General features: G+C 47.7%; 3 protein-coding genes and 1 long non-coding RNA gene across 8 annotated transcripts; 1 reads left to right on the forward strand and 3 right to left on the reverse strand.

The window, feature by feature from the left end:
• Window positions 1-17,662: 17,662 nt before the first annotated feature.
• On the forward strand, window positions 17,663-31,111 carry WNT4 (Wnt family member 4; the record flags this gene model as incomplete). The annotated part of the gene is made up of 5 exons (XM_080801730.1): window positions 17,663-17,724; window positions 20,588-20,823; window positions 29,523-29,654; window positions 29,751-29,893; window positions 30,551-31,111. 5 exons carry the CDS (start codon window positions 17,663-17,665, stop codon window positions 31,016-31,018), a joined length of 1,041 nt encoding a protein of 346 aa, XP_080657856.1. The 3' UTR covers window positions 31,019-31,111.
• Window positions 31,112-51,375: 20,264 nt separating this feature from the next.
• On the reverse strand, window positions 51,376-99,939 carry CDC42 (cell division cycle 42). Of its 5 annotated transcripts, none has more exons than XM_080800431.1 (6): window positions 99,868-99,939; window positions 69,428-69,583; window positions 66,613-66,685; window positions 57,483-57,592; window positions 57,162-57,359; window positions 51,376-52,370 (listed from the first exon to the last, which is right to left on the reverse strand). In XM_080800431.1, exons 2-6 carry the CDS (start codon window positions 69,530-69,532, stop codon window positions 52,281-52,283), a joined length of 576 nt encoding a protein of 191 aa, XP_080656557.1. In that variant the 5' UTR covers window positions 69,533-69,583; window positions 99,868-99,939; the 3' UTR covers window positions 51,376-52,280. The 5 variants fall into 5 exon arrangements, with proteins under 5 accessions (XP_080656557.1, XP_080656559.1, XP_080656561.1 ...); XM_080800433.1 differs by having other exon boundaries at window positions 99,680-99,870; XM_080800435.1 differs by lacking the exon at window positions 99,868-99,939 and adding an exon at window positions 98,918-98,964.
• Window positions 99,940-113,423: 13,484 nt separating this feature from the next.
• Window positions 113,424-117,631, reverse strand: LOC308342342. Its single transcript, XR_013966775.1, has 2 exons — window positions 117,500-117,631; window positions 113,424-114,378 (listed from the first exon to the last, which is right to left on the reverse strand). It is a non-coding gene; the product is annotated as an uncharacterized lncRNA (long non-coding RNA).
• Window positions 117,632-124,427: 6,796 nt separating this feature from the next.
• LOC308341862 (proproteinase E) lies at window positions 124,428-130,357 on the reverse strand (the record flags this gene model as incomplete). The annotated part of the gene is made up of 8 exons (XM_080801907.1): window positions 124,428-124,445; window positions 125,127-125,279; window positions 125,864-126,006; window positions 126,354-126,490; window positions 127,505-127,639; window positions 127,737-127,834; window positions 129,150-129,235; window positions 130,315-130,357. The coding sequence occupies 8 exons, from the start codon at window positions 130,355-130,357 to the stop codon at window positions 124,428-124,430; spliced, it is 813 nt and encodes a 270-aa protein (XP_080658033.1).
• Window positions 130,358-143,433: the final 13,076 nt, after the last annotated feature.

Genomic DNA, 143,433 nt, shown 5'->3' on the forward strand with positions numbered 1-143,433 from the left:
TTCCATTTGTCACAAATCATCTGCAAGCATTGAAAAGGCAAACGCTTAACCCATAGCCATCAATGAAGACTTCTGGACCCTCTCCAAAAAAACCAACCAACCAACCAAGTTGAGCTGAATCGATTCAGACTTTAAAGACAGGAGATAAAGGCACCTGGGTGGCTTAGTTGGTTAAGCAACTGCCTTCGGCTCAGGTCATGTTCCTGGAGTCCTGGGATGAGTCCCACATCGGGCTCCCTGCTCGGCAGGGAGTCTGCTTCTCCCGCTGATGTCTCTCCTCTCATGCTCTCTCTCTCTTTCAAATAAATAAATCCTAAAAAAAAAAAAAAAAAAAAAAAAAATCTTAAAAAAAAAAAAAAGACAGGAGGTAAGGAGAAAGAGGAGGACAGCAGCCGACAGAACACACAGCCTGTGGAACGGATCAGCCAACCTGATCTCCGCAACCGTCAAGGGCATACAAGAAGCCCCAGGTGGGGGATAAAGGGCGTGCTCTAGATTGAGACAAATTAAGGGACATAAACACCCAAACGTCAGGGGTGGATCTTGTCTGAGTCCTTATCAGAAAAACCATCCAGAAACAGACATCTTTGAGACTCTCGTGGACATTTGATTAGAATGTAAACGGTAATTTCAGTAATGACATCATCGCACCGTGGTTATATAAGAAAATGTCCATGAGTTTCGGGCAGTGGCATACTAATAAATGTTCAGCCCCCGGTTCTGGGGTGGAGAGTTGTAGGGGAACCCTGTCTTTCAGTGTTTGCTGATTTCTGTGGTATAAACATTCCCAAGTGGCAGATTTGCAGCTGCCGACGCCACATGGCTGAAGGCAGAATTGAGAAGAGGTCCTCACCATCAGCTCTGAGCGCCCACAACCAGCCGGCTCCGCCCTCCCACGGGTTTTAGAGACCGACTCTGACCTCTGACGTGTTCCGATGACACGACAAGATATCTGGAGTGCATTTAGAAATAATTCAGTGAAGAAAAAGAGAAACAGGGGCACCTGCGTGGCTCAGCCTGTTAAGCATCTACCTTCGGCTCAGGTCATGGTCTCGAGGTCGTGGGATGGAGCCCTCTGTCCGTCTCCGTGCTCAGGAGGGAGTCTGCTTCTCCCTCTTCCTCTGCCCCTCCCCACCACTCCTGCTCATGCGCTCGCTCTCTCTCAAATTAATTAATTAATTAATTTTACCTTCAAAAAAAAAAAAAAGGAAAGAAAAAAGAGAAACAAAAAAAGAGTAGATGAAGCCAATGGGACCAAACTTTGGTCATCGGTGCATCTGGGTGATTCAGCATGGAGTTTTACTATACTATTACTTCTTCCATTGGAGGTGTTTGAACCTTTTCTTCTTTTTTTGAAGTATATTTGGTTATTTGAGAGAAAGAGAGAGAGCAGGGGAGGGCAGAGAGCAGGAGAGAGAGAAGCCCAAGCAGACTCCCCGCTGAGCACGGAGCCTGATGTGGAGCTCGATCCCACAACCCTGAGATCATGACCTGAGCTGAAACCAAGAGTCAGATCCTTAACCAACTGAGCACCCAGGCATCTCTAAAGATTTTCATAATGTTCATTTCAAAATGTTAAGCTGCAGTCATCTTATCTGTAGGCAGGAAAGTTTTTTTCCAAGAATTCTAGGTGTGCCCATTAATTCCGGGACCCCTACCTTAACTCCACAGCCCCGGGGGTCTGAATGTAAAGGATGGGAACCATGGGCATTGACATCACATGCTAAATTCTTCCATCAGTCCATCAACAGGTCATAACTAGGGTTTCCTCCATGGACCCGAAGCTAGGCTGTGGCAGAAAAAGAGCCCAAATAAAGGAAAGTGACAAAGGTCCTATGTGGGAGTCCCGGCTATACCATCTGCTAACCCTGGGACCTCGGTAACTGATCCCAACTCTCTGAGCCTCTACGTCAAGAGGCTCATTGTTGACCAAATAAGGGTGTTGAGAACTTGTGGTGAGGATTCAGTGCACTATGCAGGCACAACTCCTGACCCACAGCGGGGTTCTCAGAAACCACTGGCTCTGTGTTAGGGGATTGTAGGGACATGAATGAATGATTCGAGGTGCACAGAGGTCACCTTTCTTCCCCTGTGAATGTGGGTATACTGTTGCTAGTTCTCCCCATTTTTTTAAGAAAAGCTGGGGATTTCAATCTGTGAACTTTCCCAATCTTGAAATGTCGTCAACAAATTATAAATATTTTAAAAATATTGGGTGGACCAAGCAAAACAGACCACTGGAGTGTGACTTCCGGCGCAAACCATAGAGCAAGTTGAAGAGGCTTACTCAACACTCAGGGGCGTGAAGACCCGTGCTTAGAGGTCTTTACATAGATCATCCCGTCGAGTCCTCGCGGTCTCTCTTATGAGTCCCATTGTACGGATGAAGCAACCGAGGGTCAGCTTGAGGAAGAGATCTGGCAGCGCTGGAAACAGACAGGCTTCCCAAGGACCTGACGATCCCCTTTACCCGCTCTCTAAATTCCTAGAAGGGAATTCAGGAAGCAAACGTCAGGCCCAGAGAAGGGCTGGGAGCTGCCCAGCCACATAGACGTGAGCGGCTGGCTGAGAATGATCGAGTTTCCTGCCCCTTCTTGGTCAGGGCACCAGGTGGATGGCTCAGAGGGGACGCATGTGCAGATCCATTCAGCCAAGCCCAAGATGGGGCAGGCCATGGAGGCAGGAGAGGAGCCCATGGCTTTTTATCTCCCTGAACAATGCATGTATAGGCTTAAGAAGGTTCTAGACCCCAAGCCTAGGTCCTCAGTTTCTTCACCTAAAAATCTCAGCAACTGGACCGGAAATTCCAGACCCCCATTGACCAGACACTCTGTTACTGGGTTCTCCTAAGATTGGGCTGGAGAACAGCCAACCACATGGCTTTGGACCCATTCACTGAGAACTGGCGATAATTTAGACATGCTGTATGTGATTCTTTCTGATTAGAAACTTGGCCAGGTTTCCCTTCCTTGGTGAACTTTCTAGTAAGGAAGGATAACTCACTCCACAAAATAGGACACTTAGAGAATTAAAGCCTTGTTTTCTTCAATCAAAGAAAAGAAAACAACCAGAAGGTATTCAAATTCCAGTTTGTATGAGACACTCAATGCACTGGGCACAGAGAGGAGATACAGAGCAGGGGCCCCATCTCAACCCTTGGGAATTGATGGCAACTTCCAGGAGGAACGTAGAGAAACTTGATGACCTTCCCCTTCTGGACCCAGACATCAATCCTTGCATGTGGAAAAACAGGGTAGCGGGTAATTCAGCGCCCAGACCACCTGTGTCCACACCCTGGCTGTGCCAGTTCCTAACTGCATGGCTGTAGGCAACCCATTTGATCCCGCCGTGCCTCAGTTTCCCCATATGTAACATGAGAGTGCCTATGTCCTAGGATTGTTGATGCATCTTAAAGCACCTTAGGGCAGCCCCCACCCACACCCCCGCCCGCCACCCCAGTTTCACTGCCTATAAATGGGATTAACAGTTTCTACTTCCAAGGCTATGGCCAGAATTAAAGGTGGTAATACAAGCAAAGCCTCTGGGTGGGTGGCCAGGGCATCAGAAGCACTAGACACACGTTCACTCTTAACATTGTGTGCGATTGTGTAAGAAAGAGCTATTGATGAATGAACTTCCTCATTAACCTGTATGTAAATCATCACAATTGGACTGTTCTTGAAAGTTAGAGGAGCGTTTCCTCAAAGATGCTTTCCCATTAAGACTTTCCACTGACTCAGACCAGAGGACTCCGCCTCTCCCTTATCACAATCAGGGCAGGCCTTCCTGGCCCTGGGCCTCAGTTCCCCCTCCCTCTTCGGCTCTGCTCCTTCTAGCCCATAGGACTCTTACTACTCCGTGTGTGTCTCCCAGCAGCCCCAGGACAAGTGAGTCAGGTAACGTTGTCCCCACCTGACAGATACAGACACAGGAGGCCTAGCAGCTCCCTCCAAGGTCGGCGGCACGTGCTGTGGGACAAAAGTTCGAGCCCAAACCCCTGAGTCCAGGCACACGACATGGCTCTGGAGTCCTGGGTCCACCCCTTTCCTTGGGCAGGTGATTTACTTCTCTAACCTTCCTTTCCTCGCCTGTAAAATGGGAACATAACAGTACCTACTTCCTAGATTCGCTGTGAGGATTGAGCTAGTGACACCACGTAAAGCTCTTTGAACGATGCCTGGCGTATGAGGACTCAATCTTTTAGCAGAACAAGGCATCTGAGTTTGCTGGGCACTGTCCTGCTTTATGCCTGACAACGAGCAAATCTTCTAGAGTCCCGAGCACTCTCAAAAATGTCCTGGCTTGGGGGACGCCTGGATGATGCAGTAGGTTAAGCATCCAACTTCTGGTTTCAGCTCAGGTGGTGATCTCAGGGCCGTGAGATCGAGCTCCGTGTGGGGCTCCAGGCTCAGCACGGAGTCTGCTTTGGATTCTCTCTCCCTCCCCCTCTGCTCCTCCCGCTTGTGCTCTCTCGCTTCTAAAAAATAAATAAATAAATCTTTTTAAAAAAATTTCTTGGGGTGCCTGGGTGGCTCAGTGGGTTAAGCCTCTGCCTTCAGCTCAGATCATGATCTCAGGGTCGTGGGATCGAGCCCCGCATCGGGCTCTCTGCTCCCCCCACCCGCTGCCTGCCTCTCTGCCTACTTGGGATCTCTCTCTCTCTCTCTCTCTGTCAAATAAATAAATAAATAAATTTATTCCCTGGGGGAGCTGAGCTCTCGTTCTCCAGCCAAGCTCTCACCACAGAGAGAGGAGACCACGAAGCCAAAAGGTTGTGTCCACGTGGAGCCCATGCCCCCCCCCCTTCTCTAGATCACTCTCTAGGTCCCCAGGGCCCAGGGATTCCCTGCCCAGACAGATTCCCTCAGCCCACTTGGCTGGGTCTCTTCTGCAGATCCATCCCACAGGCATGCCCAGTTCTGGGCCTGAGGGGTGGCCAAGGCGCAGCTCTCCAAGGGGAGAGGAGGTGAGGACGGGCTTGCACGGTACTGGCTAAGAGGCGCACATGTGCAGGGCAGGCCCGAGGCAGATGTGGGAAAGAAGGGGTCTCCTCTTCCTGCACCGCCAGGCTCTGCGCAGGGTCCAAGGAGTCTGAGAGTTCTACATTCAAAGCTGGCCTTCCTGGTTGCTGTGAAAGTGTACTTGTCAAGGTAGGAGACTAGAACATATTTTATTTCACATTTTGTTAGCTTGATTTATAAATTGCAAATATTTAGACATATGGTGCGCGAGCCTCCATCTGTACTCTTGTTCAGCCCCGTATATCCCCGCCACCTTCTGCCTACTCTCAACACCAAATGTTTACTGAGCCCTTCCTCTGTGCTGAGCCCCCAGAGACTCCACAGAGGGAAGGCACCGTCCCGGCACCCAAACACGACCATCCACATGGGAGCAAACCTCATGTTCCTAAACAGGGAAGAGCACAGGGTGAGAGGTGAGGGCGGAGGCCTGGTCTGACCCCAGCACCTCCCTAGGGGAGGGGGCCCTAGGGCCCTTCCCTGCCCCTGCCTGGGCCTTGGTTTTCCCATTTAGACAAGAAGTCCTTCCAGCCCTGAGCAACTGAGAGACACAGAGTCAAATCCCGGACCCGGAGAGACCATGAGCTGGGAATGGGCAAATAAGGCTTACCAGGCACCATGGTGTGGAACTGAGCACTCTGCCCTAGGGAGGTACCGTCACAGCCCCATGCCACTTCATTCATTCATCCCACAAACACAGCAGTCACACCTGCTGTGCCAGGCACTGAGCTCTCCGAATCTGCCAGATATGGGAGGATAAACAAGCCCACAGAAAACCAACACGCAAAGCGAGATTTGGTGAGGGTGGCAAAAAGAGAGCTTCCCTAAGCTCCTTCTATCCTTGCAATCTCCGGCTTTTAGGTCCATTTCCTGGATGAGAAAACAGAGGCCCAGAGATGTAAGGGGCTTGGTCAAGACCTTGCGGCTTAGAGCTCACCCAGAGCCTGAGGCTAGCCAGAAACGAGGTTTCGGATTCCCGCAGGCTCCGGCCACTGTCCCAAGCTGACCAAAGCTCGGGAGGCCCGGTCCAGCTCCCGGAAGGCTGGAGGGAGGTGAGCGCCAAGGAAAGGCTGGGCCAGAAGACGAGCCGGCCGGGAGGCAGGGAGGGGCCTGGCAGTGGGCGACCGGGTGGCTCCGGACTCTCGGGTGCGCAGCCCCGGGCGCCCGGAGCGCAAGCGGCTGGGTGCGCACGAGTGGCAGCCGCGCTCGGGTGGGTCCTCCTCGGCCTGGCGGGGGTCGGGCTTCGTGGCGCCGGCGGGGGGCGAGGCGGGGCAGCAAGGGCGGTGCTGCAGTGCCCGAAGCGGCGGGCTGGGGGAGCTGTGCCCGCCTGTCCCCAAGGCCCGGGCTGGGACCGGGCAGCTGGGTGGCCGCGCCTCTAGCCCGGCCGCGCTAGGCGGCGCGCAGCCAGGCGTGCCTGGAGCGGGCTCCGGCCCTGAGTCCTCCCGGGCGCCCGGCCGGGGAGGCCCCCGGAGAAGCCCAGTCCCGCGGGCCAGGGCGGCCGCTGCCGCGGTCGCTCCGGCCCGCCCCCGGGGGGTGTCCCGGGCCGCTGGGCCCGCCCAGGTAACCCCATCCTCGGCCCGCCCCTGGCCCGCCCCCCCGGCCGCCCGCCCGCCCGCCTCCGCCGCCGCCGCAGCCGCCGCCGCCGCCGCCGCCGCCGCCGCATCCCGGCTCTGGGGCGGCGCTGACAGTCTGGTCCGCGCCGGGCAGCGGGCGCAGCAGCGGGCAGGGCTGACGGCAGGCACGGAGGCAGAGCCCCGCCGCGCGCGCCCCGGCCCGCGCCCGGCGCCGTGCCCCAGCCCGTCCGCGGGGCGCCCACCTGCCGCCCCGACGGGAGGCCCCCCGCGGTCGGAGCCGCTGCCCGGGGCCGGGCGCCCGCGGCGGCACCATGAGTCCCCGCTCGTGCCTGCGTTCGCTGCGCCTCCTGGTCTTCGCTGTCTTCTCGGCCGCCGCGAGCAACTGGCTGTAAGTCGGGCCGGGACCCGGCTGGGCCGGGCGGGGCGGGGCGGGGCAGGCCCCGGGGGCAGCCGGCCGGTGCCAGGCGGCGCGGGGCAGCGGGCGCGGGGGCGCCCGGCAGGTGTCTCGGCGGCGGGACGCGAGGCTCGCTCGCCCTCTCCGCTGCCGCCGCCACGGCCCGGGCCTCCCTCTGGGCACCCCTCCTGTCCGGGTGCGGCTCCCAGCCCAGAGGCGTCAGGGGTGGCGGCGGCGTCCGCACCCATAGGCGGACTGGGGCGCCCGAGAGCGCGAGGGGCGCGAGCGCGGGGCGGCGGCCGGGGTGGGGTGCGCGGCTCGGGGCGCAGCCCGGGCTCGGCTGACAGGTCGCGGAGGAAGCCCATTACGGGGAAGGACTCTGGGTCATAATAGCAGGTTAATCCCGGGAAGTCCAGGAGCGAGCTCCCCGCGCCGAGCTGCGCGTCGCTGCGGGCTGGGCTGGAGGCGTGCAGGGACCTGTTTCTGCTTGGGGGGCGGGAGCCAGGGATAGAAGGAAGGAAGGGACCAGGACACCCGGCCTCGGAGAGTCCGCGGCGGGCGCTGGCCTTGTTTCCCTGGGGCGGGAAGAAACTCCTCCCAGCACTTGAAGAGGACAACAGCCCACCACCTCCCTGTGTATCACCTAAGGAGAGAGGGGTGGTGACCACCGGTGACCTGTCTGCTTCTCCTTTTTGGGGCCTGGCTCAGGGGACTCCCTGGGAAGGGACAGAAGGTTCACTGAGTGGTGGGGGGGGGTGTCTTAGGTGGAGGGAGGGGGATTCTAAAGGGATGAGCTTTGGTGAGTGGATGAACAGGAAAGCAGGAAGACTCTAAGTCCTTCTTCATCCCCCCATCAGTGACGGTTCCCCAGGCCCCAGGCTTAACCCTGGCCCCAATCCCTTCTGCCCAGAGCTCTGCCCCCATCCGCTGTGGGCAGCCAGTGGGGAGCCAAGCTCCAATATTGATCTGAAAAGCATGAGGTGGGAAGGGGGATAGCCAACAGTGTAGCTGGGGTTTCCATGGAGACAGCGGGAGAGGAAAAAATTCTCTCTGCATCAAGACTAAAGAACAAATATCTCCCATGAAATTGCCCTGAGTGTCCAATGGCTGTTGCTATGAGCTCACTGTGGCCAGCCGGGTCCCTGCAGGCTGGAAGGAGAGTGTTCCTTTGGGTCAGAGCCCCCCAGGGCTGGGGGGACCGAGGTGATGTGGAACTCTCCCAGCTGTTGGGAGAGCAAGCGACTCCCAGGCAGCCCAAAGTGGCTGTGGAGCTTGTGTTTTTCTTGGAGCCTTAATTTGATTAACACTTCAGGGGCAGTGGCAAAGTGTGCAAAAACCAGGGCACCACCCCTCCCCCCCCCATGACCCCTGCAGGCCATCTTCCTGAGCAAGGACGAGGTCACCGAGCTGAGGAAAGGAGCTGATTCCGACTCGGGGTTGGGGGTTGGGGGGGATCTGGGGCTGAAACTTGAAAGCAGGCGTTCAGAGCCAGGGTATCCAAAGGGAGCGTGAGCATCAGGAAGAACAAGGACGAGGTGTGACCCACCCAGCACCATGGGCTACGAAAAGGAGAAAGAAGTGGCAGCTCCAGACTCCAGACTCCAACCAGGTCTTCAGAGAAGAGAGCAACATCCACAGTGAAACGCCCTTCAAAGGCACCTTGGGTTTGAGCTCCTTTCACAGATGAGGAAACTGAGGCCCCAGGAGGGGAAGCTACTGACCCAAACTCAGAGTGGAGACCTGACCCCAGGTGCTGATTCCCGGACAGTGACATACCCGCTTCCCTGAAGCTGTCCCCAAGTTGAGCCGGTGTGGCCCAGGTGGTGTCACCACCCACCCCACATCTAAGCCCAAAATCCCATCCGGAGAGGCAGCCCCAGCTTTGGGTCACGCCAACTATGGGGAATTCCAACAGCTCAGTTCTCGGGCTTGCATCGAGGGGGGGCGGGGTGAGGAGGGGTGGCCCTGGAGGGAGAAGAGAGGTTGGCAAACCTGTTCTCTGCAGTGGCGATGGTTCAGGTTGCCACGAAGCAGGGCTCTGGGTGACCCAGCTCACTTCTGCTCCACCCCAGGCTCTGAGCCAAGGGTCTCTGCACAGCCCGAGACAGGAAGAATGAGGGGCTTCCTGGGACCCCTACCAAACCAGAGAGAGAGTGATGGAGAAGCGATCTCTGGGCACATTCCAAGACCGGATCATTTGCCTTGTAATTAGCAACCTTCATCCCTGGGACAGGGACAGAGCCAGCTCAGAGGGAACTAAGCATCACAGCCTGGCCTTCAAGGACCTTGGGGTCTGGATAAAAGCAAAACAAAACCACAGATGGGTGGGACAGTGTGCATGCTACCGCCATCAGAGAGGAAGGTTTCAGTGTGAGCGGGAGCAGTCACAGAGGGGACTTGGCCTAAAGGTGGCAGAATCATGACAATAAGAGTCATCATTATAATAACTCCCACTGTACTCTCTAAATAAATCATCTGAATCCCATTCCACAGATGGGAAGATGGGGGAATCACAAAGGTCATCACCCAAAGTCACCTAGCTAGCAAACGGCAGGGGCATCTGACCCAAAAGCTGCCTCTAGAAGGAAAAGCTTTGGGCAGGCAGATGTCCATCCAGGCACGGTAGCAGGCATTACCTTTTCCTGCGTGAGTTACCATGGAGGTCTGGCCCTGAGAGGATGGCGGGCAGTGTTCTCAGGGGGGCCGTGCCTGGGTGTCCGTCCCCGTTCCAGTACCTGCCATTAAGCTTCAGTCCAGGGTCAGCTGGCTGGCCGGTTGCAGGAGACGGTGCTGTCTGTTGTCTCAGAAGGGCGGGTGGCCTGGCGGGGAGGCCAGGTGTCCCGCTGCGTGCAGCTGTTGGGCAGGACGGAGCCTGGAGCTGGGAGGGCTCCACAGCCTGAGGCCTGGGCAAGCCCAGAGAAGCTGGAAGCTGTTGATTAGACTTGTGTCTGGCACCCCGGGCGAGCTGACAGCTTGCGGCAGCTCCTACCGCCGACGGAGGGATGGATGGATGAGAACAGTCCGTCGGTAGAAGGCCCGGCTCTGCCACAGCTGGCCTCAGAAATGGCCCTGAACACTCCCTCCGACACAGACTGGGCTGGGAGTTGAGAGGCTGGGGTTCCAGTCGCTGCTCTGTCCCCCCACCCCCCCCCCGCCAGGCTGGCTGGTTCTGGGTGAGCCTCTCTGGCCCCCTGGGCCCCAGCCTCAGCACGTTTCTCTGGACTCCTAGTGGAAGTACCGGGGAGAGTCAGGGAATAGATCAGCTAAGGTTTCATGACTGTCGATCTCCTGAAGGAAGGCAGCAGTGCGCTGGGCCAGGGCCCCAGCAGAGGCCCCCAATGAGGGTGAGGAGGTAGTCTCCAAGAGAGCCCGCAGTTTCATCCCCGGTCTGTCCCTGACCGGCTGGGTGACCACGGACAGGTTCCTTAACCTCTCTGAGCCTCGGGTTCTTCCTCTGTTTAAGTGGCGCCCACCCCTGAGCAGTTGGGAGGCAAGTACGAACCCGCGCGTAGAACGGCCGAGTGCCCTATCAAGCACGCTGTTGCTGTTGGAAGTGGCCCCCGTGGCTGGCGCTGGAAGCTGAGGGTCGCCGTCGCAGTGATGGGGAAGCCGTGTCCTTGTTTACAGGGATGACAGAGAGAACGGGCCTTCAGGGCGCTGCTCCCAAGCTCTGTGTACCCCAAACTGTTCTGTGGGGATCCTGCACTCTCACACAGGCCACCTCCCTGCTCTTCAACCAGGGCCCCTGCCCGGGCCTCAGAGAGCCAGGGAGGTCCAGCCCGGCAGATCCTGGTGGCCAGAGAGTGTTGTCCAGATGCGCCCTTCAGGGCGGCTTGGTGGCATCTCACCTTCACTGGATCTCACTCCCCACAGGTGTGCGTCTCCGGCCCCAGCTCCTATGTGCCTACGTGCCCAGCAACAAGGTGGAGGGAGTGACCCCCTTGACCATGGGCACAGTGAGGCCTGGAGCTCCGGGCGCAATTCACTGGGCCAGGGATGGGCAGAGCCTGCCCAGATGTGCAGTGCCGGGCCCCACAGGTAAAGGTGTGGCCCATCTCCCCCAGGAAGCATCCCCCAACCTCCAACTGCAAAGGGTCCCTCCCTCTCTTCTAAAGAGTAAACCCCACTTCTTGGAGCTCCTCCCCTCGCTCTGGGCATCAGACCAATCACCAACACGTCCATAACCCTTCATAATTGACACCAGGATCTCCTGAACCGCCCCGTTGATATTTGGGGCCTGTCCTACACATTGTAGAACGTTCCGCAGCATCCCGGCCTCTACCTGTCAGATGCCAGGAGCATGCCCGTGTGCTCTAGACAGAGCCAAACGTCCCCTGTGGGGAAAGATCACCCCTCGTTGAGAGTCAGTGGTTTACGAAGCACTTTCAAACCCGTGACCCTATTAGAACCCCATAACCTCTCCCTGCTTTTGGAGGAAGGAGTCTGTATTCTTTGCAGCCCCATTTCAGAGACCCAGAGGTGCGATGACTCCCCCAAGGACATTATGCAAATCAGAAGCAGAACTTGAACTTAATTTGCTCTCACAGGTCCCGATCTCCTGGTGCTTATCCCCCGCCTAGAAGACCGTTTCGTATTATATATAAACATGGTCCAATAGCATGGCTCGTACTTCCATGAGGTTATAAACACCTGAAGGCCAGGGTTGTGGCCCAGATGGCTCTCAGAGTCCCAGTGCCTGCTTGGGTCTGACAGATCCAGTGCACAGTCAGTACCTGACGGCAAAAGGAGGGAAGGGATTGTTCACTCTAGAGGGCTTTACGTTTTTGCCAAAGGGTGCCCCCTCTTCAGGATCTCGGGTAGAAGGGAAGCTTCACTCTACAACCCAAGAGTCTCAGGTGATGCTAAGAGGGGCTGAAGTGGGTGTCGGGACATGGGGCTGTCACCCATAGGGCTGCTGCTCTGGAGACCCTCGGCTCCCCTGCCAGGCGCACCCCCTGGAGCCTGGCTAAGCCCTTTCTCCCCCTCACCCTCCGTGGCAGGGCCCCGAGCCCAGGCTCTGCCCGAGGGGTTTACTCAGCGGCGGTAACCACCCAGCTGTCTGCTGTGGCCTGACTTTCTTCCCTCAGCCCTGGATTAGCAGTTGAGCAACGCAGCAAACATCTGACAAGACAGTGTTCCCCAAACCTGTTGAAACTCGCCCAATTCGGGCCCTGTGGGTGCGTTTGCAAAGCTGAGCATTTACGCCAAGCCTCCTTTTCTTGTTTCTCCCTCTGGGAAGAAGGGCTTGGCCTGAGCCAACGGGGCACGGGGTTGGCTGGGGAGCCACGGAAGGGGGTGACAGCTGCCCGCCGTCGGCCCCTCCGGTCACCCCTGCTGCAGAGGAGCTCTGCGCAGCCGCCGCCCGTTTGTTCAGCAAGCTCAGCTGGAAGGTGAAGCCGGGACCCCACGGTTGTGGTCCAGATGTCCTCACAAGTTGCCAGCTTTTATCTCTGAGTCCCGAACTGCGTCTTCTGTGATTCAGCCAAACCCAGGAGAAGGCTCGCCCCCTGCTGTGACCCCACCGCTCCCCCCTTTCCCCATCCAAACCCTCTCCACCTCCCCCATCTCCTGGCAAACTTGAAACCAAACTATGTTCTAAAAGTTCCCCTGACCAAGTCATGACCCCCGCCGCTGTGGAGGGGACCTGGTCTGAGCTGAGAGGGGAGGAAGGTGGGTAGGAGGAGGGAGGGATGTGATTAGAGTAGGAAGGAGCCTCCCAACAGCCAGCCGCTCACAGCCCACAAGGGAAATCTGGAGAGGCCCCTTAGAAGCAGTGGGAAATTTCCAGGGAAACTCCAGGGGCCTCTTCCTGCGGTGACTCCTGGATGGTCTTTTCGGACCCTCTTTCTCCCTCTGTTCGCACACAGGACCTATCATGGCAGGGTTGGGTTCCAAGAACCCTTCCCCGAGGGCTGGCGACAGGGAGGTACTGCTCTTGTGTCAGGGAGGCCCAGAAGTCCTGGCACCCCAGGCACAGAGGACCAAGTCAAGGCCTTCAGAGTTCAGAGGGTCTCCGGAGATTACCTGTTCAACCCCTTCCAGCGACACTGAAACTCTAAGCAAGGCCATGCCTGGTAAGCCCCATTCAGTCCTGTCAAATGCTCACTTGTGGAGACTGACCCGGCCAGGCACCGTGCTAGGGACGTGGGGTCACACAGCACATTCGTGCTAGAGCTGGAACTCCAGGCCAGGTCTCCTCACTGTCCTCCCAGAACTTTCCTTGCAGCCCCACACCCTCACCAGTCATCCTCTGTGGGAGGTTATGAGCAACAGAGCAAGGAAGGAACCAAAGTTGTCCTTGCTGCCTCGTTGGGATAGGGGTGACGGTTTGACCACAGGCTCATCCGGGATGGGGCCCTCAGAAGGGATCCACCAAAGCCAAGGAACTCACTGGAAGCCTGGAGCCACCAGAGCCTGAGCCCCACTCTAGGATGCCAGCACCCGCCCTGGACAGCTCAGCTGGGGTTTTAGCCGCCCCTCCTGGCTCCTGCCCCCTGGGCTCCCGCAGCCGAGCTAGGGAGGACCGTTCAGTGGTTCAGTGGCTCTGGGGACAAGAGCTGGGTGGGTCTTTGCAAGGGAGAAGCTCTCCATGGCCAAATGAGGGGGCAAGGCAAGGTCAGGAAGAGCCCGAAATTTGACACCCACTCACCCCCACCATCACACCTGTCCCACGGAGAGAAGGAAAAGTCTCACGTCCAGGCGCAGCTCTGGGGCCATCCAGGCTCAGGTCTGAGTGCCTACTTCCTGGGCCTGAGTCAGTCACCCACTGCCCAGGAACACATACTGTGAGATGGGAGAGGGGCCCCCACACAGGAAGGGGGGGGCACGGAGCCCTCGGAAATGACATGGAGGGAGCTGGGGCACCCGAGTGCGGGAAGTAATGGAAACTGGAAGCAAAAGGATTTTTAAAATGGGGATGCGAGGACTTTTGAAGATCGGGAGCGAAAGAACTAGGGATGCCAGGAGACAGGGAGAAGGGGAAGAGTGGCCTGAGCTACAGGAGTGGGGGCTTGAGCCCCAGAAAAGGTCGTCATTCCCCTGAACCTAGGAAAGGCCCTTGGGGCCTGAGCCGAACATCGAGGACTCCAGAGTTCTGCTGGAGCTGCAGAGAAGGTAGAGGGGAAACCGCCCCCAACACCCCACAACCACCGTGTCTCCGAGGCCGGCCCCTCCTCCCCGGCTGCCCCTCCTGGGGTCCCAGGCCAGTGGCAGCCACTCCTTCCACGGCCCCAGAGGCTGCTGAGACCACGGGCCCACATACCATCGAGGCAGCCCCACAGCCGCTGAGACACCTCCCTCCCGAGTACCCCTTGCTCCTGAGAGCAGGGCGGATGCCTTTGCAGTGGCCCAGGGACTGCGGCGGGCCTCAGCAATAGAAGAATGAAGCCACCTTCCTCAAATCACAGTCACTGCCAAAATGTCAGGCCCTGGGTACCTGGGGCCATCTCCGGATCCTGATCCGCCAGCCTGGGTATAGGAGCCGGAATGACCTAACGGTCTACGTGGCCTCGAACACATGCCTCCTGGAATCCAAACCATGGAGGGGTGCCATGCTGCTGGCCAAGCCCACAGCTGCACCAAGGATGTGTTCACACAGGTGACTGCTGTCCGAGAGGCACAGTGGGCAGGGACGTCCGGTCCCTCCTGCCTAGTCAGCCTTGTCCTGCAAAGGGCTTCCAAGCTCCCCGGGCACACCAAGCCTGTTCTGGGCCCCACTGTCTCAGCCTCTGATCCCCTAACAGCACCTTATCCCCCATCCCACCTCTTGGACTTTTGGTCCCTGGAGGATCCATCCAATGGGCCGAGTCGCTGGCACACGTCCTCTAGCTCTGCGGGCTCTGTCAGGAGATTCCGTCCAAGCTCTGCAGTCGGGGTGGGGACTGAAGTGACCCCCCTTTCCCAGTGGAAGCATGTCCTTCCCTCAGACTGGCGAACCCAGGTCTACAGGCGCGGAGGGAGCCAAGCCAAAGAAGATCCATGAGCAGGACGGGTCTGCAGTCCAGCAGGGGCCCAGCTCAAGGGACTGGGAAGGGGCTTCCAGGCAGTAGTGGAGATGAAGACGGCGATGATGAAGGTGAACATCTCAGCGATGGCCATCATGACCACATAACGTAATAAGGCTGCCAACAGGGGAGCAGTGTTTGCTGTGTGAACGCCTCCTGAGGCGAGACCGATTATTCTCCCCATTCTACAGATGAAGACCCTGAGGCTCATAGATGCTCACTAACTTGCCTCCAGGAACGCAGCCAGGATTCTGACCCAGTCTGCCACCTCTCTTGCACAGTGCGCCACCCTGCGGGCCGTGCGGAAGGATAGGTCTCCGGAACCAGGCCACGTTGGGGAGCAGGCAGCCGGATCCGGAGGCCACGCGTGCAGAAGCATCCGAAGGCCTGAGGAGAGTTGAGGGGTGTGGTGACAACCTGAAGAAGCAGGCACCGGCCACCCCCAGGGAGAACACGGTCCCAGGTGGGGTCTGTGGCACACGTGCCTTCGCCCGGCCTGTCTCCCCAGGAGGCTCGCCGTTGGGCAGGCACTGCGGCTCCTTCCGGCTCCTCCTCCCGCCTGCTTGGCCCCCTTCCTCCCGGGTGTCCCAGGCACTGCCACTCCTGAGGAGGCTCTAAATGTGGCCCGGGCAGGCAGGGAGGCCAGAGGGAGGGGGCAGAGAGGCCTGGGCTGGCGTCCCAGCCCCCACCTGGACACCCGCAGGGCCAGGACCCACGACACTGATCTGCTTGGCCTCCCAAACACCCCAGCTATTTCCCGTCCCCTCTCCTCTGGACGCGCAGAGTGAGAGCTGGAGAGCAGTCGGAGAAGTGCGGATTTTCCTCTAGGAATTTGTATATTTTTTTAAAAAAGCAAGCAAACCTGGAAAAGCTTGGGACAAGCCCAGCTAATTTTAGTTTCTAATGAAAACAGCAGGTGGCTGAGAGGATCTGATCTCCCTGGCAGGGCCAGGGCCCTCCAGCCTTGCAGGCTGCGGCACGGGCCGGCGGGGACAGCCTCCTGGGAGAAGCCTGCAGGACCTGCAGCCCCCGTGTGAGGAGATGGGGGCACGAGCTGGCTGGCAGCGGCAGCCGGGGCGACCCGGGCTGCTGGGGTAACCTGATCGATGGCAGGGCTGCGGCGAGAGTCCTGGGCGGCTGGGGCAGCAGGTGGCAGATTGCTAAGCCTGGACTCAGCAGTGGCAGGAAGAAGCCTAAATTGGGGCAAGGCAACCAGAACGAGAGAAGAGGCAGAGATAGTCGAGGCCCTCCACAGGCCTGGCTCTCCAGCTCCCCAGAAATGGCTTGTACAGCCAACATCCGAGCCCGGCCCAGCTCCAGGGTCATTGAGGGGCACACGTGTCTCTGGGGAAAAGGCTGAGCCACCTTAGGGTGCAGGGAAGGGATTCCTGAGGCCCCCAGGACCAGTTGGGCCTGACCCCTGACTGTCTCCAAGCCCACTGCAGGGCAGTAGGCAAAGGCAGCTCCCAACGTACTCCCTCACCCCTGCCCTTCCCTACCCTGAGTACTCTGCCAGTGACAGAGGGGGACAGAGCCGTCCGTCACACCGCAGGCATTGACTGAACCCCTTCTGTGTGCCTCGCCTGTGCCAGGCAATGAGGAGGCCACAGGCTGGACTGACACTGAAGGTAGTGTCAGCCCCCCAGCCGTCAGACAGGGCAGACCCACAACCGGGATACAGGGGAGACAGAGCTCTGTGTCACTCACTGGCTGTGTGACTTTGGGTGAGACCCTCCACCTCTCTGGGTCTCAGTTCGCTCCTCTGTAACATGAGGCTAGGAACCCGAACCAGATACCCGAACAGGCCAGCAGCGCAGGCAAGGGCCTGGGGTCCCAGGTCTGTCCACCCCATTCCCAGCTGCATGTCCGGTCGCACCAGCCAGCCCTTCCCCGGCGAGACCAGGGATCTGAGAGAATCGGGTGGGGTGGAGCTGTGCCTCCTGTGGCATGGAAGGGGACAGCTGTTGAGCCAGATGAAGGCAGGGGCCGGGGGGTGGCTCGGGTGCCGGCCGTGGGGGCAGGCACGCTCCTCAGCGGAAGAGGGTTCTCGGCTTCTTCCTGGAAGCTGTCTTGGTGACTCACGGCCGTGGCAGCCCACAGCTCCCCTATAGCCCTGTTACTGTGATTTCAGGCCGCCTCCCCTCGAGGAGTCCGGACCTAGGAGAGAGCGGTGGGCAGCTCCTGGGGTGGACTTCATTTCTCACTCAACAGTAGGGGCTCCGTCTACCAGCCTGGCCGGGGGCCCCCCAAGGCCTTTGAGGCTTGGACAGCCCCCTTCCCGGTCTGTAGAAGGAGGACTGCCCCTCAGACAGTGGGAAAGGCCACACAGACCCACCAGGTTATGGTCCCCACGAGAACAGGCTCCGAGTAGGCAGGGACTTGCCCAAGGTCACACTGTGGGCTGGTGGCTCAGCCAGGCCTCCCCAGCCTGCTTCCCCTGCCCTTGAACACCTCCCTTCACCAGGAGCCAGGAGCCCGTATAGCCTGACCTGGCCCCTTGGCAGGACACAGAGGGAACAGGGGCTGAGATGGGTACAGGCCAGCTCTGTGCCCCCATGTCACTCAGGGAATAGGGGCCTCCACCCTTATCCAAGAGGTGAGGCCTGGCTCTGAGCAGGAAAGGATCCAACTTGAGGCCCAACTCCTTGTCCCCTCACTCACAGCCTCCCAAGTATGGACCTGGCCCCTGGCCAGTCGCTGGGCTCTTGGCGCCCCCTGCAGGCCAAGAGCACCAGGTGGGACTAGCTCCACAGGGGGGACCCCCTTTCCTCAGCTGGCCCAGGCAAAAGGAGCACCCGTACAGGGCTGAAGAGCCAAGTTTGCCCCCTTCCTGTCCAGATGCAGTCTCCCTGTGCCCGTCAACCATCTTCCCACCTTTGTCTCCCCTCTGGGAGGCTCAGGCTCCTGCCCCGACCCTACCAGTCTCTGTGCCTCCCCTGGGGGGGACCTGGTAGAGAAGACGGGGAGGTCCCCCAGGAGGCAAGGAACTTGGGGAGAGGAAGGGAAGGTTGGACTGCCTCAGCCCAAGACCACCCACCTCCTACTCACCTGTGCTGCCAGGGAAGGGGGGCTCCTCCTGGTCACACCTGCCATCTGTCCGGCTCAGAGCCAGCTGCCTCAACCACTTGGAACTGCCTTCTCTCACAGCAGCCCTCTGGGAGAGGATCCATGCTTGCCACTTCTAGATAAAGAAAGCTAGACTCAGGCCCCACAACTGGGGTGTTGGGGGTAGGGAGCTGATGCCACCGGGAGGAGGAACAGGGGTCCCAGAATCACCTCTCTCTCGGGGGTAGAAGGAGGCATCACGGGTGGTTAGCCAAGAGCTTTCCCTAAGTGCCGTCCAGGACCAGCCTGGCTTCCCAGCTGCTCCTGGGGACATGCGAAAAGCCCAGGTGCCCACCCAGCCCCACCTGGAGGGAGACCCAGGCCCCTGCGTTTTCAGCAAACCCCACACATTGGCCCTGCCAGATCTGGGTGCCATTCCTCTGGTCCAGCCCACGTGCCTGACAAACAGAATCCACCCACCGCTCAAACACCCCCCAGCGAGGAGGGAAGCCCGGCTACCAGCAGGCAGACCACGGGCTGCACCTTGACCAGCACCCTGAGGTTGAGCAAACCCAGCTCCCCGCAGCTTCTGCCCATAGAGCTCAGGTCTAGTCCTCGAGCCGCTTAAAACAACACTGGGTCTAGCACAGGCTTTGAAACCAGGCAAAACCAGGTTCAAGTCCTGGCTCCATCTCTTACTAGCTGAATGACCTTGGGCACAAGGCAAGCTACTGAATCTGTCTGTTCCTCAGTTTCCTCCTCTGTAAAATGGGAGTCCATTGGCTTGCTGAGGGGATAAATGCAATAATGTAAGTAAAGTGCTTAGCCCGGTCCAAAGTTCCATCAAAGTGAGCTATGCTTAGGACCATCGTCATTAAAATGCCCCATATTTTAGTGGGGCTTTCTGTGAACTTCTCTCCTTGTTCTCCATTCATTCACTTCATTCAGCGAACAAATGGCCAGGTCCTGCCCCCCTGCCTCAGACCCCTGGTCAGACCGTCTTTCACACACAGGACCCCTTTTGCTCTGATAACAGTTCCGTGACCTAGCCAGAACCAGTGGTAACCTCCCCACATTACAGATGAGAAAACTAAGTCCTGGAGAGTGGTGGCCTTCCCCTTTGGACAAGAAATTCGTGCAGCTTACCTTATAGGAGCAACAGCATCTCTACCCCCTGCTCCAGAAAGCTCCCCCCTGTCCCAGACCAGGGTTGTTAGCCAAGTTATGGGGGAGGGGGTGGTGAGGAGGAGGAGGGGAGAGGCTGGTTCGCTATAGAGTCAGGGACAGCTGGATACTTGCTCTCTTTGGCCAAGGATGCTAGTGGAGGCGGGGACAGGCTGAGGGCCTGTGGTTAGAACCCAGTTGTGGAGTTGTCGGACCTGGCCTTCAATCTAGATCTGCCCTCGCAAGTCAGGTGACCCTGGGCCGGTCCCTTCACCTATCTGAGACATAGCTGGCACTTAGTAGGTGTTCAGCTAATGCATATCTCTTTCCCTTGAGGGGGACCACCCCTTCCTGACACGGCCTTTCCCCAGCTCTGGTCCCCTCCTGCTGAGCATTCTTGTGTCTTGCTTCCCGCTCCCTTGCGTCCTGGCCCAGGCCACACAGGGTCTGTCCTCACACTTGGCAGAGCCTGGCCCTCAACCCACCAGGGAGGACAGGCAGGAAGAAAGCCCACGAGGCTTGAAGGGGTTCAGCCCTGGCACTTGCTGTCTGTGTCACCTTGGCCCTGTCACCCTCTTAGCCTTCATGCTGGAATCTGTAAAATGGGCATGATAATTACCACCTCATCGACTGGGGGCGAGGATGCAGCAGGAAGCAGTGACTGCCGCTGTGAGTGGCACATCGTGGGTGTTCAATGAACAGTCGTGCTCTCTCCTGCCCTCCCCTGAAACAGACGCTTTAGAGCCCCCTGCTCCCCGTAGAACTGGTCCCAGAGCCCTCTGACGTGCATTACCTAGCTTGTGGTCCTCGTCATAACCCTGTGAGGTGGAACCAGCATTGGTGCCCCATCTCCAGGCTGTTAAAAACTCAAGGGGATGAGGGAAGAGCACAGCACACTGTTTTTTAAGCCCTCCTCCCCCACCACCGTCCCTGTGCTAGTACCCTGCTGCAGCCCCAATGCTGGCCTCTATCTGGTACCTGAGGATGCGGCCGGCTGTGGCTTGGGGTGGGCTTAGGTCCCTAGGGTCCTTGCCTGGGGGCGGGGAAAGAGAGACACACCAGGGGAGTGGTCACAGCCTCGCAGCCAGAGGGACATAACAGGGTCAGAGCCCCAGGGTCACACTGGGGTGGAGGTTCTGTCGGGGTCACTCCCGGTGCCTAGCCTGCTTTGGTGGAGGCAGAGGCTATCTTATGCAAGAAGCATTCCCCCTCTGGCCCCAAGAGCCAGGCTGGGGAGCCTGTCACCGGATCCAGAAAGAAGTCACCGCCAGGACCGGTCAGTGGGATAAGTCGGTTCTTGGAGACCTGGGCTGGGCACAGCCCGGTCCCGGCAGTGGAAAAAGGAGAAGGCGGGCCGCACAGCACTCCACCCCACCGCCTTCTCCCCAGGTACCTGGCCAAGCTGTCCTCGGTGGGGAGCATCTCGGAGGAGGAGACATGCGAGAAGCTCAAGGGCCTGATCCAGAGGCAGGTGCAGATGTGCAAGCGGAACCTGGAGGTGATGGACTCGGTGCGCCGCGGCGCTCAGCTGGCCATCGAGGAGTGCCAGTACCAGTTCCGGAACCGGCGCTGGAACTGCTCCACGCTCGACTCCCTGCCCGTCTTCGGCAAGGTGGTGACGCAAGGTGAGGGAGGGGCTCGCGGGAGGGGCGGGGGTGGGCAGCTCCCTGGCAGGGGGGACAGGTGCTCGGGAGCCAGCTGTCATTGAGCAAGCTGAACCAGTGCGTGGCTGGAGCCAGGGCATAGGGTGCAGGTGGGGCCTGGGGTGGGAAGGCCAGCGCGGGGGGTGCTGCTCCTTGTGGGTGCAGGTCTCTCGTCTATAGCGCTTCAGTCCCCAAGCTGCCATCCCCGTTCTACCGAGGAAGAAACCGAGGCTCAGGCAGGGAGAAGGATGGATTGAAGGATGGGTGAACCTGGGCCTCCAGACCCCCCAACCCCAGGCTGCTTTGACGTTGACCCTTGGCCTCCTGGGTGGAGGCCATGTGGACAGCCTTACCATGCCCAGCTCTGAGACCAAGCAAGAGCCACACCCCACTTCTGTCCTCCTGGAAGCAGTCAAGCCCAGGAGGGGCAGGAGCTTCCACACCCATAGCACAAACTAGGGATCGGACCCCGTTTTAAGTAAATGCTAAGTCCTCTGGCCTTGGAGATAGGCTTCCACGTTGCAAATGAAGAAACTGAGGCACATGGAGATTCAGTAAGTTGCCCAAGGTCACAGAACTAGCAAGTGGCAGAGTCAGGGCTGGGGCCCATGCAGGCCAGTTCCAGGGTCCTGCTGTCACCCATAATGAGAAGATGCCGTGATGAGGGGGCAGACACGCGAGCCTCGGGAACACAAGGGTAGACTTCTCCCCTGGCCAGGGCTGGGTGCTCGGAGAGAGCTTTGCTGAGAAGTTAGGCCCTCCCCTGAGATGAGAAATACGAGAAGGCATTAAGCCAGAGGAAGGTGGGCAGGGCAGAGGGAACGTTCTGTGCAACTGGAAGGCTCCTTGAGAGGTCACTGGGTCAATCCGCTGCCCTCGAGGAAGGGCTGTAACCAGCTGCCTCTTTTTCTACTTCCTGAGCATGAAACTGACACTCCGGAGCTACTAACCATCCACAGGGCCTTTTGACTCACCAGGCAGCAGGAGGGCATTGCCTGGGCCAACCTTTGTCTTGGCACCTGTGGCCCTGGACAGCCAGGGCTGCTGGGCTCGTGGCAAACCGTTTGGATGTTGTTGGAAACCAACTGTGATCGAAATTTGGAAGCAATTCTCCAGGGAGCTGGCACAAGCCAAAAAGTCACCATCATGCTTGGCATTACTGAATATTGCTACTCCGGGGAAGCAGCGAGACCCGGCAAATAGCCTGGTAATGGAGGATCTCCCCGGGTCGATGGTGTCACTGCCAGACCTGGGGGCCACTGTTTGATGAGATCCAAATAATAGGCTTAAACCGCAGACTCTAAGCACGGGAAAGCCCGTGTTTGGAGTTTTAGGGGCATGCGTGGTTCTCTGTGCCAGGCTGTCACAGCCCCCGTGCCTTTGCACGTGCTGTTGCCTCCACCCTAAATATTCACCCCTCTTTCTCTGCCAGCTCAGCGCTTCCCTCCCCCAAGCTTCTCCCCAGCTCCTACAACTGGGCAGTTGCTTTTTCCTCTGGGCTCTGAAGCTCTTTGCTCATGCTGGGGTTGTTTGTCTTTTTTTTTCCGGGTTTTTTTGTAATTTCTTGTTTTGATATAATTTCAAACTTACAGGAAATTTACCAAAAAAATTCTTTCACCTGTAGGTGATAGATTTCTTTTTGTATTGAGATATAATTGATATACAACATTATATTCTTTTGAAGCACACAGCATCATGACTCCACATTTGTGTATATTACAAAATGATCACCACACATAATGACACATCTTTTATCTTATGATGGGTATTTTTAAGATCTACTCTTTGCAAACTTCACATGTGCAACATGGGATTATCAGCCATAGTTACAACGCTGTACATGACGTCCTCGTGACCTACTTATTTTGTGGCTGAAGTTTGTACCTTTTGACCCCCCCTCAGCCATCTCACCCACCTCCTCACCCCCACCGTTGGCCATCCCCAGTCTGTTCTCTCTGTATGTATGTTGGTTTTTCCTATGATGAATTCTCATAATACTCTTTACCTTGATTGACCAACTGTCTACATTTTAACCCATCTGCCTTATCAATTTCTCCCTCCCTCCCCCTAATACACACACACGCACACGCACACATGCCTAAACCATTTGTGCTCACATAGCTTTCATTACACCTTTTACTTTTATTTTTATTTTGAGAGAGAGACGGAGCGAGTGTGCAGGTGCACAGGGTGGCGGGAGGGGCAGAGGGAAAGAGAGAATCTCAAGCAGACTTCACACCTAGTGCAGAGCCCAACGTGGGGCTTGATCTCACGACCTGAGCTGTAATCTAGAGTCGGACGCTTAACTGACTTAAGTCACCCAGGCGCTCCTCATTACATCTTTTAGACTAAACTGTAATGCCTATCCCTTCCCCTCCCCTATCCCTAAAGCTGAACTCTTCCCATGGCAAGGTGTTGTCTCATTTATCTGTTTCCCAGCATATGGCAGAGCCTGGCATGGAGAAGACAGTCAATGGATGTCATTCAGGGGCAGCAAGTCAGGGCAAGGACTCAAAGGGGCAAAGAAGGGGAGGCATGGGGTCCATGCTGGCCCAAAGCAGGTGGGGAACCCCGTGGAGAAGTGCCTTCCTCACTGGTGTTTGCAGCATGAACCAAGGAAGGGCCCACCCTTGGCTCAGCAAGTTTGGGGAACACTGAGAATTAATCCTACCAGGCTTGGCTGACACCTGGTCCGGACTAAAGTCTGAGTGGCTTGGTTGAGCATCCAGCCCGTCGGGGCCAAGTCAGGCACCCACCCACCAGGCCAGGAGCACCAAGCAGACACCAGGCCTGTCTAGAGGCGGGGTCTGAGCTCTTTGCGCTCGTCTATCTCCTTTCTCTTGCATTTGGAAGTCTTAATTTGTCTCCACTGAGCAAGAGGGACTTGGCCATCAGCAGGTGCTGCTCTCGGAAGGTCCAGGGGCTCAGGAGGCAGCTGCGGGAGGGGCATGGGCAGGGTGACCTTGGGCGAGTGGTGTTATCCCGAGCCACAGCGTCCGGGCCCATCACAGAGATAAGCATGTGTGCTTACCTTATAGGGCCCATCAGGAATGTCCCATGACACCATGTGTGGCAGCACTTAGGGTACGTCCTGACCCAAGAAGAGCCCTTCTCCTTACCAGCTGCTGGCACTGGGGAAAGCACAACGGCAGCAGCCAGGCTGGGCAGGCCCTTTGCGAGGCCACCAGCTTTTGGGGTGATGGCAAGGGTGAGCTTGGGTGGTGCCCACCACATTCATGAGCTGCCTGGCTGGGGTCATAGCCTCAGACATGGAGGAGGCCCAGAGCCAGGTCATCCTCGGACAAGAAAAGAAACCCCATTTGTTGACGGCCTGCTGTGTGCTGTCGGGCATCAGATCACCCTCACGACAACTGGATGTGTGGTGGTATCCCCCACTTTACCACCAAGAAGGGAGGCTCAGCAAGCAGAGGGTGGTGACATACCCACCCAGCTCCAGGACCTGCCAACTCTTGGCTCTGAGATCTCAGACAAGGTCCATCCCCTCTCCTATCCTCAGCATCCTCCCCGTAAAGTGGGGACAATCCCAGGACCCACTTCGTGGGATTCCCATCAGCCAGAGATGGTGCCTCTGAAGGGCTGGTTGACTCCCCCGAGCCCCCCAAGGCTGACATTGCCTGAGGTCTCCCAGCCTCCAGCCCTGCACGCTACCACCCCCAGCAGCAGAGGTCACCCTGCTCCTGGCCTACTAAGGGGAGATGTATGTGAGCAAACGGTCACCAACGAGGACAGTGTGTGACTGAGGGCCGAACCGTATGCTCTCGGCTGAAAATCTAGGAGAAACTGGGGGCAGCCAGCAATGGGGTCAGGTGGCAGTTCTTGCTGAGCAGGGGTTAAGGACCGGATGTGGGATGCCCTCTGTATGTTTTAGTCACGCTTTGTCCCAGAGCCTAGCGTAGCACCTACACAGAGTAGGTAACTGATAAATACGTGTTGATTGAATAAAAAGGATTTGAGGATGGGAAGGTGAAGCCCTGTAGAGTCTGGCAAAGTTTCAAGGTCATGAGCAGGACGTACTGGGCTCCCAGAGCAGGCTGGCCTGAGCAGGACAGGGAGAGCTAGGACAGGCAGTGCAAACTCTTCTCCTCTTCCCTCCATCTGTGGGCAGTGCCGTGCCTCTGCTTGCCTCCTCCCATCCCATTCTGTGACCTTGACGAAGGCATGTCCTGGGAGAGGGGATTCGATGAGCCCTCAGACCCTCCGGCCTCTGGCTGCCATGGTTGGGAGGTGAGGGGGTGCACTGGCCAAAGCAAAGTAAGGATTCAAACCCAGGCCCGCCTTCCCACCCCTGTGTGTCTAACGTCACCTAGACTCCACTGACTGTAACATCAGACTGGATTTAAGATGTGAAGGCTTTTTGGTCTGAGGCTGTGACTTACCAAAACCTCTGCTCTCACCTTGACCCTCAGTCCTGGCACCATGATGGGCCCCATGAGGGTGGGAACAGGCCTTCCTTCCGGGTGACCTCCAGAGCCAGTCTTTTGGGGTCATCAAGTTAGTTCCAGGTAGGCTGGGGTGGCTTCCCAGAGACATTCTGTCCCTAGGAGCTCCTTGACGACAAACCCACCTCAGTATCCCTGGTGCGGAGCATCGGGCCTGGCTCCAGGCGGGCGATCAGCAAATGTCTGGCAAGGGAGCAAGCAAGGCATGTCCCTGCCCTAAGGAAGCTCTCAGCCCAAAGGCAAACATGCAGTCAACCACCTGACCCTCAGAGGGTCAGTGCCCTAGGACATCTGTGAGCAGGTGAATAAAATGGCATTAATCATGACGATAATCACAAAATAAGTCTCGAGTGCCCATTACGTGCCAGAGACTAGACTAAGCACGTTCTGTACTTCACCTCATTGGAGTCCCATGGCCACCTCTTGAGGTCAGTGCCATCAGCCTCATTCTGTGGACGAGAAAACTGAAATCACACACCTAGAAATTGGCTGAGCAAGGAGCTCGAAGGCCTACAGGCTGAGCATCCAGACCCTTTCCCGGCACTCACCCGTGTCCAAAGGCTGCTGTGTGTGCAGCCCTGTGCTGGGTGCTGGGGGGGCAAAGGAGAAGAAGGGGGGCAGCCTGGCCCCGGGAGCTTCCCATCTGGCTGCAAGACACTTAGAAGATAAGACCTGCAGCCTGATTCTGGCCCCAGGGCAGGCAGCCCAGCAAGCACGCAGGCAGCTCTGGGAGTCCAAGACAGTGGGCAGGAGGGGTGGGAGAAGTGTGGGGCCTGGCCTGCCTGGGCAGCGCTCTCTTGTCCTGTTAGAGTGGAGACAATGAGGCTCACAGAGGACAGTCTCACCACTAGTAAGAGTCTTAATGGACTCTTTCCCCTGTCCTACATGGTCTCTTAAATCCCAAGAGACTTCCTAGAGGTGGTTTCAAGGAAAGGTGAGCTTTTGCAGCTAAGAAAAACAAAGGTAACTGGAAAGGCAGGCTGGGAGCATGAAGGGGAAAGGAGGAGGACAATGTCCTTCTCAGAGACCAGTGCCTGTCTTGCCCCATCTGCTAGGACTCCCGCTGGGTCTGCTTTGGAAAAACTGAGTTTTGCTTGAATGGCCCCTTCCACCAGGATATCTGCCTGGTGCCCAGGGGATCACCATGCCCACGGCTTCCTTTCCAGTCCAACTCAGCACCCACGGCTTCTCCTCCCAACTTCCCGCTCAAATGTCCTTCCTTCCAACATCTGGGAGAGACGTCGCACATGATGTGCTCGGAAGGTTACGGGCCTGGAGTCAGACAGGCTTCAGTTCCTGTTCCCACTTAGCTGCTGACCAGCTGAGGGACCCTGGACGGGCCACGGAACCTCACTGCTTCCTTCACAGAGCAGAGCTGGAGAGAGCTGGGTGCTAAGTTGTCATGAGCCATGGACAGCACATGGAAAGGCCCTGGCACTCAGGAGGCCCTCAGAAAGGGTAGCTACTACTGGGTCCCCAGGACAACTCTGAGTTCCCAGCCCCAGGCCACCTTCGCACTTTAGGAAAATGGCCCTAAGGTGAGACCCAGAGGCCGCACGTTGGAGCCAGGGGAGTAGGAAGAAAGGAGCTGGCTGTCGGATGTGGCAAATGGCTTTATGGAAGAGGCAGGAGGTGGCAGAGGCGGCTGGCACCTTTGAGAGTTCTGCCTTACCGCCGGCTCTGATGTCCCCGGAGGACAAAGCCAGGTCTGTCTCTGCTGCAGCTGGAACAGGCGAGCCTCCGACCAGGGGGCAGCTCTCTTCCACAACGTGCGGGGCCTCCCTCTGCTACGCCTGCAGGCGTGCCGCTGGCCCCTTCTGTCTCTGCCAGGTGCCCCCTAGTGAGCGAGGCTCCAGCCTGGGCACCCAGGCAGAGGGGAGGGACCAGGAGGAGCCATAGCCCTGGAGTTGAAGAGCTGGACCCAGAGCTGGAAAAGGCTGCCAGAGCCACTGTTGTGGGCCTTTGGGGGCATGGTGGCATGGCCACATTCTCCAGGCCTTCTGGGGCCTCCTGTGCTGAGCCCAGGCCAACTGCTCAGCATCCCCCAGGTAGGAGCCCACAGAATGGACCAGGCTTGGCCTACAGCACATGAGATTCAGGGTGGACCTAAGAAAGCCCTTCTTGGCTTCACACACAGGAGGTGGGAAGAGATGCCCTGCATGTAGACAATGTCAAGGGTGAAAGTTGCCTGAGTTAGAATACCAGTCCCATGATTTACTTTTCCTGGCTGGGTACTGTTGGTCCAGTTGCTTCACCCCTCAGTGCCTCAGTTTCCTCGTCTATAAAACGAGGACTAAGTTTCTACCCCGCTGGGTTGGTGTGCAGATTATGTAAGTGACGTACAGTGCTCAGGCCGTGCCCAGCACAGAGCGAGCACTCTACAAGCCTTCGCTCTTGCCATTCATTTTCCTTCCAGAACCTCTTCCTTCAGGCCCACTCCCAAGCAGAGAAAACCCTAGTGTCCTGTTCCCGAGACCAGGGCAAGGGGGACCTGGAGTCCCAGTAGATGGCCGCTGGTCTGGGGAATGAGGCAAACTCACAGGGAGCCTTGCACACCAGGGCTACCAGCACTCAGGGGACACAGGGGAGATAAGCCCAGGGATCGGGAGGACCGGGGCTGCCTGAAAGCCCAGAGAAACAGAAGTAAGGACCACACCCAGCCAAGAGTTGGGGCCACCCTACCAGTCCCTATCTCCCTCCTGCCCTTCCCCCTTAGTCTTTGGGGCAAAGATTTGTGCTTGTTCAGGCCTGGAAATACCAGAAATACCAGAAACTAAAGTCGTCCCTCTTTGGGCAGCCACAGCACAAAACCAACCAACATGATCCTGCTACTAACCTCGATTAACTTGGAGAGGATTCCATCCCAGGCTGTCGAGGCCCCTGCGGCTCCTCCAGCCAAGCCCCCTGATGCTGGCCCAAAATGGCCAAGCCAGGGCAGAGGGAGGGCAGTGGAGGGTAGGTGGGGGGCCGTAGCCCCGGCTCAAGGGCTGAACAGGGAACAGGGCGTCCTGAGCCATTGAGGCCCGAGCTGTCCCCCATCCCAGGGCTCGGTTCTGCTGCCTGTCCACAGACACGGGCACAGAGGAGGCGATTGTTTCCATCTGACCACGGCAACTGCTCCCAGGGGCAGCCGAGAGCACAGGCCTGGGGTGTCACAGTGGTAATTGCCAACCACGGGGCCAAAACCTGCCCCCTCCACTCCTGCGGACAGACACTCCAGCAAGAGACAGGAGGACAGTCACGGGCACACAGAGGCCCTCACAGGGCCTAGAAGAGGAGCAGGGCCTGTCTGGTCACACACCCAGCCAGCCATGCGCACATGCACTACACACACACACCCCCACCACCACCCACAGCCCCAGAAAGAGGCTCCACAGCAGCTACACCCCGAGACACAGTTCCTAGGAGGATAAAAACACCCATTCAGGCCGGGGAGGAGGGCAGGCACCAAAATAGAACCGCTAAGAAGTCACAGCGCAGAAGGGGAAGAGCAGGGACAGAGGCAGACAGACCCACGTTTGGGTCCTGGTGTTATCACTTCTTTGCTGGGTGACTGGAACCAAATCACGTCCCCTCCCCAAACTGGCACTTCACCATCTGTGAAATGGACATAAATAAGGCTCCCGGCAGCAGAGGACACCCTCTCCTCAGCACTGGTCATGGTAAACAGTGGGGGCTGCTGCCATGACAACGGACCCTCAGGAAGGTGTCAGGAAGCAACACGGCCTCAGCAGAAAGGGCTGGGCCAGGGCGAGAGTGCAAGGGCTCCCCTCAGAGCACCGGGGGCCAGCTGGGGGGTCGGCAGGAAACGAGCAGAGGTTTCAGAGGAAGCCAGAGCTGGGCTGGCAGCCGGGCTCTGCTCTCCAGCCTCGGTAAGTCAGCTCCCCTCCCGAGCCTGTCCTGTCTCCCGTGTGGTGACGCTAACAGCACTCGTCTCCCAGAGAGCTTGTGAGAAGAGTGTCCCCTGGTAGGTAAGAGCACTGAAGCTGGACTGCACTGTGTGAGCCCAGAGGAGGGGACTCATCCGAAAGGGAGATAACGTGGCACCGTGGGGGCAGAGGCAGCGCTGGAGGGCACCAAGCAACCCGATGGTTGGTCTGGGCGGGACCAGGGCGGCGGCTGGGGGCACCTCCTGGGCTCCCATGGACCACTCCCCTCGACCAAGGAGGGTGCGGGGCAGAGCACTGAGACCCAGCCCTGCCCTCCCTCTGCCTCCCACAGGGACTCGGGAGGCGGCCTTCGTGTACGCCATCTCTTCGGCAGGTGTGGCCTTTGCAGTGACACGGGCGTGCAGCAGTGGGGAGCTGGAGAAGTGTGGCTGTGACCGGACGGTGCACGGGGTCAGCCCGCAGGGTGAGTGCGGGAGGGGGGAAGGGGGCGAGTGGCGGGCAGGGACCTAGGCCCTGCCTGCCACTCACCGCGGCCACGGTGCGCCCCCCACCCCCGCAGGCTTCCAGTGGTCAGGATGCTCGGACAACATCGCCTATGGCGTGGCCTTCTCCCAGTCCTTCGTGGATGTGCGGGAGAGAAGTAAGGGGGCATCATCCAGCCGCGCCCTCATGAACCTCCACAACAACGAGGCTGGCAGGAAGGTAGTGCGGCACATCCCCTGCCACCATCACCACCAGGGCAAGGGCAGCTTCAGCAGGACCCCCCGCACACTCCCCCCCATGCGCCACACGGGAACACCTGCTCAGGCTCCCACCAGCACCAGCACCCCCGTGGGCCAGCGGGTTAGGGGCGGCGGGTGGGGAAGCGGCCAGGTGGGCAGGGATCACAGAGCAGTATATGCCCCCCGACACGCCCACCCACGAGTCTGTGTCCACACACACACCCTTCCGAAGCAGCAGAGCTAGGATGTGAACGTGGTGTCAACACAGACCACGTGCCTCCTCCACACCTCCTCCCCACAGCTCCTGGGCAGCTTCCGCGCAGCCGTGCTCTCCCCCACCCTGCCACTGATCACTCACTGTCCCACGTAACAATACCCTCTGAAATGCTTCTCCTCCATTTGCGCCAAGTGCCCCAAGGGCAGGGACAGCGTCTTCAACTGTCCCCAACCCAGCTTACTGGTCCACCCCGGTGTACAGCAGGTTCTTAACACAGAGAATGCAGGACAGTCGACCTTTCTCCAACTCTGTGGCACTTCCCCCAATCCCCGGCCCCGCCAGCAGCACCCCCACCGCCGTGGCCCCTCCCCAACCCCTTCGGTCTCCTGATGGGCCCTCTCCCCTCCCCACCCCCTGCAGGCTATCCTGACACACATGCGGGTGGAGTGCAAGTGCCACGGGGTGTCGGGCTCCTGTGAGGTAAAGACGTGCTGGCGAGCCGTGCCGCCCTTCCGCCAGGTGGGCCATGCACTGAAGGAGAAGTTCGACGGCGCCACCGAGGTGGAGCCGCGCCGCGTGGGCTCCTCCAGGGCACTGGTGCCGCGCAACGCGCAGTTCAAGCCGCACACGGACGAGGACCTGGTGTATTTAGAGCCCAGCCCGGACTTCTGCGAGCAGGACATGCGCAGCGGCGTGCTGGGCACGCGGGGCCGCACGTGCAACAAGACGTCCAAGGCCATCGACGGCTGCGAGCTGCTGTGCTGCGGCCGCGGCTTCCACACGGCGCAGGTGGAGCTGGCCGAGCGCTGCAGCTGCAAGTTCCACTGGTGCTGCTTCGTCAAGTGCCGCCAGTGCCAGCGGCTGGTGGAGCTGCACACGTGCCGGTGACCGCGGCACCGGCGCCCGCCTCACGGCCTGGGGAAGGCCAGTAATTTAAACAGTCCCCCCGCACCTACCCCAAAAGATACTGGTTGTATTTTTTGTTTTGGTTTGGTTTTTGGGTCCTCATGTTATTTATTACTGAAAGCAGGCAGACGGCCCCGAAGGCACCAGCCAGGGCCTCTCTGAAGCCTGGGCCTCTGTGGCTGCTACTGACCAAAGGGACCTTTGCTCATGCCTCTGGCTGTTCACATGTGGCCGCTGCTGACCACTCGGGTGCTATCCGTATCTGTTTTCCTACTTGCAGACTTCAGCTGGGTGACAAGGAGTGTCTGCCACATGCCGACTTACCCTGCCATCTCGGGAAGGAGGTGGCCCTAAGGCAGGGGGAAACCAGTGCCATCTTGATGGAAGCTGTACCCCTATAAACACACCCGGCCCCTGGCATCTTCGGCCTGGTAGCCCTCTCTCTCGAGTCCCCCGGAAAAGGGAATGGGCAGGTGCCAGCTCAAGGGCCAACGGTTCGCTCCGGCCCTCCATGAGCAGCTGGAGGTCAGTCTCTGTGTGAATTTCCAGGCAGGAAGAGCAGGTGAGACAAGGGCCAGAGAAGGCTCCAGTCCTGCCCGGGAGCCCAGCCCACCCAGCCTCCCCATCAAAGAGGGGAAGCTACCCCTCCCTGGTCCTTCCCAGGCACCAGCTGTCATCCTGGATCAGAGATCTCAGCCGGGCCTCTGCAAAGACACCTCTATGTGTGTCTCCTCACGGTGCCGCTCCTCTGTGAGAGGAAGAATGGAGATCACACACGCAGAGGAACCAGCCAGTTAAAAAGCCCTTTCCCACCCATTACATCCCTCACTGAACCACATTTCCTAAGCAAATACTATGTTCTAGGCCCTATCCTGGGCCAGCTCATAGGGTGATCACAACAGTCCTGGGAGATGCAAAGACAAACATGCTTGTGCCCATCTCACAGCACTGGGGACAACACTCAGCCAGGTCCCAGAGCGAGCCGGCTGCAGAGGCACAGCCAGAAGAGCCCTGCAGCCAAGGAACTGCAGGTCTCCTTGGGTCTGAGCCTTGGGGAGGGGGCACCAGCTGGAGAAGAGGGGCCAGGAGGCAGCAGGAGCCACAGACTACAGGCTGAACCTAGCGGCCCCTTGGTTCCAAGCAGCACAACAGGCTCTGAGGGAAGCGGTGGACAGCTAGAGGGCTGACGAAGTGAGGTGTCAGCTGCTGAGGCACCCCTGCCCCCGGGTACCCTGGGCACTGAAGAAGAGTCCCTGAGAGAAAGCACCAGCAGCCCAGGCCTGGCCCCAGCCAAACGAGCAGGAGCACGGCCCAAACTTCTGTGTGCAGGACATGCACAAAGCAATACTTGGCCTGACCTCACTGCTGCTTCTCAGGAGGGCTCCCAACTCCCAGCGGAGCTTGCTGGAGGCCCAGTCTCTAAGCTGCCCCCTTAATGGGGCTCCAGGCTCCTGGTTTGAGGTCTTGGGCTCTGGGATCCCCACTAGAGATTCTCAGGCCCCAAGTCTTGGCTCCGGGGTTCCATGTCTGAATTCAAAGTCCCGGACTGAGAATACGGGCTCTGGTAGAAACTCTCCTCCAGGCCTTGTGGTTTGTGCCTCCTGGTGTTGGCTCCCTCACTAAAAGAGGGTCAACACCCTTGGCCCCCAGCCAAGCTCTCTGCTCAGTGTCCATCCAAGAAGAAGGCCAAAACCAAGTGAGATGCTGCAGCCACACTGGAATGAGGGGTAATCTTGGGGCGGGCAGGCTCTGATGTGGATGAAAGCTGAGCCCACTAAGTGTCCCCACAGAGGCCCAGCTGGGCTCACTGCTCCTCAGGCAGTCTCTGTTCAGCTGTCTGCTCACTGCCAGGGAAAATGCTATCCCTCACTGGCAGAGGCCAGACCCAGACAAAGGAAGTGGGGGAGACCCTCCCCCTCCAGAGTCAGGGCAGAGCCACTCTCCCCCACCCCCAAACCCTGTTGCCAGAACCAGGGGACTGGCAGGCCCAGGTTGGATGCTGGTATTAAGGATACTGTCCCTAGGATTATAAGTGAGAGGGTCTGTGTCCGTTCACAGGCTTCACCTCTCCACCTGCCTAGGGGCTCCCTCAAAGCTGCCCAGCCTGGGGTTCTCAAGGGTATGACCTCTGTAAAGCAGACTAGAGTCTAGGAAGCTCTGCCCAGCCCTACTGCTACCACCGCCAGCACCTCAAAGGCCAAAGGGACCCACAACCACAGGAAAATGGAGCTTCCTTGGACACACCTAGCTCCAAACCATCCCAAATAAAGAGGAGGAACCAGCACATGCCTGATGTAGCCCACCCACTCTGGAAGCTGGCCAGAGGATCCAAGTCCTGCCTGAAACCCTCTCCACTAGCCTCCACAAGACAAAGATGATGTCCTCTGAGGCCTAGGGCTGGATAAGCCCCAGCTCTGGATGCTGCTACTCCCTCTGCTGCCCTACCCCATCTTTTAATTTTTATACTAGGCCCCTTGCCATTGTAACATCCCCACGAAATAGTCTGATGCACGATAAAATGATTATTTCTTTATCTTGCAATTGTGAAAGTGCCTTTGTTTGCAGAAAAAGGAGGAGAGAGACATGGGGAAGGACATGGGAAAAGCAGAGAACCAGTTCATAGTCTAGATATGGGGATGCTCCTGGCCCTCTTTCCTTCTGAGTAACTGGTTTGATGGCCACATGGAAAGAAGCCACCTACGTGCTGTCTGGAATCCCCTGTAACACAAGAGGCTCTACCTGCATGCACGCCATGGGGCCACGATCAGCTATTTAAGCCTTGGCCAGAGCTAAGGCCTCAGAATGCTTCTTCAGCACTGACAGAGGAGGGTCTGGTGAAGTGGGTGCCAACTGAGAAGGTAGGGAACAAATCGAAAACTTAGTTCCTGCCCAAGGACACAGGAATCCAAGGCCTGTGGCTGGAAGTCTACTCCAGAATTTGAGCCTGGTCAGGAGGAGAAGTCTGGATGGAAAACTCCATGTAACCCAAGTCAGAGCTGACAGGAAGACCCAAGGTGGCTTCGCGGGAACATGAGTCTAGTGAAGTCCTCTTCCTAACCAAGGGGGCCGTGGCCTGTCCTCCCCAGCCCCCGCCCCCCTGCAGCAAATTCACATGTCTGGGAGAAGTTCGGCAACTACATGCTTGCTTTCCAAAAGTTTAGTGGCATATAAAAGGGCTGAAGCAAGTTCTTCCAGGAGAGCAGAGGTACACACGGATTGGTGAAGAACTGGGGAAGGAGATAATGGAGGAAGGGAAGGGTCTAGGATATGGATGGAGAGAAAAGGACACCTCATCGCCAAATCAGGATCACGTCAGAGAGAAAGGAACAGTGATACAGGGAGTCCACGATGGCCAAGCAAAGGGGGTGAAGGTCTCCATATCCAACCATTTCCCACAACTGTGAAAAGGGCCCAGGCTTTACAATCAAACAGACATGGGCTGGAGTCCCAGTGCTGTCACTTCTTCACTATATGGGAAATCGAGGCATTCACTGTCCCTCTCTGGGACTCATTTTCTTCATTTGTAATATGGGCCTGCTCCCCCTGCCCCAACTTCAAGTGAGGCTAAACAATAACAGAACCAGTTTCTTGGGGATGTTAAATCAAATCTGTAAAGCTCAACAAATGGCAGCTACTATTATAAATATTATTATTCCCTTTTCAGGAATGTCAGAGGCAGTTAAGGTGGCTCTAAAACTGAGGGGGCCAGAAGAGGAGAAGGAACAGGAGGAAATCAAGAGACAGTTGAGGGCTGAAGACAGATGATCCTACTTTGGCCCCTTCCCCCAAATCAGAAACAGACAGATGTCTCAGGACAGAGATCCCCAGCCAGGAGACAAGAGAACCCAAGGGGTCAGAATACCCAGGGAGCAGCAAGCAAGACAATGGCCAGGCAGCCCGAAGCGCCAGCAGGAGAGGCCGACCCAAGTTCTCAGGATGGCTGAGAAGCAGGGCCAGGACCGGGAACAGGAGGAGGAAGGAATGTCAGAACTACAGGAAGCCTATCTAGTGGGGCCCAGGGGCTCCACCTATGAGCATGGAAGGCTTTCAGGACTCCCAGGCACTGTCAGCTCATGGAGAGCCTGTGTCCAGATCCATTCTTGACAGCTGTCTGTCTCACAACTCAGGCCTGAAGGTCCCTGGGAAAGCTGAGAGACGATGATAAAGTGGACCTCCTTCTCAGCGCCTGCTTGACAGCAGTGGCCCAAGAGCTGTCTGGGGAGACCAGGGGCGGGGTGTGAGATGGGTCTTGGGCCAAGGAAGGGCCAGAGAACACAGGTAGACAGAGGGCAGAAGGAAGTACAGGGTTCTGGGCAACTGAGAGGAGCTAAGAAAGACTGAGAAACAGAGTGAGGTAAAGCCAGAAGGTGGGAGGACAGACATAGGAACCGAAAGGGAGACACATAAGGAGAGCACAGCGCTGAAGGACCAGAGGGCATCTCGGGCAGAGGAGCCCAGCAGCTTCCTGACAAAAGGAGAAACCGCTGAGCTTCAGAAGGCATCTGACTCCAGAAAGGGGGAGGGGGTCTAAGGGATGTGGGGGAAGGGGCGAAGTATGGCCTGGCCTGGCCCAGGCAATGACTTCATAGGCATCTCCCCCCGACTCCTTCCTGAGCCGCCAGCCCTGGTGACCCCCTGCCCACATCTCAAGGGTCTAGGCCAAGCAGGCGCTGACAGGGGAGAGAAGGGGCCCTCCTGGGCTGGGCCCCCAAGCCTGGCATAGTGCCTGCTGGGGAGGAGGGGCCTAGAGGCCCAGCCCTTGTCAGCATCCCGGCCGGCACTTCGGAGGCAATTAGCAGCCCAGCTGAGCTAATCCCCCGCCTGGCGAGGCCAACACAAACAGGCCCAGGCCGGGTGCACACTCGCCTCCCTGTTTGCTGAGGGGCCCAGTGGTCCGCCAAGAATAACACCAATAACCCAGGGCCTTCTCTAGGTTAAGAGGAGGACCGGGGCTTGCCGAAGAGCTGACAGTGCCCGACAGAGCATACTCTGGCCAGGCGCCCTGGCTGCCCCAGAAAGGCAGCCACTGTTCCCAAGCCTTGGGCCAGCCGGGAAGAGGAAGCTGGACACAAGGAGCCATATACTCTGATTCAGCACCCATCCCCACCTCAACCCATGCCACCTGTGAGGGAGAAGGGCCAACTCAGGCCTGTGCTGCCTTGGCCAGCCTGGCGACAGAGCATGCCGGACACAGGAGCCCAGAGGCAATTCAGACCTGCACCCTGCCCTCAAGGGGTTCACGGTCTAGTGAGAGACCACACTGTGTATGACCTTGGAGCAGGGCCAGTCTCTAGTCCCATAAGCAATACCCCCAGACTTATTAAGAAGGCTACGGTAAAGCCCCACAACTGACAAGACCAAGGGGGACCCCAGAGAAGATAAAAACTGAGCTCCAGAGACTGATAAATGGGGGACATAGCACCAAGGGAGACAGGAGGGATCCAGAACAAACTCTGGCACAGACTGGTCCTGGACCAGGAATTACTAGATATAATTAGTTCAACCCAGCAACCACTGGGAAAGCCCAGGCCCAAGACAAGACCCTATTCCTACCCCCCACTTCCTGATTCCACCTCCCAGCCTTCAGCAGGACAGCATCGCCTTTTTGAGCCAAACCTTCTATTCTCAGTTTGGTTCCTCACCTACCCACGTTCTTCTGGACTTTGTAGCAACATCAAGAACTGCAGCCTCCTTGGAGCTTCCACTTGGGAAAAGTGACACAGCCTCCTGAGATGAGCCAGGGCCCTCGGGACACTGTGCCATCAGTATGAACCAGCACCATCACTCACCAAGAATCTGCTGACTACAGGGTCAGGCCCACACTAACCATCACCCACCAGCATTACCCCGCAGCATGATTACAAGCAAGCAATGGAACATACGTATTTCCTATTGCATAAACCAGCTGAGAGGCTGGTGTGTGACTTAACCCCATTTCACAGATAAGGAGACTGAGACCCACAGAAAGAAGAGACTTGCGTACAGCCAGAGCCCACGCCTTCAGGGTCCTAGTCAGGATGTACTGTGTCACCAGGCCTCTTCTCTAATCCCACAACCATCTCCACTTTCCCTCAACCCACTGCTGGCCTAGACTGACCTTTGACAGTCCTGGGCCAAAGGGCCTCAGAGCCTTGAGCCCAGCACTCCCCACAAAGCGGCATTATGTCTCTGGCTGGGCTAAGGTCAAGTCTATCCTCTGTTGGGGACCTACACATTGCTCTGTAGGTTTCATGCCCCAGCTTTCCCTGGGGCAGAGAGTGAGGAAGGCTGGAGTCACACTGCCAAGGCCGACAAAGCCAGAGCCGGCAACAGCAGCCCCACCCCCACCCCCCGCCCTGGCTCGTGTGGCGGAAGGTATAGGTCTGGTGCCCAGCCCCCCAGACAGGCTGTTGGGTTCCTAACCACACCCAGAAGGGGCTGACAATCCACAGCCTGAACTCTCTCCGGGGTATTCCCACGCCTCCTCTAGAACACCTAACCTGGACCAAGGTATAGAAGATGGTATAGAGGGCTCCTTAACCCCTTCAGTTCAGACAAAAAGGGAGGCATTTTTCAAAAAGATCTTTTACTAAGAAACTGAAGAAAAGCATCAGATCGTAAGCACACAGAAACCAGCGGATTCCAAGGTAGAACTTAAACAGCCCCTAACCAGAGCCCCGTAGATGCCGCCTCACTCTCCCTTCCCGCCACATGAGGTCTCTCCTAGACATCAGGACCCCAGTGTCATTCTAGCTCCACTGCTGACAGCCTGGGGAATGTGAAGCAAGTTAAAACCTCTGAATCTCATCAGTTAAAGAGAGGTGAAGACAATGGCAGAGCCAAAGTGGACCCAGTTCTAATTCCAAAGCCTCTACTCTACACGGCCCCCACCCCGACCCTGTCATTTTGGAGAACTAACTGGAACATTGAATGGGGTGATACTAATGTTTGTCATCAGCCAGCACCTGGCTCTTTCTTGAAGACGGAGGGAAACTGTGTGCTAGGGTGTGAGGATAGCAGTTTCCTGGCCCCAGAAGGGTACAGTGACACTCCAGTTTGCTCGGTCTCTCTTCTCCTGGGAGTCTTTCCATCTCTTCTCCTCCCTTCTCCCAGCACCTCCTGCAGCCTGGGCCTCCTCCTCACCCCCATCCCGGACAGCGGCTGGAGCCACCTGGGAAGCTTCAGGAATGGCTGATGGTTATCGCGGCCAGGACAGGGCGAGTTGCTGCCCCTCTGATTCATCACAGAGCTGGAATAAATCCAGAGAAGTGACCAAGAGGATGCAGGGCTGCTGCTAAGAATTCAGACTGCTTCGGTCTGGGAAGAGGGAGACTGAGAAAGAGGGTAGCTCAGTCACTCATCAGAGGAGGCTTTGGGGAAGGGACTTTAGACTCATTCCTCAGAAGAGCAGGCACAACGTGGTGCCAGAAGCCTGAGCACCAACGTTGCACTGATCTGGGAATGAGTCTCCTCAGGCCTCTTGTGAGCTGGGTGACCTCAGATAAGTTAACCCCCAACAGTCCCCACTGCCCCTCCCCCCACGCCATTTCAAAGGCTACTGTGGGAAATGAAGTGTCCAGTCAACAGTCGCCTGACCCATTACCCACTTCTGCCGTAGGACATGCACGCTCTCCTTCCCACCTGGCCAGGTAGCACAGCCATACGCGTGATGAGAGCAGCACCCCCCACACACACACCCCACCCCTCTCTGCTCTCAGGCACCCACCTGCAACCACAGCAAGAGTCAGCGGGATAGAAGGGCCCCAGCATGGTGAGGAGAGAAGCAGGTTACTCCCCTCCAACTTGCTCTCAAGCGTCAGAACCCCCCTGTCTAGCTTGCCCAGAAGTATCAGTTCATTAGCAAGAAAGGGGTTCTCAACCTTTAACCTACACCTCTTGCCTTTAGAGACAAAACCCTTACGTTATTACCTCCAGCTGACATTTTAAAATAAATCTGGTATCTAACATAAGCCTTTCAAATTACATGTTATTTGTCTACCCCAAGGCTTGGGGGGGGGGGATGGGGGGGTGGTGTCTAGTGCTTAAAAGCCCTGGAGTCAAGTAACCCCAGCTTTACCACGTCCTAGCTGTGTACCATGGGTAAGTCATTCCACCTGCTTCCTCAGTCAGAAACTGAGCTACTGTGAAGATAAAGCACGAAAAGCACTTAGTACTTAGCTGCCTGTCGCACTGCTGGTACCAGGCTATTAAGCTAGCACTACTGCTGTGGACATCACAGAATGCTCCTGTGGCCACTCCCTCGCCCACGATTCCAAGCCTGGCCAAGCCAGATGTTTCAGGGTGGAACCCCCGACTTCCGCTGGGCAGAGGACATACTTTACAGAAAAACAGGCGGGCACCCCTTTTGCAGATCTGCGCTTCCCCTGAAGTACACGGCACACTGGGCCACACACACTACTACTTATACTTTCATATCCTCCTTCTCAGACTGGGAGCTCCCGCAAGGTGGGATCCGGATCCTCTATTTTATATGGGCAAGGCGGGGCAGGGAGGCTGTTGTCGGTAATCACTAAATAAGTTTCCGATGAACCAAGGCATACGCTCCAGAAAATTATGCAATGCAGCCATCTGCTGAGCCCCAGACAGGCTTGAGGCGGACTACCTGAGGACGGACTGCGCTGGAGCGGGCGCAGGAAGTGAACACCACAGCTCTGCGGCTGTTATTCTGCACTCCTTCTCCAGAACAAGAGAGTCAGGCAAACAGACGAAACCATCTACCACTATGCCTGGATTGCAGGACCCCGCTCCCCTTTCAAGGCCCCAGAGACGAGCCTCAGCCGGGGTCCAGAGTCCTGGTCCCTGTGCAAGGCCTCCCCGGAGGGCCAGCCCACACAGCCTCATTATAAATGGTGCCCTGGACAGCCATCTGACCCACTGTCTCCTGGTCCCCTCATCCCCGCGTTCCTGAAGCCTCAGCCAAAGACAATAGTGTGGACTCATTTCTTTGGGGCCCAGAGCAGAAGGCTCCTCAGCACCTGGGAGCAGCTGGAAGTTGGAACTCAAGGACTCATCGCCGCTGGTCTCCCCATCGCGTGCCAAGTGCATCTGTAAACAACCCTTCTCAGTGGCTCCCTGCAGCTGTTCCCAAGGGGACAAAAGGGAGAGAAAGCAGCTAGAATCAGGGCAGCCCATGGCTTACAAGTCAGATCTGAGCCAGGCAGAGCTTGGTCTGGAAGATGCTCCCTGGGTACAGCCAGGACTGCACTGCTGGCCCTGTGCCCAGAGTCTCAGATGGTTCCACCACTGCCCAGCATTGCTGCCCCGTGCCAGGATGCTGGGACCCCCAGAGGCATGGGGCCCATGTCACACTGCTGTAGGTCCCACTGTTTTACAAGCTGGCGGAGAAAGAGCTTGCTGGGGCGGAGATGCCTGGATGCTGGGCTGTTATGCGTGATCCTGTTTGCTATAACACAGCCAGACATTCCTAGGACCTGGAATCGCGCCGAGGCCGTGGAGCTAGCTTTCCCGGCCATATATCTCCAGGCGGGGGACAGGCCTGAGACATCTGAGATAATAAAGACATGATTGTCTCAGCCCTGGGGCTTGTCTCCCCTTTGTCCCAGGGCCCAGCAGCCAACACGAAGTTTAAAGACATCATCCCCCTTCTCCTGGGAAAGTACAAATGCACCAGATTCTATCGCCCCTGGGGTGAGCTTCCCAAGAGCTAGGCCTGGGATTCCTGCTCTCAGCTCACCAGAGCAGAAAGCAATCAAGGGTCCATCCACTGGCAGCACCCAGGAGACTACAAGTAACTCGGACGCACGACAGCCACTAGGGCTTCTCTGTGTACGCATCTCTGACTTCCCCCCAGCCCTACAACACAGCAACTGTGCCGCTTTAGGGATGAAGAAACTGAAGCTGAGAGAGGTGCATGGACTCATCTGAAGTCACAGCTGTTCGATGGCACAGATGGTCTGAAACCCAGATCTGTTCTACTCCAAAGCCTGCAACTTCCTTAGTAGCTCTAAAATTCCCCGCACACACGCTTTCACATGTTCCTGCTTCCCCAGTGTCCTACTTTTCAACTCCACAGGGAGCGGCTTACCCTTCAACATCTGAACGGAAAACTTCAGATGACTGAAGCAAAATGCAGGCTCCTTAATCTAGAAACCAAGCCGCCACTGCTGCCACCCTGGTCCCCAGTGAATCATGCCCACCCTCAATATGACCACAGGAGAGCCAACAACCTGCCCAAGGGCCCATAGCTTCACAGAAGGAAAATGGACGGCAGAGGTGCTAAGGAAGAACCTTATCCATTTTTGCAAATTTGTGCAATGTCAGTCCTAGCTCTCCTAATCACAGAAGCCACTTGATAGAAAAGGGGCACCATCCACAATGAGATGAGGGGCTCACGCAGAGAGGAGCACTGGCCTCCGAACCAAAGGCTCTGATTCCATCTGTGAAATCTTATAGAAGCTGAACTCAAGGCCAGTTTTCTCACTTATAAAATAAACACCTGCTCTACTTGCCTCACAGGCTTCTTGGAAGAAGAAAATGAGATGGCATTATGACCCATGCGTGTTTCCTCCCCTGCTGGATTCTTCAGTGCTCCTGACTCCCCCTCTTCTCCCCGCCTCTCTCCCGTGCAGACATCCGAACTCACTAAGTGCTTCACACCGTGCTGGATATACAGACAGCCTCATACACAGGTTAAGAAAAGATGACAGAAACATATAAAGATTCGACGGTAGGAGACCAGAGCCAAATGCCTGCCACTGAACGGCTGAGGCCGGGCCACAGTCTGTTTTAAGCCTCAGCCTGACCAAGTCCTCTGAGCTACAGAGCCTCGGGTCCAGAGGTGTAGCCCCCTCGCTGCTTCACACTTCCATCTGCCCAAAGGAAAGGACATGGGCCACATGATCTTTCAAGGCTACCTTCCAGTCCAGAAGCCCATCAGTCTGCCTCTCTCTACTTTTTCCATCCTCTACTTAGGGGTCCTTGCAAACTGGGGAGCCTCAATTCTATTGGATATACAAGTTCCCTCCCTGGTGGCAAAAGCAGGGGGAAGGAGGAAAAAACCAGTCAGTAGGAAATCTTTCTGAACAACCCAGGAAAAAGCTGAAGATTCCCCTTGCTCACCCTTCCTGGCCATCTAGGCTCAGAACTGTGAGAAAACGTGGAGGTCATCTGGCCTAATGGCCCAGTCCCAATGTACGCCTTTAAGAGGACCTCTCTGCTTGCATACATTCCAACCAACCTAAATCTTCTCCACAGCCCTGAAGTAAACCAATTCCCTCCAACTCCCAAACCACACATGGACATTTCACTCTTCCTTGGCAGCCTAAACTTGATGCTGCTGCTTGGAGGGACAGAATGTGTCTGTCCATAACAAAAGATAACTACAAGCTCCCCAAACACAGAGTCTACACCAAAGTTTGGCTCATGATCCAATTTTTTTAAATGGAGAGAATAAAGACTGATGCTTGGTGAACTGGAAAGCAAGTAATGGTTCTAAGAATTACAGTACAGGTTAAGGGTATGAGTGACAAGTGACTGTGGGCAGTGGGCTCTTTTCCCAGCAATTTGAAAGTCTGTACTCTTTTCCCAGGGGCAAAGAGAAAGACAGAAATTCAAGAAACCTTTCTAAGTCCCAGGCGCACAACCAATCAGACATTTCTTGCTATTTTTCTGCCATCTAGTGGCTCCTCTGGAGCATTACAAGTCCACCTCTGGCCATTTTCCTCTGTCCGTCCCTCCATTATCTTCCTAAATAACAGTACCACTTAGCCAATCTAGCATTATGCTGGGTGCTTCACCTGCATTACTGCTACTCGTCATAAGACTGCATGATGGGCATTAATTCCATTTTTCAAATAGGAAATCCAAGGCTCGCAGAAGTAAAGTCACGTGCCCAGAGCTGCACTGAAGGTCAGTGGAAGATGTGCTACCTAAGTCCATCCCCATGCCCTTGCATTGTTACTGCTTGTCCTGGAGGAACGAAGGCCCCAAAACTAAAGATAATCTCAGCTTCTCCACAAATCGCTTTGTGCTTCAAGCTCCTCACAGTTGGCTACCCTTAAGCAGATGACAGCACAGCCTCCTCCAGCCCCAGGATACACTGGGCACAGCAGTGGGAATTTCTCCATCTGAATACTGGAAGGCCACACAAAAAACATACACACAATTCTTCACAGGAGCACTACGCGTAATAGCCCAAAGGCTGAAACAACTCAAGAATCAATCAACTGATAAATGAATTAGACAAAACGAACTGTATATCCATACAATGGAACGACAACAGCCATAAAAAGGAATGAAGTTCTGATATATGCTAAAATATAAAGAAACATTATGTTAAATGAAAGAACCCAATCACAAAAGACTACACATGTGTGATTCCATTTATATGAAATTTTCAAATTTTCTACAGCAAGAGAAAGTAGGCCAGTAGTTGCTTAAGGATGGGGGGACTAGGGGCAGGAGAGGAGGGTTTAGGAGGTGAAAGCTAAAGAGTATGGGGAGGGTTTCTTTCTGAAGTAAAGGTAAAGATGTTCCAAAATATATTGTGGTCATAGCTGTGCAAGTCAGTGAATATATTAAAAAAAACAATGAATTACTATACATCTTAAGTGAATTGTACGGTATGTGGATATCTAAATAAAACTGTTGCACCCCACAGCACCCTCAAAACAGTGAGAGGGTTGGGCTAAATAACCTCCAAAGGTCCTTCCAGGTTGGCCCTTCAATGGATGGAGCCATCTATCGTTGGCAGTCCCAGCACTGGTAACTTGGCCTGAACCACCCAAACTCCTATTAAGACTAGTCCCTCAAAGGCCACCTGAAAAAATGTGCTCCACGCCCTCCCCTCAAGCTCCTGGGCAGCCTCTGTCTCCAAGAGGTGGCCACTCTGTCTTCCGACCTTAAGGTAGCCAAACCGCAGGCATCTACACACCCACTGACTCTAGGAAAGTAAAACAGAACAGATGCAGCCTGCCTCTAGTTCTGGTCATTTCTCCTTTTACAGAGGTCTTCCTAAATTTAGTGTGACTCCTGCCTAAGCTCAACCTTTCTAAGAATATTCATCCACACTTGGGGGGCGGGGGGGGGGCAGCACTATGGCAGGAAGCCCATTGGCTCTGGAATCAGATGGATCTGGAGCTGAATAATGGTTTCATCATTTTTTTTAAAGATTTTATTTATTTATTTGACAGACGGAGATCACAAGCAGGCAGAGAGGCAGGCAGAGAGAGGGGGGGAAGCAGGCTCCCCGCCGAGCAGAGAGCCCGATGCGGGGCTCGATCCCAGGACCCTGAGACCATGACCCGAGCCGAAAGCAGAGGCTTAACCCACTGAGCCACCCAGGCGTCCTGGTTTCATCATTTTGAAGCTCTGGCTAGAGCAAGTTCCTGAGCCTAAATTTCCTGAAAAATGGTTATGAATAAGCTCTCACTACTGTTACGGAAACAGCATGTGTATCATTTGGGAATCATATTATCACAAGTCAGACCACTGTCCAAGACATCAGAAATACACCCTCGTCCTGTGAGCCCTGGCTTAGTAACCATATATTCTTTGAGACAACCTACCAGAAAGCACCCCTTAACTGATTATTCCCCTCACTTTACAGTCTTCCAAGCACTTGAGTAGAGAGTGTGATGGCTCTATAAGCTGTGACGGAAAACTCCATCATGTCTGCAGATTTCCCATTTTACTGTAACGTATTAAAAACTAAGTTTGGTACTCCTCACTAACAAGAACTGCTCATCCAGTCATTTTAAAAATGGGTGTCCTCTGGGGCACCTGGATGGCTCAGTTGGTTAAGCATCCGACTCCTGATTTCAGGTCAGGTCATGATCTTGGGGTTGTGAGATCACGCCCTATGATGGGCTCTGAGCTGGGCATGGAGCCTGCTTAAGATTCTCTCTCTCCCTCTTATCCCCACATCACCACTCTCACTCTCTTTCTCCCTCTCAAAGGAAAAAAAAAAAAAATAGAAGTGAGTATCCTCTTTTGTTAAATAGGAACAAAGTCCTACATTGTATATACTGTTCTAGGTTGGTTCTGCCACTAAATGTGCTATATGTGACTTTGAGTAAGTACCCTCTATAATCTTATATCTCTTCTAGGCATAAAAGATCCACCCTAAAAACATGTGATCGCTAATACTGATCTGTTTAACAATCAAACAAGTAATTCATCTAAGTAAGGTAGGAAAGAGGTCTGTAACCAGAAAAATGCTATCAGGGTCAGACTAGCCACTCGCTAAATTTTTATCCATATATATTGGTACCTTACTACCAGACCCACTCTCTGTGCGCTCTAACTTTTCTCTTTCTACAAGACTCAACGTGGACTTGTCATCTTTCTTTTAATAAACTCCTGAGGGGTGCCTGGGTGGCTCAGTTGGTTCAGCATCTGCCTTCGGCTCAGGTCACGATCCCAGGTCCTGGGATCAAGTCCCGTGAGCCAGTTTTTCCCTCTACCTGCCCTCCGCATCACTTAAAATCTCACCCTCTCTCTCAAATAAATAAAATCTTAAAAAAATAAAAAATAATAGTAATAAATAAACTCCTGAGGAGGTAAGTATTACTGTTATCCTCACAAGAAAAATATCAAAGTTAAATAACTCAGCCAAGATCACACAGCACATAAACAGTGGAGCTAAGATTCAAACACAGGCAGTCTGGCTCTAAAGTCCCTGTTCCTAATTATTCCTCTACACTGCCTGCTGCAAAATGGACAAGATACAAACAAATGTTCCCTGAAATGAGCAAACACCAACGAGCAAATCACACTCGGTGACTTATCATTTTGAACACACTAATATAAAACTGATGCTTTTCTATGCAAATTCCCTAACAAACCAATCTTTGCCCTTTGTCTGACTGTATATTCACTGGGGGGTTGAAGATATGTTATCCGCTAATCCTTATAACAACTCTGCAAAAGGTTAGCAGGTATTATCAGCTCAATTTAAAGACGTGTCAATCAAGACTGAAAAGTTAAAGCAGTTTGTTCAAACACAGCTAGTTAGTGACAGAATCTAATTCAAATTTATATCCCTCTACTCCAAAGCATATATACTTTTCTTATTATTCAATATTCCTAGATACCTTAATATGAAACTGGCACTAGAATGACTCTCTAAAACACAAACAAGAGCAAAATGTTCTATCTGCTTTATATAAAAAGTGGAAAATGCCAGGGTACTTATAAGAGAGGTATCTGTAAAAGCATCTAGTTTCACTACTGAATTCTATCAATGCTTGGATCGTACCGGTACTCCCAGAAGGAAGTGATACCTAAGAGAGGGAAATATGGTGTCTGCCACTCTTAAGAACCTTTATTTATCCTACAAGCAAAAACTCAGTCAGTCTTTACTGGACATTACAATATATTAAAGCATTACAGACTGAACCAAACTTTAGAATCTCTCAAATATATCAATGAAAATCTAATTCTTAAAGACTCAATAGTCTACTTGTATATTTCATATACAGGTTTTACAGATTTTTATTAACTACCTGCCAACAACAAAAAATTCTTAGAGCTGTAGAGATGATCCTGTACCAATGATGTTCACATCTCTTGGCAGAGCCCTAGAAGGCCCACAGCAGGGCACAAAGCATGAGCACCTGCACTGGAGAGAAGGAAGCAGCAGGAGAACAAAACTGCTTGCCTGGCTTCAACCCCAGCATCTCTGTTCCATAGGAACCTTTTTATTCCCCTCACAACGCCCTCTCTAAGATTTTATTTGGAAGAAAAGAGGTTTACTGATAAAAAGACACAAACCAAAAAGGAACAGAAAATCAGTTTTATCTACAAATGGGGAAACTGAGACCCAAAGACGTACAGCAACCTGTCCAAGGAAACTGCTGCCCAACTAGAACCTGGGTTTCCAACTCCTAATCCGGAGAATTATTATTAGTATCATGGGAGAAACGGAGAGAACATCAAACGCCATAACGCAAGCTAAATGCAAAAACAGGACTCCATTTGAGTCACGCTACACTTACCAGGGGCCAAGATCCCCGCGGGCTAAGGAAAGACTGGTCTTAGAGCACACTGGCATCTAAGACGGGGAAATTTCTGCAAACTCAGCGCCCCCTGAGGTGAAGTCATTCTCACATGAGGCAAGTGAAGAATTCACAGTGCCTGCCCACCCTTCACCAGCTGCTAAGGGATGCACAGAACTCCCCAACAGCGAAACAGTTGTAAAGCCCTCGAGTTATGGAGGAAATGAGGCAGCTCTTCAGGGAGTTAGAGATTCAGAATCAAGCCCAAAACCTCTCTCCCATCAGACCAATGCAGACCTTCCAAAGCTTTACAAAGGAGGTCCAGAAAACTGGAAATGAGGCTCCACTGTGGGTCTGGAACTCCAAAGGGCCAGCCCAATCACAGAGTTGGTTAAAAAGATGAGAGGTAAGGGAGAGTAAGATATACTCTCACGCTACCTGAAAGTCTTTTCCTGTTCCTAGCAGGGGGGCTGAGGGCCCCTCACTTTATAGCAGCCTAAGACCCAGAAGCCAACAGAGTTTTCTGGCCCTAGTTTAAAGAGAACTAATGAGGATGAGGATGACAATGGCGATGATCCCTTCAATCCATTCCATCGACTGCCTAGTACCTCCTACTTGCAAGCACTGTGCTAAGTGCATTACACAGTATTTCATGTAACCCTCATAACTCAGATGTAAAGTTAAGTATAGCTACTTCCATTTCACAGAGGAGAATGCAAGGCTCAGAAGGCTTAGGTTACTTGACTAAGGTCAAAAGATCAAGTTAGTGACAGAACCAAAACTCAAACCCAAAGCCAGTTATGCATTTTTTAGCACACAATGCCAAGCTATTTAACCTCAGTCTTGCCATCTGACAAATGGTACCATCTGTCCCACCTCCCCTACAGGGCTGTATTAAGGATCAAGTGAAATCACTAATACAAACATGACCTGAGGTTTCTGAGTCTACCACCTAAACTCCAGTGTGAAAACCCCTGACCTTTGTGGAGGAAAGATGGGGGACTAGAATCCCAATCACTTCACTTTATTTGAGTCAAGCTAATGAGATTTTGTGACCTAATAATGAGGTTCCTTTCTCCTACCAATCAGGCCCGTATTAAATATATGGAAAACAATGGTGCTATTCTAAAGGCCATCCTGTGGGATGGTAAGGAGAAGAAGGAAAAGGTGCCAGGTTTCAGAACCGGCACTCCCATCATCGCCATGGCCCTGGGCATTCACTAAGGTCCAGCTTTCTCATCAACAAACTCTGCCCTGTCAACTCACAGGATGCTATAATGAAAAAAAAGGGCAGTTGAACAGCTGAATTTTTCTCTTTCTCTAAGACTCAACATGATTGTCATCCTACTTTTAATAAACTCTTGAGGAGTGCCTGGGTGACTCAGTCAGTTAAGCATCTGCCTTCAGCTGAGGTCATGATCCCAGGGTTCTGGGATCAAGTCCCACTTCGGGCTCCCTGCTCTAAATTCTTCCCATTGCGGTGAAAATCTGGTAGCTGTTAATATTTTCATAGCACTTTTGCATTTATAAAATATGTTCACCTATATGATCTCACTTAGTCCTCACACTCACCCCTGAGATGTAGATATTACCATTATTCCTCATTTACAGATGAAGCAAATGGAGCTTAGGGAAATTCACTGACTTATCCAAGATCATGTGGATGGTAAGGCTGGAGTCAAGACTCAGGGAAATTATTTCTCTACAGCAGACACCATCCTGAATTTTAAATTCTGATTGACTATATAAAGCCTCTGGCTGACCCTTAAAAGCCGCTCCTAAACAATTCAGAGTCTCCCCTGTCCATCAGTGTACTGACTCAGCCTCAACTCCCTTCTACCTCACCATCTTCTCCCCACACTTCTGCCATCTATAAAAACCCCATAAGGAGTGGTGTCCAGATAGTAGGTACAGTAGTGTACTGTAGATTCAACTGCCAGTTTTAACTTAAATTCACCACTAGGTGGAGCTAATCTCAACAATCCAAGAAGCTCATGGATTAGCACACTGGAACAGAGCAGCGGAGCCAGAGTAAAAAGTAGCTCAATAAATAGATGGCACGGTACTGGCACAAGCTTGCCCACCTTTTTGAGGCTATGTCCCAGTAGCCCATAATCAGGGAGTTAAGAAAGAATTGTGCTTATGGCTCAAAAGCACTGAATATCTGCAAAGCCCTCTCCAATTCCTTCCCATTGAGAAGACTGGCCATGTTTACAGCTCAACCACAAACCAAGACACAGAAACTAAGACCCTATCCAATCAAATGATAAGTCATCAATACCAAGCCAGAACACAAAGGGCCACCACCTGTTTACTCACCCAGACTTAGATCAATCCAACTCATTCCCCTTGTCTTTGTTGTTCTTCTGATATATGGTTATTTCGCTGACACAACCATGTAACCTTTATTTCACTCATTCATTCTTGAAATCATGTACCACCCAGTGACTACTTTTAGAACCGTCTCTCATGTGTCAAACGCTACTTTAGGCCAGGGACACAGCAATAATCAGGATGGACCTATGTGCCACTATACTAAGAACGAGGGATATACAGTCCCTGCTCCCTAGGATCTCAGAACACAATCTCAGTACCTCTCCCTGGCATGGTCAACAAGGAATAAGAAACATTGGTTAAAACAGTAAAGCTTAGGGGCACCTGGGTGGCTCAGTTGGTTAAACAACTTCCTTCGGCTCAGGTCATGATCCTGGAGTCCGGGGATTGAGTCCTGCAGCAGGCTCCCAGCTCCACAGGGAGTCTGCTTCTACCTCTGACCTTCTCCCCTCTCATGCTCTCTCTCACTGTCTCTCTCTCAAATGGATAAATAATATCTTTAAAAAAATAAAAAACCAGTAAAGCTTAGATCGGCTTCTTCTTAACCCCTTCCCAACCAAGCCATGCAGCTTAGCTCCAGCACAGCACAGAACCAAGCCAAACATGATTCCACTTAGAAAAAACCACCAAGGGGCGCCTGGGTGGCTCAGTGGGTTAAGCCTCTGCCTTCAGCTCAGGTCATAATCCCAGGATCCTGTGATCGAGCCCCGCATCAGGCTCTCTGCTCAGCAGGGAGCCTGCTTCCCTCTCTCTCTCTGCCTGCCTCTCTGCCTACTTGTGATCTCTGTCTGTCAAATAAATAAATAAAATCTTTTAAAAAACAAAAAAAGAAAAAAGAAAAAACCACCAAAATGAGGTTATGCTGTGCCAACAGCTCTTAGTTTCTAAGACTCTCCTACAGATCAGTACAATTCCCTTAAGGTAAATGAATCATTCCTGTCACCTAAAGAAAATCTGTCCCATATTCAGATTCACAGCACAGAATCTGGAATCTGATGGAAGCAGTCTGCCTAACGATCCAGGAGCAATCGTTCTCCAACTTGGCCATATTCTAGAAATACATGGAAAGCTTTTAAGAAACCCATTGCTCAAGCTGTACTCCAGTAAGCAACAAAGTCTGAAAAGCACGGATACAGAAAACTTGAGGGAAAAACTGGCTGTTTTCCAACCAACCAATGGATGAGAGAGGTGTGCTGTCACTCCTTCCTAACACAAGCAGTGAGCCTCCTGGCATCACCTTCACTAAGGACTGCTATGAACACACTTTGGTCTTAAAGAGAAGGGGTCTTGCAGGCTACCTGCCAATCTTAGGGAAGAAGGCACAAACCTGAACATACTGAGGGGAAACCATCACCTCAAACGGAAGGCCAGAAAGGAAATAAAGTACATTAAAAAAAAAAAAAAAGGCTTTAAAATCTTATCCCAAAATGTGTTAGATTAAGAGTCACCTTCCCACTCCTAAGTATCTAAAAAGAGGCGGAGGGAAAAGAACCACCCCCAGGCTGGCTTGTGAAGGGTTTTTTTGTTTGTTTAATACATCTGAAAAGAATGCATATACAAAGAACTGAGACATGAGAAAGCATTGGTTCAACACTAATGAATCTACAAGAATTAGGATTTGGGGAAGGTGAAGAAGATTACCTAAACATTTTTAAAAATTGGAAACTGCAACGAAGGTAAGTGAATAAAATCCCTATTAACACTTATGAAGAGTCTTCATAAAACTCCATGATTTTTTTATTAAACTAGAGAGCCTTAACGAGCTACTCCAGGGTTCCTCATATGTAAAACAGAAATAAGGGGATTCCCCTGACTGGTCCCCATGTTGTTAAATGTTCTCCCCACCCCCACCCACACCCCAGCTTCTTCATGAAGCAGGTCTCCATCCTCCCCACTTGAAAGAGGATGTGCATCATTCCACAGACATCTGTCTCCTAGTGCCACCCCTCAAATTCCCTCAATTTACCAGGTCTTCAGCTGTGTTCTAGGAACACTACATCATACACTATTAGGCTGGACATTTCTATGCTAAGCATATAAGACAATGACTGACAGGGGGAAAAAAAAGTTTTTTTAATTACGTACTCAATCCATTTGGTGTATTTCAAAAGGTGCAATACTTTTCTTCATTTATCAGTGAAAGAAGTTAGAAATTAACTTCAAAAAAAAAAATCAGCAAATGGCAAACAAATTTCCTTGAAAGTCACAGTCACATATATAGTGCATCCTAGAAAAGAGGAGGGGCAAGACAGGTTCCACCCACTTTCATGAGTTTCATCAAATACTGGACCTACTCAAGGGTGGAGAGAAAAGGCAACTTTCAAAAAGGAGTATGTTATTAAATGAGGCATTTACTATACTCCTTCCTAAGAGCACCAGGTGGGGAACAAGTTTTCTAAACTGGATCTAGGAAGTGGAATGTGGAATCAATCAGTCCTCCTCCCCTTAAGGGCTGTCCGAGGGTTAATGAATTTAAAAAACATAACTAAATAAAAACAAACCCCACACACACTCCCCGCACCCCACCCCACCCCCGCAAAAACAAAAACAAAAACAAAAACAAAAAACTCTAAATGTCCCAGATCATTCTCCAGAGTGGATGGAGCCCGGGAGCAGCTTCAACAACCCAAATTAGTCTGTTACAGAGTCATCACAAGCATGCCTTGCTTTTAAACAAAAAAAAACAAAAAAAAAATTTTTTTTTTTGAAACAACAAAACAAAAACTAGTACTAATCACTTTTCTGACAATACACAATTACTCAAATTAACTAGTACTGAGAGGGGAAGGGGACCATACCTACGGGCCTTGTCTCACACGAGTGCATGTGGGTAGGTGCAGGGCATTTGTCATTATTGCAAAAACGAATTTTAATCTTTAATCTTTAGTTTGATTTAACATTGCTTTTAGTATGATGCTGACACCAGCTGTGCGGAAAGGGCTCTGGAGACACGTTCATAGCAGCACACACCTGCGGCTCTTCTTCGGTTCGGGAGGCTCCAGGGCAGCCAATATTGCTTCGTCAAATACATTCTTTAGGCCTTTCTGAAAAGGGGTAGAAAGAAAAAAATGGGCAGTCTGATTTTCAGTATAATAAAGCTGAAGATCAAATTAAAAACACTCAAGCCCCCAAGAGCCGGCAAAGAACGAAATGCTAAGAACAACTCTGAATCTCGACACAATCATCCCACTTCACCAAGTTTGGTCCACGCAGGACACTGGATGGATCCAGCAATTCAGGAGCAGAGGAGTGGATATTCATGAATGAGACAGTGGTCCTTTGAGAAAGCTTTTTGCAGACCAATGTATGTCACAAGAAGCGAACAAGCCACATGTGTCACTTGCTCATTCAATGAGTTGTGTAATATGCTGCTGAAACATTTTACATAAACACAAGGGCAGCAGCTCTGCATTCCAATGAAACAGCGGAGTATGGAACAGGACCAAGAGCGCCGGCAGCGGGCAGCGGCATCCTTGTTACATGGAAGGCACAGGCAAGGATGGGGAGCACGGCTACCGCGGCTGCGTCAAAGACCTTCACTCTGAACTCCCTGCATCCCACCAAACAGACAGAGCCAGGGGGCTCCAGGAAGCAACATGTGGGCACCTGATACATAGGTAAAACTAGAACCAGTCAGTGCAACAGGAATAAAGCTTCATCAGGCATTTATACAAACAATTGTATATTTTTAATTTCAAAATTCGAAGGTAACCACAATTGTATGTTTCCCTCACAACAATAAAATCAGAAGCAGGAAAATATAAAGGTAGCAGCTTTACATCTCAACATTAACAAACCTTGAGTCAACTGTTAAAAATGGATGCTGTTCTTAAAAGATAGTGTGACAAATGATTTCATAGAGCAGTAGCAGATACATTAATACCTTTCCCACCCCAGACTGACAAATACTCCACCACAGCACAGACAGCCAAAGCAATAGCAACACAAAGTTTCACTGCACAAAAGAAAACCAAAGAAGAATCCTCCCTTCCCCGTTACACTCTACTAGCAGGTCACCCTTCTTCCATAAAGTTTGTCATGCAATTACAATTACAATTGATCATAAGAGTAAAATGATGTTCATGTTATTTTCTCCATCTAGAGCTAGGAAGTGTTAAAACTCTTGTTTTTTTTCCAAGAGAACATTCTTAATGCCACACCAAGTTCCCTTTTGCAATAGTAATCCAAACCAAAAGCTCTGAGCATCAGGCAACTCAAGAAGCAGAAAGTTAAACAAGTCCAACTTGACTACTGATCACAAAAAATATTCTATTAAGATATTGCATTCTTGATGAAAAACTAATACAGAGGTTGCTCTTAGGTGGTGAGTAAAAAGACGCAGAGGCTTTCAAACAGGACGGTTTTATTCCTTTGTTTTTAAATGCTCTTTCTACAGTAGTGGGACAGGAAGCAGCAGCAAAGAGGGGAAGGAGAAAACAGTTTAGAATATACAGCACTTCCTTTTGGGTTGAGTTTCCGGAGGCTCGAGGGCAGCTAGGATAGCCTCATCAAACACATTCTTCAGACCTCTCTACAAGACAGAGGGGAGGAGAGAGAATAGCAGCCAGGTTAGAGGATTAGAAAGACGAGCAGATATAACAGCAGTCCGGATTAAATGGGCTGAATTCACAGAAGCAACGAACCTTCAGAAAAAGAAGGGCCAGAAAGCTAGATCTTAAGCCCATCAGGACAGTAGATAGCTGAACAGAAACTTCCTACATAAAAAAGCTTAACTAAGCAAGAAAGCAATTTTTATGAAAATGCTGTACACTGACTCCTAAAATAATCGCATTTTGAAAAAACAGTATTTTAATGAAAATAATGCCAGAAGAAAAAAATGGACATGTAAACAAAACAGATGCACTGGATAAGCCTTGTAGAACTCTCCAGTTATCTCCAATGAGAAGAATGGCACACACATTCTGGAACTAAATCAATTACAATTTCAGGCTTCTGTGAATTCAGCCCCTGAATAACTGAAGGACACAAAGAGCAGACTAACAGGCATGCTACATGTTTCTAGATTCAATGACATATCTGGATGGGATTAATCAGGATTTAGAGCACATCAGTTTCCCGGAACAAAATGGTTCAGACATTTAGAAAGAGTGTTAATTGTTCAACAGTACCACCTGGGAGAAGTTTAAGGAACAGACTCTAGAAACAGCATACGCTTCAGTTATTCAGTAATGTTATTAGAGCAAGTAACCACCACCCAAGTCATAGGAAAACAAAGAATGGGGTCCTAGAATGAGTTTTAGCAAGCAGTCCAATGCTTTAAGATGTCTTCATGGATATCAGAGCATAAAGCATGGGGTGAAAATAAAGAATATTCTCAGATCTACAGGGACTAAGATGCGGAAACACACTTACACCTCAGGCAGAACTCCGACGTGACAGTGTGACTCAGCAGCACTGGTACCTTGGGCCCAGGTCTATAGACTCACCTAAACTCACCTAAATCTGAAGCCACAGGTTTACCACCCAAAGAGGTTTCACGTGTTCTTTACGTTAGTTTGATCCCAAGTAAAAATCTCCTGTTAAGTCCCAGAACACAGCTCCAGTAACAAGCACCAGCCCCAGACTACCCCAGGCATTCCCACCCAACCCTGTACACGTCCCAGAAGATGGGCACCCACACATCCCTTGGGGTAGAAAATAAATGAGAAATAACATTAAGTACTTAAGAAGAAGCAAAGGGGTTAAAAAGTTTTCTTCTAGACTTTTACAAAGTAGAAATGCTAAACAAAAGCAAAGTTCCTAGAAATTCTTTCTCACATCTCAGAGCAAATTCTGGTAGTCAAATACAAAAGGAAAAGGGGACAATGGATAGGGAAATGCATTTTATAAGGGAAAAAAAGAGGATGACCATGAGAAACTAGGGCACCCCTTCATAAAAAGCAAATACTTTCTTGCTTACTGACAAAGATAACTAATCCCCTATATAACAAAACTAATCTTTGCTTTACTCATACTATCTGATTATAAAAAGAGTTCAGTTTTAGAGGAACCAAAAATGGAATCTGGAGTCCTAAAAGTTCTATCTCCCAAACACAACCAGACACCTCATTTTCTATCTTCTCTTTTGACTTCTCCAAACATATTTACCTTGTAAAAAATCTTAAATGGAAGCATCCAATTCTTTAAACTTTACCAGTGACCTAGAATTGGGTCCACATGGTCTATTTGCCTCCATTTCCCCCAAAAGCAACCCATACTTGGAGGAGAAGGGTATAGAAGGATGCCTAACAGAGTTAGTTATAATCTGACACACGTGTTTCACATATATCCTTCACACACGCACACACACACACACACCCCCCCTTCTCACTCTTCTGATGGTATCAAAACACAGAACCATCAGGCATTTTTTTTTAAATCTCAGTCAGTGCTGTGAATAAGAGGATATAAAATCTTCTGAACTTTAAAATATCTGCTTTTACAACAGGACTGAACTGCCAAAGAAAACTGGGTCTGGGAGTACGATTTTAGACCTGAAGTCATCCTGCAGAATACCCAGTTAAGCATAAAAATTTTATCTTTAAATATCCAACTTGGCACTGAATTAAGAGATTATTAAATTAAGTCTAGGCCACACATACTAAACACCTAGTACATTCATACTAGGTTAATTATATATGCCATTTGCCTTAGTATATGTACAATCAAGAATACAATAGTGCTTTTTAAAAAAAACTTAATAAAAAGAGCAATTACCTAAACTAGTAAGCAAGATAAATGTAAGCAGATTTAATGTAATTACTGGAAACCTCTTTAGTCCTGCCCTATTTTTTTTTAATTTTATTTATTTTTTATTTGATAGACAGAGATCACAAGTAGGCAGAGAGGCAGGCAGAGAGAGAGGAAGGGAAGCAGGCTCCCTGCCGAGCAGAAAGCCCAACGCAGGGCTCGATCCCAGGACCCTGAGATCATGACCTGAGCCAAAGGCAGAGGTTTTAACCCACTGAGCCACCCAGGCACCCTAGCCCTGCCCTAATTTTAACTAGACATGCTTGCTCAATGTTCAAACCTCAGAGCTCCAGTACCAATAGAATAAAATAGTTCTGTGCTATTCCCATAACTTTTTCCTTTGCCCCCAGAACAGTACTCAAAGGGAGAATCGGTCAGTAATACCATGAGGGTGGAAATGATGAAACCACACAGGTCAGTTATAGCTCCCACTCAAAATATTCTAACACTGTTCCCTAACCTCAGAATCTGGTGTTTCCCATTCAAACTAGAAGAGCCCAATTAAATTATTCAGAAAGGGACAGAAGGACAAAGAGGACCACATGGGGAAGGAATGTCTCTAAAAACACAAGCACTGATGCCCTTTTATAAAGCATGCTTGAGAAATAGCCAAGGGAGCTTTCTCTGACATGAGGGTCTCAATTATTATGACTAATTCCCAATGTCAGTTGAATTACCCCAGAAACTATACCATCAGCGATCAGAATTGACAGGAAAAGATCAGATACATTTAGATAAAAATTTAAGTGGGGGGGGGGGCAGTGGGGGGATCACTCACCTACTCTCTTGCAGATGAGTGCTAATCTGGAACCCACCCATAAAAAAATGTTAACACAATCCCTGACCACTACAAATGAGTCAGTACAATACAGGAGTTCACCAACACAAGAATTTTACTCAGAGCTTAGTAATTTTCTCCACAAACACAGAACCTCTACCAAAAGAATACATACTACGAAGCTGGTCCTAGTCTTCCCCGCAGCTTTCTTGAGCACTGCAGACCACTGATAAAAATAGCCCCCAAACCCAAATACTCTTAAGAAACTACCCAACTGTAAGTAAACAAGGGGCTACTCTGTCCTCACCTGTGTGAGTGCAGAACACTCCACATACTTGACCGCCTTCAGGTCACGGGCCAGCTTTTCAGCAGTCTCTGGAGTGATGGGCTTCTGTTTGTTCTTGGCAAGTTTCTCAATCGTAGAGGGGTCATCTCGGAGATCAATTTGGGTCCCAACGAGCAAGAAAGGAGTCTTTGGACAATGGTGAGTTATCTCAGGCACCCACTAGAGAAAAGTATTTTTAAAAATACACCTGCATTAATCCACAAGCCTCTAAAGCTTTACACAACAACTCAACAGAAGTTCTGTAACGACCTTTTCCAGTGCAAGAGCAACCAACCAACTCACCTTTTCCTTCACATTTTCAAATGAGGATGGAGAGACGACTGAAAAACAGACTAGAAATACATCTGTTTGTGGATAACTCAGCGGTCGTAATCTGTCATAATCCTCTTGCCCTGGAAGGAAAAAATTGGAGAAGTCAGCAACTGAATCTTGGCATCCTCACAGTATCAGAATCACAAGTCAGTCAACAGATTAAGCATGCAGCTAACAGCACGCTGACCATTACTGAGAAAGCAATTTACTAATCTAATAAAATGTATGGCTTTTGTAATATAATGAACATTCTCACTCAGCTAATTCAGTATTTCAATCCCTGAAAACAGCAATAAATCCACTGTACATTAGTTGTTTACTCTATTACCAGTTTGTAGTTTCCAATCTTTGTGTCTATCAGCAACCCAATGATAATGTAATAAAAACAGTAAGCTGTTGCTACAGAAATGGTTAAAATCAATCCTACTCAGATCCGGTTAAGAAATAATCACAGTGAGGGGCGCCTGGGTGGCTCAGTGGGTTAAAGCCTCTGCCTTCGGCTCAAGTCATGATCTCAGGGTCCTGGAATCGAGCCCTGCATCGGGGCTCTCTGCTTGGCGGGGAGCCTGCTTCCTCCTCTCTCTCTCTCTGCCTGCCTCTGCCTACTTGTGATCTCTGTCTGTCAAGAAAATAAATAAAATGTTAAATAAATAAATAAATTTGGTTTGTTTTTTTTTTAAAAGAAATAATCACAGTGAAACCATCTAAGGAAACAAAAATCTCAGTGAAACCCCACTGACACAATCCACTGCCCAGCATGATTACCAAAGTATATTCACAGGCTTAGTTACTGTGTGCATTAACACCAGTATATGAAAATGAAACTACCTATTAAAAAAATAACTTGGCAAGAATCAATGGATACCACATCTGTGTGGGGATTATCCTAAGGAAAATAAGAATATCTGTATGGTCTTAAAGACTGTCCATAAACCTGCAAGGGGAAGAATGGCACTATACTGCCAGGAAACTGGACATGACCTTGACTGAGTCATTAAAATTACCATCACCAGTTGCGTGGCAGATGAATATCGTGTGACCCTAGATTTATATCCTGAGAAAGACACATCCCCAATGTACTATTTCATACATAATCTGAACCTAATCTGAGGAAACACAGACCAAATCCAAAGCATGGGGAAGGTTTTATAAGGGGAAGAGAGGGAGAAGACGAGCCTGTATTCTACAAAAATAATGTCATGAAAGACCAAAAAAAGGCTGAAAAACTGATCCAAATTAAGAGATTAAAAAGACCTAACAACTAAATGCTATACATGATCTTGTACTGAAAGCAGAAAATACTGGGCTTGGCTCAGCTGACAAAGCTAGAACAGAGACAGAGATGTTAGATTCAAGTTCTGTATCAATGTTAAATTTCCATAAGTTGTTTACTATTACACAAGAATGTCTCCATTCTTAAGAAATACATATTTATTCAAGACTAAATGGCTACGCGGTCAACTCACTCTCAAACAGCTCAGGGAAAAACAATTCATGTGCATATTACATTGAAAGAGAATAATAGGGGCGCCTGGGTGGCTCAGTGGGTTAAAGCCTCTGCCTTCAGCTCAGGTCGTGATCCCAGGGTCCTGGGATTGAGTCCCGCATCGGGCTCTCTGCTCTGCGGGGAGCCTGCTTCCTCCTCTCTCTCTCTGCCTACTTCTCTGCCTATTTGTGATCTCTGTCTGTCAAATAAATAAATTAAATCTTAAAAAAAAAAATTTAAAAAAAAAGAGAATAATAAAGCAAATAGGGCAAAATGCAAATTGGTAAATCTGGTTAAACGGTGTATAGAGGCTCCTGGTACAATTCTCCCAACTGTTCTGTAGACCTGAAAATTATTTCCAGATAAAAAGTTTTTAAAAATATCTATACACATTTCTAAAACCATGAGGGGAGGGGAGGAGCTGCCAGGACAGGGTTTAACACTTCAATTTCGAAAATGAACTACAGTAATCCTATGTTTTAAAAGAATAGTTAAGTACTTAGTGCTACTTAACTGTATACTTAAAAATAGTTAAAATGGGGCACCCAGGTGGCTCAGTGGGTTAAAGCCTCTGTCTTTGGCTCAGGTCATGATCCCAGAGTCCTGGGATCGAGCCCCGCATCAGGCTCTCTGCTCAGCGGGGAGCCTGTTTCCCTTCCTCTCTCTCTGCCTACTTGTGATCTCTGTCTGTCAAATAAATAAATAAAATCTTAAAAAAAAAAAGTTAAAATGACAAATTCTACATTATATCTATTTTACCGCAATAAAAAACTTTTAAAGGGGAGGAAAAAGGAGAGTTAAATATTTTGTATGCCAGTGAAATTTTTTTTTCCAGCACTGAGAGAAAATACAAGAATTGAGGATAGCTATCAAAACATGATAATTAAAGACATCACTGTTATTGCCACTTGAATGAGCAATACATTGTGAGCAGACAATAAAGGTATCTATCTTAGGACAATACAGAGATTAAAATACAGATTAAACGAAAAGGGAAAAAGGAAGGAGGTTACAAAAATAAAAATAAAAATAAAAATCGTCATCACCACCTCTACTACTGATTGCATACTTACTCTAACAATATGATAGGGTCAGAGTCAAAGGCTTTAAACGTATGCTCTTAGAAGTGTAACTTTCACTTCTTAAAATTACCATGTAGAATGTATTATTACAGACATGGAAGAGATTTCAGAAAAGAATGGGCTTAAAGAAAACAAAATCAGCCAAACTCCTTAATTCTCTCAATCTGAACAGCCTGAGCTCTAACATTGGCTGGAGATTTGACACACTGCCTATCAAAGCTCCAATAAAACAAAACAAAAAATAAATTTAAAAAATAAGAAAGACACCTGGGTGGCTCAGTCTGTTAAGCGGCTGCCTTCAGCTCAAGTCATGATCTCAGAGTCCTGGGATCCAGCCCTGCATTGGGCTCCCTGTTCATCAGGGAGTCTGCTTCTCCCTCTGCTCCTCCCCCTGCTCATGTGTTCTCGCACGCGCGCTCTCTCTCTCTCTCAAATAAATAAAAATAAAATCTTTTTAAAAAAATAAGTGAATAGGGTGTCTGGGTGGCTCAGTCGGTTAAGCGGCTGCCTTTAGCTGAGGTCATGATCTCAGAGTCCTGGAATCGAGCCCTTCATTCGGCTCCCTGCTCAGCAGAAAGCCTGCTTCTCCCTGTCCCTTTTGCCTGCAGCTCTGCCTACTTGAGCGCTCTCTCCCTCTAATAAGGAAACAAAATCTTAAGAAAAAGTAAATAAAAAAATAAAAAATAAGAAGACAGAACTAACCAACCCTTATTTTTATAAAAAAAAAAAACTACATTCACACACCTTTTCTTAGCTTTATTCTCTATTCAAATGGAATGAATATATTTCAAAAAAACTAAGCCTGACACAGACTAGAAAACGGCTTCATTTTTAGTCATTTGGTCACTGCAATCAATCCGTGTTAGTGCGCATTAAAAACAGAGCCAACTCTATATTCCTGAGCACCAGTAAGAGCATCTAAATGAGTGTCCAATGTGTTACATGCAATGAACCTTCTACTCAGATGAAGACAGAAAACAAATAGCCATTCTTTTTTGAATACCATGTCCAAAGCAGTATTGGTCCAGTTGTGCATTTGTGAAAAACAAACCCTCAAAGCTATAAATACCTTTCTTTTCCTTTCCCAAGGAGAAAAAAAATCAGAAATGAAATTGAGCAATAAATAGGAAGCAGGCTACCTTACCTCTACTTCTGCTTCAAGTGCTACATTTAAGGAAAAAGAATGAATGCAGTCCCTTAAGATGAGCAAGATTCTTCATTATCCAAGCATAATTTATCCAGCTAAAATGTATCCTCTAAGAATGTCACAAATAGCTATTATTCACTTGATAGCGTTAATGTCATCACTGAGCATCCTTTACAGTAAACAACATGATCAAGAAAATTTCAATCTACATGCAAATCAGGTTTTGACCACAAGTCAAATTATACCTACTCTAACAGCACATAAGCTCACTGCTTATTATACCTACTCTATACCTACTCTAACAGCACATAAGCTCAGTGCTCAACTTCCAACATTTGCCAAAAAGCAGGGATACATCTCATGGGTTGCTGACCTTTCCCTTATTTAGAAATATTGTATTTAAAACTGAAATTCAAGAGGAACTAAGTCAGTTTGAACTGAGGACTCCGGCCCACATAAAGTCTGAAAGAATCTCATGGCATGAAAATTAAGAATTTACTGCCAAAAGCCACATTTTTAGATATTTCCGATAGGGTACTGTAAACACAAAAAGAAAACAAATTAAGCATTTCACAGTATTTACAACTAGAGACTCAAACCTAATCATTTTTTCCTACAACCAATCATTCAAAATTTAATGGCACCTAGTGATCCTGCTTCCTATGTGACATGCATGTTTCTTTCTGTTTCAAAAAGGAATTTTGCTGTAAGGGACATTATAGGCACTGACTATAGATTAAAATTTAAAATATTATATATAATGTTGTATTTCCTGAATTTGAGAGGTATACTATAAGAGAATATCTTTGCTCTTAAGAAATACAAACACTGAAGCATTAAAAAGCAAAAGGGCATGATGTATGCAACTTACTTTCAAATGGTTAAGAAATTAAACAACATGCATACAGAGCAAGAGAAAGTCTATCATTAAGAACCGGTAAATCTGGTAAGGAGTTCTTTGTACTAGCAACTTTTCTTTAAGCCTGAAATTGAATCAGGATAGAAACTGACAAAAAAGGGGTACCCGTGGGGCTCAGTTGGTTAAGGGTCTGACTCCTGATCTCAGCTCAGGTCCTGATCTCAGGATGGTGAATTCAAACCCCACATGGGTTTTATGCTGGGTGTGAAGTCCACTTTAAAAAAAAAAAAAAGACAAAAAGGAATGTGTGTCAAAATGTAAAAATGTCTGACCCAGAAAAGGTCTTAATATAAAATACTGTAAACAGATCCCAAACATTAACAAAAGAAACTAAACTGTGGTGTGATCTGCCACACAAAAGACTACCATGTCACTACAAGGACTATGACATACAAGGACAACCTTGAGAGACGTCACCATGTTGTTTTAAGAGGAAAGGGAAGGTGGGGGTGGGGGGATAATAAAACCCCTTTCCCTAAGAATAAATACAACAAGCGTATAGGAAGAGCTCTGTTTAGGACAAACACTAAGACATCTCTGAATACAGATGCTTTTTCATTATTTTATTTATCTACATTTTTATTATTTTTCCCTATAAGTAAAACCCACATCTTTGTAATAAAGAGTAACATTTAAAAGTCTGACACAGAAAGGAACTGACAGTGGGGCAATGATTATACAACAATACAACAATTACAAAACAAATTAACATGATAAACACGTTAAGTAAAAAAAAAAAAAAGCTAAATACAGAAGGAAATACATAATAGTACAACATGTGAAGGGGAAAAAAGAAGAAAATAACTGTGGGGGGGAATCTCATGAACAAAAATTTACTGTTGTGACCACAGAGACAGAAATAAAAGCTGTGAGACAGAGACAGAGCCCTGTGATCCTCTAGGGACACCTGGGTGGCTCAGTCAGTTAAAGTGTCTGTCTGCCTTTGGCTCAGGTCATGACCCCAGGGTGCTGGGAGTGAGTCCTGCATCAGGCCCCCTGCTTGGTGGGAAACCTGCTCCTCCCTCTGCCAGCTGCTCCCCTGGTTGTTCAGTCTCAATCTTTCCCTCACTCTCTCTGATAAATAAATAAATAAATTCTTTTTCAAAATTTTTTTAAAAATAGGGGGCACCTCGGTGGCTTAGTTGGTTAAGTGTCTGCCTTCAGCTCGAGTCACAATCTCCAGGTCCTGGAATCAAGACCCACGCAGAGCTCCCTGCCCAACAGGGAGTCTGCTTCTCTCTCTCTCTCTCTCTCTCTCTCTCTCCCTCTGCCCCTCCTCCCCGCTCATTCTCTCTCTCTCTCAAAAAAATAAAAATAATTGAAAATGAATGAATGAATGAATTAATTAATTAAATAAAATTAAATTAAAATTAAAAAATAAGTAGGCTCTACCCCCAATCTGGGGCTTAAACTACCTTGAGGCTTAAATGACCCTGAGATCAAGAGTCTCATGCTCCACTGAGTGACCCAGCCAGGTGTTTCCACCTATCTCTGATCTTAAATGGTATTAAATGTATCTGTAAGAGTTGCAGCCAGAACCTCCTAAACCCCTTATCCATAAGCCATTAGCTTGGTTTAGAGACTTTGTATGAGAAGTACAGCCCTTCCTTGTCAGTTTGTTTCACACTTAAAAAAAAAAAAAAAAGAGAGAGAATTGTAGCCAGAGGTGAGACAGGAATGCTATAAAAAGAATTCAGAATAAAATTACAAAAAGTCAGCAGATTAAACGCAAATAGTCCAAGGCCATCTCAATGGGGATGAAAGCTTTAGCAGAAAAAAAAAAATGAGTTAATGGCATGACTTGAACCAGGGACAGGAACTCTGAAATTAAGGCCTCTGCAGAAGGATACAAGTCTTCCCTTAAGTGTATCAAAGACAGAGAGTCACTATGGACGCCTACTGCCCCAATTCTCCAACGCTTGTCCAAAAAAAAAAAAAAATCTCTGGCTTATAATGACCTCAACAGTATAGATGGAAATCCCCCAACTTGCATGGGCTAGTAAAATCATTTCCTTAGTTAATGTTTTTTAACCCCCAGAAAGATTCAGAATCTAACAGATGAAATAAATCAAATACTATTATTGTTAATTTTTCATTACACTTAGGAATAATCTATCCTTATTTAGCACCCCGTGCCTATAATATTTATAATAATCTGCCATATTAAAGAATATGATAGATTTGTTCTCTGATTCCAATTTTTTTTTAATTTATTTTCAGCATAACAGTATTCATTGTTTTTTCACCACACCCAGTGCTCCATGCAATCTGTGCCCTCCCTAATACCCACCACCTGGTTCCCCCAACCTCCCACCCCCTACCCCCCACCCCCCCGCCCCTTCAAAACCCTCAGGTTGTTTTTCAGAGTCTGTAGTCTCTCATGGTTCACCTCCCCTTCCAATTTCCCTCAACTCCCTTCTCCTCTCCATCTCCCCTTGTCCTCTATATTATTTGTTATGCTCCACAAATAAGTGAAACCATATGATGCTTGACTCTCTCTGTTTGACTTATTTCCTCTGATTCCAATTTAAAATGTGTAACTGAGTAACTGATCTTAACCTTGGGACTTCTTTGTTGAAAAACGTTAAAAATTTTATAAAGGTTATAAAAATACTGTTTGTGATAAATTAAAACATAAACAGAGGAAATCTAAGTTATCAGGCTAATTGAGGCTTTGTATATAAAAGCCTGGGATTGCTTCACTTGTCAGGTCAAGCAAATCGAATTGATTAAAACAGAAAACTGAATATATTAAATTTATAAATGCAGATTAAAGTACCAGAAGATATTTAACACAGTTGTAAATGAGGCTGACTGGGATTAAAGTCTTGTCAACATAAGTTAAATAAACCAGTATTAATCAAAGGACCCTTGGCCACCTTGAGAATGATTTATTCTTAAAAGTGACTATTTTAATAAAAAAAATTTATTAAGTTGTACAACTAAATTTAAAGGCTTACCCACTCCAAAATTAATATTGAAGAGAAACAAAATATGTCCATACAAAGATTTGTATACAAATGTAAACAGCACCACTATTCACACACTTAAAACTGGAACCCAAACATCCATCAACTTGTAGAGAGATAACCAAATTGTGCTATATTCACAGTATGGACTACTACTCAGCAATTAGAAAAAACTATTGATACATACAAATAGATCAATCTCAAAACCATGATGCTAAGTAAAAGAAACCAAGCACAAAGACTACTAGGTTCTATTTATATGAAATTCTAAAAAAGCAAAACCACAATGACAGAAAGCAAAGCTGTGGCTGCCTGGGAAAGAACACAAAAAAATTTTTTAGGTGACAGACCTCGATTATGGTGGAGGTTACATTACTATATAGTCAGTAAAAATCAAACTAACACATAAAATGACTGAATTCTATTGTATTATACTTCACTTAAGCTAAAAAAAAAAAAAACACTGATTAAATACTGATCTGAAATTTTAAAATAAAATATAAAATTAATTTTCAACCCCAAGAGGCCATAAATTATCTTTTTTCTGCATACAGATTGCCTCCAAGGGCACACACAAACACAGAAAAATGCCTCACCTATAATGAAGTACAGGTCATTATTTTTTCTATTTTTCAAGTTTCCTCCCGTACACCATTACTCTTGTAAATTTTAATTCATGAACATTTTAGGGCCTAAACCAACACTGGAAAGCCACTGATCTCTAAAATGAACTGCTTACCACTGTTGCACTGTCTCTCCATTTCACCCTCCCAACTAAATCTAGACAGTCCCTAAAGGTGAGCAGTACACCATACTCCGTCAGAGCAGTATGTCAGCTGGCAGAGAGGGAGAGGAGCACGCATAAGATGTGAAGCACTTAGAATTCCTAAATACGAAAAGATTACCTTTCTGAAATTTTCCTTTGGCTAATTAAGCTGATAATAACCAAGACTACAGAGAGAGAAGTCAGAAATTAAGATGTGCAGCCACTGTTAAAACAACGAGGAAATAACACTGAGAAACTGGGTATACTTAAGGAAGAAAGCAATTTATTCCTTTAATTTCAAAAACTGACCACAAAGGTCAATAATATGAGCTAGGTACTGGTTCACGTTCAAAGCAGTTTCAGATGTAGTTAAAATAACAAACTATCTAAGAAGCTATCCGCACATGTATTATACAGACACAAATCCTAAATAAGCCTTCAAATTTCAGAGAGTGACAATACAGCTTGCCTAATGTACTCTGCTCTCACCCTACTTTATTTCCTTCCACACCATGCACCCAAGGAACTCCAAACTCCTACTGCGATTCCAGCTCTGGGACTGCCTCTTGAGTCAAGTATCGGCCATCACAATATCCAATCCTACTAAAGTATTAACAAAATGCAAGTGGTTTACTAATATGCTAGTTTCCCAAAATGTCCACAAAAAAAGACAGACAACCAGCAACTGTTAATACTTATAGACTAAAACATAAAAGATATCAAGTTTTCACCTGCAGTATCAAAAAGTCCAAGAGTATATGGCTCTCCACCAATCATAACTGTGACTGCATAGTTGTCAAAAACCTAAAAACACAAAAATACAACATCATTAGTATGCAAGGGGATGGTCAAAATGGGGTAGAACAACTCTTAAGTAAAGGCAATATTTCCTTCCTAAGACTTAAACCTCTCTTAGCCCAAATGGTTCTTATATAACCAACCTTGCCAACTAAACCCTTGCATGAACTAAACGATTCTTGGGAAAAAGTGAAAGGGAATGTATTCTGGGAAGTCTGCTCTACCCCAGCAGCCTGGATTAAAAGCCACAGAAAAGCTAGAGGTGTCACAGAAGCAGAGTCCCCGAGCTACACAAAACAATCCTCTTCAAGTTTAAAACTTTGAGACAGTAAGCTTACAGTTTACCTTAATGCTCAATCTGATTTCTAAGAAATTAATTCTTCACAGACCATTTCATTTTAATCTAGAATTTAAATATCCTAGATCCATGATAATCTTCTTCCTTTCAGGGTTCAAGACAAGAAGCGCCTTGTTACAAACAAGCCCATCAGAGAGAAATAAAGGTTCCCTCAAGTCAAGGAAAGTATCCAAGAAAAGGCTGGCAGATTATTTGTTGAGATTTCATGAATAAAACTTATGTTACTGAATACAAACCACATGACTGAAGAGACCATCTGTGACTAAATGCTTTTATTTTCGAATACTGTAAAACCCATGACAAACTCAGTATATACTAATATTGGTTGTGCTAAATTATTCGTGAAAATGGGAGGTAATAGTGCTAAATGAAAAAAGACCCAACAGTAATTCATGGATTCTTCTGAACTGACAAATGAAAAGCAATCTTTTCAACTAGAAGGACGTTATATTTTCAGATCAGCCCTGCTTCATCTAACTCTAACTTTCTGGTTCAAGCTTTAATGGATTGTTTGTAAACAAGAATGAAAGCAAGAGCACGGGGCAGGTGGCAGTTAAAGGAAAGTCAGTTCTTGGTAACAAGAACAAGAAAGAGGCACCTGAGTGGCTCAGTCAGTTAAGTGTCTGCCTTTAGCTCAGGTCATGATCCCTCGGTCCTGGGATGGAACCCTGCGGCCTGCTCCCTGCTCAGCAGGGAGTCTGCTTCTCCCTCTGCCCCTGCTCACGCTCTCTCTCTTGCTCTATCTCAAATAAATAAATACTTTTTTTAAAAAAACAAAATTATAATGAATGTGGTTAAGCTCTCAACCACATAGATTATTTTTTAAGTCATACCTAGCCTGTCTTTCAGATACCCACAAACACATGTATGAAACACCTGCTAGACCCCTTAAACAGAACACCTCATGACCGAAATCGTAACACAGACTCAGAAATCATGTTTACAAGAAAATAATTTTAATGGAGACTGAAACGCCAAAATTCCAAAAGCTGTCCTCACTCTGAAACAAGATTCCTGTATCTCTGAAAATCCCCTACAAGTCCCTCTTAACCTCAGAACTTTCCACTTACCATGTCCCAGTCACAAATGGGTCAATCCCAAAATATGACCTTATATTTAATTATACCTCAAATTCTCCCCCTCCAAGAAACTTAACCTTCCTGCTTCCTACAGCCTTGGCCTACCTCACTTTATCTGCTTCAGGATATTACAAACTGTCAATTCTAATTAAACAAAATCACCAAGCCCTTAACCTGTAATCATTCTCTTAACAATGTTCATGTCTCTTAAGATTAACCTGAAGTATTCAGACACTTTCTTCCTTTTTACATCCAAACAATACTAATTTCATATTAATCATATATAGGTTCTTCATAACCCCTAAATAACTCACTTAACAGAGGTGGTTACTGAAAGCCAGGCCAACCCTAGCTCAATGTGCATACTGAAGGAACGCCTGTGTTTAACATAATTATACCACTGAATTGGGTCACCCAACCTGGAACAAACAGTGGATCCTTCCAAACACATTCCTTCACAAGTCAGTGTTACTCCAAAGAACTCTTCTCTTTCACTTCATTGTCTTTGTTATTCCCATTTTCCCCCTACTCTTCTAAGGAGCTGATAAAAAGCATTTGTTGGGGGGCCCCTGGGTGGCTCTATGGTTTAAGCCTCTGCCTTCGGCTCAGGTCACGATCTCAGGGTCCTAGGATCGAGCACCGCATCAGGCTCTCTGCTCAGCGGGGAGCCTGCTTCCCCCACCTCTCTCTGCCTGCCTCTCTGCCTACTTGTGATCTCTGTCTGTCGAATAAATAGACAAAACCTTAAAAAAAAAAAAAAGAAGAAAAAGAAAAGCATAGCATTTGTGGAAGAGATGCCCAAAGGCTTCTGCTAGTGTTCTCCTAACAAAAACAGGTCTCTGCCCTTTAAAAGCAATTTGGAGCTCCATTTACTGCTAAGACAACAGCTCCATAAGATCCTCTTCTACCCTCTACAGAGAATAAATGGAGACACATACTACTTTCTCTGAAGTTACAAGACCCCAAAAAGCATCCTCCAAGCACTGATGCCTCACTGGCCAAGTTATCCGCCCTCCCCTCCAAGTCATCTCATTCCAAGACACTGAGCATACTTCTCCAAACTGAGACCACCACTCTTTAGAATCTTGTCTATTGGAGTTTGGTCTCCCAGCACTTCTTGCAAACCCTTGTATCACTCCTCTGACTCTTTACTGATTTTTCAGCTGTTAATTTTAAAGTGAATATAATTTACCCATGACAGATCTTTAAAAACAGGACACAAAGAAAACAGAAAAATTTCAGTACACACAGAGTTTTCAAAAGATCCAAACAGAAAACATTTCACTAACAAATGGAAGCCTTTATACTTACAGTCGGTACATACTCAGATGGAAATTTGTTTGTTGTATAGGATATCAGGAGACATGTTTTACCAACAGCACCATCGCCCACAACAACACACTTAATTGTCTGCATTGCTGAAACAGTTTTGTATCCACTTAAAATACTTCAAAATTCAGTGATGACCTACAAAAAGATGAAGGACATTTGTTTCATTTGTAGTGATAAATATATATTTTTATTTCTTCTACTAGCAAAAGATTCATTCAGAGCAAGAACAGAACTAGCACCCCAACTACTGTGGCTGAAAGAACCTTAAAAGAAAAATTGTGACTAGCTTAAAGTCATTAATAACAAATGAGAGTCAACTCTCTTAAGTTTCTGATCCCTGTTGTTTTCAACGTCTTTAGAAGTCCAAAGTAGTGTAAGGGGCAGCATATTTATTTCTATAATGAAAGAGAAGGAAGCACCTGTGTAATTCAGTTAAGTGTCCAACTCCTGATTTTGGCTCAGGTCATGATCTCAAGAAGTTATGAGATCAAGTCCTGTGCTCTGCCCTGGGTGTGGAGCCTGCATGGGCTTCTCTCTCTCCCTCTCTCTCTCTGCCTCTCCCCCACTGCACATGTGCTCTCTCTAATTAAAAAATTAAAAAGAAAAAAAGAAAGAGAAGAGGCCATTTCAGAATGAACCCCATGTAGTGTGCCAAGTATGACTGTGTGAAACTCTTCCTTCAGTTGTGTGTACACACAAGGGTGTACACACATGTGCACGCGTGTATTTGTCCTAGACTGCAATACAGAAGTCACTGATTTAAAGACTGGTCCACTCTTAGAGCTACAGTTACTCAGGCTGTAACCCACAGGCTACAGAGCACCACCACCAACCCCTTGTAACAGAAGAGCGTATGAGGAACTGGACAAAGATCAGGGTGATCCCTGGTCTCAGCAGCTGTTTTGACACCAGGTTGCCTAGTTACTAACTCAATATTCATGGCATGAAGAGGCCAAAACCTACATGTTTATAGTAAAGAGATCACTCTAAAGCACACTGACTTATGAACAGATAAAATTAGTTTATCTTACTATAGTTCTCCACTCTTAAGAAGCTACCGATTACTGACACACTGAAGATTTATTATATTTCATCAATTCATAGATGCTTGCTTTCACATTTAAATCAGGTGCCTGAGTGACTCAGTTGGTTAAGCATCTGCCTTCGGCTCAGGTCATGATCCCAGGATGTTGGGATGGAGCCCCACATTGGGCTCCCTGCTCTGAGGGGAGTCTGCTTCTCCCTCTCCCTCAGCCCATCCCCCAACTTGTGCTCCCCCATAAATAAAATCTCTTATAAATAAATAAACAAACATCTCTAAAATCAGAACATGTCTTTACTGAAGGATTCTTAAAATCATCACCAGTCACTCCTCCCCACCACATTCTGACATCTAAGAAATCAGGATAAATGGCATCTTAGAGTTAACGGGAAAAAAAAAATTTTTTTAAGACTTATTTATCTTAGAAAAAGTGTGCACACAGGGGAGGAGCAGAAGAAGGGGGAGAGAATCCTCAAAGCAGGCTCCCCACTGAGCATGGTGCCCAACATGGGGCTCAATCCCAGGACCCTGAGATCATGACCTGAGCTGAAACCAAGGGCCAGCCACCCAACCAAGCCATCAATGAAAACTTTAAAATTTTTCTGGGAGAATAAAAAAGAAATATCATGCCCTGTATTCCTACATTTTAAGATAAAGTCCTAGTTCAATTACAATCCTGAAGGGGTTGCCAGAACCACCACCTTACTAAACATAAAAATGTCAGAACCACCTAACTGGACTGGCTGCCATGTCTACTTTGTCCTACAGTATCCATCACAACTCTTAATCATGATGAGTTATAAATGCCTGTTAACATCTCTGTAGATACAGCAGGAGTAACTTACAGGAAATATACACTCTCCCATTCCTCATCAAAATCATTCTGATTGTATTTCTCTTTATTTAACCTCCTTTTATCTTATTCCTTCCCTTCTCCTTATAATGCACGGAAGAAGCACTCATAATAATACACTATTAAAGGTTAAAGATCTTAAACCCTAAACTAAATCAAAATTATTTATCAAAATTATTTAGCACACTGAGTACGAATTATAGAGAATTACTCCTAAAGAATGTCTTTTACATAATAAAGAAGAGGAAAGAAGAATGGCTGTCTTCTCATGGCTCCTGAATCTACTGCTGAAAAAAAAGCGTAATGTTCTGGTAAAAAAAAATAAGGTCTTCTGTAGAATTTCTTTTCAATTCACAGTGAAGAAAAGAAAGGTAAGCAGAGAACTCTGATCATTCTACAGAATATTTTCCAGGTGCCTACAAATCTATTTCAAGTTCAGTCCTTATACCTTCTGTTTCTCCTGATTATTGTTACCAGGTGATTTTTTTATGTAGAGTTTAATCATCAATACTGGGCAGAAAGTAATCATTGGGGACGCCTGGGTGGCTCAGTTGGTTAAGCCGCTGCCTTCAGCTCAGGTCATGATCCCAGGGTCCTGGGATGGAGTCCCACATCGGGCTCCTTGCTCAGCAGGGAGCCTGCTTCTCTCGCTGCCTCTGCCTGCCTCTCTGCCTGTGTGTACTCTCTCTCTGACAAATAAATAAATAAAATCTTTAAAAAAAAAAAAAAAAAAAGAAAGTAATCATTGACCACTGTGGCAGAGACTGCTAGCGGTCTGCCAGTTCTTCCTTTCTTCTTTAGTAACAGAATTTTCACTTAAGCATGTGGTCCCCAATAAAGACAGACTACATTTCCTAAATTCCTTTGCAGCTGGATGTGACCACTGTGATTAATGGGAATGGAAATTATAGATGAAACAACCTTCAGGAGTAGCCTTAATAGCAAAAGGAATAGTCTCCCTGTTCCAGCCTGTAGGCTGGAATGCAGACGTGATGATGAGAGCTGAAGCAGTCATACTGAACCACAAGACACAAATTACATGTTAAGGATGAGTAACATAATAGGAAGGGCCAGCCCTGGACCGCCTCCAGGACTCTTAAAGAAGAAAGAAAGAAATTTCTCTTTCATTAAGTCCCTAGTATTTTGGATTTCTCTGTTACAACAGCAGAACTGATATCCTAATTACTATCTTTCACAGACTCTAAGAAGCCAATGATTTTTAAATATATCCTAAATTTAGAAGTGTTAAATGTAGAAGAAAAGTGTCTTAGCATCACAGAAGTTCTAGTAAATTACAGTAAAACTGACCACTTTTGAGGCTCTCTCAAAAACATCTAAGGTAAATGCTTCTTCTAAATTTTAATCATGGTTGAAATCAAATTGTCATCCCTACCTATGAAGCTCCTTATTTTCATTCTGTATACCCATACTAACAAGAAAATACGAAATCAACAGGCCACTTATAAGCTTCAAAATTCTAACGGGGGAAAAGCCACCGTTTCTTGAAATTTTCATGAGATTCCCTAGGGAATAAGAAAGACACTGAGACAAGAAGTTCCCATGATCAGAACTATGAATATGACTGCCTCATGTGCTAAATCACAACTACCACAAGCTGTGATGGACAAGGTTGGAGCTAGTCTAAAACACTCCAGAGAAGAGCTTTCATTCATAACTGTATTTAAAAAGAATAATTTAAATCAGATTCACACTGAATTCCCTTTTTTATATATTATAAATATATTTGGAAATTCCACCAAAATTAGCAGTCTTCAGCAGCCCATCACAAACAGCAGTTTTAGAATACTGGTTCTTTCTGTGCAAACTTTAAACATAGTATCTCTCTCTGATACCAGCGAAGAATAAGAAATTGTTAATGAGATCATTCTTGGGGTATCTGGGTGGCTCAGTTGGTTAAGTGCCCAACTCTTGGTTTCTGCTCAGGCCATGATCCCATGGATTGTGAGACTGAGCTCTGAGTCGGGATTCGTGCTCCACTGGGGGTCCGCTTGAAGATTCTCTCCTTCTGCCCCTTCCACCACTCTCTTTCTCTCTCTCAAATAAATTAATCTTTAAAAAGAGAGCGAGAAATCATTCTGGCCACAAGGAAACTTCCAACTGTAAAGTAAAACATACGGATACAACACAATTTGTACTAGAAGAAATCTACAATGTAAGTTTGGGAACAAAGGTAACACTATTTCAAATGGGCTCATAATCTCTCAGCATTTTTTTTTAAATTAGATTCCACTCCCAGCATACACAGGTCTTGAACTCATGACCCAGAGATCAAGACCCAAGCCTAGATCAAGAGTCAAGACACAAAACCAACTGAGTCACCCACGTGTCTCCTCTCTCTGTATTCTTAAGCACAAATTCATTAAAACTAAATGACAAACTTTCTGAGGGCAACCTTTAAGGTTTTCTAATGGAAGGTAATAGATTCGTGTAACAGAGATGTGTTCTGAATTAGTTTGGCTAGATCACTGAACAAACATTACTATTTTGAGAACTTTCAGAAGTCTGTATCTTTTCCTGTCTCAGAAGAATAAACAGCCCCCCAAGTCACCTGGGCCCTTCTTTGTGTGTCCTGCCTAAAAAGCTGGAAAAGAATATCCAAAGTACATAAACTTCATTTATAAATAACAGTAATTTTTTTAACTTTGAAGTCAGGAAAACTGGGTTTTAATCTCTGCTCAGCACTTACTAGTGACCTGGGCAAGGTTCTTAATCTCTTTTTGCCTAAATGTTCTCATTTGTAAAACAGAACTAATTATGTCAACACCCTGCACGGCTGTTATATAAAGATTAAATAAAAAGACCTCACAGCTCACAGCACATACCCAATATACAAAAATTCATCTACCAAGTGTGCTAGTTAAATCGATCCTACTTCACATATTTTCATCCTGTGGGTCAAAACTTAAACTGGTGGATTATTACCTAATCAAAACTTTTCACAGTTTGCACATAATAGGTATACCAAAAACGTAAGTTAAAATGAACCGAATGTATTTGCTATTTAGCTAATGATGCACACACAAAAAAAAATGAAACAAGAAATCCACCCAAATATTTTTCCCCTGAAGACTTCTGAATTTTTCTTTTGTTATTTCCTGTAACTTATTTCTGTATTTTACAGAGTAGTTTCTAAAAATAAGTTACCTAACAGGTGTTAACAAAATAATTTAGTATAAAAATACAGCCAATCACTACTGTTAAATGACGAATTATTCAAATGTTTTTAGTCTACAAATCATCACTACCTACATGTTTGAATTTAGCCTCTAAATCAGTAATTCCAAAATTATCAGACCGCCAGAATTACCTGGAATGGGTTTATTAACAATTCAGATTCCCAGACCCTCACCCCAAATCTAATAAATCAGAACTCAACACTCCCAGGGCGCCTGGGTGGTTCAGTAGGTTAAAGCCTCTGCCTTCGGCTCAGGTCACAATCCCATGGTCTTGGGATGGAGCCGCCCCCCCCCCCCCCCCCCCGCATTGGGCTCTCTGCTCAGCAGGGAGCATGCTTCCTCCTCTCTCTGCCTGCCTCTCCGCCTACTTGTGATCTCTGTCAAATAAATAAATAAAATCTTTTAAAAAGGAAAAAAAAAAAAAAGAACTCAACACTCCCTACATAATCTAATGTACAATGAAGCTTGAGAACTACTACTTCACATGATAGCAAGACAAGGAATACCAGCAACACGAGAATCTAAGCTAAGTATTCCCAGCATTTTAGATCATCTAGAAGTGAACTTCTTAAAGAAGAATCAAAATTACCTATAAGAATTAGGGGTATCAACCAGGCATTTTACATATTTAGTAAGGAAAAACTCGTGTTAAATATTGAGAGCGCATGACCCAAGATACTTCAAAGCTGCTTCAATTACTGGCTTAACCTAAAAGTGTTCTCAACTAATATATTAGGAGCAAATACTTAAATAGTTCTTACTATGTGCTACATACTGTTCTAAACATATTACACATTTTTGTACATTTCATCCTCCCAACAACCCTACATGGTATGTACTATATTATCCCCATTTTGCAGGTAAGAAAAGTGTGAGGCTCAGTAAAGTTAAGTCAGCCAAGATTACTCAGCCAGTTAATGGCAGAACTGGAATTTAAATCCAAGTGGTATGACTGCCAAGCCCCTGCTCTAAAACACTATTCTAGTCACTACCTCTCCTGAGAAGTGACAGTGAGTAAAACAAACATGATTACTGCAAATGGAGTGGCAAGCATATACCAATGACAGCTGCCAGCACTGGGAAGAGGAAGAGAGAGGAGGAAGCAACAAACAGAAGCTAAGTTCATTTCCTATTTATTTCTTCACCCTGCAGACAACTACTAGATTTTATTGGGAGAAGAGAACAAGAATTAGTATGACAGGGTTTGCTCTTCCCCTTTCTATATTCCCAGAAATCTTCCATTTCTTTGGCTTCCTGACCTAAACTCAACAGTTTGTCAGAAACTGGTTTTGGGTCCCCTGCTAAAAACACTGGTTCAACAGTCAGACTGGGTCTACCACTCTAGCTATATGACCTTAATCAAGTTACTTAACTTGTCTGTTGACTGTTTTCCCTTCTCTAAAAATGAAAATAGTTATGACCTTCTTCATAGACTATGTTGATTAATACATGTAAAGAATTTAGAACAGTGCCTGGCATACAGTAAATGCTTACTAAATGTTAGCTATTACTCTTGAATAATTAAAGGCACTTTTAAGTCAATATAAAATTTTAAAATAGCAACAATTCCAACCCACTTAGAAAAGAACACATAAATTTTTTATTTCCAAAATAATTATAGTACTCATTGTTCTTATTACAAATGTAGTCAAATTTAGCTGTAACTACAAAGTGGTCAAGCCGCAATTTAATTAAGACAATTCTACAAAGAATTTGACATGTATTAAGAAGTCACCAGATGAGCCACAGATGGGGAAGGAGCAGGCAACCAGGGAAAAGACTGTGGCTTTGCAATACATAAAACGTCAGCTTCAGCAACATGGAAGTAACTAGGCCAGACATGTCTGTGTCCTATGCTAGCTTCCTTTTCAAAACATGTCCAATCACTACAGCAGCAAAGAGGCTATGTAGTACCAATTACCATTCTGCTATCCAGAGCATCTAGAAAAGTTATTTTACATCAATAACTAAACACTCTCTTTAATACTGAAGTTCAGTCATACCAGCACTTAGAACTGGGGCTGGTCAACTTTTAGCACAAAAAGTGATTCTGCCAAAAAAAAATAAAAAGTAAAAAAATTTTTTTTAAAAAAGTGATTCTGCCAATCACAAGCAAAATAAATTGTGAAATAAGGAGTATCTTCCATATTCCTTCCCAGTACCCACCATTCCACCACAGAGCCACACTAAAACCTCTCTCTCTTAGGTTCTTAAATGCTTGAGAAGTCCAATTACCTGTTGAGAATATCAGAACTCAGCCCCTTTAAGTTTTCTAGAGTCCTTGAGCTCTAAATTTAAAGTCATGGAACCCTCTCTGTAGTATCATTATTACTGGCTAGCTGCCCACTAAACTCCACCAGACAATCCAGTCCCTAGGGAAAAGATCTGTATGGGGGAAAAGGAGGCTTCCTAGCTACAGATGTCCCATGCCCAGTGGTTCATTCTAGGCACATACCATAAACAGTGCATGAAAAGATTTGAAGATTAAGTTTTGCTAATAACAAGCATCTTTTGCAAAAGATGTACTTCTCAATCAGATTATAAAACTCGTGTCAAATATTAACAGTAAACAAACTGAATGAAAAGCAAGTTTAAAAAAGTGGAAAAGAAAAATAAACATATAAATAAACAAATAAAGCAAGTCAAATTTTTGGTACTTTCACTGTAGTAAAAATAAGTTTTTGGTCTTTCTCCTGGGTTCCTGGTACAGAGCTACTAAAATCCCTGGAATTTCCAAATGACAGTAGTGTCTTGCCTTTCATAATGACACCTTCCATCACAGAAGAGTTTATGCTAAAGTAACTTAGGATGACATTAGGATGGGGCCTCCAACAGCTTCAGGAAGGGACTGCTCACCAGAAAGATCAAGTGATTAAAGGGCTGGAACTTTACCAACCTCAGGAAGGGGCACTGGGAAGCCCACTGGAGATTGAGCTCCGTGAAAACTCCTGAACAGAGATCTAGAACAAGTTGGTGAACACAAGCATGTGGAGGAGTGTGCCACGCAGAGGAAGGACAAAGCAGCTTTGTGCCCCACCCCCACCCCACACTTTGTCTATACATCTCTTCCTTTTGACTACTGAGTTATTTCCTTAACAGTAAATGAGTAAATGTATTTCGAGTTCTGTGAGTCATTCTAGTGAACTGTCAAACCTGGGGGGGGGGGGTCAGGGGAACAGGCTAGGCAAAAGGCTAGACAGCCTGAGCACCCCATTTACAACTGGTGCTTGAAATGGAAGCAGTCTTGTGAGATAAGCTCTTAAAACCATGGAGTCTATACTCACTCTTAGAGTCAGTGTCAGAATTGAATAGACATAAGTGGTACCAGAAAAAAAGACAGTTTTCACACCAATGTGAAATACACTAAAATAATACTGTTTTCACCCTCAATACATTTCACCCTGAAGTAACCCATTTCATACCGAAGAAACAGGAAAGAAGAGGCACTACACAAATCAAGACAATAGTGACCCTGAACTTCACAAGCCTTACCTATCCAATAGTGTGGCTGCAGGATTAGACAGAACAAATAAAATCAGCACCACCTGTCTCTCCTCAATCAAATCCAGTCACGTCAGAGTGTATGTTATATTACCTTTTGCTATAAATTATAGTAGCACATGCAAAGCGTAATTTTTAAAACATCTGCCCATGTGACTGTTAAGTAACCCAAAACAAAGTACTCAAACTACAGAGATGTATCCCATGCATTCACATGTATACAGGTCTTCTAACACATCATCTTGTTTGGTTTTCCTATTATACCTCCATCATAATTACCTTCCTCCCCCAAAACAAACAATATACTATAAAAGGAATATTTTTAACCTTGAAATAAATGTTAAGCTTCAAACAAAATTTAAGAGAGGTCAATTATGAGTTCACCTGATATTACACAAAGGAACCAAAATAAATAATAAGAACTTTTTTTTAGAATTGAAATCCCTTTCATGAACTAACTTAATCCCATCATTTTGCAGCTATTCTGGCCTAAAAGCAAAGGGCTTATCCCAAAGCCAGATTGTTAACACCCATGTATCCTGATACTCTTTTCCAACTCTTCAGACTTCAAGCAAATAAAGAACAAACCACATAAAGACCATTCTTTTCCAACTTTATAATTTGTTTTCAGAGTCCTCAGTAAACAGCAAATAATCTTAGAAAACTTTGGCATGCATTCAAAAAGCCAAAGCAATACAGCTACTGCTCCAAGTGATCTGCCCTAATTAAAATACAAAAGAAGCTTAATATGATCAACAGTTTGCCTTAGTTTTCAATAGTAAGCATATCCACTCCAATTTGGAAAATAAAATTAGGATTCTGTAAAATATTTTTCAATTACTAAAAAGGAGACAACCCTGTGTTGGTAAAGATAGTCCCCCACCTCCCCCACCCCCACCTGGTGGGTCCCTTAGGTCCCTTAGCTCCTATACATCTGGCTGGGTATACTAAGAAATGCAAGGTCACCGGGGCCATGCTGTATGGGTTATGTTTGCAGCAAACGATCTTGAAGAATACAGTAATGTCTCCCTCTAGGACAAAGAGCAGTGTTACTTCCTGCTTGCTATTAAACAGTGGGTTCCCCAAGCTCAACTTGAGCTCCTAAGCTGTGACACAAACCCACTGCATCTCCCCATGGAAGTCTTAGGGGCGAGAGAAGCAATACAGACACTGATCTGCTGCTGGCTGTGCGTTTAGTAATTAAATTCTTTGTCTCTGACCCAGAAGTCTCATGTCTTCAGCCAGCATCCATAGAACAATACCAGGCTAATCTATTAGCTTTAAGGAGAGTAAATTAAAATCCCAGACCTATTTACTTGATTGAACTTTGTGAGACATCATCATTTTGTTGTGAATTTAAGTTTTGTATGTAAATAATAAAGCTTAGTTTCTTACACTAACTACCAGATACATGGTCTTAAATATTTTATTCATTACTTAAATTTTTTCTTTATAGAAAATCCTCCTGAAATAATCTTAAAGGTTTTTTTTTACACCATCTCCTCCACACTCCCAAGCCAGCTAGCACATCTTCTCTAGAAATTGGTTGTTTTAGTTTGTTTATGGTTCCATCTTCTATGTGTCTATTTTAACAGGAAGAAATTAGTGAAGGCCAGAATCCTATCATCAAGGAAGGGGGTGAGCATATAAAAATGACGGAAATTATGTATTATTGTTTTGCTTTAAGGTAGTAAGGCTAATAAAATTTTTAACTTAAAAAAAAACTTATTTTGTTCTCTATCCTTGAAAAGCTGTGAATAAATTATTTTCCCCCAAAACTCCACTTATTCACTCCTCGCATTAAGTCATTATAGAAATTTAAAGGACAAGGTCTTCATGGTACATGTCCAAAAGCCCTGTTGCTTTTCTCTTGTTGATTTTCGACAAAAGACTGGTGCATATATGCAAAACTGGTAGATATTTTACCAAAAAAAGGTCAAAAAAAAAAAAAATCAAGAGAAGTAGACCCAGTCAGAATGTAAGTGGTAACAGCACTACTACAGCTTTTCACTGCTGTAAGATACTGGGGCTTCTCCCCTAAATGTACTTTTCAGATGTTGCATAAAACAAAGGTACCTTTGGGTTTCTGACAAATACATAGCATCCCAAGTTCTTTGTGCAAAGATCTCTCCCACAGAATGGCTGCGAAACTCCTAGTTATCTCCAGCTGCCGATTAAATGCATCAATATAGGGGCACCTGTATGGCTCTGTTGGTTAAGCGTCCAACTCTTGATTTCGGCGCACATCGTGATCTCACCAGATCTGAGCGCGGAGCCTGCTTGGGATTCTTACTCTCCCTTTCCCTCTGCTCCACCTCCTACCAACCCTGCCGCCCTCCCCCTCCACCACCGCTTCCCCATACATGCACACTCCCTCAAAAAAAAAAAAAAAGGCATTAATAAATGCAGAGTGTCAGATGGCAAATATTAACCACTCATTAAAGCAATTATTCAAATTCCTCCATTTTCTGCCACTTGTGAAAGAAACTGATACATGTGAAATCACGATCTACATTAAGAGAGAAGGGTTCTATGGGTCCTGGGGTAGACAAAACTGAAGCAGCACTCATAAAGATCCTGAATCTACATGGGAAAAGATGATGTCTGCGGTGCTAGAAGTTTGTTGTGTCAGCTTCATTTATGAAAATGACTTCATTCCAAAATGTCTGATCCAGTAAGAACTCAAGTCCTTATTTTTATGATAAAGTTGAGTTTGCCTCAAATTGGCAAAAACCAAGGGATACTAGCCAGTCATCATTTTATATTATACTTGTGATCCAAAAAAATAAACAAAACACTTAAAAATTCAAGTAGTAAAGATTTAAATAAGATAATTTTTAAGGGGCGCCTGGGTGGCTCAGTGGGTTAAAGCCTCTGCCTTCAGCTCAGGTCATGATCCTAGGTTCCTGGGATCCAGCCCCGCATCAGGCTCTCTGCTCAGCAGGGAACCTGCTTCCTCCTCTCTCTCTGCCTACTTGTGATCTCTGTCTGTCAAATAAATAAATAAAATCTTTAAAAAAAAAAAAAAAAGATTATTTTTAAATTTAACATTTCCGGGGCACCTGGGTGGCTCAGTCGTTAAGCGTCTGCCTCTGGCTCAGGTCATGATCCCAGGGTCCTGGTATCAAGCCCAGCATCAGGCTCTCTGCTCGGCAGGAAGCCTGCTTCTCCCTCTCCCACTCCCCCTGCTTGTGTTCCCTCTCTCCCTGTGTCTCTGTTAAATAAATAAATAAAATATTTTAAAATTAATTAATTAGTTAATTAATTTAACATTTCCAAAAAATTTAGTATAACTGAAGAGTATGTAATAATGTATAAGAGTATTATTTAATTAGAAGAAAACTTTTTCCTCAAAATATTCAAGACCTGTAAATTAGGGAGGAGAGGAGAGGGACATCCAAAATATATTTCTCCAATAAGACAGACGGCATCAGCAGATAAAACTACAGGAGTTACTCCATAGATCACACATTCACAAGACAGTATTTGCTTAACGGTGAGAAAGCCTCTGGGTGTGTTCTCTATAGCAAGAACCACTTCACAGTGTAAACAGGTACTAGTAGTATTGTGTTCAACTTACAATTCCAGGAGGAAAGGCACAACTTGACAAAAAAAATTTTTTGGATCCTAAGGTCATGTGCAATAACACAGACAAACTTTTGATAACAGTCTTGATCTACTTTTCCACACAGAAGGGGACTTATCCACTTAACCACCTAATAAATACCATCATTATCCTATACCTAGCTTTAACCCCCTTTGCCCGGAACAAAGTTCAGGTCTCCTTGGAGCAACAACCTGAAGTGGAGTACCCAGAAAATAAACAAGTAAGTAACACCTACACACTCTGTAACATTACTGACACCCTCATATGCAATTTTCCCACTCTGGTCTCTTAATTAAGGGCAGTATCATTCTATTCTCTTGAGAAAGGGCAAGGAGATACTAACACATTCAAAGTTCCCCTTAGTTTCAGAAAAAGAACAGATAACTATGGGCGCCCGACTGGCTCAGTCAGTAGAGTATGAGACTCTTGGTATCAGGATGTGGAGTTTAAGCCCCACATTGGCTGTAGAGATTACTTAAAATCAAAATCTTTAAAAAACAACAACAACAAAAAGAACAGATAACTAAAGACACGAGCATTTTGCTTATCCTAAATCTCAAATCTGAATTTGCCACAGCTCTGAGGTCTAGACAGAGAGAAAAGAACAGGGAAAAAAGAAGACGAAAATTGTTCAACCAGCTTCCAGGCATCTTACTCTGCCCATCTAATCAACTGCTGATTGCCTGGTACTATTTAAATTATCCAATATGGTTTGCACTTATTTCAAAGTCTAAGCCTTTATTCACATCATCTCTCTAAACCCTGGATGTCTGGCCTTACAACTCCTCCTATTTCTATTCTAGCTTTCCACCCCCAATTCCTACCTTATCTGAGACACTTTCCCTAACTATTACAGCTATCAAAAACTGCCCCAATTCTCTGAACCCCCATGGCAAGACCCTTCTTAGTCCTTAGATCTCATTTCATACTCCTCTCCCCTTCGCTTCCTATGCTCTAACAACACACAGGCTTCTTTCTATTTCTCCAATATGCCCTGTCCATCCTGCAGGTTATCATTGATACTTGCTGGTACTGTTCCCCTGCTCTGAAAGCTGCTGACTTCTCCTTTGGATCTCAGCTCAAATCATCCTCTTCTCAGAAAAGCCTCCCCTGGGCAGACTATCCCCAGTAATATCCAGCTTCTGCCCTCCTTACTTCTCTCATATTACCCTGTTTATTTCCTTTACAGTATGGTCATAATCTATAATTATCTTGTTTGTTATACTGCAGTAAAGGAGACATAAAAAATAAGGAAATCTCTATAAAAGTAGGGACTCTGCTGTGTTGCCAGAAAACAGTTCAATACTGAACACACAACAGGCCCTTGCTGAACTAATGACTCACACAACTCCGTACCTGATCATGCTAGTTTTTTTCACACGTGTCTACTCTAATAGATTTTAAGCTCCGAAAAACTAGGCTTGCACTTCCCAAGGGACCTAATGCAGTACTGACTTAATATTAAGGGGAAATTTTTTTAAATTAAATTCAAAATAAATAACTTTTTAAAAACCTTGCTGACTGAAGTTAGTAACATGAAAAAAGCACGGGATTTCTAAAGACAAGCAAATATGGGTTCAAATCTTAGCTCCACTTCAATGTGTGAGCCCAGCAAATTACTTCACTTCTATACCTTAAATTTCTCATCTAGGCAGTAACATCTAAGGTATAAACCTGCGGTAAAGAGAAACAATGTATATAAAGCAACTAAATAGATCACTTGGCACAGAATAAACACCTAATATGGCATTCTCATCCCCAACTAAACTTGCAAAACCAAAATGGCCCTAGGATAAAGATCAGAACTACAATTGTTAAATGAAATCATGGAAACACTATAAATAAGAGGAAACTCAGAAAAATCCTCACTTCTACTTGACAGGCTTATTTGCTAAATTAATCCTTTCTAAAATCCTCACACTTTGATCTTGAAGAACAGTTTAAACTAAATGTCATGTTCGTAGTGAGAGGATTTGGAGTGTTAACAGAAAGGGTTGTAATCCAACTCTATTTTAAGAAGAGATAAACTAACAAAATTCTACAAGTATTTATTGTAGAATAATATGCTCAAGGAAGATAATCTAAGAGTAGTAATCAAGCACAGAGGCTTTCAAGTCAAGCAGCCCTGAATCCATATCCTCTTCTTGTGCAACTTTGGGCAAACTTGTCAACCCCTCTAAGGGGCGCCTGGGTGGCTCAGTCAGTTGAGCGTCTGCCTTCAGCTCAGGTCATGATACCGGGGTTCTGGGATTGAGCCCCATATCAGGCCCTCTGCTCTGCAGGAAGTCTGCTTCTCCCTCTGCCCCTCACCCCTCTCCCTCAAATAAACATTAAATTAATTTAGTTAATTAAATTAAATCTTAAAAAAGACTGTTTCTCCATCCATAAAACAAATAGTATTAACATCACAGGCTGTAAGAATTAACTGGGTTACTCTTCTGTACAGCACTTAACGCTCAAATGTGAACTCTTTTTTAGCACCATAAAGCAACCCAAATAACCAATCAATTTAGAATCTGATTATCTAGACAATCTTGTATAGGGGGTTGTGTTTATACTACATCAAAGTGCTAGGTGACAGCCAATCACTTACTCTTTAAAACAAAATCTGGTTTTAGATTAGGACATAATACACAAGGCAAATTTCTGCTTTCAAAACAAGAGAAAAATAAGAAACAAGGCTTCCCCATCTGGGCCACCTACCAAAATTTAACATGTACATTCTTTGACCCAGCAACTCCACTTCTCCAAGTATGCAAAGAGGTAAACATAAGGCTGTTTACCACAGCCTTGCTTACAGGAACTAAAACAGGAGACTACCTACATGTAAACTAACAAGAGAATGGTAAGCTATAGCACAAAGAAATATTACACAACTATTAAAAAGAATAAGCCAGGGACGCCTGGGTGGCTCAGTTGGTTAAGCGGCTGCCTTCGGCTCGGGTCATGATCCCAGGGTCTTGGGATCGAGTCCCACATCGGGCTCCTTGCTCAGTGGGGAGCCTGCTTCTCCCTCTGCCTCTGCCTGCGTCTCTGTCTGCCTGTGCTCACTCTCTCTGACAAATGAATAAGTAAAATCTTTAAAAAAAAAAAAAGAAAGAATAAGCCACAGTGCCTGATAGGAGACAAAACTATGCCCCCTCCCCAAATTTTTATTGTTGAAATTCTAACCCCCAGTACCTCAGAATACGACTGACAGTATTTGGAGACAGAGCCTTTAAAGAAGTAATTAAGGTAAAATGAGGTCATATTGGTGGGCCCTAACCCAATATGGCTGGTGTGCTTATAAAGAGATTAGCACACAGACAAAGAGGGAAGACCAGATGAAGACACTAAACGTTAGCTACCTACAGCCAAGAGAGAAGCCCTCAGAAGTACTAGCCCTGTCAATACCTTGATCTTGGGCTTCTAACCTCCAGAAGTATCAGGAAATAAATTTCTACTATTTAAATCATCTATGGGGCAACTGGGTGGCTGGGTTAAAGCCTCTGCCTTCAGCTCAGGTCATGATCCCAGGGTCCTGGGATCGAGCCCCACATTGGGCTCTCTGCTCAGCAGGGAGCCTGCTTCCTCCTCTCTCTCTCTCTGCCTGCCTCCCTGCCTATCTGTGATCTCTGTGTGTCAAATAAATAAATAAAATCTTTAAAAAAAAAATCATCTAGTCTTTGTTATGGCAGCCATAGCAAACTAATACAGTGCCAACTCGGAAGACCTCCAAAATGTATTAAGCTTTTAAAATGCAGGAGCAGGGGCACCTGGGCGGCTCAGTGGGTTAAAGCCTCTGCCTTCAGCTCAGGTCATGATCTCAGGGTCTTGGGATCAAGCCCCGAGTCGGGCTCTCTGCTCATCAAGGAGCCTGCTTTCTCCTCTCTCTCTCTCAGTCTGCCTCTCTGCCTACTTGTGATCTCTGTCAAGTAAATAAATAAAATCTTTAAAAAATAAAATAAAAGGGGCGCCTGGGTGGCTCAGTGGGTTAAAGCCTCTGCCTTCGGCTCAGGTCATGATCCCAAGATCCTGGGATCAAGCCCCACATCGGGCTCTCTGCCCAGCAGGGGGCCTGCTTCCTCCTCTCTCTCTGCCTGCCTCTCTGCCTACTTGTGATCTCTGTCTGTCAAATAAATAAATAAAATCTTTAAAAAAAAATAAAATAAAATAAAATAAAATGCAGGAGCAACCTGGGTGGCTCAGTGGTTAAGCATCAGGCATCAGGCTCCTGCTTCTCCCTCTCCCTCTGCCTGCTGTCCCCCCACTTGTGCTCACTATGTCAAATAAATAAAATCTTAAGAAAAAAAAAGTTTTTAAAATGCAAAGCAAACGAAGCACCTGGGAGGCTTAGTCAGTTAAGCATCGGACTCCTGATTTTGGCTCAGGGTTGTGGGATCAAGCCCCACATCAGGCTCCACTCTCACTGGGGAGTCCACTTGAGATTCTCTCTCTCCCTCTCCATCTGTCCCTCTTAAAACATTTGTATCCCCCTTTAAAAAAATAATTGCAGGAGTGCCTGGGTGGCTTAGTGGGTTAAAACCTCTGCCTTCGGCTCAGGTCATGGTCTCAGGGTCCTAGGATGGAGGCCCACATCAGGCTCTCTGCTCAGCAGGGAACCTGCTTCCTCCTCTCTCTCTGCCTGCCTCTCTGACTACTTGTAATCTCTATCAAATAAATAAATAAACTCTTTTTAAAAAATTAAAAAATAATTCCACTTTAGACAATTTATCCAAAATGGATAAAATACTTTATCAAGAAGTGCTCCTGGGTGGCTCAGTCATTAGAGGAGTCTGCCTTCCACTCAGGTCATAACCCGAGCGTCCCGGGATCGAGCCCTGCATCGGGCTCCCTGCTCTGCGAGGAGCCTGCTTCTCCCTTTCCTACTCCCCCTGCTTGTGTTCTCTCTCTCGCTGTCTCTCTCTGTCAAATAAATAAATAAAATCTTAAAAAAAAAAAAACTTTATCAAGAAACAATGGAATGTTCTAACAGCAAAATAGTTAATGCAAAAGAAAAGTGATAAAGTAACAATATACCACATGATGAAATGCTTTACATATTAAAAATAGTTGTGAAGACTACCAATATAACACAATGTTATTAAAAAGATGTATTATTGGGGCACGTGGGTGGCTCAGTCAGGCAGGCATCCGCCTTCAGTTCAGGTCATGATCCCAGGATTCTGGGATCAAGCCCCAGCTTGAGCTCCCTGCTCAGCGGAGAGCCTGCTTCTCCCTCTGCTCCCCTTCCCCCCCGACTCATGCTCACTCTCTCACTCTCTCTCTCTCTCAAATAAATAAAATATTTAAAAACAAACATGTATTACCACTAATTATTAAAATTTTGAGTTCTCATGTGTTAAAAAAATGCAAAAGGAGTTAAACAGTAGCTGTGTTGGCACATTCACGGGTATCAGTTAAAGAACAAGACCCAAGCACCTAACAGATCTTATCCAATCTTCCCTGCATCAGGACACAAGTTGGGACTTAGAGCATGTTACAATAGGCTTCTGTTCTTCCAAGAAACAACTCTATTAACTGCTAAGTCAGCAAGACATTTAAGCGCTTGTTATAGCACTACATTGGGTAAGACAGAAACCCTGCCTTTAAAGGCCTCCAAAACATTTCAATAATTTACTGAATGCCTACTCTGTGCCAAACACTATGCTAAATAGCTTTACACACATCATATATCACATCATGTGTTTTACTGGTTATAAGCATTACAGAAGAACACAGCTATAGTAGTCTGACTGCTACAAAATTACACTATAAACTACAAGTGCCACAGATTTTCAAAGGAGTAATGATAAATATGGGAGAGTGGTCTAGAAGAATGTGAGAATAAATCTCTAGTTAAATGGAGTATGGGCAGGGCGCCTGGGTGGCTCAGTGGGTTAAGCCTCTGCCTTCGGCTCAGGTCATGATCCCAGGGTCCTGGGATCGAGCCCTGCATCGGGCTCTCCGCTCAGCGGGGAGCCTGCTTCCCCCTCTTTCTCTGCCTGCCTCTCTGCCTACTTGTGATCTCTCTCTGTCAAATAAATAAATAAAATCTTTTTTAAAAAAATAAATAAAAAATAATTAAATAAATGGAGTATGGGCAGAAAGAGTACAAGCAGTGCCAACGTGCAAAGTGGAAGAAACAAAAAAACTGGGGAAGTCCAAGTCATACAGACTCCAAAAGCTAAGCAGAGGGGTTTTCATTTAACCCGGGTGGGAAATTCATGAACACCTTTGTTTTAGACGATCAATCTTGTACCTGTATTCCAAGGTGGACTGCCAAAGGTAACCAGATAAAGGTAAAAGAACTCAGCTAAGAAAGTACTTTAATAATGAAGGATCTGCACAAGGGGAGAAGCATGGAAAACGAGTAGAAAGTTGATGGGTTTGGGACTGGAGGATGGGTTTAAGAAGATGGCAAATTATGAGGAAGTTTTTTAGTTTAGGAAATTAGAGGACTGGTTTGTACCACAAATGGAGAAGTTAGAAGAAGAAACCTTACAGTCAGGCTGTCTGTTCTTAAAGCTCTCTTGTAAGAAAACACATAATAGCCTTTTCACAATCAGTACACAGTAATTTGGTCCTAAGTCTATCAAGGATGAAATCATGTGCCAGCCTGTATCAGAAATCCCACATACAAGCATACAGTGGCCACAAAAAATAAGTCACTATATTATCAAGGCAACAACATACACTATAAAATGAATGACAAACAGAATCTTTCTCTCAAGAAATCACCAAATGAGATGCCAACTACAAAACTGACCATGATTTCCTTTGTTACATTTGATGTGGCAGAGGTACCTTCATTCAGATTCTCATACAATCCATCTTATAAACCACAAGCCGTATTTTAAAAGAACAAGACAAGATTACCAAGACTCTAAATCAAAAAAGTCTACCAATTTTTATGTAGAATTTATTGTTAATGCGGTGAACTTCGACAGACGCATTCAACCATATACTTCAAGGCATAGTCTGACAAACATTAGGCACCGCTGTAACATCAGCACCAAAATCCAGGACGGTGCAGGTCTCCTGGCATGAGCACAGGCATTTCAGTTTGGTTGTACAGAAGATTAAGTGTATTTTATCCACTCTCAGCATGAGAAATAAAAACAACAAAGACAGAGTTGCAAATACTCTGAAAAATAACCAGTATAAGTTGGCAACAAATCTGCCTTTTCAGGAGCACTTGAAACCAAAAGCAACACCATCAAAGCACAAACTTCTATTTTAACCTTCAACTACTTCTATGGTTAATATACACATACACCATATCTTGGAAAACTAAGCTACTAAAATGATACTCCAAATGCATTATGAAATACACTTGCTTCATGTTCATTTTTAAAGATTTCCTATAAACTTAAGTATAATAGTACTTGTTGCTGATTGAAAGTAGTTACAATTGCTCCCTCTAGAATGCTCTTGCCTGGAAAGCTCATTTAGTCATCCCCACAGGTCTCTGCTTGAAAGTCATTTTGGAGAACTCCTCTTATTTTTTTTTTAAAGATTTTATTTATTTATTTATTTATTTGACAGAGAACACAAGCAGGGGGAGGGGGCAAGGGAGAAGCAGGCTCCTGGCTCATGCCTCTTGTGAAGCATGACCCCAGGATCATGACCTGAGGCAAAATCAGATGCTTAAGCTACTGAGGCACCCAGGTACTCCTCCTCTATCTTATTTCAAATTGCAACCCAAGTTCTACCAAACTCTGAAGCATTCCACTGCATCCTACCACTAGCTCCCCCCTCAATCATCCTCCCCTTCGTTTTTTTTTTCCAAACACGAATCTCCAACTCACACATTATGATGTTAATCATGAGGGCACAAATTTGACTGGACCTATTTCATTCACTGCTTTATCCCCAACCCCTGAACAGTGACTGACACAGAGCAGGCACTCAAAGAATTGTTGAATCCATAAATTTAATAAGATACTATGGGTGAGCAATGCAGATCAAAAAAATTGTTCTTTGTACTCAGAATATCCCCCTTTAATGGGTCCTCTAGGCTCCTAAACCCTCTTCTGTTAGTATCTGGATAAAGAACCAAAAACAAAGAAAAATTTAGTTGCTACTCTTCCAGAGAGAAAACTCATATTCCTTTTTTTTTTTTTTTAAAGATTTTATTTCTTTATTTGGCAGAGAGAGGGAGAGTGGCAGGCAGAGGGAGAGGGAGAAGCAGGCTTCCCGCTGAGCAGGGAGCCCACATACTGGATCCCAGGACCCAGGGATCATGACCTGAGCCAAAGGCAGCCACTTAACCAACTGAGCCACCCAGGTGCCCTAGAAAACCCATATTCCCAAGGCATAAGTCAAGTCCACAACCTGAACTAGCTGAAGCAGTTAACACAAAGTGTCTGAAGCCACCCAGTATTATTTCCAGGGAATGCCATGTCCTGTTCTGAGAATGCCTAATTCTACCAACTTTTAAACTAGAAAACAAACAAAAAATTCCTAAAAAGGCAGCATCCCTAAGAATTATGTATATCACATTGTGACTGCAACTGTACCACAGTGAAATAGTTAATGTGCATCTTACACTCAGTAGTTTTAGATAACAAAAATGTCTAGTCTAATTTTGGAACAATTCACTTACATTTAAATTAATTGAAAGTGGGGCGCCTGGGTGGCTCAGTGGGTTAAAGCCTCTGCCTTCAGCTCAGGTCATGATCCCAGGGTCCTGGGATCGAGCCCCGCATCGGGCTCTCTGCTCAGCGGGGAGCCTGCTTCCTCCTCTCTCTCTGCCTGCCTCTCTGCCTACTTGCGATCTCTGTCTGTCAAATAAATAAATAAAATCTTTAAAAAAAAAAAAAAAAAAATTAATTGAAAGTGTGGGGTGCCTGGGTGGCTCAGCGGGTTAAGCCTCTGCCTTCGGCACAGGTCGTGATCTCAGGGTCCTATGATCAAGCCCCATATTGGGCTCCCTGCTCAGCCGAGAGCCTGCTTCCCCATCCCCCCGCCTGCCTCTCTGCCTACTTGTGATCGCTGTCAAATAAATAAATAAAATCTTTAATAAATAAATAAATAAATTGAAAGTGTATAATGAACTTAAGGAATCACAAGACTGCCAAAAAATTATCTCCAGAATTTAGATCTTCATAAAAATCTTTACCACTGATTAGTTCTATTTTAAAAGCTATTACTATGTATTGTTTCTTTTTTTAGATAGATTTTTACTTTTTTAATATTTGTAAAGAATCATCTCATTTTCATATTAAAAATAGAGACTGAGGGGCGCCTGGGTGGCTCAGTGAGTTAAGCCTCTGCCTTCGGCTCAGGTCATGATCCCAGGGTCCTGGGATGGAGCCCCACATCAGGCTCTCTGCTCAGCGGGGAGCCTGCTTCCCCCTCTCTCTCTGCCTGCCTCTCTGCCTACTTGTGATCTCTCTCTGTCAAATAAATAAATAAAATCTTTTTTAAAAATTAATAATAAATAAATAAATAAATAAAAGAGAGACTGGAATCAAGAGAGACAGATTTATATTTTATAGGAGCAAAAATGATACCAATTTCTCCAAATGAAAGTAGCAAAGGTAAAGAATCTGGTTTCAACAGAAAACAAACATTTTTTTAAAGATTTTATTTATTTGACAGAGAGAGAGAGAGATCACAAGTAGGCAGAGAGACAGGCAGAGAGAGAGGGGGAAGCAGGCTCCCCACCCAAGCCAAGAGCCCATTGCAGGGCTCAATCCCAGAACCCTGAGATCATGACCTGGGCCGAAGGCAGAGGCTTAACCCACTGAGCCACCCAGGTGCCCAGAAAACAAACTTTTTTATCTTTAACACACATCACATCCAGGACATGAATTAATTTTGCCCCTGAAGAAAATGTACTCAATTACTAAAAAAATAGTAATTTTTTTTAAGAAATAAGACAGCCCAACCTAAGTACCTAACACTTACCTGGATATGTAAAGTTATATCTAGCTACATCTTTCCCCTCTCCCCCATTTCTGGGGTGACTAGCAACATAGTTTTAAGTGAAATGATTTTTCTTGACTCTGATTTAACTAGAGCCAAGGACAAGTTTTTAGGAGAATATACCTTCACTCCCACATACTAGGTACAACCAAGAAAAAAGAAAACATTCATCTAAAAGATAGGATCCAAGGTAGGGGTTTTTCTTGGGGGCAGGAATGGGCAGTATGTGTAACAAGGAAGAGAAAGCAAAAGAAATGTCAAATGGTAAAATACAAAGACTTTGCAGATTATTGTACAAACTCCTAAAAAAACTTAACTTCACGTATGTGAACAACTTTTTTTTAAAAAAGTCAGAGAAAGTCTTTGAACCATAAATAAAATAGTTATGAGTTCTAGGACTCTCGGGGGGCGCCTGGGTAGCCCAGTCAGTTAGGCCGCTGCTTTCGGCTCAGGTCATGATCTCTGGCGAAGCCCCACATCAAGCTTCCTGCTTGGCCACGAGCGGGCTTCTCCCTCTCTCTCTGCCCCTCCCCCTGCTCATGCTCTCTGTCTCAGTTCCTCTCTCTCAAATAAATAAAATCTTTTAAAAAATAAAATAAAAGTTATGAATTCTATGACTTTCAGAACATTAAAATGTTGGCTGTAAACTACTGCAAGCTTTTCAGAATACTGGAAAACAGTAAAATACAGTAACTAGGATCACTGATCCAAGAACAGAAGAAACTGGAGATCATGACCCCCAATTCGGAGTATTCCCTCGCAGCCACTGGACAATCACCTTCCCAGTTCCTAATACTGGGCTGCTTCTCCCTTCCAATACCTGCCCCAATTTTAAGTTGAGATGGAGCTACTTGCCCAGAGACCCCCAAGATGTGTTTTATATATAACATACTCCGTTCAATCCCAAGAATGCAACACCTTTTGAGTGGGGCTTAATACACACCAAGAACAGATCATCCATGGCCTCTGCTGAAGTCTCTACCATTCATGCATCTCAGGAACTTGAGAAAACTGTTCCCATTTTTCTATCCACAGCAAGCACTGTTTGGCCACACCAACAGTCCCTGAATCTAATGGATATTAATAAACTATCAGACACCACATCTCCCAGTCCATTTTCTCAAAATGGGGGCGAGGGGATGTCCATCAAACAAGCTTCCAAGAATTTCCAAGATGGGGATATAGTAACTACAGTTTCCTACTTGATGCCACTCTCCTGGAAATATCCCTCAGGTATTCCAAAACACACTAGAAAAACACAGGCATTACTCTTAAAATTAAAATTATCCCCTACCCCCCTTTCTACTGGTTTATGAACTCTCAGAATCATCTAACATTCCATTTGGCCCTGTGGTGACCAGAGCAAAAAAAATAATAGGACCTAAAATAGTCAAACATTTCCACAGCTTATATTTTGTACTATTTATTCTATTTGGACACTCTTAAATACATGAGGGCATCAGATATTGATTTAAACCCTAGCACTCCAATATGCACAGGAACTATTCATTTTTTTCCTTACTTATCTGATAAATGAAAATCTACATTCTAAAATCTAACAATCTGAGGCACCTGGGTGGCTCAGTCGGCTGAATGTTGGGACTCTTCATTTTGGTTTAGGTCATGATCTCAGGGCAGTGAGACTGAGCTCTACGTCAGGCTCCCTGCTCAGCATGGATTCTGCGGGAGATTCCCTCGTTCCCCCTCTGCCGCTGCCCCTCCCCCCGGGATCACGTGCATGCTCTCTCCCTAAAAATAAATTAAATATTGTAAAAACATATATAAAATCTGCTACTTTATTTAAAACCTGTTAATCTCAAACTCCAAAATAAAAATATGGTTTTCTGGGTATTAACAAGTGATCTATAGATGGCTTAATTCCACTTCAAAAGATTATAAAATTAAGCTCCCCTCAAGTAGCATTCAGCTAGTAAATACTACAGTGAGGCTGTATAATGAAAATCCCACAAATACCAACAATTACTTGTTAAGAAAGTTTATTGAATTACTTCCCATTCCTCTTCATCTGCTTTTTTGAAAGACTTTATGTACTAGAGCATGAGAGAGAGAGAAATCGTGGGGAGTGGGGAGGGGAAACAGGCTCCCTGGAACCATGGGGCCATGACCTGAGCCACCCAGGCACCCCGGCTCTTCATCTGCTTTCAAACAGATTTCAAAGCAAACCAAAATTACAAATACTCTCAAACTGCTTATCAACAAAACAAATGGATTTTGCTGAAACCTCACGAACGCTTTCTTCTACGAGCAATTTTCTCACACTCCTTAACAAGAACTAACACAGTCTTCTTATATTCTACCTCCAGTTCTCCCCCTGGTTTCATTTTCTCTTCATTTGGTCTGTTCTCAATCTCTTCTGCTCCCATAAGGAGCAGCAAACAGTTATCTTTTTACCTGAAAAGGATGGCTATGCCTTAATATCCAACACTAGATGACTTCATACTGCCACCTGAAACAGAATGGACACAGATGAGCCTGAGACACTGCTCCCAGCTCTCCTGGGGTCTCAACTTCTCCAGCCAGCCAAGACGAGCCTCATCCATTCACTTCAGTGTGGCATATGAATACTTTTCTATGTCTGCCTTGATTTGAAAAGGATTAGGAAACACTTTTCTAAAGCATATACTACACAGGGATAGTACTGGGGGATTTCTCCTACACCAAACAGTTTAAGAAAAAGTTATTAGAAAAAAAAATTCAATCTAGTCCTTTAAAAAAAAGGATAGTAGCTAAATAGGACTAGATTTTAGTTATCAGTATTTTCCCTTGGGATTAGAAATATGGTTAATTTCAACAGAAAAGATTTGTTACATTTCACCAGCTAAACACCACCTTTGTAGCTCACCTGTTCTCATAACCAACTATTAAAGGAATCATCCTGATCATACGCTCTTCCAAACAATGTTTTCAATAAAACATCATTTGAGTTCAAATGTGTAACTGATATTCTAAACTAGAACTTATGATTAGTTAGTACTAAGCGGGCAATGGTACTTTAACAACTTTATACTCCTCACAGTGAGCACAGAATGAGGCAATTCCACACAACAGGCAAGACACTATAACTCACTTTTTTTTTTTTTTAAGATTTTATTTATTTGTCGGGGGGGGGCAGAGAGCATAAGCAGGGGGAGCAGCAGGCAGAAGGAGAAGCAGGCTCCTCGCTGAACAAGGAGCCCCCATGTGGGACTCAATCCTGGGACTCTGGGATCACAACCCAAGCCAAAGGCAGATGCTCAACCGACTGAGCCACCCAGGCCCCTATAACTCACTTCTTTACAAGCCAAACCAGTTTCGCCCCCTCAGGTTAGGATCCTTGCAATAAATTCTGGTACACTGCCTAAAAGAAACCAGTTCATACTTAAGTAGAGGAAAAATAAAAATAAAGTACCCAATGCTGTTTCTGAAATCCCTTAAGACATCCTTCTAGCAGTCCTAAAGAGGATGCTTCAAACTTTAACGTGCATAAAAATCATGTGGGTGTCTTGTTAAAATGCAGATCCTGATTCAGTGGGACTGGGATGGATCTCCAAGGTGATCTTATGTTGCTGGTCCATAGTCCACACACTGTATTTGACTTTATAACCTCGTTTATGTAACCCTGGTTAAGAGAGTGGACAAAAACTTAAGGCAGGCAACTTCATTTAATAATTTTTATGCTTTCATGACATTAATCTGGGGGAGGGGTGGTTACTAAAATTTTGATTTGGAGGGAAAATCCGGCTTCTCACACATGAAGCCTGAGAGAGGCTGCAGTAATAAAAGAACACACACCTACTGAGCACCTAGTATGTCCCAGGGAATTGTCTTAAGTACGTCACACAGATTAACTGATCTGACTCTCACAACAACACTGTGAGGTGGGGACTACTGCTGGCCCTGTTTTACTGAAGGTAAACCTAAGTCACAAAGACATTACTCAGACTGCATGTAGATAATATATGGTACGATTTGAATCCAGGCAGTCTGGTTCTAGAGTCTACACCTTTAATTATGATACCAGCAGTATAGCGCCCAAGACAGCAGAATTAAGATGGCAAACCAAAATGGCTTACTTTTGGAGAACATGAGGCAGGAGTTAAAGAACTGAGTGGGCAACAGAGGTGACAGACGGCCAATCATTGGTGAATCCCAGGACTTAACAATACAGTTTTTTCCTGTATTAGAAACTACTGTGGACTTCAGCATAATAGCTAAATATTTCAGAAATACTTCTCTACAGTATTTTTTGGTAATGTTTTATTTATCTGAGAGAGAGCACACACTCAAGTGGGAGAAGGGACAGAAAGAAAGAAAATCTGAAGCAGACTACGCACTGACCGCAGGGCCCCATGTGCAGCTCAATCTCACCACCCTGATACCCTGACCTGAGCCGAAATCGAGTTAGACGCTTAACGGACTGAGCCACCCATGCGCCCCTACAATATTTTTTCAAAAGAAAAACACCTGGTTTCAGGGGTCCCTGGCTGGCTCGATCAGTACAGCATGCCTTGATCTTGGAGTTGTGAGTTCGAGCCCCACACTGGGTGCAGACATTACTTAGAAATAAAATCCTGAGAAAATTAAAAAATTAAAAACAAAAAACACCTGGTTTAACCTCATGCAATAAGCATTCTAAGACCAATGTCCCAGGGGCAACTAGTAAAGAAGAGTTTTAACATCCAGGAATTTCACAGCAGCAATAGCAGACATAACTGAAATAACAAGTAATGAAAATTGCTTTAGCAAAAATATTTTGGACTAAAAGGATGAGTAACTGAAAGTAGAAACTGGTAAGGGACAAAGCCTAACATGACCAGAAATGTGATACTGTTAAGCAGAGTGGAGTAAGTGGCAAAAATAAGCTGCTACAGCAAACAAAAGAAAGAGAGGAAAGAAGCAAACATCAAAGTCTAAATAATTTTTAGGAGAATAAGAACGGGTCATCAGAAAAAACTTTCTAAGCGATGGTGAACAGTCCAGACAGTACAGCTGTGGGAGGCACTGGACTAAACAAAGGGCTAACATCAAGCAAGAGCAGATTAGTAATCCTCACTTCAAGGAGCCTCCATATGGATATGGCTGACCAAGCACAAGTCTCAGGAAGCACAGTAAACACGCCTATGGAATATGCAGAAAGAAAATGTTAACCCTCAGACACCATTAAATTCATTCATTTGACAAACATTTCTTGAGGCTTACTATATATGAGGCACTTTTCTAGGTGCTAGAGATACAGGGGTTTCCATGCCAGGTCAAAGTCCTGCTCTCATATCACTTACATCCTGGTGGGGGACACTAACAGATTTGAAAGAGAACACTGAATAAGACACTATCATAAAAGCCTAGAATGAAGCCCTTTGATATAGGAGGATACATGAAAGAACTATTTATGGGACATTAAGTTAACAAAATAGTAACCCCTCCTTCCCCTGCAGAGGAAGCCCTTACAGACTAACATGCTTCTCATTGTGTTCCTTATCCTCTCAAAAAGACCCCAAAAACACTAAAGAAATACATCTAAAATGTATCTATAAATAAAAGGACAATCTGACTTTTACTCCCAGGAATGCCTATAAATACTGTTCCCAGAAAGGCACAGTAAATTGTACTTCAAACTTTTCCAAATGTGACACTCTTGAATCAAAACTTTTTATTAGTGTAACCATCTTAAAAACAACCTAGAAATGCTTTTCTAATAGACCATAAAGTTCTAAGCAGAAAAAGTTCTGAATAAAGGAAAACCAATCTTGAAATTACAGAAAATGTCAAGATTTGGTCTTGTTGGGTTTTGGTTTTATTTTGTTTTGTTTCGTTTTTCTTGAGAGAGAGAGAGATTCACAAGTAAGCAGAGAGGCAGGCAGAGAGAGAGCGGGAAGCAGGCTTCCTGCTGAGCCCAGGACCCTGAGACCATGATCTGAGCCAAAGGCAGAGACTTAACCCACTGAGCCACCCAGGCACCCCAGTTGCAATGGTCTTGTTGGGCTTTAAGAATTTCTCAGATGTTTAAGCTCTAACCTCCACTACTGTAACATGGGCCTTAGACTCCCAAAAAAATAAGTTTAACTGAATACACATTTTGGTCAGAAATATTTTAAGAGGATGTGATACCTTCTAGGTCTTGAAGAAATTACTAGAAAACCGCGCATTTTTTAATACTCAGTAACTATCAATCTCTTATCCTTGCCTCAGTTTAAAAACTATAAATTTAAACATTCTGCTATTTTTTTTAAAGATTTTATTTATCTGACAGAGAGAAATCAGAGCTAAGCAAAGAGGCAGACAGAGAGAGGGGGAAGCAGGCTCCCACCGAGCAGAGAGCCCGATGTGGGGCTCGATCCCAGGACCCTGAGACCATGACCTGAGCCGAAGGCAGAAGCTTAAACCACTGAGCCACCCAGGCGCCCCTAAACATTCTGCTATATTTTAAAAGGAATGATGCAAATTGAAGTATGTATATTTAAACTTCTTTAATGTAGAAGTCACAAGAAATAATGCAACAGGAAGTGTTTTAAAACAAAATACCACATTATGACAGATGTATTTCAGAAGATCCAAGCCCAATACTTATCCAATCATCTACAACACCTACACAACACAGAAAGTTGGTTTAACCGTACTTCTTTAAAGTGTTTCTTACCAAGCAATGTTCTATCTACACACAAGAGAAACAATGGGAAAGTACTTGTTCCAACATGAACTACCCTTATTATAATGCCATTACACAATGGGCTCTCATTTGCTTTACAATGCTAACATTTTTCTGTGCTATATCCCCAGAATCAATGAAGGATATACAACTGGGGATGTACCTAATATTCTGAGGAACAAATACTGTGATCCAAAAGTCTGAAAATAGATACTGATGTGGTTTTGGTTAAAAATCCAAAATTCGTTTTTAATTACAAAATTAAATTGTCTAGCAAGCAAAGGTAAAGCGTAAAACGAACTGATTCTCTTTCCACCACACCCTTGCCACAAAAAGCGCCAAATGAGCCAACTTAGGTCTGTACTGTGCATCGCTAAGTCATAAGGGAGAAGTTAAACAGTCTGGAAAAGTCATTGTGAACCAAAGAAATGCTCCCACAAATCACTTCATTCGACTGCAAAGGGATCTTTAAAGTTACTGCCTACACAAGTGGCTGTAGGTGTTGTCTTGCGCTATACTCCCGGGCACAAGCTAATCTTGAGATTTTAAACCTTCTTTCTAGATGCCTTTGAGACAGCCAAAAGATTTCAAAGGATCGTCTACGAACACGATGCGCTGGGAAGCAGGCAGGATGTGCCACTGAGTGCCTGAGGCTGCAAAACGCTGTCTTCATTCGGTGAGTCCCTGACTTGTAGGAGTTAAAACTCTCACCCCTTATATTGCGATGACGTAATCCTCCACACTGCATTTCTCTTGGACTTAAAGGGGAGGAAAAAACAAATGAACAAAGAAAAATTCACCCTTATAAGAGGAATTAAGCAAGCGGCAGAACGACAGTTTCGAGAGGTGGTTAGGTAACTCCCTGAAAGGGAAGCTTCAGCTGAATAAGCAGGGAGAACTGGAGAGGCAAACGGAAATGGTGCTAGAAACTCAACCTAAGGGCCGGAATAAAGGAGCCTGGAGAAACAGCGACCCGGCCCGCCTGACCGGGCGCCGCCGGGCCGCGAAGCCGAGGAGGGAAGCGCGTCGCAGGCACAGCCCAGGGCAGTCCGCGAGCCGCCCCCTCCCCGGCCGCCACTTCCCCGCCGCGCTAGCGATTCCGCTCCCCTCCCCCAGCCCGCCGCAAAATGTCCGCGGCTGCGCCCGGAGAAGCAGGAAGTCCAAGCCGGGGCGCAGGGGGCAGACCCGACCCGGGAGCCCGAGCCACCCGCGAGCGGCTCCGCAGCCCCCGCCCTCCGCGCCCCGGCCCGCCGCCCGTCCTCGGAGCCCGCGGGGCCGGGCCGAGGGGGAGAGGGCCCCAGGCCGCCGGGATGGGTGTGACCCCTTCCTGCCGTCGCTGTCCGGTGACAGCCCGGCCCCGACCGCGCCCTCAGGCCGGCACCCAGCGCCCGGGCCGCGCACCTCTCGGCGGCCGAGCGCCCCCGCCTGCCTCGCCGCCACCCTCTCCCCTCCGCTTCCCGACAGAACCCGGACCTGTGCTCGCCCGGACGGCGCCGCGCGAGCCGGGCACCCCTCCCCGCGCCCCGCGCCCCGCGCCCCCAGGGTTCCCGGGATCCCAGAGGCGGGGAGTCCCCGCGGACGGGGAGACGCCGGGGGCCGCGCGGCGGGGACGGGACGATGGGGGACCCGCTCCCGCGGGGAGCCTCGGGCCCCGCACTCACCTCAGCTTCTCCGCCGGGGCGTTGGCAGCACTGCGCGGGGTCTCCTCGGCTGCCGGACAGGGGCACGCGCCTGACGTCAGCACGCAGGGGACGCAGGGTTGGGTGCCCGCGGAAGAGGGCGGGGCCCGGAGGCGAGTCCAGACTGAGCGGTTGGAGGCGGGGCCTGAGTTCATACCACCACCACCCCCCCGCCCTGGTCTGGCAGGTTACCGCGCACGCGCCGACCAGCACGGCTCGCTAAGTCGCTGCTAAGCTCCGCCCCTCTTTCTCCGACGGTTGTGTTTGTAATGATGCTACAAACGGTCATTTGCAAAGCGCTGCCACGAACAATGCTTTTGTTCATTTCAACCCGTGAGGCAAAATATTATCATCCCTATTTTGCAAAAAAAGACGGAGTTTAAAAAATAAAAAAGACGGAGGCTTTGACTTGCCTGCGGGTGATGACTTGCCTGAGACCACCCCCCCACCCCCACCCCAAGGCCTGCACTGGGTCCTCCGTGGCGCGCTATGCTTCTCATCTGCCTACACCACACTATCCCTCGTTCCAGTCACTTTGGCAGTCTTTTGGTTCTGGGACTTCCTCCCTGCTACGAGGCCTCGCACTCTGTTTCCCTTGACTTCCTCTTCTTCAGCAGCCTTTGGTTGGCTCTCGGCCCTCAAATGTCACTGCCTTCCTGATCACCCTATCCTCACAGCACCTGTTTATCATCTGTCTTCCCTGCTAGTGTGCAGGCTTCGGGAGAATAGGAACTCTCAATCTTAGTCTCAGATGTTTCCCAGTGTTACAGGAAAATCGCTTATCTTAATAATACTTCATTTGTTGGTGACTACCACAGCTACTTGGCCAATAAAGACACCTATTTCCGAAACATCTGATACAATAGTCATATTTCCTTCTGGGCTTTTCAATTGCACAAGAAGAGTAACTACATTTTTGAGTGTTTACTATAGGCATATTGCTAACAGCGTTGCAGGTAATAGTAGATAATGTAATGCTCACAACTACTCTATCAGTTAAGAACCATTATTGTTCTTTTTTTTTAAGATTATATTTATTTATTTGACAGACAGAGATCACAAGTAGGCAGAGAGAGAGGCTGAGAGAGAGGTGGAAGCAGGTCCCCTGCTGAGCAGAGAGCCTGATGTGGGGCTCGATCCCAGGACCCTGGGATCATGACCTGAGCCGAAGACAGAGGCTTTAACCCACTGAGCCACCCAGGTGCCCCTATTGTTCTTTTCTGATGAATGAACTGAGGCTCAGAAGCATTAAGGAAGTTGCCCAAGGTTGTCAAGCCAGGCAGTGGCAGATTTGGAACTTGGACCCAAGGGGCTGGCTCTAATTGATCAACTACCCAGAAGGTGATTACAGAGAAATCAGAAGATAAGCTTTAGCTGTGGTCCTACCCCTACTGACACAAAATATTAACACTGTGGTGTACATCTTCCCAGATTTATAGAGGTGGAGAGAGGTGTATACACATTTATTGCACAAAAACTGATTGTACTCTGTTTTTGTCATTCAAAACTACATTGTGAATACCTTTCCATCTCAAATGAAACATCGTTTTTAAAGGTCATATTCTACTGTGTGGACATTACAATCTAATCAATCTACTATTGGAATTTAGGTTGTTTTTGGCTGTTGTAACTTTTTGACTACTGTAAAATACATCAGCTTGTTTTTTTTTAACTTGAGGAAATCTGGTTGTGTTTTCTCCTTCTGCAAGCCAGTTGGCAGTGACCTTTCCTTCATCCCCTCTCACAATCCCATGAATGTCCCCAGACAATGTCTGCCCTTTCCATGAGCAGCAATATCTTGATGGGGTGTCACCCAACCACTTGGCTTTCCCTGCCTTTATTCTGAGAACAAGGACTCACTTAGTACTTTGTCTTCTCTCTTGTCAGGTTTTTGTCAAAATGGCCCTCCCCAATCTTTTCACCGCCCCAAGAGGCAGTAGAGTTACTACTAGACCCCAGTCTACCCCTTCCCTTGCTGCCAGCCTAGACCCCAGACTCCTAGGGCCTCCTCCCCACTGCCCCTCTGGCTGCAGCTACCTCATACTAACAGAAGGAGCACCCCGTGGGTCTCCAGCGCCCCTTCCCCTATGGTTACCAGCCCGGAATCCAATTCTCTTGCTGATGAAGGCACTTCCATTTCTGCAGCAGCCCCTCCCCCAATTCTCAATCCCCATGGCTCTAGAGGAGATGTCTCTACTGCTAGGTGCCGGGTGGACACGTGACCCAGGCTTAGCTAGTCAGAGAATTTTAGCAGCATTTCTGTGATGAGCATATGACCCAAAGAGAACCAGTGAGACTCAATTCTGGAACTTTGGTCAGAACTGTCCAGTTGGTGAATCTCTCTGCTGAAGGCAGGATGTCACCATGGCCCTTGGTGGCAGCCATCTTCCCACTGCAAGGAGAGAAACTGCCTGGGAAGGGGACCGCAACAGATTGCGAAAAGAGAGCAGAGAGAAAGAGACAGTCAAACCAAGTCCCACTGGCATTGTTTGAGCCCTTGGATCTAGTCTTACTTAAATTTTCAGTCACACTAACTGAGCCACGTTGAGCTGATTGCTGTCACAATTGCAAGACTCTGCCACCCCGCCCCTCTGTGGCCGCCTGGTGTAGCACTTGACACCACCTTCTAGATGATTCCCAAATCTCTACCTCCTCCAGCCCCTATTCCCACCCCATTTCCAAATTCCCAGTTACTCACAAGTCCCATCAGCGCCACTGACAACATCTCCAGTTCCCATCTGCTTCGGGTTCTGCTGTGCTGCTATCTGCTTCGGGCTCCTGCACCCTTATACTACATCCAGGGGCTCCCAACCTCTCGGCATCAGAGGTCCCACGCAAACAAAGCCAATATCCCATCTCTAGAGGCTTCCTCTGACTATCTCTGTTTCAATTCATTATATACACCACAACCTTTGCCTTCCTAGATCTCAGCTCCTATTAAGTCACTTTCTGGCTCAGGAAACTCGGTGTTTTTCCCTTTGCCTTCAAAATAAAATTCAAAGTCCTTTAGCCAGGCATTCTGTGTCCTCTGTGCCCTGGCACCAACTTGCCTTTCCAAAGTTATTTCCCTTTCCCTTCTGTGTTAGTCAAGGTTGTCCAGAAGAACAGAGGCAACAAGAGGAACAGGGGGAGGGAAAGAAGGAATGAGGGGAGAGAGACTGGTTTGTATTGCTTTGCATCCATCTATCGAAAAAGATTTATTATTCTGGGATGCCTAGTTGGCTCAGTCAGTTAAGCATTTGCCATTGGCTTGGGTCATGATCCCAAGGTCCTGGGATCGAGTCCTACATCGGGCTCCTTGCTCAGCAGGGAACCTACTTCTCCCTCTGCCTGCTCTCCTTTCTCTCTCTGACAAAGAAATAATGTTTTTAATCTGAAAAGGTGTATTCAAAGGCATTCAATCTCACAATTATAGATGTTGATAGGTTCTAAGAGCTGTATGGTAAGTTGACAAGTTGAAACTTAAGAGAACTGATGGTATGGGTCTAGTCCAAGTCCTCAAGCTTGAGAACAAGAACCGGTATTTCAGTCGCAGTCCAACAGTCAGCAGGCTCAAAACCCAGGAAGAGTCCATGTGTGAGTCCCAAGCCAGGAAAAATCTCTGTTATTCATGGGAGAGTCAGCCTTTTTTGTTCCAAGCAGGCCTTCAACTGCTTGGATGAGGCCCACCACATTTAGGGCATGCAATCTACTTTACGTGGTCTACCAGTTCAAATGTTAATCTTAACCCAGGACACCCTCACAGACCAATACACACAGAATAATGTTCAACCAAGTATCTGGGCCCCCATTGCCCAGTCAAGCTGACATTTAAAATTAATTATCCCACCTTCCATCACAACCTGATGTGTGTGCACGGCAGCAAGACTGAATTACCTAGTATCATGCATGTAGGTACCATGATTTCTTGGCTCCATTCTCCTGCTCATGCTGTTCCCCTTGCCTAGGACACCTTTCCCGCTCACCCATGCTACCTATCAAGTCCCACTCTCCTTCCCACCATAAACTATACCTTTTACCAACACTGACCTTGTGTTCTTTCCCACCTCTGTGCTTCTGCAGCTCCAACAGTTCCCTTCCCTGTCTGCCAAACTCCTATCCTTCTCTCCTTCAAGGATTAGTGTGGATCTCAGCTCCTAAGCCTTGACTGATACCCCCAGGCAACCCATCATTCCTATTACACTGTGTGTTTAAAGCATACTCTATTCAAATCATTTGTGTCTGTGCTAACTAAACCATTAAGCCATGAGCAGGCAGGGATCTTACCGTATTCATTTTTGTATCCTTTTATCTAATTTCCTGGCAAACTGCCAGCCCTCCAAAATATTTGATAAATAATGCATGAATGAGCAAACTGCCACTTCTCCCACAAAGCCTGTTCCTCTTCTGGCTGCTAAAGTGATCTCCGCTTCTTCAAAACTCCCATAGCATTCACCTGAGGGTATCTTTAGGCACTCGCCCTGTTCTGTCATGTTTATCCATGCTTTCTCTACCCTACAGTAAGTTCCCAGGGACAGGCTCAGCTTGGGGTGCATTTTTTGCTCCCCTCACACTGCTCTTCAGGTGCCTTAAACATAATGAGGGAGAGAAGCCTCAAAAGAGCATTCTTTGCCAAAGGCCAAAGAGCGCAAATCCACCACCATCTCCAAACGCGGAAGAGTGCAAATCCACCACCATCTCCCCAGGGCCTGGGAATCCACATGAAGGAGGTTCTCCCTTGTGGTCTTCAGTCTTAGGATTTACATGAGAAAATTCCAACTTAAGACTTTCCATGCGATTCATAGGTGATAAAACTATAAATAAAAGCAAGGAAGTGATTATTATAAAAATCTGGCTGCTGGCAGTCTCTAGAGGAGTTTGTAATCTGGAAGAGATTGGCGGGGAGCAGTGCTGGCCATGGTCTATTTCCTGACCTCGGTGATGGTGACACGAATGTCTGCTTTATAATCATTCGTTGTACTGTACATTTGTTTTATGTGCTTTTCTTTTTTTTTTTTAAGATTTTATTTATTTATTTGACAGAGAGACACACAGAGAGAGAAGGAACACAAGCAGGGGGAGTGGGAGAGGGAGAAGCAGGCTTCCACGGAGCAGGGAGCCCGATGCGGGGCTCAATCCCAGGACCCCGGGGTCACGACCCGAGTCGAAGGCAGACGCCTAACCGACTAAGCCACCCAGGTGCCCCTTATGTGCTTTCCCTCATGTGTAATATTTCATAAAAATAGAGGTTGGAAATAAACAAAAATAAAGTCTCACTGTTGTAACTGAGGGGTTGCTGTTGTGTAAATTCCTATCACTAAGACACAGGTCTACCCTTCCCTCCTGATTTATCGGCTGGATCTTCCCCTCCTCTGGCTGATCATGGTCATGGCTCAGGCTGTGCCAGCAGCCCCACTCTGCTGCTAGGACTCCAGATGGGCTCCCAATCTGACTGTCACACCTTAAGGGGCTAAGGGCTGCTGCAGCTGCAGCACTACCCCATCAGCTCTAACTCAGGGACCTTGTCCCTCTGAGCCCCTCCTGCTGCTCAGCCTCCCTCCTCCACTTTGTGCCACATCATTATGCTTGTCTAGAGACCTGGACCCTTCCTGCAGTCAGAGAAAGGAGAGGAACTGACCAAACCTGTTTCCTACCTGCCTTTTCTCTAACTGGCCCAGGCTTGTCTCCTTCATCTCTGTTACGATCTCTGGTGGAGACAATCTGGGTCACTGAAGAAGGGTGCATGAGATAGGATAGGGGAAAGAAAAGTCTAGAATAATGACTGAGCAACTCCATCTGCACTGGTAGGGTTTGGTAAAAACCCAGAGGCGCATGGTACAGTGATGAAGTTTTAATCTGAAAAACGATCTGAGAATTATTCGTGTGAACCAACTGGTCATGGGCATGTTGTGACCAATATTCAACAGTCAGTGAATATATTGTGTACTAGGCACCTCGGATGCGAAGATAACTGATATTCCCCTGCTTAACCTCTTGAATGGCTTCTCCTGGCTCTTGTCCACATCTCCAACATCCTCAGAACCATGCACTCACTCACTGGGCTCCAGCCATCCTGCCTTCTTTGGCATTCCTCAGACAGAACTGAGCTTACTGTGCCTGCCTCAGGGCCTTTGCACTTGCTTCCCTGAATGCTCCTGTTCTGTGTGAGCCTGCTCCTTTTCATCCCGCATGTCTTTGCTCAAATAACAACTCTTTCAGAAGACCTCCTCCCCACCCAGCTTAGAGTAGCAGTTCCAACCCAATACCGCCCCATGCTGCTTTCTTTCTTTCACAGCCTTATCACTCTCTAAAGTGATCTCACCCTTTTAATATTCTTAATATCTGTCTTTCCCTATTAAAAAGTAAATTTAAAGGCTCCTTTCCCGCTGTACCCTCAGTGCTAGAATGTAGTGCATACTTAATAATTACCTGTTGAAAAAATACAATGAATGAAGACATAATCTCTACTCAAGGAGCTAAGGTCTCATGGTGAGACAAACAATAATCAAAACAAGTGCTTGGACAAGGGTTTGTACAAGTATCTGGGAGAATCAAAGAAAAGCAGAATATTCAAAAGAGTTATACTTAACGTTTACTAAGTGCTTCCTATGCTCCAGGCATTGTTCTAAGTATTTAATATGTATTATGTCACTTGAAATTCACAAGAACTCTGGAATATAGAAATTATTGCCTTCAACAAAAACGAGGCATGAAGAGGTTAGTACCACTTGCCTAAAGTCATATAGCTAGCAGGTGGAAGAACTGAAATTCAACCCAGAGCCGATAAGGGAAAGTTTCCCAAAGGAGTGAGGGCTGATCTAAATCTAGAGGACCAGCACAGGCTGCCCAGGCCAGGTTGGGGATGCTGACCACTGGAGGAAAGAATGGACATGTCCAGGTATGCAGGCATGGATAAAGCAAGAGGCTCAAGGGGTAGATGAATCTCACAGAGATAATTTTGAACATAAGACAACAAGCACGAAAGGGTATACACTGTGTGATTCCATTTGGTTCAGAAACAGGCAACACTATTCTGTGGCAGCAGAAATCACAATAGCTGACCTTTCGGGAGATTGAAGACCAGGAAAGGGCCTGAGGGAGACTTTTGGCATGCTGGCTAAACTCTGTATCTTCATCTGGACAGTGGTTATGGGGATATGCTCACTTTGGACAATTTCATCCAGTCCTACAATTTCCAGGATGTCTGTTATACATAAATTTAAAAAATTAGGACGCCTGGATGGCTCAGTCGTTTGAGCATCTGCCTTCAGCTCAGGTTGTGATCCCGGGGTCCTGGGATCAAGACCCTCATCAGGCTCCCTGCTCAGAGGGGAGTCTGCTTATCCCTCTACCCTTCCCCCCCTGCTCATGATCTCACTCTCTCTCTCTCTCTCTCACTCAAATAAATATAAATAAAAAATCTTAAAAAAAATTGAAGTTCAGCTTAGCAATAGTATTGGCCTAAAAACCAAACACTCGTGATTTTTTTAGAGGTGTGGAATATTTGCCCGTCTTGATGGGGAGGTTTAATGACTGCAGAAAAGAAAAAAGCAAAGCAGGGTGGTGCCTCCTGGCTCAGTGGGTGGAGTGCATAACTCTTGTTCTCAGGGTTGTGAGTTCGAGCCCTACATTGGGTGTAGAGATCACTTAAAAAAATAAAATCTTGGGGCGCCTGGTCGGCTCAGTGGGTTAAGCCTCTGCCTTTGGCTCAGGTCATGATCTCAGGATCCTGGGATCGAGCCCCGTATCGGGCTTTCTGCTCCCCCTCTACCTCTGCCTGCCTCTCTGCCTACTTGTGATCTCTCTCTCTCTCTGTCAAATAAATAAATAAAATCTTTAAAAAAATAAAATGCTTAAAAGAAGAAAGCGGAGAAATGGGATGGAAGAAATGAGAAGCTAAGAACAAGATTTAATGTGCAGAAATTAGAAATGGGAAGATGGAGAGCTCAAGAGAGGGACTCAGAAGAAAAGAGCAAGATCAAAGTGTCCCCTGAGAATCACTTACTGAATCTTCACCTAATCAGGCAGATTCAGCCACATTAGCATCTGGATGTTTCTGTGCTTCCGGTGCTGTGGGAGGGTGAGCCTAGCTGGAATAAGACAGGAACAAGACAGGTGTGGGAGTTGAAGCTCAGGGAGGTGACATGACTTGGTATGAGATCACACACCTCATAAGGGCTGGAGTTATCTTTGTCAGAACCTCCAGTTTGAGCTAAGATGCGGCTAACGCTAAGTATTGGCCCCACTTGGAGACAGAGTTTTGGCTCAGAGGAAGTGAAGGGGGGGCCCTGGCTGCTTTGGTGGTGCGGTGGCTTCCTGCCCATGGGACACACCCAGCTTCTAAATCACCACTCTGGGCAGTCGGGTTGTTGCTAGGCACCCAGGGGGCCTTTGAGCTTTCAAGCAGAGCCAGCCAAGGGCAGTTAACTTCACCTCATTGCAAGGTCAGGTGCAGAACAGAGAGGGAAACCAGCCTCCTGAGTGAAGTCTTTCCTTTTTTGTTTTGTTTCCCTCCATGCCCAGCCCTCCCCCTTGCTCCCTCCCATTGTCTCCCATGAATTCTAGTTGTTTGCGTTCACTAGGAGGAAGCGTCTTCAACCAGGCAGCGATCAGGTGTCTCCTACAAAAATCAAACTGTTCCTTGAGGATCCACCATGGGCGGGCCCTGCTCTGGAGGCCAAGCACACCGAAATTCTCTCTTGAGGGAGCCCACAAACTGCCTGGGGGCACAGCGCGGACACTGCACCACCGTGATCCCTAGAATAGGGCATGGCATATCGAGTACACTACATACATTTGCTGAATGAGCAGGGACTGTAACTAAAGCTAAGGTGTTAGGGGAGCTCACAGGAGGGCTTCTGATGCCAATTCGACCCAGAAATCAAAGAAGCCTTCATGCAGGGGACCCTGCCAATCTGCGTCATAAAAAATGAGTAGTAGTAGGCTGGCAAAGATTGGGGGAGGCATAGGGGAGAGGCATTCCAGGCCAAGGGAAAATGTCCAATAAATGCCTGGCAGTGGGTGGAAAATGCTTAGCAAAATAGTCAAGCCATTGTCAAGAGCGTTGAGCTGAGCTGCTCGTGGAAAGTGACCACACACGATGCTCCTGGAAGGGCCAGCTACACTTGAATGCTCCAGCCGCCGCCACCATCACAGTGGACTCCTCATGGTCCCCACACCCTGCAGAGCTGGCCTCCTCTCTGGCAGCCAGGCCCTGGCACCCACTCACTGCTCAGGGAGTAGCTGCCCAATAGATGACATATTTTTCCATGGCACCAGCCAGTTGCTCAGAATCTCATATTACCTTGTGGTCCCAACACTGGTTTTCACCAGTAGCCATCTGGCAGGATGAAATTATTCTTTTGCAGAACTTGGGAGTCAAAACAATCACAAAGGGAAAATTAGACACAGGGGACAGTTGAGAAGGACTTCCCTCCGGTTGTTCTGCATTTTCCTCCTCCTTCCTCTCACAGAATTGAGTGTTTAGGGTTCTTTAGAACTAGGCTTTAGATGGACTCAAGAAATGACCATGACAGGGGTGCCTGGGTGGCTCAATGGTTGGGCATCGGGTTTCAGCTCAGGTCATGATCTCATCGATCACAGATCAGTCCCGCATCAGGCTTCACCCTCAGCGGGGAGTCTGCTTGAGATTCTCTCCCTGTGCCCCTCCCCCAGCTTGTGCTCTCTCTCCCTGCTTAATAACTAAATGAATCTTTTTTTTTTTTAAATGACAATGACAGACATTAGTGGTAGCTGGATCATGCAGACTGCAAAGAGAAAGCACAGGAATCATCTCGGGAGGTGGCAACAGAGACAGGGAATTACTGTTCTCTCAAATCCCCACAGAGCTCTTGAAACGCTGGACTTGGGCTGCTCTTTGATATCCAGGCAGTGTGACCTCAGGGCAAGGACATGGGGCTGGAGCCAGATGAAACGGAGATGGACTCCAGCCTCTCCTCTTACTGGGTTTGTCTGGGGCAAGGAGCCTCATCTGTAAATTCACTTCCATGGGGAAGAGCTCAGACCACAGGGTTGCCAGGACATGGTACTGGGGCGCTGTGAATTGTACCAGTTCTGCTGTCAGGGTGTGGAGGTTGTGGGGTTGTGTTGTGGCTCTGTCACTTACCTCTCTAAACATCTTATGCTTTAGAGGTTTGACTCCATACCTAAATGCTCTCCCTTGCATTTTTTTACTGAAAGTACAAAGCTAGGTATTAGCCATAGAAGGAAATACTCTGCAGCTGCTTAAAAAAAAATTTTTTTTTTAATGAAGCAAATCTCTGTATGTTGATAGCAACAGACACCAAGACCTATTGGTCAAGAAAAATATATAACCTAAACATACATTTTGTGTAAATAAAAAAGGGGCATATGCCTGTGTGTACCTACATGTGTATATGATTATACCTGTGTAATTGATAGCTTCTGGAAAGATTTGTAACAGACTGTTAATGGGAAGGGCCTTTAAATTTTCCTTTTATTCCCTTCTATACTTTTTGGACTTTTCTATGCACGTGCAAATATATCTTCTGCTTTGAAAAATGTCAGTGGGAGTTCCCTAGGAAGTGAGATTATGGGCCATTTGTTTTTATACTTTTTCTCTACCAAATGAAGCTAAGGAATGTTATTCTAAATTGTAAGATGAGGCTCAGGTGACGATCCCAGGGTTCTGGGATGAGGCCCCCGGTCCGGCTCCCCGAGCCGCAGGGAATCTGCCTCTCCTTCTCCCTCTGCCCCTCCCCCTGCTTGAGCTCTCTCCCTCTCTCTCAAGTAAAATCTTAAAAAATTGTAAGATAAAGATGGGAAAAAGTGAAAGAAGAAACATCTTGCATGCAGGAGATTCGTAAGAGATGCTTGTTCAGTTCCTACTTCCAGACATGATAGAAAAAGCCCAAGATGAGGAGGACAGAAATCCCAGGCTTAGATCCCATCTTCGCCATTTTCTTGGCCATATAGTGTAACTGGCGAATCTCATTTTCTTATCTGTAAAGCAGGTGTATTTATATAAATAGGTGAAGTCAGACGACAATAAGGATTAAATGAATCACAAATGCATCTATCCTAGCACACAGTAAACCATCTCAATAGAATGGCAAGAGTTGGAGGGATCATTTTAATCCTTGTAGCAAAGAACTTAAGATTTGCCACAGTAAGTGACATTACCCAAACATATGCAGGGAATGTGAAACCCAACTTTTTCAAAATTTTAAGTAGCCTCCATGCCCAAAGTGTGGCTTGAACTCATGACCCTGAGATTCAGTCGCATGCTCTACCAACTGAACCAGCTGGACACTCCAATATGAAACCCAACTTATACCATAGAGCTTTCTCAATTCAACATGAAGCTTAAGAGACCAGGGATCCCAAGGTAACTGTGGCGTATCCGTGACCAACTCTCCTGTTTAGTCAATTCTCAACTAAAGGCCAGTTTGCCCCCAAGGAACATTTGGCAATGTCTGGAGACATTTTTGGTTGTCTCATCAGTGCGGTGCTATTGGCAGCTGGTGAGGAGAGACTACAGATGCTGCTGAACATCCTGTAATGCCCAAGACAAGCCTCCACGGAAGAGAATTCTCTGGCTCCAAATTGCCCATGTTGAGAAAATCTGTGCTACATTAACTTAGGACACTTCTGCTGTCAAGCCATACAATCCCAAAGGTGGTAACTTCTGGGTCCACCGGGAAAGTCGGCTCCTTTACTTAACAGTATATTCCAGATCACCGAAGCAGCTGAGAAACGGGTACAGGCCAGGAAATTCTTAACACCAGGAGTTCCTGATCTTTGCAGACTGAAGGAAATACTTTCATAATGCTCTGAACAAATGGAAGTATTAAAGATACTCCAACCCTACCGTGGTTCCTAACTCCTTCGCCAACATTAATTTTTACTCTTAGAATTAGGACTAGAAATTCACCTATGCGGCACCTAGATGGCTCAGTCAGACTGACTGTTGATCTCAGGGTTGTCAGTTTGAGACCCATGTTGGGTCTGTAGAGAGGACTTATATAAAAAATAAAATCTTTAAATTAAAATGGTTTTAGGGCTACCTGGGTAGCTCAGATGGTTAATCATCTGCCTTTAGCTCAGGTCACGATCCCAGGGTCCTGGAATCGAGCCATGCATCCAGCTCCCTGCTCAAGGGGAAGCCTGCTCCTCCCTCTCCCTACCTGCTGCTCCCCCCTGGCTTGTGTTATCAAATAAATAAAATCTTTAAAAAATAAAATGGTTTTAAAAAGAAAGAAAAGCTTAACCTAGTCAATAAAAGGCACAGCTCACCCTTCTGTATGTTTGCTATTCCCCAAGCATTTCCACACTTTCTCTCAAGGTGGGATTCTGTCATCTCCCACGCAAGTCCAATTAAAATCTCACTTCCCGGGGCGCCTAGGTGGCTCAGTGGGTCAAAGCCTCTGCCTTCGGCTCAGGTCATGGTCTCAGGGTCTGGGAATCAAGCTCCATACATCAGGCTCTCTGCTGAGCAGGGAGCCTGCTTCCCCTTCTCTCTGCCTCCCTCTCTGCCTACTTGTGATCTCTATCAAACAAATAAATAAAATCTTTAAAAAAAAATCTCACTTCCCTAACTTGGCTATTTCCTCTCTCCTCTGCTTTGAGAGAGAGAGAGAGAGAGAGAGAGAGAGTGTGTGTGTTTAAATAGGAAATGTGTTTTTGGAGTGCCTGGGTGGCTCAGTCAAATGTCTGACGTTGGCTCAGGTCAGGATCTCAGGGTCCTGGGATTGAGCCCTACATCAGGCTCTGTGCTCAGCAGGGGGGAAGGTCTGCTTGTCCTGCTCCCTCTCCCACTGCCTTTACCCCTGCACATGCTTTCTCTCAAATAAACAAAATCTTAAAAAAAAAAAAAAAAGGGAAGACTAGTTTTACTAATGATCCTACCCATAGAGCTCAACATCTTCCTCTCTTCAAAAACTATACATTTCTTCTTCATACTGGGTTTTGTATTTGTGTCCTAGCATCTAGACCAGTCTGGAAGGCACAGGAAGTATTAACACACCAGCAGAAAAAACACGAGTTCCAGCTTGGAGCTAACCAGTCCCTCTCCCAAAGATTAGTTTCTGAACTGGCAGCAAGTTGATTACAGGAGCAAATGTATAAATCCAACAGCCAGGCCAGAGAGGCGGAAAGGTTCCTCAAGACTGGGTCACACTGAGGAAAAGCAGCTGCTGTTTACTCTCTGCCTGACGCAACCACAGCTACGGACTGCTTTCTCAGCCGTCAACCAAAGCACAGGTCTCCACGCATAGAAAACAGGGTGACCTGTTTCAGGAGCAGCAGAGAATGGTCAGATAGCTTTAGGAGTTCTCTTGTGGGGGCGACAAGCTGTGGAACACAGGCCATGGAAAAGGGGAGGGCAAATCAAACAGATCTAAGAGTTACTCACCTCAGAGAGTTATCCCCTTCTCAGTTGGAATTTAAATTCTGACTGCACACAAAGGGCTGACCTGCTCCTGTCTTATCTCTAGCTCACATCTACTCCTGATAATTATCTCCACTTTCTCAAATGCTGAGTCAAAGCTAAACTGGTAAATCACCACAGGACATTGTGATTAAGGACTAAACTTTTAATAGTTCAAGGACATCTAAGATGAGTTACTGGTGGGGTTACAGAAGCTTCCATTCATGCCGCCACAGCGAGAATCAAGAATTCTGAAAGTTGAAGCAATTACCTCTTTGGATACATAACAATATATTAAAGCATGTCAGAAAGTGCAAAAAAGGAGGCATTCAGCAGAGCAAGAACAAGCAACAGGCTGATTGTCCTAACAGGAGGGTCCTAACAGAAGCTCTTTCTGGAGCTCAGTCCCAGGAATTAGAGCTGCCTCCGATGGAGAAAGGTCCAAACACGGGTTCTGATGGGTTCTTATTACAACTAGTCAAAGGCAAGCCGAAAGAAAAAAAACAAAAACAAAAAAACCCCGAGGTTCACATTTCTCCATGACTGTTGTTGGCTCCTGCAACAAAGAGATCGTTTGGTTACTTCTCACGTGTAGGCTGAGCAAGAACCGTGTGGCAGGATTTAGCCAGTGATTCTGACCCCAGGCTGACATCTCTGGGCCCGAGCTCTGAGCTCCTCGGGCAGGACAGCCTGGAACTGCTCCTGTACCAGCATCTCCACAATCTGCTCCTTTGTGTGAATATCGGGTCTCAGCCACTGTCCAGCAAGCTCCTGGAGATGTCTGAGGACATCCCTGGGCCCAGCTCCATCTTCATAGCGGAATTTCCGGAACCTCTGCCTGGAGGCTGCCGCGTTGCGAGGATTCCTTCGTGGCATGGTCTCAAGGTCTTCGAGAGAGTCTTCATCAAGGCTCTCTTGTGGAAGCCCAGAAGGCTCTCGTGGACCCTGGACCTGGGGAGCTGGTATTAGGACAACTTCTGGCTCCTCAGCCATCATCTCATTTGATGGTGACCTCATTTTATCATTCTGGATTTCTCTATTTCTTTGTGCCTCTAGGTACCCTTCAGTCTCCATTCTGGAACTCTGGAAAAAGAGCTCGAAGACTCCTAAATGCAGAGAAAAGACAGGCTCAGCAAAAACAGACCAGAGACTGTTAAAACCACCTTGATCTCGTGGATCTGTTCCAGACCCAAGTTCCATCAGCTTTCCAATCTTAACAGTATTTCTTAATAAAGCTACTAGAAATTCGATTTTTGTCTCCTCTGGATCAATTGTCACAATTGAGAAAAACGTGGCAGTAGTTTACCAAAATGAAGAATGTAGATTCTCAAAGCAGAGAGAACGAAGAATGCTGGCCTCACGAACCAGAGAATCTTCTAAAGAATATTTCATTCATTTTCCCTGCATTACAAAGTATTTTACATTATGTTAAAAAAAAACTATGCATTTACATGATTTATAGGAGGGAGAATCTTTAAAATCACAGGTGTTTGCTTCCACCAATGTCTTTTATGGAGTTGTGCATGTCCAAAAGCAAGTTATGAGGAACTACTGAAAACGTAAGAGATAAAGGTCTCTTCACTGACATCTACTCTGCTGTCTTTTCTGACCCCCCCCCCCAATCTCTTTTATGATGAAAGAATAACAAGTGTTAAAAAGTACTTTAGGGGGCACCTGGGTGGCTCAGCCAGTTAAGCATCTGCCTTGGGCTCAGGTCATGATCTCAGGGTCCTGGGATCAAGCCCCAGGTCAGGCTCCCTGCTCGGTGGGGCACATGCTTCTCCCTCTCCCCCTCCCCCCACCTCATGCTCCTGCTCACTTGCTCACTCACTCTCTCAAATAAATGAAATCTTTAAAAATAAATAAAATAAAAAGTACTTTAGGAGCTAACCATCAGGGCTAAACGTAAATCCCCTCTTCAGAAAAAGGAAAGGAAGGAATAGAAAAGCCTCTATGTTAAGATCAAGATCCTAAGTTCCTCTAATCAGCTCATCAGGGCCACCCGGGTGGCTCAGTTGGTTGAAGCCTGACTCTGGGATTTCAGCAGGAGGTCATGCTCTCCATGTTCAGCAGGGATTCTGCTGGAGCTTCTCCCTCTCTTTCTCTCTCAGTCCCTCCCTGTGCTCACAGGTATGGGCTCTTGTATGCACGCATGCATGCTCTTTCTCTCCCTCTCTTAAACAAATAAAATCTCTAAGTTCCTCTGATCAGTATATGGAAAACTGAACTAGTCAGAATTCTAGTAGAATACATGTCCAACTTCGGATGATTGTCAGTGCTAAGATCAGCAAACCAGCTGGAGTGGGGCAGGGGAGGAGGGGGCACACTAAATACATGTAAAATGCTAGGAAAAAAAGGCTTTGTTTCATTTGGGTAAGGGCCCCAGTCCAAGAGAAAGGTTATGTATAGGAAAACCACAATCTATGTTATCAAAAAAGAGGGAGAGAGAGAGAGACTTCAAGTGACGGTACAGAAATGACTAAATTAATTTCCACATCAGGGTATGTCTAATCAAAGAGTACGACTCCTATGATGTGGTCAGTTTTCAAACGTCATCTCTTTTTTTCATTAACAAACGCCCTCCCCCAAGATCTAATTCCTCCCTAGTCCACGAAGCAGGAGTGTTGACATTTAAAATCTCTCCGGACTCAGAGACTGTCTCAAATCTGTTTTCTGGGTAACAACCGACAGAGGCCAACAATCACCAACACTGACCAGCTGCCTTGCATTAACTAGTTCTCAGATCCTAGTCACCTCTTCTTCAAATGTTTCATCACCCATTTTCTAGAAAACCTAAATTGATTCCAGGCCCTGCCGTTTAGATATTCCTAGAACACACTTATTCTTTTCATACTACGGGGGTTTTGCTCTATCAACAGCATATTCTCTTCCCCAAAAGTAAGCTGTCACTAACCTAGCATGACGACGCCCAAAGCAAAACAACCCCATAACTCAAGGGTGCCTTGGAAAAAAAAGGAAATATTTAGTCAAGGAAAGGTTGAATGAAATGTGAGACAGCAAAATCCTGGGAACAACCTAAGTGACCATCAACAGGGAAATAATTCGGCCATTCAGCGGAATAAGGGCAATCTTAAGAAGCATGAACTCGCCCTGTGAGTGCTGATACAGACAGGCGTCCGTAACACATCACCACCCGACACTATGATCCCACCTGGGGAAATTAAAATTACATACACAAGCACAGATGACCCCATCTATCACAAACACTACCTTCAACTGTATTTACTTTTGAGGGACAGGGACAGAAGAAACATTTTCCATTCAGTATCTTTCTATATTGCTTTCTTTTTAGCTGCAACTATGTATTACTTTCCTAATTCAAAAGGAAGCAAACATTCTCCACCAGCCCAAAACCCTTCTGAGGGAAAAACCCGTAACACACTTAGGAAAACACCCTTTTATTAATACTTCTAAGCTCCCAGCCCCAGAGGTCTTTACAACCCGACTTCTAAAATAGTCTCAGTTGTCAGGAGGCCAGTTCTCAAGGCTGGATTTGAAACATGGACTAACTCCACGATTTACCTAGCTTATAAATCCTATCAGTTTTTGAAGATCAATGACCAGACACAATGCTCACCCTCATCCGTTAATAATGCGGACTTACTGAGCACTTACTTCCTAGCTGACACTGCGCTGAGCAATTTACATTCGGCTACGTGATCCTCCCAGCCACTCTAAACTCCCGATAGGCTCTCTACTGCCCCAGCTGTCTCTATTAACAGCAGCAGCCGATGCTATTTGAGTTTTACCCGCCAGACACCCCGCGGAAGCTTCCCCCTCATCCTATCCTCCCCATAACCCAGGACAGTTACTGTCACTTCCACTCACACGTAACCAAACTAAGGCCTAACGACAGGGGATTTGCCCAAGGTCACAAGACCAGGAAGTGGGACCACCCCGCTGAGTAGAAATTTCCCGGCGTCTAGGCGGGGAGCTGAGCCGGGCTCCTCCCACCACATGGGCGCGGCTCGGAGGGTCTAGGTCCGACCGGAAAAAGACTTCTGGGGGTTCAGACCAGGACCTCCTCCTCCCGAGCTGAAGCGAGCTCCAATGCCACGCTAGCTCGAGAGGCCTGCAGAGTCCCCGAGCAGAGCTTCTCGGCTCCGAGGCCGACCGCCGCCGCGGCCCCCCACTCCCAACAGACCGTGCGCCCGGAAAAGAGAGGCGGTCGGGAGGGATGGAGGGAAGGAGGGAGGGGGCGTTCACCTGCGCAGGTGCCACCTCGGAGGGTGGGGGGAAGGGGGGCGGGGGCTCCTCCAAAGCCGACTCGAAGCCCGAAACCGACTCCGAGAAAAGGAAACCACCTACCCAGCGCAAAGCTTTGTAGCCAGCCGCCGGAACCGGAAGTGGCGCCCCGCCCGGAAGTTGGAAGTGAAGGGGAGGGAAACAGGGTGGAGGGGCGCGGCCTCTCTAGGCCTCGGCGGTACTCTGCGGCTCCGTGGTTTTAACCCGTGGTGGGCTTTGGGCCTTCCTCAGTCTCAGTTCTTCCTACCGTGCGGAGCTTTTGGTAACGCCTAGGTAGCTTCTCCGCTTAGGCGAAGTTCTCGGATTTTTTTAAACCGCAGTTTGCAGCCGCGAGGTAGAAAGAGGTCGAAGCGGGAAATTGGGACACTCCAGTGGGCCGCCAGCAGCTGACTCAGCGCCCCACCCTGAGGTTACACCCTTGAGCCTTTGCACCACCCAGAGGGAAGAAACCAGAATAGAGGGCTGGGTGGCTGCTGTTTGGAAGCAGTAGTGCTGTGTGGCGCCCGGTGGAATCACTTCATGGGAGGCAGTGGGCACAGACAGAAGTCTGTACGCAGACAGAAGTGGGCATGTGTCCGCGTGGATTTGCCCGTCTGTCTGTCCTGTGTATGGAAGGCTCGGGCTTAGCCCTGTGTGCCTCGTCCCCAAGACTTAACTTTCCAGTTGCTGATGGTTAAGAACTGAAGATTAGAAGTCACACTTCGCTGGTTTGCGTCTGGGTTTAGCCGGGATTTGAGTCGGAAGCACACATGTTAAGATAGCACAGCCTGTGAGAGGAAGTGCAAAGATGCTAACGGAGACAGCCCTCCCATGTCCTTGCTCAACCTTGAAGGGGAAGGGACTGGGCTGTTAAGTAGGCCACCTGAGCGCCTGTCCCTATCTCTCCACCCATTTGCCCTATCCAAATGGGACAGGCTAAGAAATTAGAGGGGCACTTCCAAAACCCCTGCTGGGTTATCACAACCCTTATCCCCAAACCCTCCCTACCCTCCAGGTAACCTCCCACACCCCCAACTCCACCCCACCTCACCCCCAGCCAATGTCCCTGGGGAAGAGGATGTGCCTTTTGTCTACACTGCCACTTCAGGTCAGTAAACCTCTAGATTGCCAGATACTCCAGCTGATGGTTGAATAACCAGAGCTCCTTCCTGTGCCCTTAGTCCTACCTTCACTAGTGACTGTGGCCCTTACCCCACTCACTCCTACAGGGCAGTTTCCATATTTCACCTCCTCTCAGCCTTGGTTTCCCCATCTATAAAGTGAGAGCGTTGGACTACATTAAGGACCTCTAAGTGCCCTCCCCCCACCCCCATTCCAATTCTTAGGTTCCTTAGGAATGCTTCAGAAGACTGCTGGAGTGGGGTGGGGGTGCTTTAGGTCCCAGAGCAACTCCAATTTTAAAGGTTTATGAATGTATACGAAAAGTGTATATGTTGCGGCTCCATGTAAGGTTATCACAGCGTTCAGGATAAAAATGGAAGCTTTGTGCTTTGCCCTCACATGCCTCATCTTTCCCCACCGTAATTCACTCACTCTGCTCCAGGCCGCTGGCCTTCTAGTTACTTTGCAAACCCAAGGAGCTCATCTTCACCTCTTTGGTGATCTCTGCTCGTGGTACCCTTTCCTGACATCTGCTCATCCAGGTTCCAGTTCAAATGGAGCCTCTCTTGAGCAGCCTTTGCTGCCCCCCCCCCCCTTCTAAAGGCATCCAGCAGTCCCTTCATAGCCTGTTGCTCTGGATTGTTATTATCTGTTTATTTTCTATCTCACCCACTCGAAGAATTGGCCACAGGACCAAAACCTGTGACTATCCCATCATCATGTCTCTGACGCCTAAAACTGAGCACAGGCCGGATAAATGTTTATCGAGGGCACCTGGACGGATCAATTGGTTAAGCAATGGCCTTTGGCTCAGGTTCCTGGGATCGAGTCCCACATCGGGCTCCCCCTGCTCTGTGGGGGCCTGCTTCTCCCTCTGCCTGCTGCTCCCTCTGCTTGTGCTCTCTGTCTCTCCCTGACAAATAAATAAATAAAATCTTTAAACAAACAAACAAAACCCCACATGAGTAGTATATTTCTGAGTGCTGCAAGACATAATAAAAAAAGTATTGAGGGGCGCCTGGGTGGCTCAGTGGGTTAAAGCCTCTGCCTTCAGCTCAGGTCATGATCCCAGGGTCCTGGAGTCGAGTCCCGGGAGGGGCTCTCTACTCAGCGGGGAGCCTGCTTCCCCTCTCCCTCTGCCTGCCTCTCTGCCTACTTGTGATCTCTCTCTGTCAAATAAATAAATAAAATCTTAAAAAAAAAATAAAGTGTTGACATTGTGCTTTTTAGAAATGGAGATTTTCTTCATGATTTAGAAAACTAAAATAAGTTGTTGGCACTGATGCTCTAATCATTACTTAAAAAATTAAATTATTGGGGTGCCTCAGTGGCTCAGTGGGTTAAACGTCTGCCTTTGACTCGGGTCATGGTCCTGGTGTCCTGGGATCGAGCCCTCCGTTCACAGTGAGGAGTCTGCTTCTCCCTGTCCCTCTGCCCCTTCCCATGCTTGTGCTCTCTTTGTCTCTCTCTCTCTCCCAAATAAATATTTTTATAAAAAATTAAATTATTGGGGCACCTGGGTGGCTCAGTGGGTTGAGCCTCTGCCTTCGGCTCGGGTCATGATCTCAGGGTCCTGGGATCGAGCCCCGCATTGGGCTCTCTGCTCAGCAGGGGCCTGCTTCCCCCTCTCTCTCTGCCTGCCTCTCTGCCTACTTGTGATCTCTGTCTGTCAAACAAATAAATAAAATCTTTAAAAAATATATTTAAAAAAATTAAAGTATTAACTATATGGTTTTTAAAGGATTTGAATCATCAAGACTTGGAGATTAAAAAGAGAACACTGAATTATTTTTTTAAGATTTTATTTATTTATTTGACAAACAGAGATCACAAGTAGGCAGAGAGGCAGGCAGAGAGAGGGGGAAGCAGGCTCCCCACCGAGCGATCCCAGGACCCTGAGATCATGACCTGAGCCGAAGGCAGAGGCTGTAACCCACTGAGCCACCCAGGCGCCCCAAGAACACTGAATTATTGATCAAGTTATTGACACTTTAAGGCAAGATTTCCTAACTCCCTGTTGCCCATCCACAAGGAGGGTGTCAGCAGTTAGCCTCCCTCTGAGGCTGGGTGGGAGGCCCTCAGGAGCTCCACAGGGTGGAATTTTACAGGTCTGACTGCCCTTTATTCTAAAATAAACTGTCCAAGGGGAAACTGCCCAAGGGTCCTTCTCTGACCCATTGGGAAGAAGTAGTGGCCTGAAAACACCTGTTACGTGTCACCTGGCAAAATCCCTCTGACTCAACATGAATGATGACCTCGTGCTGGTTCCAGAAATTCTCACATCCTTCCCCCGCACCCTTGTCTCTGCTCTGCTTGACTCAGGTCCTCCCTTGACCTCACTCAGGCCTTGCCAGACCAGTTCTTGGGCTTTTGTAGGAGCTGGAGTGGGGGGGTACGGGCTGGAAGAGTGTTTCTGTGGGGGAGCGTTCAGGAGTGAAGATGCAGAAAAGTGGGGAGGCAGTTGTAATACGTGGGGACCGTGGTTGGGAAAAGAAGAAAGAAATTTTATGAAGTATTGTTGATATAATCACTTTGGAGAACAACTTGGCAATTGGTGAAGTTGAAAATGAGCACAGCCTCCCACCCATTTCTTGGAATCTACCCTAGAGAAATTCTCACACATTTGTACCTGGAGATATGTCCAAGGACATTCGCTGAGGCACTATCTGTAATCACAAAAAAAAATTGGCCCTGCCGTGAATGTCCATCTGTAGGGGGAGAAGGATAAGTAAATAGTGTTGTGTAATAGCAGAGTGTTCAAAACTAGCAGCCGTGAGCTAGAGATCTATAAAGTAGCATGGAGAGACCTCAAGACACAACGCTGGATGAAAGAACCAGGTCACGGAATTATACATACAGCATGAAGATGTGCGTGTACTTTTTAAAAAAAGGATTTTATTTATTTATTTGAGAGAGAGAGAGCACGAGGAGGGGGAGAAGCAGAGGAAGAGGGAGAAGCAGACTCTCTGCTGAGCAGGGAGCCCACTTTGGGGCTTGATCCCAGGACCCTGAGTTCACGACCTGAATCGAAGGCAGAAGCTTAACCCACTGAGTCCCACCATGCATGTACTTTTGAAAACCAAAACAATGTAATACATTGTTTATAGATATTACATATGTGATTTTAAAACTGTATAATAGAGTGGGAATGCAAGCTGGCACAACCACTCTGGAAAACAGCATGGAGGTTCTTCAAAAAGTTGAAAATAGAGCTACCCTACGACCCAGCAATCACACTACTGGGTATCTACCCTAAAGATACAAATGTAGTGATCCAAAGGGTCACGTGCACCCGAATGTTTATAGCAGCAAGGTCCACAATAGCAAAACTACGGAAAGAACCTAGAAGTCCATCCACAGATGAATGGATAAAGAAGATATGGTATATACATACAATGGAATACTATACAGCCGTCAAAAGAAATGAAATCTTGCCATTTGCAGTGACGTGGATGGAACTAGAGGGTATTATCCTTAGCGAAATAAGTCAATCAGAGAAGACAATTATCATATGATCTCTCTGCTATGAGGAATTTGAAAGGCAGGGCTGGGGCGTTGTTGGGGGTAGGGAAGGAAAAACGAAACAAGCTGGGATCGGGAGGGAGACAAACCATAAGAGACTCTTAATCTTACAAAACAGACTGAGGGTTGTTGGGGGGGGTGGAGGAGTAGGGACAGGGTGGTTGGGTTATGGACATTAGGGAGGGTATGTGCTGTGGTGAGTGCTGGGAAAGGTGTAAGCCTGACCATTCATATATCTGTACCCCTGCGGCAAATAATACATTATATGTTAATAAAGATAATTTAAAAAAACAATAAAATACTTAAGAACAAACTTAAAAAAAACAACTATATAACAGCATGGAGTGTGAAGATAAATGCACAATTCATTTCATTAGTAAGGATAAGTTAGGTTGACGTCACTGTAACAAGCACCCCAAAACTTAGTGGCCTGTAACAACAGTTTATTTGTTGCTGTGCTACGTGTCAATCAGGGGGCATTAGAGGCTGTCCTCCCTGTCTCCTGACTCTGCGACCAGGCTGACCTGTAGCCACCCCTTGCCATGGCAGAGCAAAAGAGAGCTCTGCAAACCGTCCCACCTCTCAAATCTTCACCTTGGCCAGAGAGAGCCATGGGGCCAAACCTGCCTTCACGAGATGGAGGGCAGGCAAGAAGGATCCTGCTCCGTGCTCCAAAGGAAAACCAGTGCTGTTGGGTAAACAACCCCACAGCCACGATGATGTCCTCTGGGTACAAAGCGGCCTCCACTTTAGTAATGTAGTTCCTCTTTTAGAAAACATGAAGCAAAAACATGGACTTTGTTAATGCTGGAGGGAGGCTACATGGGTGTTTCCTATGTTAGTCTCAATGCTGTATCTTTTAAACTTTTTATTTATTTATTTTTTAAAGATTTTATTTATTTATCTGACAGACAGAGATCACAAGCAGGCAGAGAGGCAGGCAGAGAGAGGGAGGAGGAAACAGGCTTCCCGCTGAGCAGAGAGCCCGATGAGGGGCTCGATCCCAGGACCCCAGGATCATGACCTGAGCCGAAGGCAGAGGCTTTAACCCACTGAGCCACCCAGGCGCCCCTCTTTTAAACTTTTTAAAACTAGAAGTATATTTTTTAGGAGGAGGGCAATGGGGCAAGAGTAATATTAAAAATTATAAACGTGGGGCGCCTGGGTGGCTCGGTCAGTTGGGGGTCTGCTTTCAGCTGAGGTCACGGTCCCAAGTTCGTGGGATCGAGTCCTGCATTGGTCTCCCCGCTCAGCGGAGAACCTACTTCTCCCTCTCCCTCTGCCTGCTGCTTCCCTTGTTCGTGGTCTCTCTCTCTTTCTCTCTCTCTCTCTGTCAAATAAGTAAGTAAAATCTTTTAAAAATTATAAACATATATTCTTGCTGGGCTCATGTTTGCTTTCACGGTACCCAGGAGGAACACGAGTAAAGGAATTCAGTTGTTTTTATGTTGCTCTTGGCTTGTAGGGCAACAATCCTTTGGACCTCAACACCATCGCAGTGGGCTCTCCAACCATGTTTGAGGCATTTATGTGGGCTTCTGAGTGTGTGTCTGCTCCTGGCCGCAGCTGGGGCTCCCAACATTGTTTTCCTCACATCTGTACTCCCAGCCCTAAACTTGGCACAAAGCAGGTGCCTCGTGAATGTTTCATGAATGACCCTGATATGCTCAATTCCATCTGAATAATGAGCTGTTTCAGGGCAGCAACCATGTCTCTCTCCCCCTCTGAGCCCATGTCCGGAACAGGGAATGAATGCTTGTTGAATGAATGAATGAATGAATGAATGAACAACCCCAGCCCCACTTCCCTAGCCCATCAATGGAAGCAGAAAACACATGGCCCTTGCACTCCACCACGAGCCTCCCAAGGGGCTGACAAGGTCAGTTTGTGTGCAGACTCTATGCTTTTATGCCTGCCTTGAAAAGCCAAAGGTGGTATGTGGCTATATAGAATGACCAACTTCTTGGGACTCTCCTGCTTTCACCACCGCAAGTTCTGTGTCCTGGGCACTCCCCCAGTCCCAGGCAAACGGGGACAGTTGGTGACTTGATAGCAACTCCTCTCCGCTCTCAGAGCCCCATGTTTTTCTCATTCTCATGAGAGGGTTGAATCTGGTCTCACCTCTTACATATCAGATCTCAGTTTTTATGAATAGCCTGGAAGGGAACAGGTGAGTCAAAGAAAGAAGAGACACATGTTGGGGTTTTCTGAGAGATCTTTATTTTTTACAAAGAATGTGGATCAGCACTGCCACCGAGCCCTGGTTCTAGTGGCTTGACATGACCTAGAAAAAGTGGGGAGAGCCAGAATCGTCTGGTTAGGAGCAAATTCTGAAGTCATATGGAACTGAGTTTGATTTCCAGCCATGTGACTCTTCAGCTGTGTAACGCTGGGAGAGTGACTCGACCTCTCTGAGCCTTAGTTTCCTCCTCTGTATAATGGGATATAATCAGAGTACTCATCTCACAGGGGTCGTTGATGAAACTATTAAGGAGGTTTACGTAGTTTATAAATGGTGGCTATTCCTGTGAACTATGTTAACTGTCCCTGACCATTTGTTCCCAGATAAGATTAACACTTTCAGTGGGGCCTGAGCATCCCAGTCACTGCTCGCCCCACATTTCATGATTATTGCTCATTTAATCATCTCCTTCCCACAAGGCAGCCCTTTGACACATCACTCTATCTTTCAGGACAGGGAAAGACCTGGACCAAAGAAGACATTTCATAAACACTTGTTAAAATAAGGAAAATAAAGCAGTTCCGCCGTAGTTCAAAGTTCCATCCAGAAGCCACTGAAGTGGTTGGGGCCACACCATAGCAGAAAACATCCCCAAAGCCCTCTGAAATGTGTCCGAGGGCCCCTCCGCTCCTGACCTTCTGGGATCCTTTCAGCTCCCCCTCAGGACCTGCTGTTCTCACCCAGCCCAGCATGGGGGCCTCCCACCTGCCCTAGCCCGCTCACCTCCTCGATCCAGTCACTGAAAGCTGAGACTCGTGTGAACACTGTGGGCTTCTTGATGGTGTTGCAGCCGAAGGCAGACACAAAGCTGGTCACCCCGTGGACCTGCCAGGAGCCATCTGCTGCGGGGCAGTTGAGGGGTCCCCCAGAGTCACCCTAGAATGGTCAGAGAGCGGTGGGGAGCTGAGCCATGTCTGAGATGGAAGGAATTGGTTCTGGCGGTGGGGGTTTTGGGAACTCCCTGGGTGATTTGACCTCTCTAAGCCCCATTGGCTTGTTTGGGATGGGGACTAAGACCTGTCCTACAGGATCTTGTGAGATAATAAATATATGATCCTAGAGCAGTCCCTAGCAGAGAGGAAGCCATGGATTCATGGTAGTTTCCGTTATTACTAGTCAGTTATCCTATTATTAATCCTCCTGACTTCTATTGCAGCAATATTACTGCTTTATCATAACTTCAGGACCATGGAGTTGAAGGTGACTTGGAAGATCCTGGTGTCAAAGTCCCTTGCTGGGCTTCAGGGGAAGCCCGAGGACCTGGTGGAGTTGCCCCAAGTCAAGTCAGTATGAGCTGGGACTAGAAGCCAGAGGTCAGGCCAGTGTGTCTGGACCACACTGACTCCCTCAGAGTGCTGCCTGGTCCAGAGACTGAGTGGGGCACGCAGGTAGGATGGCTTGTCTGCCTCCCAGGCAGATGGCAGAGGTTTCCCAGGGCCCTGCCCTCCGAGCTGACTCACGTTGCACCCAGAGAGGATGTCCCCACCGGCGCACACCATGCTCTTCTTCACGGAGCTGCCCCACCAGTCCAGTTTGGAGCAGTGCTCGTAGTCCACCACGGGCAGCAAGGCCTGCTGCAGCTTGTCTGGGAGCGGCCCACCAGCTGTGGGAGACATGGTGCTCACTGGGATGGCATGGGGGTGCCGGGCTGGGAGCCTCAGAGTGGGGTGGGGGCTTGGGGAAAGCAACTCTTCTAGGCTGATGGGGACTCTCCTCCCACCAGAGGGTCCTGCCTGCTTTGTCCACCAACACCTGGCACGTAGGAGACACTACAAAATGCCCAATCGAACACACTGGTGTTTGGGCGGATGGAGCGAGAAGGTGCTCCTGGAGGAGGAATGGGAGGCAAGTGCAAAAACCCATCCTGGTTAGTCAACCCCCCAGCCCCAGCCCCAGGCCCTGTCTTCCTGCCCACGGTCCCTGAGGCCGGCAGGGGGGGTCAGCACGCACTGTAGAGGCGGCCCCAGCCGCTGATGTAGCAGGGCGCCCCGTTGGGCAAGATGTCCCCGGCGGGTGGGAGGCAGGCGAGCTGGACGGCATCTCCCAGCTGAGCGCTGCGTGAGAGCTTGATGAGGGCGATGTCATTGCTGGCGAGGAGAAAGGAGTCAGAAAGAGACAGGGGAGCCTAGTCCTCCAGCCAGACCAAGCCCCACCTTCCAGCCTTTGCTACAGAGAGTTCACCTCTGGGGTGTCCTCACTGCTCCCTTCCCTCCGAATCGCATGTGTTTTTAGGGTTGAGCAACCTCCCTCTCCCTTGCAGCCATGCTGACCCTTGGCCTTCCGAGCTGTCCTCAGCTCCTACACTGAGGTTTGCACACTTCAACTGTGTCAGGATCATGGAGGTCACAGGTTTGCTGTGCTCCACCCCAGGGTTCCTGACGCAGTGGGTCTGGGTGGGGCCTGAGAAAGGTCCCCTTTCCTCTCCACCTAGCCCAGGAGTCCCGTGAAGATGGGTTAAGGTCATGATCATCATGGCCCGTCTCTCCTGCCTTGCACTTGCAGGGGTTCTGCGCCCTTCTCTGACCCTCATCAGAAAAGTGCGGAGCCACCCAGACACGTGATTTTGCACCTGATTGAGGAGCTTAGTGTTCTCACCCAGTGATCACCTCCTTGACCTTCAAACCACCCAGGAAGCCCAGAAGGTCACCCTTGACATATGGTATAATTGAGACTCCAGAAGGGCATTGCCTTGCCCAAGCCCCTTAGTGACTTGTTCTAGAGCCTCTCAGTCCGTTTCTCCTCCCTTTGCCCACTGGGCCAGGAACCCAGGATGCACTGGGCGAATGTTGGTTGAATGGAGGAATCCTCGGATTTGGGAAAGGGGATGCCAGAGGTATCCTGGGTTCAAGTCAACTAGCCAAGTGCACTTGGGAGAGTTCCTGGCCCTTCCGGAGGCCCTGCTGTCCTTCCATAAGGAGAGAGGTTTGATGTAGATGGTCCTTAAAATCTCTCCTGGCTCTGACCCTCAGTGTGTGAGACCAGGGCCCAGGCTGCTGGACCCAGCCCCGCTGTCCCTGGGAGTCTCCTCAGAATCATCTTTGGGTCACAGCAGGGCAGGGGGGCCAGTAACTTCTGGGTCCTAGGCCGAAGCATTCACTCACCCACAGGCTACGCAGTTGGGGTTCCAGAGTGGGTGCACGAAGAGGTCCCCAGCATTGATGGGGATCACCTGTTCGGGGCCCTCATCCTCAGCCCGGTTGTACTCGCCCAACACCACCTGGTAGGTCAAGGAGCTCCTGCCAGTAGAAGTCAGGTCAGTCTGGGCCCACAGTCCCCCACTACCCCAGCCCTTCTGGTTCTAACGTGGAGACAGGGACAAGCAAAAGAACTTACGAGACGCAATGGCCTGCAGTCATGACCCAGTCAGGGGCAATAAGGCTGCCGCCACAGGTGTGGTGGAAGGTTCCATCCTTCTTGTACTGCAGGGAGACCTGGTGGCAAGGGAGGGAGGAGCCTAAGTGGTCTGGACCCCCAGTGAGGGCTGATATTCACAGCTGTATTGGTTGTGCACTATACAACTCTAGAGGGCACCGTTCATGCAGAATGACATCCTCTAGAAATGTGCAGTGTTCCACCTCACGACTACATCATCTATGGCTGCTTTCACACTACCATGGCAAAGTTAACTCATTGCAATAGAAACCATAAGGTTAACAAAAACTAAAATATTTACTCTCTGGTCCTTTACAGCACAAGTTAGCTGACCCCTGCTGTAGACCAGTGCCATCCAATAGAACTTTCTTTTTTTTTTCCCCCAAGATTTTGTTCATTTATTTTTGAGAGAGAGAGAGAGAGCAAGCATAAGCAGGTGGGGAGGGGCAGAGGGAGAAGACTCCCCGCTGAGCAAGGAGCCCAATGTGGGACTCGATCCCAGGACCCTGGGATCATGACCTGAAACCAACGCAGATCCTTCACCAACTAAACCAGCCAGGCACCCCCCACGAGAACTTTCTGTGACAATGGAAATGTTCTATATCTTGGCTGTTCAATATGGTAGCCAATAGCCATATGTGGCTACTGAGAATTTGAAATGTGCCCAGCACTGAGCAACTGAATTTTTAACATTATTTTATTTTAATTTTTTAAAAGATTTTATTTATTCACTTGACAGAGAGAGACACGGCGAGAGAGGGAACACAAGCAGAGGGAGTGGGAGAGGGAGAAGCAGGCTCCCCATGGAGCAGGAAGCCCGATGCGGGGCTCCATCCCAGGATCCTGGAATCACGACCTGAGCCAAAGGCAGACGCTCAACAACCGAGCCACCCAGGGGCCCCATAACATTATTTTATTTTAATTAATTTAAAGTTCAACAAACACACGTAGCTAGTGGCTACTGTGTCGGCGCAGGGGGTCTAGCCAGCCCCTTGTGCCCCACCAACCTCTATAAAGCCCTCCGTTCCTTTAGTGCTCTTAGACCTTGTAGCCTTGTTGTATAATTCGAAGAATCTAGAAATGTCTACCCCAAAACCTCCCTCCCTAAACACGGTGTCTGAAATTCCACTGTCTGTGCACCAAATAAACATTGCCTTCTCCCCAGATGCCACTTCTGACTTGCCAGCAGCCCGGGGAGGGTTACGGATTGGGTGGACAAGACTTCCATGTGAAGTCGACTGTCCGAGAGTCTCCTGGCCTTGAAGCTAGAGAGGATACTGGAAGTGAAGCAGTGGGGCCAAGACTGAATGCTTTGCGGTCAGAAGAGGGGGCAGAGCCCATGCGGAGAAACAATGCCGCCCGTATTGCTCTTACCTGCCAAGGCCAGCTGTAGGGGACCGCATCCTCACCATTGACAACGCGGGCGGAGGGCTGGTAGGAAGGTCGGCCACAGCCCGAGGCTGGAAGGGAGAGCGGAGACATCCAATCAACCAGAGAGTCCCACAAAACTTAGAAGAGGCCTGGGTCCCAGTTCTAGATGTGCCACACACTGGCTGCGTGACCCAGCGTGAGCTCTTTCCCCTCTGCGGACCTCTGCAGCCATGTATGCGCAGTGTTGGACTAGAGCAGGGGTTTCTAGAGTTCCACGAGGCTAGAATAGATACGTGACCTCCTTCCATGGCAGGATTGAAGGGCCTAGTGCACTTAGAACAGTGCCTGGTGCCCAGAGAGCCCTTGCGATGGGATAGATAATTATCATGAAAAGTGGTGGCTTTGGAATAAGATTGCCTGGACTCAAAATACAGCTCTGCCCGGACTTCTAGCCTGGGCTACTTCTCTAAGGGTCAGTTTCTCCATCTGTAAAATGGGGATAATAATAGTACTGATCTCATGGACCTGTTACAAGAGATAATATAAGAAAAAATCTTTAGCGTTCCTGGCATATAGTAAGCACTCTTACATAACAAGGAATAATGTAAGAAAATGATTATAAGAGTTATAGGATTACAAGGATTACAAGAGATAATATAAGAAAAAATCTTTAGCATTCCCTGACATGTAGTAAGCACTCAATAAACATCATCTATTACTGTTACTGTCAGTCGAGAGAGGCTGCTTGGAGGAGGGGGCCTCGAGCTGGAATATAATATGGCGGAGAGACTAGGAAAAGGTTAGACCACATGATATGGAGTGGGGGCGGGGGGGCGGGGGAGAGGAGCATTAGAGGGTTAAGCAGAGGAACAGAAATTCCAACCCAGCCTAACCACAAAGCCCAAACTCTTCACACTAGACTTTCTTTACTGGCCCCAATGACGAGTCCCACCACAGTGCTTTGGGTAGCCCAGTCTTTCTCCTGAGCTGTTCCATCCACTGCTCCCCCTCCATTGTCCTGCCCCAGCACCGAGCCGAGCCCCCACAATCATGCCCAGGTGCAAACTGAGATCCCCTCCTGTGGACCCAGGTGTTGGGTTCGTGGCACTCAGAGTAGGTGACAGATTTCAAGGTTCCTGGCCCTGTGCAGCACAGGCTGGGGTCTTACCAAAGGCCACAAATAGGAGGGAACTCAGCAGCCGGAGCATCATGAGTTTTGAGACGATAGGAAAGACACACATAACCTGGGGCTCTAATATAGAGCAGAAAGCAGACAGAGGGGGGCCGATTGGGCCCCATTCCCAGAACAGGTGGTGGAACGCCAGCTCTCTCATGGTCCAAGGCCATGGCCCCCACCTGCTGCACGTGGGAGAGTGACAGCCAACAGCAAGACCCAAGGTTCCTTCCAACCTGTGGCTACACAGGTGGCACTGAATGGCCAGCTGATAACAGGGGAGGGGGAAGGAGAGATCTCATCAGAGCAAGCCAGCCTCTTCCGGGAGAGAACATGGGCTCTGGAACTGGTCGGACCTAGCTTCCGATCCTAACTCTGCCACCTCCAGGCTCCTCATCCTTGGGGACATGGCTTAACCTGTCCAGACCTCAGGTTTCTCATCTCTAAGTCAGGAGTTCTATTAGTATCCTCCTCAAAAAAATTTTTTTTGGTGAGTGCTTTCTCCATATCAGAATGTTCTAGGGGAAGGAGCCATGAACAGGACATGGTCCCAGTTCCCCTAGAGCTTGAGTTTCTTTTCTTTTCTTCTTTTTTTTTTTTAATGATTTCTTTATTTATCTGACAGAGAGAGACACAGCGAGAAAGGGAACACAAAGAGGGGGAGTGGGAGAGGGAGAAGCAGGTTTTCCACTAAGCAGGGATCTTCATGCAGGGCTCGATCCAGGACCCTGGGATCATGACCTGAGCCAGAGGCAGACAGACGCCCAATGACCGAGCCACCCAGGCACCCGAGCTTAGGTTTTATAGGGAGACAATGACAAATCCATAAAAAGAAATAAAGACTACTTCGTGTGTGTGTGTGTGTGTGTGTGTGTAGTTTAAAAAATAATAGTTAAATAAATACCTTTATTTTCACCACCCAACTTCAGAAATAGAACATTATAATTCCTTTGTGTATCTCAAACCTATGACATTCCTTGTTTTCATTAGATTTTCACATACATACGTATTCCTAATATATTGGTTTTCTTTTTTTTTTAAGATTTTTAATTTATTTATTCGACAGACAGAGATCACAAGTAGGCAGAGAGGCAGGCAGAGAGAGAGGGGAAAGTAGGCTCCCTCCTAAGCAGAAAGCCCGATGCGGGGCTCAATCCCAGAACCCTGAGATCATGACCTGAGCTGAAGGCAGAGGCTTAACCCACTGAGCCACCCAGGCACCCCTATTGGTTTTCTTTTTTGGACTTCTCTGTGAGTAGAATCACATAGTGATTATTCATTTGTGATGTCACTTTTATTTTGTTTTCACTATTGATTTCTGAAATCCATCCATGTTGATGTATGCGAATGATTTATTTTTACTATTTAGTTGTCCATACTTCAAATATTCCAAAATCTATCCAATCTATTGCTAATGGATATTTGAGTGTTACTCATTCTTTTCTTTTATGGAAGTGGTTCACATGTATCTACTCTATGCCTTGGGTAAAAATCAATGAAACATAGGGTATGCAATCATCCCACTGTACCGTGTAATGACAAAGAGTCGATAGTCTCATTAAGAGGGAATGATGGGGGGCGCCTGGGTGGCTCAGTGGGTTAAGCCTCTGCCTTTGGCTCAGGTCATGGTCTCAGGGTCCTGGGATCCAGCCCTGCATGGGGCTTTCTGCTCACCAGGGAGCCTGCTTCCTCCTCTCTCTCTGCCTGCCTCTCTGCCTACTTGTGATCTCTGTCTGTCAAATAAATAAATAAAATCTTTAAAAAAAAAAAAAAGAGGGAATGATGGTTTCTATTATCCCGCATCTGAGCCAACTTTCTTATTGCCATTCTTAATTGTTTGCCCAACTGTGAGGTGTGAAATGGTGTTTCATTGTGATTTTAATTTGCATTTAATTTATCACAAACGAGATTGAGCATCTTTTTTTTTTTTAAGATTTTATTTATTTATTTGACAGAGAGAGAGAGCACAAGCGGCGGGGGTGGGGGGTGGCAGGGAAAGGAAGAGGGAGAAGCAGACTCCCCGCTGAGCAGGGAGCCTGATGCAGGGCTCAGTTGCAGGACCCCGGGATCATGACCTGAGCCAAAGGCAGATGCTTAACCGACTGAGCCACCCAGGCACCTGAGTTTGAGCATCTTTTAAAATGTTCATTGGGATTCAGGATTATTTATCCTGTTTCTGCAAAAAATACCATTGGCATTTTGATAGGGATTGTGTTCAATCTGTACATTGCTTTGAGTAGTCTGGACATCCTAATAGTATTATTTCTTCCACTCTATGAGCACAGAACATCTTTCCATCTATTTGTGTCTTCTTCAATCTCTTTCATTAATACCTTGTAGTTTTCAATATCCAGGTCTTTCACCTCCTTGGTTAAATTTATTCTTAGGTATTTCATTCTTTTTGATGCAATTTTAAATGGGGTTGTTTTCTTAACTTTACTTGCTGATAGTTTTTTCATAAGTGTAAAGAAATGCAATTTCTTTACAGATTTTTGTGTCCAAATTTTGCATCTGGCCACTTCATGGAGTTTGTTTCTTGATAGAGTCTTTAAAGTTTTCTATATATAATATGTTACCTAAAAATAGTGACAGTTTTACTTCTTCCTTTCCAATTTGGATGCCTTTTATTTCTTGCCTGATTTCTCTAACAAAGACTTCCAATACAATGTTGAATAAAATGATTAAGAGTGGACATCCTTGTACTGTTCCTGATCTTAGAGGAAAAGCTTTCAGCTTTTTACCATTGAGTATGATAACCACAGAGTTAGCTGTGGGCTTGTCATATATGACCCTTATAATGTTGAGTTAAGTTTCCTCTATACCAGCCTTGTTGAGAGTTTTTAATTATAAATGGATGTTGACTTTTGTCAATTGCTTTTTCTGCATCTATTGAGATGATCGATATTTTTGGAAGGATCAATTTTTTCCCTTCATTTTATTAATTGGTGTATTGCTTTAACTGATTTGTGGATGCTGAACCACATCCCTGGAATAAATCACATTTGATCATGCTGAATGGTCAGTTTAATGTATTGTTAAATTCAACTTACTAGTATTTTGCTGAGGATTTTTGCATCGATGTTCATCAAGGACACTGACCTGTAATTTTCTTTCTTTCTTTCTTTCTTTCTTTCTTTCTTTCTTTTTTTTTTTAGGCATCTCTGTCTGGTTTTGGTATCAGGTTATGCTAACCTCATAAAATGTGTTTGGAAGAGTTTCTCCCTCTTCTGTTTTTTGGAAGAGCTTGAGAAGGATTGGTATCGATTCTCTGAATGTTTAGCAGAATTCGCCAACAACATCATTTGGTCCTGGACTTTGTTTTTTTGGGAGGTTTTTGATGACTGATTCAATCTCCTTGGTAGGAATTGATTTGTTCAAATTTTCTATTTTATCATGATTTGGTCTTGGTAGGTTGTAAGTATGTTTTTGTGACTTTGTCCATTTCTTCTAGGTTGTCCGTTGGTTGGCATATAATTGTTTATGGTAGTCTCTTAGGGTCCTGTGTTTCTGTGGTATCGGCTGTAACATCTCCTCTTTTATTTCTGATTTTATTTATTTGAGTCCTTTCTCTTTTTCTCTTGGTGAGTCTAGCTAAAAGTTTGTCAACTTTGTTTACCTTTTCAAAGAACTGATTCAGTTTCATTGATCTCTTCTATTGTCCTCTAAATCTCTATCTCTTTAAATTTCTATTTCTGCTCTCATCTTTGTTATTTCCTTCTTTCAACTAGCTTTGGACTTGATTTGTTCTGCTTTTTTGTAGTCCTTTGAGGTGTAAACCTAGGTTGTTCGAGACTTCTCTTGTTTCTTAAAGTAGGAATTTATCACTATGAACGTCCCTCTTTGAACTGCTTTGGCTACATCTCACAAATTTTGGTATGTTCCATTTCTATTTTCCTCTGTCTCAAAGTATTTTTTTATTTCTTTTTTGTTTTCTTCTTTGAATGAATCTGTTGATTGTTCAGTAGCATGTTGTTTAACCTTCACATATTTGTGAATTTAACAGTTTTATTCTTGTAATTCATTTCTAGTTTCATACCACTGTGGTCAGGAAAGATGTTTGATACAATCTCAATCCCTCTAAATTTATTAAAACTTTCTTGTGATTTAACATATGATCTATGTTCCATGTGTACTTGAGGAGAATGCATATTCTGTTGTTTTTGGTTGAAACGTTCTGTAAATATTGGTTAAGACCACCTGGTCTAACATGTCATTTAAGGTCAATATTTCCTTATTGATTTTCTGCCTGGATGCGTGATTTATCCATTAAACTAAGTGGGGTACTGAAGTCCCTTATTATTATTGTATTGCCGTCTATTTCTCCCTTTATGTCTGTTTATATTTGCTTTATATACTTAGGTGCACCTATATTGGATGATTCATGTTTACAGATGTTATATTCTCTTGTTGGGTTGGCCTCTTTATCATTATGTAATGCTCTTCCTTGTCTGTTCTTACACTCTTTGTTGTTTTTTTTTTCTATACTCTGTTTCGAAGTCTATTTTGTCTGATGTAAACATAGCTACTCCAGCTTTCTCTCAGTTTCCATTGGCAAGGAATATCTTTTTCCATCCCTTTACTTTTAGTCCATGAGTGTCCTTACATCTAACATGGGTCTCTTATAGGCAGCATATAGCATATACCCATTCATCCATTCTATGTCTTTTGACTGGAGAATTTAGTCTATTTACATTTAAAGTAATTATTGCTAGGTATGACCTTATTGCCATTTGTTAGTTGTTTTGTAGCTGCTTTCATAGTTCCTCTTGTTCCTTTCTTCCTTTGTTGTTTAATTAATTTTTTTAGTAATATCTTACATTCCTTTCTTTTTATCTTTTGTATATTTACTGTAGGTCTTTATTTTGTGGTTATCATGAGGCTTACATGTAATAGTTTGTATCTGTAACAGTCTATTTTGATAACAACTTAAGTTTGATTCTATTCTAAACTCAATGTTTCTACTGGCAGCAGCCGGAGCATCATGAGTTTTGAGATGATAGGAAAGACACACATAACCTGGGGCTCTAATATAGAGCAGAAAGCAGATGGAGGGGGGCAGACTGGGCCCCATTCCTAGAATAGGTGGTGGAATGCCAGCTCTCTCATGGTCCAAGGCCATGGCCCCCACCTGCTGCACATGGGAGAGTGACAGCCAGCAGCAAGACCCAAGGTTCCCTCCAACCTGTGGCTACACAGGTGGCACTGAATGGCCAGCTGATAACAGGGGAGGGGGAAGGAAAGTTCTCATGAGAGCAATCCAGCCTCTTCCGGGAAAGAACATGGGTTCTGGAACTGGTCAGACCTGGCTTCCGATCCTAACTCTGCCACCTCCAGGTTCCTCATCCTTGGGCACATGGCTTAACCCATCCAGACCTCAGTCTTCTCCTCTCTAAGTCAGGACCTATATTAGTATCCACCTCCAAAAAAAAAAAATGTGTTGAGTGCTTTCTCCATATCAGAATGTTCTAGGGGAAGGAGCCATGAACAAGACATGGTCCCAGTTGCCCCTAGAGCTTGAGTCTAGTAGAGGAGACAATGACAAATCAGCAAAAGTAAAGGTCATATCTAATTGTGGTGGTGGGTGTTCCAAGGAGAATGAAATGTGGGGGGCTGGGGTGGGAATGGGGTAACACATGTAGGTGGGGGACCACCGAGAGAGAAGTTCTGGCTGAAGGGGGTATTGTCTGATCCACTCTTAATGGGTAAGTAAAAGTCAGTGGTGGGAATCCCTGAAGGAAAAGCACTCCAGGTAGGGAGGACAGAAGTGTCAAGGTCTGGAGGCCGGAATGGTCAAGGAGACCACTGGTCCTGTTCAAGGAGAGGGAGGTCAGTATGGAGGAGGCAGAGCAGAGAAAGTGGAGTGGTAGGGGATGAGGTCAAAGAAGAAACAATTACTAAAGCTGAATTCTCAGGTGACCTGGCACTTCCACTCCCAGGTATAGACCCCAGAGAAAATCCTGCACATGTGCCCCTGGAAACGTACGCAAGAGTGTTCCCAGCCCTGTCTTCAACCCTCAATAGGAAAATCCTAGAAACAACTCAAATGTCCATCACAGTGAATGGATGAATATATGCAGGACAGTCTCAGGGTGGAATATTAGTCAGCAGTCAAAAAGACCGAATAGCAGTGACGTGCCGCCATGCAGACAATTTCTAGGAATCTCTATTAAGAAGAAAAAATATATAGTCCCAGGAGGTTAGATGCTATTTAATACCCCCATTATGGGTTTATTTTTTTTTTAAGATTTTATTTACTTATTTGTCAGAGAGAGAGAGAGAGACAGAGAGAGAACACAAGCAGGGGGAGCAGCAGGTTCCCCTCTGAGCAGGCAGCCTCATGTGGAACTCAGTCCCAGGCTGGGATCATGACCTGAGCCGAAGACAGCTGCTTAACTGACTGAGCCACCCAGGCGTCCCCATTACAGAGTTTAAAACGACTGAAATTAAGAAGATACATTTTAAAGAATGCAAATATCGGGTGAATCAAACTATAGAAAAAGGCAAAGCAAAGGTGTGAGGAGCCTAGAGTTCTAGATAACGGCTGACTCAAGCTTGAGGTGGGCATGAGGAGGAGAGTTTAGATGTGAGGAACTCCAGCTTTGCTTTGGTTGTTTCTGTTTTGTTTTGGCTCTCTTGAAGGTTAACTTTCATGCAATACAGTTCAACAGTTTCGACTGTGAAATTAGTAAGTTTTAGCAAACATATACAGCTATGAAATCACCCCTACAACTAATATAGAACATTCTCATGACCCCAAAATTTCCCTCCCGCCTAGTTGCTCTCTCTCCCACCCCCTCGGCTGGCCCCTGGCAACCAGTGGTCTTGCCTTCTGTCTCTTTGGTCTCACCTTTTCTAGAATCTACGTGAAAACTGAAGCATACAATCTGTATCTTTCGTTTCCGGGTATCTTTCATTTAACACAATGCTCTCAAGTTTCATCTGTGTCCTGTGTTAGACGCACTAACATATTATTTAAAATAATTGTATGTCTAACTAAATAAAAGTAGCCTGTGAGTAGCCTAATGATATCTGAAACCGTGATGAGAGTATGTCATAGACTGAGGATTATGACTGATCCAATTCTATTACCTGAAATCCAAATTGAGAGAGAAAGAGAGACTTAGACAAAAAGAGAAAGAGGTGGGGAAGAGGCCAGACCCTGTAGGATCTTTTAGCAGGTCTGATAAAAAAAGACTCGGCCCTTTATTCTAAATATAAGGGAAAAGCCACGAGGCAGGGGCAGGCGAATAAGTAGGGCAAGGACCTAGGATCTCATTTCCACTTTCAAAGAAAATCTCTTTCTGGGCACTGCTGACTGTGGGGGATTATGGGGTCAGACCGAGGGGGGCCAGCTGGAGCTATTTTGGTCACTGGACAAAGTAGGTGGGGCCTGGACGGTGGAGTGGAAATGGAGGGACATGGGTGGGATCAGGGTATATTTTGGAAATAGAGCCATGATTAGAGCCATGTCTGGGATCACCTCCATGAAGAATAATGCAGCACAGTGCCTGGCAGTGAATCAGTGAACTTAATTCACATTAATTTGCAGAAAAGGGGCGCCTGGGTGGCTCAGTTGATTAAGCGTTGGACTCTTTTTTTTTTTTTTTAAGATTTTATGTATTTATTTGTGAGAGAGAGAGAGAGCACAAGCAGGCGGAGTGGCAGGCAGAGGCAGAGGGAGAAGCAGACCCCCGCTGAGCAGAGAGCTGGATGTGGGTTTCCATCCCAGGACCCGGGATCACGACCTGAGCGGAGGGCAGACCCCTAACCATCTGGGCCACTCAGACGCCCCAAGCGTCGGACTCTTGATGGCGGCTCAGGTGATGATCTCAGTATGGCGAGATGGAACACTGCATCAGGCTCCTTGCTGAGCGTATGTAGCCTGCTTGAGATTCTCTCTCTCCCTCTCCCTACCCCTCCCCTCCCCACATGCTCTCTCTCTCGCTCAAAAAAAAAAAAAAAAAAAAATTGTAGGGCACCTGAGTGGCTCAGTCACTTAAGTGTCTGCCTTCAGCTCAGGTCATGGTCCTGGGATCCTGGGGTCCTGGGGTCCTGGCGCCCAGCTCCCTGCTCAGCAGGGAGTCTGCCTCTCCCCTCTGCCCCTCCCCCTTGCTCATGCTCCTTCTCACTCATGTGTGCTCTCTTTCGCTCTTTCTTTCATAAATAAATACAATCTTTAAAAAAAAAAATTGCAGAAAAGAGCCCATCTGTACAGGCTGTTGGAAATAACCCCCCAGCCAAGGGCTAGCACTTAGTAGGTGCTCAGTAAATGTTTGCTGATTAGGGCAAACTGGCTCCCCAGACTTTCCTGAGTAATCCTCGACATTCTCCAGTGCCCTGTGCTCTAAGAAGTGCCAGACTCCCTCCGGCCAGCATTCCTGACTCTGTGTAGATCCCTCATTTGGGGCCCCTGCATTTTGGAAGCAGGGGAGGAGGGCAACACTCAGTGGCTACGTGGATTCCTCAGGGTTGGAAACTCAGGCAGGAGCCGGGCAGGCCTTCTCTCAGGGGCGTGCCCCCTGCCCAGCAGCCTGGCCCCGGGAAGGAGCGTGGGAGCATTGGGAGCAGCTGTGAAAATCCTTCAAACCTGGATAAAAATAGCCGTGGCCTCCCTTACCCCCTGTTCCCTATGGGCCTGGACATGTTTGTTTGCTCAGCTTTGAAGCTCAGAGCCATTCCCCAGACCCTGAGCTGAAGAAGAAAAAGGGAAAGCAGAGGAGTGGGCAGGGGAGTAGGGAGGGGCAGCTCGGAGATGCCCCGATTCAGCCGCAGAATGTCTGGGACTGAGCCTGCAAGGTGATCTTACCCTTCTCTTCTTCTCTTTTTTTCTGGCAGATGGGGACATTGAGACCCAGAGAACAGTGAGGCTTGGCTCAAAGCCCCTGGTTGGTCACTGCTTGGCCTGGCAGAGGGTCACCGATGGAGAAGGCCCACCTCCCGCTCAGGCTTCGAACGATAAATGCCCAACCTCTGTCCAGCTGGCTTTGAGCAGTTCCCAACCCCTCAGTCGGCCCTGCAAACAGACAGACAACCGCCCTGGCCCTCTGCTTGGTCCCCAGGGATATGGGCCATGGCCCCCTACAATTCCTGTTGGGGCATCTCCCCTTCAGGGCCCTGTGGATGCTCTCAGCTCTGCGGCTGCTGGACCCCTGGAGGCTTCTGGTCTAGGAGCAGCCAGAGCAAAATCCCAAAAGATGACCCTCCTCCTGACCCCCGGGAAGGGCCAGATCTCCCTATATTAGGCCTTCACAAGCATGTCCTGAATAGGAGGTGAACGCTTGGGTGTGTAGGAAAATATCTGGAATTGGGAAGTAGGTCAGGGTAGGGTGTGCAGCTGGGGAGACTTTTTCTTAGGAGGAAGGTGTTTCCATTATTTCTGGTTCCCACCTGATGGGGAAATCCACGAAGAGAACATGAAGTTCTCTTATTCATCTTTGAAGTCCTAGAAGGGGCCTGGCACATTGTAGGTACTCAACAACATACACATTACCTTAAAAGAGGCAAAGAATGAATGAATGAAGCAAAAGGACTCTTCAAATGCCTGACTCGTTCTACCCTGAACGTGCAGTTGACCCTGACATTCGTGAAGGGCACAGCTGGAGGCCATTGCCTCCGTGTGTCCCAGAAGTGCTCAGCAGCAGGGTTTGGATGGTGGTTCTGATGACCGGCAGTCTGGAGGATATTAAGAGCTATCCCACGACAAATGGGTCCATGAGAATGGAGCCCCACGAAGCAGGGGCTTTTGTCTGCTTTGTTTACCACTATGCGTTCAGCTCTCAGAACAGAACCCAGTGGGCATGCAGCAAAGAATTAAAGATCAGATGGGATCAGGAAATAGGAGATCAAACAAAGTTCAAATGATTCTTTCCTGCAGGACTTTTCAGAGCCTTTAAGGTACCAGTGTTAACTGTTAATCACCCATAACAATCTTAAATCCAGACTCTGGTGCCTTATCATCTTGTAGTTCCCCAGTGACCAGCGGCATCCCTCTAAGATGGGACAGCACAACCTCAGGGAAGCCCAGGATGAGGCAGGTGCCCCATGGCAACAGCGCCAAGAAGCCACCCCTGAGGGGACCCAGGGCAGGAATGGCATATAGGTGTCTCTCACCCCAAGGAAGCCACTGCTTCAGCTGGGACCCGAGAAGACTGCTGGGCAATTGCCTTGGTGAGGGGTGGGGAGCAGGGACAGCCTTCTTCCCACAGCCAGTGCCATGGCTTCCTGGGGCAGAGCAGGGGTGGGGTAGGAGAACCCCTGGCCCTGTCGGGGGTGGTGGTGAAGGGGAGACTGGAGGTGTGAAGCTCCCTCCCTCCCCTGCCCTGCAGGCACATATACAAGCAACAAGTATCTGTGGAGCACGTCCTGGACTCCAGGCATGGTCCCAGTCCCCAGCAATCCTTCTGCAAAGATGACAGGTTACCGCCAGCCAGGGGTAGTGTGGCAGCAGGAATTCAGCGTCAATCCCAGTCCGCTGGATACTCTCCGTCCGCTCTCCGCCCGGCCCCACCCTGTCCCGCTGGCTGGCCTGATGGATGATGGGATCAGCAGACTCATTTGTCCTCTGGGCTCGGTTCAGTCGGTGGGAGCGGCCAGCGGAGACCAAAGGACAGGAAGAGAGAGCAGTTGGGCTGTCTGTTTGCTAGCCGCCTTTCTTCTTCTTTTTTTTTTTTAAAGATTTTATTTATTTATTTGACAGACTGAGATCACAAGTAGGCAGAGAGGCAGGCAGAGAGAGAGGAAGGGAAGCAGGCTCCCTGCTGAGCAGAGAGCCCGATGTGGGGCTCGATCCCAGGGCTCTGAGATCATGCATGACCTGAGCGGAAGGCAGAGGCTTAATCCACTGAGCCAGCCAGGCGCCCCTGTTAGCTTTTTCTGCAGGGCCTCAGGTTTGCAGTGGCTGCACTCCTCCACCAAAGGCCTTGGCTCCCAGCAGGAGGCCTCCGTTTCCCAGGGCTCCTACCTCTAAGCTCCAAGAATGGCCTCCTCCCTCTGCCCCTCAGGCCCAGGCCTGGTATCAGCCCTCCATTGTTGCCAACCTTGGGGAGCTTCACCATCTCTTACTAGTTTCTCCAATGCTGCCTGCGCTGCGATTAAATGTTCCTCTATTACCCCCTGGGCTTGACCTCTGTTCCTTCCCGGACCTTGGTTTGGTTGAATGTGACAGAGACCCCAAACAGCAGTGCATAAATTAAGCTAGAAACGTCCTCCCCTCTAAATGCAAAGTCCAAGTTCACATGGCAGCTTTGCTCTGTGAAGCCATCTGCTCTTTCCAGCTCGAGGTTCCTGGAGCACGCCTTCATTCTCCAGGCATTCGTTATGGGTTCACTTGTGTCTCCCCCAGATTCCCATGTTCAAGTCCTAACTCCTAGTACCTCAGAATGTGACCTTATTTGGACATAAGATCTTTCCCGATGCAATTAGCTAAAATGAGGTCATTTGGGTGGGCCCTACCCCGACATGACTTGTCCTTATAAAAGGGAAATTTGGACACAGAGACAGACAGCCACGGAGGGAAGACAGCCATCTACAAGCCAAGGAGAGGGGCCTGGAACAGATCCTTCCAACGCAGCCTCAGAAGGAACCAACCCCGCTGACATTTCGATTTCAGGCTTCCAGCACCTGAAACTAGGAGGATATGTTTCTATTGCTGGAACAGACCCATGAGCAGCCCTAGGAGACTGACCCGTGCAGGGGCTCCTGCACCCCACCCACATTCCAGATAGAGAAAGGGAAGGGCGAGCCTGCACTTTCTCTTCAAGCACCCAACCTGGAATTTGCATACATCTCTTCTGACCAAGGTCAGAAATCAGCACTTGACCTCCCCTGCCTGCCCAGGAGCCTGGAAATGCCCTGTGCACAAGGAAAACATTTGTTATCATTTAAAAAAAAAAAAAAAAAAAGGAAGAATGGGTTTTGGAGGTAGCTATAGGTGCCTGGCACCAAATGCCGCAATCGCTTTCAGACGTGAGCAGCGAGAAGCTCTGTCCAAGGTAAACACTTAGGAAATGTATTCTCTCACGGGACTTGACTTTGAGTCCAGAGGCAGGGGGAGCTCGGGGAGGTTACAGCAAGGCTGGGGTTCCTTCCGGTGGCTCCGCCCTACACAGGCAGCTGGCTTCCTCCCCAGGCCGGAAGTCAGAAGGCTGTCAGTGTCTGTCAGTGTCAAGCCAGAAAACAGAAATCTCAATTTCACTCAGGGAATTGGTTACCCAGGGGAGGGTAGTGCCGAGAAGCCAACAGGGAAGGTGGAGAATCCCAGAGATTAGCCAAGCGACTCCCAGGATGGAGGGATAGAGGAAGGGGATGCTTGTTAGCAGGAGTGCAGGAGTCAGAGCTGCCCAGCCAAAGCTGGCCCCAGCCCAGGCCTGTCTAGCGCGAGCCATGGAGGAGGTATAGGGAGACCCTGACTTCTCTCCTTCTCCAGCCCGCCTGTCTCCCACCAGTGCCCCCACTGGCTGAACCCAGCTGGAAACCAGCCATCACAGGTACCGGGGAAATCCAGCCCGTGGGAGCTGATCTCCCCATCACCCCCTGCTCAACCTCGATACTGAGAAATAAAGTCAAGGCTGGAAGAGGAGGGGAGGGATGGCACTGGGGGCCTCTGGAGGGCAGGCTCCTCGGAGCAACAGGGGCCCTCGAAGGGTTCTCAACAAGAGAGCAACACAATCCAGGGTTTGTTTGCAAACTCTCGGTCTTGTTGAGTGGAAAAGAGTCTAAAGAAGTACCAGGAAACCTTCTAAGAGACTAGCTGGGATTCTACAGGGGCCTGGGGAACCAGGATGGGGGCCACGGATAAGCAGGTGGCCAAGGACACGGGAAGTGCTCAAGAAAGATGAAGCTTGGGACTCATGGGAGGACCACACGGGACAAGCACAAATATGCCAGGTGACCCAGTTCGGTGTCCCAGATACACAGCCGCTACACAGGGCTTGCCCAGGGTGGATACTCACTCAGTGCCTCCAGTGTGTGGAGGCAGCCACCGTGTGTGTGTACACACACACACACACACACACGCACACTCAGCAGTGCCACACCCGCTGCGACTTGTCCTCACCTGCCTGCCAGCTGCCCTTCACATGGGATACACTCCTGAAGACATTTTCTTAGAAGACT

Source organism: Martes martes (assembly GCF_963455335.1).
Source record: "Martes martes genome assembly, chromosome: 4".
Taxonomy (NCBI): domain Eukaryota; kingdom Metazoa; phylum Chordata; class Mammalia; order Carnivora; family Mustelidae; genus Martes; species Martes martes.

Excerpts from the sequence above, each read along its gene's own strand:
- CDC42 (XM_080800431.1), bottom strand. The coding sequence starts at position 69,532 with ATGCAGACAATTAAGTGTGTTGTTGTGGGCGATGGTGCTGTTGGTAAA. Across the intron at positions 66,686-69,427 it reads CATCTGAGTATGTACCGACT|GTTTTTGACAACTATGCAGT; the intron begins GTAAGTATAAAG and ends TTGTGTTTTTAG. Across the intron at positions 57,593-66,612 it reads TGGACTTTTTGATACTGCAG|GGCAAGAGGATTATGACAGA; the intron begins GTGAAAACTTGA and ends TTTTCCTTCCAG.